The sequence below is a fragment of the Callospermophilus lateralis genome, chromosome 19 (genome assembly GCF_048772815.1).
Source record: "Callospermophilus lateralis isolate mCalLat2 chromosome 19, mCalLat2.hap1, whole genome shotgun sequence".
In the NCBI taxonomy this organism is placed as follows: Eukaryota; Metazoa; Chordata; class Mammalia; order Rodentia; family Sciuridae; genus Callospermophilus; species Callospermophilus lateralis.
The window spans coordinates 32,852,299-32,996,477 of NC_135323.1; the positions used below are offsets into that span (position 1 = coordinate 32,852,299).

Here is a 144,179-nt window from a genome sequence, read left to right on the forward strand (position 1 = left end):
GGCACTGTTTTAGCCACGGTGTCAGGCTGTGCCTTTTTTTTCAACCAGACACCCCCCTTTTTCATTCTGCATTTTCCTCCCAGTCCAGATGCAGCGGGTTCAAATCCCCAGGGTCCACCATTTACAATGTGAGTCATTCCCTGAGCTTGTGTCCTCATCTTTAAAATGGGAACAACACCTACCTTTTTTGGGGTTGTGGAGAGGAAGCACTCACATGTTAACATTATTAACTATGTTAGCTTTAGTTAGAATGTCACTGGAAACAGTTTGAGCAATTCAGTGACCTAATGTTGACACCACCACATGCTATAGTCCCAAGGTCACGTTTTCAGGATTCCTCTCCTGCAGCGCAAAGCCTTTGGTCTGTGTGCTCGAGGGCTCCATTTCTGCTCGATGGCACCCACGCAGTCACCGGCTGCCAGCCTCCTCCTCCTCCCTCGGGCGCGGCGCCCACACGCCGGCGCTCCTCCGGTGCCTGCGGCGGGTGCGCCCAGACTCGCTCCTGGCCCGCCCCCTCTCCTCGCCTGCGGGCCCCGCGTCCACACAGCCTGCTCCGCTCCTGCCGCAGGGTCAGGGGAAGCGGCGGGCGGTCTGCCCCCACGGGTGTAGACCTGGAGCTTGCTAGAGTGGACTCCGGCCGCACCGACCCGCCGCGACCCCGGAAGACAGAGAGCGCGCGACCCTCCGACCCCTAAACCGGCTCCAGGCTGCGCGCAGCAGCCAATAGCGCGCTCCTGGGCCGGTGCGTCATGGCGAGATTGGCCAATGAGTGCGGGCCTGGCCGCCGCTTCCGGCCCGCCCTCTCGTCTGCGGCCTGGGCAGGTCCGACCCGCTAGCCCAGCCGCGGAGCATCCACTGCAACCCTCCCCTGGCCGGGCGCCGGCCCAGGTAAGCGCAGCGGCGCAGGGTCGTGGGCCCTCGAGTCCCGGCCCCTCGGGGAAAGTCGGGCCGGGGTGACCCCGCATCGGCTGCGTTTGCCTGGACCCTTGAAGGGGAGGGAGGGATGTACCTGTGCTCTTTCCTGCACACCTGGAGGGCGCCGCCCTGTCCCGGGCGCGGGGAATTCGGGAATGCCGAGGTGCCAGCCGAGGGGCAGTTTCAGAGGACGCCCCCACTCCGGTCTTTGGACTGGAGTGATTCGAGAAAAAGATCGCTGGAGCCTCGCTGTTTTAGAGAATGGAGCTTCTAGGGGCCTGTCTAACCTTCTCCCTGGGCAGCGGTGGGAGCAAATCTGCTTGTGATGGGATTAACTGGGCAGATGGTCAGGGCCCTGCTTCCCGACATATGCTCCTGGTGGCAGTGCAGGGGACCACCTGTCGTTTAAATGCAGGAAATGGGATGAAAGCCAGTCCGACTCAGGGCACCACCTGCCTGGTGGTGCTGGGTGGACCCTGTTCTTCAGGAACAATGAGAGTTCTGTCGCTTCCTCCCACTTTTTTGGACCCTAATATCACTTTTGAACAGTCTCTGCGCTTGGCAACCAGCAAACTGCATTGGTAGCCCAGTACGCACCAGGTTAGAGTGTCAGTTTAACAGAGAAAAATAAGCAGGAAACTCTTCAGGAAGGCTCCTAAGGCAGCTTCAGAAGAGGTGAATGCATGGCGATCTTTCTTGTTTTGTGTCCCTTCTTCGATCACTTCTACCCCCAATTGCCTTGGGTACTTTTGGGTCTCTGAAGCGACTTGTGTATAAACTGAGACAGAAAAGCAGATGGCTTTGAGGGTGCAGACTGACTGAAGGTCTAGCTCAAATTCATTTTGTAGTTCTTGGTGAGTTGAAGGCTGCTTCTTGGGTAGATATGCACTCCATCACTCCACTTCTACAAAACAAAGATGCCCCAGGATTTCAGAATGGTAACAATGCTCCAAATCCCCTTCAAGGACCCCATGACTCAGGACAGGTTGCCTGGGCATCTCACAGCCAGAAAGTAGCATGTGAGGAGTTGGGGGTGCTAGAAACAATTGACAGAGGCAGAAAGGAGGTGTGGCTGACCAAGGATATTTACCCCATGTCACCTTTAACTGGGTAGTGACTGCTGTCTGGGTCTCCATTTTGAAGGGAGTTTGTAAACACAACCCCCACTCTTTCTTTTATCTGCAGCTAAGTATTCTTCCATTAACTGCCCAGAAGGTTCAATTATGCCTGGAAGGAAATTACTGCTTAGTCATTTATCTAAAGGAAAGTGTATCAAACACAAGTTATAGTCTCTGTTCTTTGAGCTTCACCTGCAGACTCAGTCTGACTTGGCTGGTTGCTTACATGTTGAATTGTGAGCTATCTTTGCAAACAAAATTGTATTAAAATGACACCATAGAAACTGACATTTTTTTTCCATTTCCCTCTTACTATTTTGTTTATTTTTAAAATTTTTTTATTGGCGCATAATAATTGTACACACTGAATCTGACTTTTTTTTTTTGGTACTGGGGATTGAGCTCAGGGGTACTTGACCACTGAACCACATCCCCATCCCTGTTTTGTATTTTATTTAGAGACAGGGTCTCACTGAATTGCTTAGTGCCTTGCAATTACTGAGGCTGGCTTTGAACTCGAGATTCTGCTCTCCTGTGTCAGCTTCCCAAGCCGCTAGATAACAGGCATGTGCTGCACACAGCTGAAACTGACAGTTTTAAAATAAACTTTTTACCAACATTTTATGATGAAGATTTTCAAATATATAGCCAAATTGAAAGAATTAAACAGTGAATGTCCCTATACCCACATCTTATTCATTATACTGTTGACCCTTTACTTGCTCTATTGCATCTCTGCCCACCAATTGTGACCTTACTATTTATTTATTTACGGTACCAGGAATTGAACCCATAGGCGCTTAACCACTGAGCCACATCCCCAGCCCTTTTTATTTTTTATTTTGAGACACTGTCTCACTCAGTTGCTGAGGTTGGCTTTGAACTTGTGATCCTCCTGCCTCAGCCTCCCGAAACACTGGGAATATAGGCAGGAGCCACTGTGCTCAGCTGTGACTTTACTTTTTAAGTACTTTGCTTTCCTGCAGTAGTTCTGTCTAGGTTCTGGGAGTTGGTGGTCTATATTGGAGGTAGGTGGAGGCGTTTATCATTAAACGGTTGAACACCCACCCTCTAGAGTGCTGATAAGAGGAAGAGAAGAGGCCCAAGGCTCAGGCCCACTGGAAAGGAACTTGATTTTTTTTTTTTATTTTTTAAATGAGATGAGAGATAAGTGGCAGTTTGTGGTAGTAAATGCCAAATAATAAAATAATATCAGTAACACTGTTGAGTTCTTGCTGGGCACTGAACGATGTTGATCATCCACGCTGTGCCTGTATTTAATTCTCACAAGGTAAGTAGGTCACTATTCCTTTCTGACTTTTCTGCATTAGCAAATCAAGTTGCAGGCAGGTTAGGTAACTTTTATGGTACTAGAAAGTAATGGAGTGAGGACCCGAATCCTGGCCATCTGGGTCCAGGCAGTTCTGAACACTTTTCTTAGTCATTGTAAAGGTATCAGAGAGAACCTTCCTGCCTGACCAAGGAGGAAGGGTGAGGTGGCCTAGGGCCACCAGGGTCCTGACTCAGGCACCTGGACACCAACACAGTTTTCAGCTGGCTCCAGAGGGCTGGTGTTCTGATTTGTCTGTGTGTCTGGCAGACATTGGCACCCCTGGGCTTGAGGAGGTCGGCAGTTCTGTGGGTCAGCTCTGTCTCCCCAGGCTTGCTTCGCAAGGCTGATCAGTCCCTTTCCTGAGCTCTGCATCTACTTCCTGTCATGGGTGTTTCCAGGAACTTGGCTTCTGTTCTGCCTCCCATTTCCTGTTCCATATCCCCTCCTTGACTTCCTTCTCAGTCCTCACTCTTCTTCATGTTTGTCAGACCCACTGTGTTCCAGAAGAGCCTGTGTTGCCCACGGCAGATGCTCCTGTTTCAGCATGTCCTGTCTCCAGGCATCTCTACAATGGGGGTGCCTCTGGCATGCTGCAGGGGTAGGACAGCAGGGCCCAGCCTTGACCACCTAAATAAACCTGTCTCCTGATAGCTCCAGTTACCAAACCCTGTGGGAGGTAAGCTTGTCTTTGGCTTTTCTCTCTCCTGGCCTGAGGACAGTGTTCCCTGGTTGGATCTGGGAGCCACCCAGTCAGACAGGGCCCTTTGTGGTGACTCCCTACAACCCTCAGGCCTCAGCCCCTCACTGCTGTGTTTGGCTGCACTGCTCTGGCTCTGTGGCCCTGTGATAGGAGGAAGTCTGCTCCTGTCAGAAGCTAGAACTCCAGGAATTACCCCCAGGAGCAGCAGCCAAGGGGTTGGGGGACAGTCAGTGGCAGATCTTGGCCACCCCAAACAGAGCTCTCTGCTTCCTGGCTGTCTTATTCTGTGCTGCTTTCTTCTGCCACACCCTTCCACCATGATTTCTGTCTCACCTGGGGCCCAGAGCTATGGACATGGCCAACTTCTGAGTGGCCATCACTTCTTCTAAGTGGACTGCACTTCTGAAACCATGAGCCAAAACATCTTTCCTCCTTTAAAAAAAAAAAAAGAAAGAGAGGAAAGGGGTGGAGAGTGGCAGAAGAAGAAAGGAAGAAAAGGAGGGTAAGAGAGGACCTTTGGGTCCTAGAGTTCACAGAGTCACCTGGCCCCTACCCATTAGCACTGACCTAAACATTGGCAAGTCCAGGCATGGACATGTTAGCTTTCGATGCCACTAGAAAGTGATGGACCCAGGACCTGAATTCTGGCGGAAGAGTAGGAACATAGTGACCTTCTTACCTTGTGAGAATTCAGTCAGACGATACAGGCACAGGACGGATGATGACGTTGTTGAGGGCCCCGCACAGCTCTGGTTGGGATAGCCAGGCTGTGTGGACGCCCTTCACCAAACCCAGATAGGAGTGTCACAGTGAGAGCAGCTCAGGGGAGGACAGGATTCCACCAAATCTATACACTTCATTTATTCTTTTGAAAGAATATAGTTTCTGAAGAGACTGTAACAGAACTGGAAAGGGACTTGATTTGGGGACGTACGCACATGGATATTACATATTTTTTTTCCTATACTTTTCTGTCTGTTTGAAAAAAAAAAAATCCTCATAATGAAAAGGAAGAAAAGGCAAAGAAAGAAAAAGCCGGTCCACGCTGGAAGCGGGGCTCTGCTTCTGATCTGTGGGGTGAACACCGACTCCTCCCTGCGCCTCATGGAGCCATCTGCGGCACGAGGCCGACTGTTGAGGGCTCCCAGGTCCTGCCTGGGCTGGGGACCAGGACACTGACACTCTCTCTTTTGCCACCGGTTTTCCTCCAGCCGCTGACACCATGCCCACCTCAGTGCTATGGGCGGTGGACCTCTTTGGGAGAGTGTACACTCTGTCCACGGCCGGCCAGTACTGGGAACTGTGCAAGGATGCCCAGCTGGAGTTCAAGCGGGTCAGCGCGGCCACGCAGTGTTGCTGGGGCATTGCCTGCGACAACCAGGTCTACTTGTACATGTGCGCCAACGATGTCCCCATCCGCTGCCGAGAGGAGGCCTATGAGAATCAGGTAGTGGCCCGTGGAGGGCCGTAGCTAAGGTGGTCGGATTCCTGGGTCATCGATTAAAATGAACCAAAGAAGAGACAGAGGCCCCAGCCTCCCCACCAGTCCCCGTATTTGTTTTCCTCATTGTACTTAAAATCCACATATTGGGAGCTGGTGGGGCTGAAGCTCCTGTTGTCTTTGCCAGAACAGACTGGGTCTGCAGGAGGGTGGGCTCTAGCAGTGTTGAGAACCACTGGAGCCGGGCTGGCTCGTGCCTTTTATTTCCTTCCTCTTGGAGTGCTGTGGCTGTGGCTGTGGGTGGGTTCTCTCCAGTGGGGCCATGCTGATGCACTGACTTTTTTTTTTTTTTGGTACCTGGGTTTTAACCCAGGGACATTTTACTACTAAGCTACCTCCCAGCCTTTCTTTGTATTTTATTTAGAGATAGGGTCTCACTGAGTTGCTTAGTGTTTTGTTAAGTTGCCGTGGCTGGCTTTGAACTTGGGATCTTCCTGCCTTGGCCTCCTGAGTTGCTAGGATTACAGGCATGTGCTACCACGCCTGACCCTCATGCACTGACTTTCTTTGGAGGGTACTGGGGATTGAACTCAGGGGCATTTGGCCACTGAGCCATACCCCCAGCCCTGCTTTGTATTTTATTTAGAGACAGGGTCTCACTGAGTTGCTTAGTACCTTGCTGTTGCTAAGACTGGCTTTGAACTCGTGATCCTCCTGTCTCAGCCTCCCCAGCTGCTGGGATGATAGGCATGCGCCACCATGCCCAACTTGACACACTGACTTTTGATAGAGGGGCAGGAGGTCCTTGATTCCCGAGTCCCAGTGCACACCTTTCACTAACCTTCCTTGCCGGAGATAAGGGGGGGGTGCTGGGGAGGGACCTGTTGGACCTAGAGGGGCCCTGCCCACCTGGGTCCCCTCCTGGCAGGCTCCGGCCTAAGGCCATCTCTGTTTCTCTGGCCTCAGCGTTGGAACCCCATGGGTGGCTTCTGCGAGAAGCTCCTGCCAAGTGACCGCTGGCAGTGGAGTGATGTGAGTGGGCTCCAACACCGGCCGCTGGATGGGGTGGCGCTACCCTCGCCACACTGGGAGTGGGAGTCAGACTGGTACGTGGATGAGAATTTTGGAGGGGAACCCACCGAAAAAGGGGTAGGTGAACTCAGTACCCACCGTGGCTGCCCCTGGGGGAAGGATGGTTGGTCCCAGCCTGTCCCCATAGCCCTGCTCTTCCCAGTGGTGTCTGACCCCTGCTTGTGTGGGGTGTCCTGCTTCAGGTTCTGCTCCCTCCTCTCCCTCCCCACCTTCCCTGGCTCTTCAGATTACTTCCCCCCGAGCCTTACAGAGACCCCACCGTGGCATTCCAGGGGTGGACGTATGCCATTGACTTTCCTGCCACCTACACGAGAGACAAGAAGTGGAATTCATGCGTGCGGCGACGGAAGTGGATCCGGTACAGGAGATACAAGTCCCGGGACACCTGGGCCAAGGTCCTCCTGACTGGGCATGGTGTGGGCATGGGTTCTGGGGACAGTGAACCCTGGCAGGAGGGTCAAGGAAGCCTCATCCCCAAACCCCTGCCTGTGCACAAGGGGACACCGTGCCCTCCCTGGGTCCTTCCTTGGAGCTGTTTCCAGTTCCAGAACCTCCTGCACCATATATCCCTTCATCTGGGAGATGGCCACGCAGGGAGCTAAGCCAGGCCACAGCCCAGGAGCTCAGAGCCCCCCCCACCCAGGCCTCCTCTCCCCCACCAGGGGAGGTACCGGAAGCTTCAGTGCTGTTCTCCTAACCCAAAGGAACCTCCAGCTCAGGGACAGAGGCCTGGCCTCAGCGTTCACGGCTGCCAGCCCATCCCGCTGGCCGCTGGGCTGGGAGAAGCCAGGAGAGTAGGGTATCTGGAGGGTTTGCACCTGCAGGGCTGTGTTCTGCCACCAGCCCATTCTAGAGAAGAGTCACACAGTCGGGTCACTGGGAAGCCAGGGCCAAGACCCCGTGGCATATCTGCCTTTCATGGGGGGCAGCAGTGCCATTCAGGGATGGCCTAAGCCTGGTGACAGATAGGGCAGGGAAGAGGGGACCCAGGGCCAGGGGACTGCAGTGCTGTGGCTGCCTCCTTCCTGAAGTCGGGCTGTTGTGGGCCAAGCTGAGAAGGGAAGTCATGTGCTGGGAGTCGGGGACAGGCAGGGGACGGTGCTATGTGGGGCCTGTCCAGGTAGTAACAGCCACTGCTTCTCCTCTTCATTTCAGATCCCCTCAAAGGATGACCCCAAGGAACTCCCTGACCCCTTTAATGACCTCTCTGTTGGGGGGTGGGAAATTAGAGAGGAGCCCGTGGGCCGACTGTCAGTCTGGGCTGTGTCTCTGCAGGGAAAGGTAAGGCCACACCTCTCTGTGTTCTGCATGGGAGGCACCAGGGAGGCCAGCCTGGGGTGTGACAGAGGCTCCCTGAGGTGGAGGAAGGAGGGATGCCCTTGGGACCTCCCACCTCTGTTCCCTGGAGCCGGGGCAGGCCCCCTTCCTGTGCATCCTGTCTGTGGGTCCTTGCGTCTCACTATTCCCAGAAACCTCTGGTCCCCATCCCATGCCTGGCCCTGGCCTGTCCTCTAAGCCCATCTTGGGCTCAGGTGCCAAAAATGTTGTCTCCTTAGGCAGATTCTGGGCCCCTTGCCATCGCCTTTGTGGTGCCTCCCACAGTCACTGGGAGCATCACGCCTGGGTGGGTATGTGGGCAGTTGGGATGGTGGGTAGATGGTAATGTGCAGGCAGATGGATGGTGGGTGGATGAGTGGATGGTAGTTGGACGGATGGATGGTAGATGGGTAGATGAAAGGATTATGGGTGGGTGGACTGGTGGGTGGAGGGGTGGTGGATGAATGGATGGATGAGGAGAAGACATGTAGATGGATGGATCATGGTTAGGTAGGTGGATGGATGGGTAGTTGATCGTTGGACAGATAGGTGGTGGGTGTGTGGGTGGATAGATGTTGGGGACAGATGTTTAGAGAGAGGATCCTTTTCTCAGGGAGTTTGTAAATTAAGTAAAAGAATTAAACTCACCCCAGCAGCAGCAGTATCACAGATGGTCCCTAGCAAAAAGCACCCAACACTTGTCGTTTTCTTTTATCATTTTAGATTATATTTTATGATTGTGCAGTAATTCTTACCACAAATTGACCACAAGTTTCCTGCTGGCTTGGGAACAGTCAAAGCAGAGTATTTTTAGCAGGCTCACCTCTGGGGTCATGTTGGGCCCAAGTTTAGGTTAACCACAGGTGTTTCCTCTGAGCCCCGCTGAATGGTGGTGACGAGAGACCAGGCAGGGTGAAGGAGCAGGGACCCTGCCCACTTGGATGTTAAAGAGGGGGGAGGACAGGAGCCACAGAGCAGTGTTTATGCCTCAGTGGCAGCCACGAGCCAGAATGGCTCCAGGAAGAACTAGGGAGGCAGGTGTACCCTGAAACCACTGGTGGGCTTCCCAGGCCTCTTCCTGTAGGGTCTGTTGAAAGGCAGGGTGGGCAGGGTTGGGGGATTGGGATCCCAGTCTGAACACTGCTCTTGGAAGGAGTCACCAGCCTTCCCTGGACCCAGCAGAGGTGTACAGCTTCCTCCAGATGAAGCGCACCTAACAGTTTGGACGACATGCGGGAGTTGCTCAGTCTTAACTGTTCAGATTAAGGAGCAAAAGAAGTGGGCATTGTAGATTTTGTTTAAACTGAACTGGGGGGTTTTCCTGCTGTCCACTGGGACTCTGGCTTCCCCTAGAGACCAGTGTCCGGGGAGCACATCACCACTAGGGGGCACAGGATACCCAGGCCAGCTGCACGCCTGAGGCTGGATGGTAGGGGGTGCCGGGTAGAGGGTTCTCACAGGCAGATGAACAGAACAGGCCCATCCCCCAGGGCCACTGAAATCCAGGGTTTACAAATTTTTTCACCACTTTGGGGTCATTAACTTCACCAGCAGTGAAGGGTTGGGAGGGAAATATATACCATCAGATATGTGGGCACACGAGAGGTCCCCGTGGGCTACCTGTGTGAGTGTGCTGAGGTGCTGATGCGAGTGCCGTGCTCTGCGCTTCCAGGTGTGGTACCGAGAGGATGTCAGCCACTCCAACCCGGAAGGCTCCTGGTGGTCCTTGGTGGACACCCCTGGGGAGGTGGTCCAGATCAGCTGTGGGCCCCATGACCTCCTGTGGGCCACCCTCTGGGAGGGGCAGGCCCTGGTCCGGGAAGGAATCAACAGGAACAACCCCAAAGGTGGGTAGCTCAGGACTGGCCCTGTGTCCCCAAATGGGAAGTGGGGTGAGGGCGCTTACTCCGCAGCGTTTTGGCTGATGGAAGTGCCTGGGGTTTCTTTTGGGGTTGATAGGAAGTTTCTGGTCCATAGTGGAGCCTCCTGGGTCTGAAAATGGGATCATGCACATCTCCGTGGGCGTCGGCGTGGTCTGGGCTGTCACTAAAGACCGGAAAGTAAGATGGGGAATGCTGCGGGCTGGGGGTGCCATTTCATGTTGAAGGAGAGTTCAAGCCCTTGAGCATAAATCTAGCATCAGCCAAGCACTGTGAACATTTTTGCTGTTGAAACTGACGCATCCTGAAATGTTCCTCCATCTCTCCCCTCGCCCACGGGGGATATTTCGAGGCAGAACAATTACATGTATCACTTCAGGGGCCCAGCATTTCAAATAACCAGAAGCGGATCTGCCAGAGCCCCGTGAGCTCTATCCAGTGCTTTTATTTGTATTTATCAGTGGCAAGCCCAGTAAGGTTAGCCAGTTTCAGATTACTTTCATGATTTCTTTCCAACTACACATCAAGGGGAATCCCCTAGCACCCAGGAGTTTGGTGGCCCTCACATCTGAGTCTGTATCCCCAGGGCCAAGGGCCCCCAATCCTCAGGTTACGCCCAGCCTGAAAAAGTATAGCACTGTTCCCCCAGCATGTCCCAAGCACCCCACTTTCCACAGATCATGACTTCCAAGACCCTCTTACAGCAGCACATTGTCCCCTTTAGAGTAAAAAAAGCAAAAATTTCATTTACATCAGAGTTTGTTCAGTCTTCAGACAAACATTTGATTGCTCATTTTCTTTGGGTCTTTAAGAGACATTTTAGATATTCTAGTGTATTTTTTTTTCTTTTGGCTGCTCTTGCTGTGTTGCCTGGGCTCAAGCTGTCCTCCTACCCTAGCCTCCCTCCCAGGTTGCTGGCACGACAGGTGCATCCTATTGCAGCCAATTCTCCAGAAATTTTTATAAGAGGGGTTTGAGGGTCTTTTCATGTAACCCTTCCCCTCCCCACCTCAGGAATTCTAGAACATGTGAGCGCTACTAGATCAAGATCCAGAGGGTCTGAGACTGATGGGGGCCCATACAGGCCACCATCCATAGTGGGTGAGAACAGCCCTGGGGGACAGCTGGTCCGGGGTAGGGGTTGAGGATGACCACCAGGTGAGCTGTGGGGCCAGGTAGGCCTGGGGGAATTCAGTTCAATTTTGTAGGCATATATATATATTTTAATATTTATTTTTTAGTTTTTGGCAGACACAACATCTTTGTTTGTATGTGGTGCTGAGGATCAAACCCGGGCCGCATGCATGCCAGGCGAGTGTGCTACCGCTTGAGCCACATCCCCAGCCCAATCTATATTTTTTGAGGGAGTACTAGGGATTGAACTCAGGGGCACTCAATCACTGAGCCACATCCCCACTGTTTTGTATTTTATTTAGAGACAGGGTCTCTCTGAGTTGCTTAGTGCCTCGCTGTTGCTGAGGCTGGCTTTGAACTCGCGATCCTCCTGTCTCGGCCTCCTGAGCTGTTGGGATTACAGGCCTGCGCCACCGTGCCTAGCCTCAACTGTGTATATTTTTACAAGTCAACATGAAAAAAGTTAACATTAAAGAGACTATGTTATATAACAGTAAAAAGTAGACCCCAAATAGGGTATTTATTCTAAAAATGAATTTATAAAGAACTAGTTTTCCTAAAAGACTTTTTCCGCATGTTAGGGCAGAGAATAGATGAGAAGCTACAGGACAGGGGAAGCAGAGGTCAGGTAGGATGGTGCCAAGAGCAGGGACTCAGGGCAGGATGGGGGAGGATAGACGTGCATCAGCGTCTCCTTTCTCACTGTGTGCCCTGCTCATTTAGAGCCCTGAGCCAAAGGTCAGATGATTCATTTGTTCTTCCTGAGCCTTAGGAAAAGCCCTCTGCCCATGTCCTCCAGGGAGGCTATTTATTTTGGACTTTTCCAGGTATGGTTCCGAAGGGGTGTCAACTCTCACAATCCCTGTGGCACCAGCTGGATCGAGATGGTTGGCGAGATGGTCATGGTGAACGTGGGGCTCAACGACCAGGTGTGCTCACGGCCCCCAGGTCCCCCCACCCTTCCTGCCCCATATCTCACATCCTTTTCACTTACGGGCTCCTCACGCTTGATGCAGTGAGTCTCAGCCTTGGACGGCCCCGGGGACTGGCTCCCTCAGGGTTCTGGAGTCTCTGCTTGTCCTGGAGTTACTTTCCTAAGGACCCTCAGATCAGTGAGCCTGGATCTGCTGGGGGGGGGTGTGACCCAGAGACTGGAAGGTGTCATTTAAAGATATTTGGGGGATCAGGTGGTTGGACACAAAGCGGGGTTGGAATGGACCTCCAACTTTGACTCTGGACCCTGCTTCTCATGAGTGTTGTCCGTATCATCTGACAGTGTGGCCTCCTTGTTAACAATTAGGTTTGGGTACTTTTTAAGATTCAAAGGGCACAGATCCTTGCTGTGAGGTGATTGCCCCGCCCCCACCCCTAAGAACATGGAAGTTCTCTTGGGGATCAGCTTCCCACCAGAGGCCACACTGAAGATAGTGTCATAGGCGGACCTTGCACCCCCATCACAGCCCCACTGTCTGTGGACCTTGTCACTCAAAGCTCCCAAAGCTCCTGGTCTGCCTAAGGTCAAGGAGCCAGGACTGGGGCCCTGCGTCCCTGAGCTTGCTGCTGAGCTCAGCCCGCCTCACCCCTGCGGGGCTCCTCTTACACACTGGACTTTTGCACACTCCACCCCACCAACCTTCCCATCCCTAACACACATGCACTCTCCCGCTGCACGCCATGGGGAGGCGCAGCTCCTGCCTGCATTTGCAGGTGTGTGCTTCCTGGGCTACCTGTCCTCCCCGCACACCCCCAGTCTACATCAGACTCCTCTGAGCAGCGTCTCTGTTCCAGGTCTGGGGCATCAGCTGTGAGGACCGAGCTGTGTACTTCCGGCAGGGCGTCACCCCCAGTGAGCTCAGTGGGAAGACATGGAAGGCTATTGTTGCCACCCGAGAGTGTGACCGGTCCCACTCTGGCAGCTCGTCAAGCCTCCTCAGGTGACCCAGGGGTGGTAGGGCATAGAAGTCAAACACAGAATGACCACATGACCCAGTTAATTCACTCTTAGTTTTATAGCTAAAAAAAATTGAAAACAAGTGTTCAAGCAAAAGTTTGTACAGGAATGTTTATGGAAGTATTAGTCACAGTGACCAAAAGATGGAACTAGCCCAACAACCAGCAGTGATTGGGCAATGAAAGAAATGGCAATCTGACACATGGCACCACAGGCATGAACGTTGAAAACACGGTCCTCAGTGAAAGAAGCCAGACACGAAAGGCCACACGTTGGTCCCTTGGTTCAATGTATATGAAATGTCCAGAACAGGCAATTCCATAATGATAACACGTTAGCCAGAGGAGTTGTGGGTAGAGGGAGCGGAGGATAGAGTGACTGCCTCGTGGGTACAGAGTGTCCATTTGGGCAATGAGAAAGTTCTGGAACTCAGAAGAAATGAGGTTGTACAACATTGTCAGTGCACTAAGTGCCACTGAATTGAATGCTTTAAAATGGCGTGTTTTACACAGTGAAAAAGATCCTCATCCCAGATCTCCACCTCCAGGCACAGTGAAGTGATTGATCTGGGGGGAGGCCCAGGTGTCTCAGCTCCCTGGGAAGCAGGGATTGTGCAGAGGAAGAGACAGGAGTTCAGGGAGGTTGTGACTCCTGAGGTCACGTAGGTGGTCATGGTGGAATAGCACCCCCCACGATGGAGTAATGATCTCCCCTGCTCTGTCCCCAGTGCTGGCTGCTTCTTTGGTGATGAAGTGAGGGCCAGCAGTGACTCTGCATCCCATGACACTGACGTTTCTGCAGAAGTTGAGAGACGGGACCCCGAGCAGCCTGTCCCTAAGGAGTCTTTGGACGATCCCCAGAACCCCAATGAGAGCTCAGCCTTGGACCCTGGGGCCAGCAGGACTGCAGAGTGTGATGTGGAGAGTGCCTGCCCAGTGGTGGGCAGAGGGGAGCCCACTCAGGCCCCTGGTCCCAGTGGGCGCCCAGCTGAGCTGCCCTGGACTAACATTGACCTGAAGGAGCCCAAGAAGGCTCCCAACCACTCAGCTGCTGGCCTCCCTGAACCCACGGGCCTCGCCTCCCTGGGGCTCTTCACCCTGGGCTTGGAGGAGCCCTATGGGGCGGATGACCACCTGCTATGGGCCTGGGTGTCAGGAGGTGGCTGCGCAGTGGAGGCAGGCTCCGTGCTCAAGTGGTTCACTGTCCAGTCTGGTAAGGGGCCCTGTCGAATCAGTAGGACCTGGTGTCCCAGGAGGTGCACCTGAGGGGAGTGGGCCATGGATGAATCGGGGCTGGAGCAGGCCCATCGTCCTGCCTGAATGCCTAGGGTCTCAGCAGTGGCCATCAGAGATCCACTGGGGAGACCAGGGGAAGGAAGCCAGCAGCCGGGCTTCCCTGCCCTCTCCCAGTCCTCTCCTAATACTGGCTGGGGACAGTAACTTGCTCATGAGAGCAAATGGTGGGAGGAGGGTTCACAGGACACTCTACAGAGACTGGAGCTTTCTAGCAAGAAAGGGCTGATGGGGGGGGTGGGGCGGGGGAGCAATCCTGTCCTCCTGCCTACCTCGCTGTGGGCAGGGTGACACTGTGGCCTCCTGCAGGCCTGTCTCCCTCAGTGCAGACGCTGTCCCTGTCCATCACGCCAGCACAAACCGCCGCCTGGAGGAAGCAGATCTTCCAGCAGCTCACAGAAAGGACCAAGCGGGAGCTGGAGAACTTCCGGCATTACGAGCAGGCCGTGGAGCAGGTGGGCGCCTGGCTGTCCCCAGTGCTGCCTTCTCAGCAGGCTTTTGTTGAGTCTCCCCCCTGATGTGGGGCAGAGGAGCATCAGTGGCTCTGTCCGTGCCATTGCGGACACACAGCCTGGCTTCCAGGCTCCAGGATAGATCAAGGATCAGGAGATGAGTCCTTTATTCACCCGTCCTGAAGGACTTTCCTTGGGGCCTCACTGCCTTCAGGGCACTGTGTGGGTCCTGGGGCCCAGAGATGCAGGACCTCAGGAGGGAGCAGGGGGAGGTGAGAAGCAAATCCTCGCATTCTACCCCAGAACCCCCAGTGCCCGAGGGTCTTGTGTTTTGTTGAAATGAGTCTGGAGAGAGCTGCAGGCATCATACCCTGCTCAATGGGGCCCGCCTGGCATGGCTCACGCGCCCCCGAGGCAGAGCAGCGCCCTGCAAGGCCCAGAGACGGGCTGAGGAGGGAGGAACCTAGCTGCCCGAGACCGGCCAGGGCTCATCTTGTGCAGAAGCTTCCAGTCTGCATTCAAATCTGGGCCTCAGCTCAGGGCAAGCCATGTTTACATCCCAGGTTTGATTCCCTGACACTGGCTCAGATCCTCCCTGAGCCTCAGTTTCCTCATCCAGAACATGGTCTAACAGTGCCCGTCCCACTGGCTATGTGAAAACTAGGGCTCATACAGAGGCAGCTCAGATGGGGTCCAGTGCCTCATCGTGACTTGTCACTGATGGGAAAAGGGCCAGCTGGGAGGGTGGGGCCTGGGAGCATTGGACAGGAGCCCCTCATCACCGGAGCAGAGACTGGGACCCAAGGTAGCTCAGGGGTGCTGGGAGTAGGGGGCCCACACAGGCCAGGGGTCTGCAGGCCTGCCTGTGACGGTGTCCCTACTGTCCTGGATGCCCATGTGACAGTCAGTGTGGGTGAAGACCGGGGCCCTGCAGTGGTGGTGTGACTGGAAGCCCCACAAGTGGGTGGACGTCCGCGTGGCCCTGGAGCAGTTCACGGGGCATGACGGGGCTCGAGACAGCATCCTCTTCATCTACTACGTGGTCCATGAGGAGAAGAAGGTAACGGCAGGGGGCCGGGGCGGCATCATAAAGGGACAGGGTTTCCCAGAGAGCGGGTGCCGGGCAGTCCCCGGTGCTCACTCCAGTCTGGCCAGCTCACAGGGTACTCAGTCTTACTCATGCCAGGGGTAGGCTTGGGTGCCTCTGCATGTACGCGCATGTGCAAGCTCCTAGAGCCACTGCCCTCCCTCCAACAGCCATTTACAGTCAACTAGTTTTTTAACCGAGAAGTGAGGCTAGGGAAGATGAGGTCAGCTGTCCTGACAGCTGGTATGTGCCAGGCAGTCAACACCCAAAAGGATTTCTTTGAAATGTCACTAAGGCCAGGCACAGTGGCCGCTCCTGTAATCCCAGTGGCTCTGGAGGCTGAGGCAGGGAGATCACAAGTTCACGGCTAACCTGGGCAACTTAGTGAGATCCTGTCTCAAAAAAATAAAATAGACTGGAATATAGTTCAGTAGTAGATCAACCCTGGGGTTCATCCCCTGAACTGGGAAAAAAAAAAATGTCACCAAAGCATTTTTTACAAAGTGAAGAAGTTTCAGTACTGGCACCTGCTGGGCCCTGTGGCTGCCATTGAAACCAGCAGGCCCAGGGAAGAGCTCTAGAATGAGGATGGCCCATCCCTGCCCGTGACCACAGTGGAGGTCCCACAGTGGGGGTCCCTTGACCCCAAGGTGACAGCCTTGCCTTGTGCTCCTCTTCCAACAGTACCTTCATGTGTTCCTCAATGAGGTGACAGTGCTGGTCCCAGTGCTCAACGAGGCCAAGCACTCCTTTGCCCTATATACTCCTGAGAGGACACGGCAGAGGTGGCCCGTGCGCCTGGCTGCTGCCACCGAGCAGGACATGAATGACTGGGTGAGTGAGTGGGGGTCCCACGGGCCAGGGGATAAGGGGCAGCCAGCCCTCCGCCTACCCCAGAGTAACTGGCCATATCTCCACAACAGCTCGCCCTGCTCAGCCTGTCCTGCTGTGAGAGCCGGAGGGTCCAAGGCCGCCCGTCCCCACAGGCCATCTGGTCCATTACCTGCAAGGGAGACATTTTTGTGAGTGAGCCCAGCCCAGACCTGGAGGCCCATGAGCACCTGCTGCCTTGTGACCAGATGTGAGTGGACCTGGGGCCTGACCTTGCTCTTCCCCTGAGCACCCAGAACTTGGGGTTCCAGAAGTAGGGGTCAGGAAGACCTGGAGCCCATGCAGGGCCAGTCAGAGCCATGGCTGGTCCCTAGATCCCCACCCTGCCAGGCATTCAAGTATGGGCCCAGCACAGGTCAGTGCCACCCACTAGGCAGTCACAGAATGTCCCAGGGAACATGGAGTGAGGTGACCCGGCCTTAGCTTGCACTCCGCAGGGGCTCCCAGGCCAGAGAAGCCAGACCCACCAGCCAGCGCACAGACCCTGGGTGCTCGGCCACCTCTAGCTCCTGCTGAGCCCCTGCACCCCGGCTGTGGAGGCAAAGGAGGGAGAATAATGGGTGGTCCTGAGGTAGAGCTGGGAGGTTGGGCAGTCAGGTGTGGGGCAGCTGGTGGTGTGCGGGAAGACATGGGGCTTAGTGGCTGGGAGGCCTGGAGCAGGCTCAGGATGGCTCAGGATGGCTCTTTGGGGGCATTTAAAGCCACAAGAGGGAATGAGGTCACTGAGTGCCATGGTGTGAACTGAGCCCTGAGAGGAATCAGTAGGAGACACTTCCTGATCAGGCACTGGGCTCAGTTACTGTGGGTCACAGGGAGCCCAGAAACCCCTGCCATGGATAGGGGGATCCTGTATGCTCACTGAAGCCATGTGTGCCCCACACCCTCTAATGACAGGGACGTGGCCTCAGGCTGCAGGAAGCTGACCCAGCTGCTGGTCTTTCTATTGCCCCTGCAGATGGTTAGGCATTCCTGTCCTCTGCCATGACCTCAAGCCTGGCCACAGCCCCTCCCCATGCCCTAGCCTGCAGGTGGTGTCCACCCTGATCAGTTCAGCCCAAAGGTTGGAGGACAAGCCCCTGCCCAGAGTTCCTCGGCCCTCTTTAGTGTTGGTTAACACAAAAGGGGAGGCCAAGTGCGTTATCAGTTCTGCTGGATGCAGGACTTGGAGATATACCTTGTCCACAAGAGGACAAAAGACAAGGCCCAGGATACGTGGAAGGACAAACTGGACTGAGATGCCTTTTCGGCCCTCCAGGTTCTGGAGGCAGATGGGAGGCCACCTTCGGGTGGTGGAGGCCAACAGCCGCGGCGTGGTGTGGGGCATCGGCTACGACCACACAGCCTGGGTGTACACAGGTGGCTACGGCGGAGGCTGCTTTCAAGGTGAGGCAGCTCGAGCACCCGTGGCTGGCAGGACCAGCTCCCGGGCCCTGCTCCGAGCCTCTCCAGGTGTTCCCTCCTCTAATCCCCTCTGGCTTCCCTGTCGGTGCCAGGGCTGCTGTCCCAGTACTGACACTTGGCTAAGAGCTGGCTGACAGGTGACCTTCACCACTGCCAGCCTCCACAGGATAGTTCAGGCCAAGCCACGAGGCATGAGAGTCAGAAGACCAGACCTCGCCTCCAAGATGCCCTCCAAGAATGAGCAGAGGGACTTGAAGGTTCTAGAGGCAGCTGCCAGGACCTCTAATGTGTTCGGCCCCTCATGTCGCAGGCGAGACCTCAGGGTGCGCCAGGGCAGCTCCAGGACCTAGGCTTCCAGTGGCCCAAACTCTGAGTCCTGGTCAGCCTGTGGAAAGTGGAGGCAGAAGCAAATATGGAAACAGAACATTCCACGCCACAGTCCTCCTCGCCACAGCCCTCGTGCTGTGGACAGAGCGTGAGGTGGGGTGTGGGAGGGGCGTGCTCGGGAGGTTCTTCTCTTTGAGGCTGTGCAACCCCAGAATAATCATGTCCCAGACGAGACACCCAAGCCAGATAGGCCCTGGGGGCTCACTCAGCAGCCTGCTGACCCTCTCAGCTGCCTGGGTCCACCCCCCTCCCCACCTTATCTCTGAGTGCCTCTTAGAGCTTCAGAGGGAAATCCAGGCTTCCAGGCAGGCTGGGGCCTTAGGACCATGGGGCCTCCTCTCTCCCCAGGCCTGGCCAGCAGCACCAGCAACATCTACACACAGTCGGACGTGAAGAGTGTCTACATCTACGAGAACCAGCGCTGGAACCCCGTCACGGGCTACACCAGCAGGTTAGTGGCACCAAGGCACCCTGCCTGGGCCAGGTCCTAGTTCTGACAAAACTGGACAGCCATGTCCAATGTGGCCTCAAGCTGCGTCAGGTCCCCTACATAGAATTAACTGAACGTTACTGCTTGTGGAGGGCACTTCTCTCGGTGTACTGGATATTAAAACTCATTATTGAAGGGTATAACATTGGGCTGGGGTTGTGGCTCAGCGGTAGAGCTCTTGCCTAGCATGTGCGAGGCCCTGGGTTCAATCCTCAGCACCACATAAAAATAAATAAACAAAATAAAGGTATTGTGTCCAACTATAACTAAAAAATAAAATACTCAAAGGATATAACATTAAAAGTTCTCAAAACATATGTATGTATTACATAGCATATACACCTCTCACTGGGCATCCCACCTCCAACACCAAGCAGGTCAAGAGGAGAACACAGCCAAGTCTCACCCTGCCCCCATCATCCCTTGTCCCTCTTTGCCAAACCGCAGATCCTAACTTCTAACAAGATGGTGGTCTTACTTGGGTGTTGGGATAGGTGGAGGTAGTGAGGGAATGTCTCTTCTTTCCAGAATTTGCTCCGTTAGTGGCAACTTTTTTTTTTAGGGGGAGCGGTTACTGGGGATTGAACTCAGGGGCACTCGGCCACTGAACCACATCCCTGGCCCTATTTTGTATTTTATTTAGAGACAGGGTCTCACTGAGTTGCTTAGCACCTCGCTAAGGTTGCCGAGGCTGGCTGTGAACTCGTGATCCTCCTGCCTCGGCCTCCTAAGCCACTTGGATTATAGGCATGTACCACTGTGCCTGGCTTAGCTGCAGTTTTTGATGTTTAAGTGCACATAATCTAGTCAGTCTTTTCCTTTATATTAAGTAGAGTCTTTAAGAAAATCGTGTAGACAAGTCGTATAACCTGAGGTCACAACCGCTCATCTCTGTGGTGGTTGTGTCAAAGCAGCCACAGGCAGCATGTCCCTGGAGGAGCACCAGAATCTCCATCAAACTCACACACAGATGCCGACATTTGAACTGCATGACATTTCCACCTATCACAAAATGTGGTTTTTCTCTTAATCCTTTTCAACCACTTAAAAATGTAAAAATGTAAAAGTCAGCCTCAGCTTGGAGGCAGGTCCAGAGTGGGCAGTGTGCCTGGTTGGACCCAGGGTCCTCATATGTTGACCCCATTCTATAGGCTCTCTTCCTCAGCCTGGGGAGTTGGGTCTGGAACTGTTATATATTCTATAGAGCGTGAGGTCGCATTGGTTTGGTTTGGTTTCCATTTATTCATGTTTGATTTAATAAAGTTTTATTTTCCCAAATGTTCAGTTGCTGTGACATCTTTGAACCTCTTTTTCCCCCTTGCAGTACTAGGGATTGAACCCAGGGCTCTCTACCATGAGCTACAACCCCAGCCCTTTATTCATTTTTATTTTTTATTTTGAGCCGATATCTCACAAAGCTGTCCAGGTTGGACTTGAACTTGCAGTCCTCCTGCCTCAGCCTCCTGGGTGGCTAGATCACAGGTGTGGCCATCATATTCCTCTTTCTCTGAGCTTCTTAGCAGCTGGGACACCTTCACCCTGGTGCTTCTTGTGTGAACCACTTTAGTGAAAGTGCTTTGAAAGCACTCTGTTAGTCCTTTATTGATAAGCTCCGAGAAGGCCACGTTGGCCAGGGAGCCAGGTCTCCAAGACCACAGTGGGGACACATGTAGCTTTTAGCTGGGAAATTCCTCCAAGTTTGTCACACAAGACTAGCTGATTAAATCCGGGTGCGGTAGCACACGCCTGTAATCCCAGTGGTTTAGGAGGCTGAGACAGGAGGATCACGAGTTCAAAGCCAGCCTCAGCAAAAGTGAGATGCTAAGCAACTCAGTGAGACCGTGTTTCTAAATAAAATACAAAATAGGGCTGGGGATGTGGCTCAGTGGTCCAGTGCCCCTGAATTCAATCCTCAGTACTCCCGGCTCCCCTCCAAAAAGACTAGCTGATTCAGCTGATCCCAAATTTTGCCTTTGGACCACTTTTCTTAGATTTCTCTTCCACCCAGCTATTGCATCTCCTGGGACTAATCCTGCATTGACCCAGTTATGGTTCCTCTTGGGAGGTTTTCAGTGTTACTGGGACAGATCCTCTCACTGTCTTCAGTGGTCTTCTGACGATTCTTGAGGCAGTTCTAGATGAACTTGAGAAGTAGCTTGTCCCAGTCCTGGAAAACCCCTGGGAACCTAGAACAGGTGGTCTTGGATCCGAAGATCAGTTTGGGTTCAACAGCTGTCTTACAGTGTAAGTCTCTAAAATGTGAATGGAGGTCACCCTACATTAATCAAGTACTTCTCCTTATTTTCCTTTTTTTCTTGAGATACTAGGAAAAACCTGTGGTCTCGCATATTGCTAGGCAAGTGCTCTGCCACTGAGCTATGCCACTGCCCTATAATTTCTTCTTACTCAGACTTTGGGATATTTTTCTTTTCTTTCTTTTTATTTTCCATTTTTCCAGTACTGGGAATTGAACCCAGGGGTGCTCTACTACTATGCTACACCCCAGTTCTTTTTATTCTTTTATTTTGAGACAGCGGGTCTAAGTTTCCCAGGCTGACCTCAAACTTGATCTTCCTGCCTCAGCCTGCCAAGTATCAGGAATTATGGGTGTGCCACCCGCTCATACAGGTTTTGTGATTTTCTACACAGGGGTCTTGACATCTTTGGTGATAGTATTTCATATTTTTTATGCCATGTTAAATGGCGTGTTCAGACTTTTCTATTTCATGGTTTTTCTTTTCATTTTTCTTTTGGCACCAGAGATTGAACTAGGGCCACTCAACCACTGAGCCCCATCCCCAGCCCTATTTTGTATTTTATTTAGAGACAGGGTCTCACTGAGTTGCTTAGTGCCTCACTTTTGCTGAGGCTGGCTTTGAACTCACGGTCCTCCTGCCTGAGCCTCCGAGCTGCTGGGATGATAGGCCTGAGCCACCTCGCCGGGCTCCAATTTTGTGTTTTTTACCTGGGCTGGAGTGCAATTGGTTTCCTTTCGGGCTTTTTCAAAGTTGGTGAAATAAATATCAAGCAATATGAGGAACAAGCTGCATGGACCCTCCAATCTCACTGACCAAGGACACTAAACACCACATGCATTTTGGTTTTACCTTCTCACCTCCTTGGGTGTGTGTGGGCCTCTGGGAGGAGAGAAAGACGAGTACATGAAGGTGGGCTGCGGGGACAGTCCACCCCAGGTGACCCTGCCCATCTCCCCTCCACTCAGCCCTGGACGCAGGACAACCCATGGCACCTCCTGTGTGTAAATATTTGTGTGTCTCCCTGTTATCCCAGTAAACCAGAGGCAGAGCTTTTCTGAGCACAGGTCTTCCTAGAAACCCACACCCTGTCCCAGGGCCCTCCCAGCCTGCACTTGGCCCTCCGCTGCCCCACCCCCCCAGTCCTTACAAAGAAGGACTGCTCCCTCATCCAGAGAGAGGGCAGACAGGGCCAGGGAGGCTCCAGCCATGGGCTCTGGGCACCGGGGCCTCACAGCTGTGCCTACACCCGGTCCCTGCGCTGCTTGCTACTACTGTAATGCCCTATGGTGGCTGCGTGGCCTGGACAACAGAAATGCATTGTCCTGGGTTCTGGAGGCTGGAGATCAGCGATCAGGATGTCGCAGGGCTGGTTCCTTCTCCGGGCAGCAGGGAAGGGTCTTTCCCCTGCCTCTTCGGCCTCGCAGGCAGCCATCTCCACATCCTCCTCCCTCCCTGTCCACCTGTGTCCACATTCCCCTTGTTATGAAGATGTGAGTCAGATAGGGCCACCCTAGGGACCTCATCTCAGCCAGGTCACATCTGTACTTACTGGGTGTTAGGACTTCCTAGTCCTTTTGGGGGACCCTATTCAGCCCGGAATACCCAGGAGAGAGAGGCAGCTCCCAAACAGCGCTGTGGCCTCGGTGGGTGGCTTGGTTGTTATGGCCAGGGCACCATGGCGATGTGCATTGCCCTGGTTGGTCTCCCCACCTGGGCTGGTTCTGTATTTGCCCCTCATGCCTGGTGAGGGTGCCTGGGGCAGGGATGGGGTGCATGCCTACTTCTGGGATGTGTGGCAGGCTGGGCCTGTTCCCGGCACTCTCTTCACCTCGCACCCCTTGTCCTGCAGGGGTCTGCCCACCGACCGGTATATGTGGAGTGACGCTACGGGGCTACAGGAATGCACCAAGGCTGGCACAAAGCCCCCGTCCCTGCAGTGGACCTGGGTGAGTCCCAGGCTGTCTGAGGAGAGGCGTCTGCCTGCCCTGCCCTGCCCTGCCCTCCCCAAGTTCCTGGCTGGCTACAGATTTGGGGGTCACATTCTCACTGACGTGCCTCCCCAGGTTTCCGACTGGTATGTGGACTTCAGCATTCCGGGAGGCACCGACCAGGAGGGGTGGCAGTACGCCAGTGACTTCCCTGCGTGAGTATTTCTCTCTGCCCTGGGCCACATGGACCAGGTCCCTGAGCATCAGGACCCTGAGCTGTGTGGCCTCTTGTGTCTCGCTTCTGTGCAAGGCTGGCCCTTGCCCCAGCCCTGGTCACCTCAGCTGCTACAGGGCTGGGGCTGGTTGAGAGGAGTAGGCGGGGCCCAGGGGAGCTCCGCCCCACAGCTGGCCCACCTGGCTGCTGAGATTCCTAAACACCTGGCTCCTTCCTGCTGGGTCAGCCAGAAGGTTCTGGAGGACCAGTGGTGGGACCTGCTGGCCTGGGCTGAGGGGCTCCAGGAGGGTGAGGGGCCTTGGGCACCTTAGCAGGGAGTTCTGGGGGACACTGGGCCATTTCCTGAATGCCAGGTGGTAATGGGGCCAGTGCAGGGGATCGTGTCAGGGTGAGGGGCAGCCTCTTCAAGAGCGAGGCAGGCACTACTCTGGGAGGCCAGGTGTGTCCAGGGAGGTGCGGTAGGAGGATGGAGAAGCAGATGGTGAGCCACAAAGTGGGGGCTGCTGGCCACAGTGTTGAGACCCAGGTGGTTTGTACAGACCCTCACGTGGAGTCATGTCCAATCTAAGGAAGACCAAACCAGGAGCCTGAGTCCGGGCCTCGGTGGGTGGCTTCCAAGCAGAACCCAGCTGGGAGGAGGGAGAAGGTCCTGCAACCAGGCCTGGGACTGACCAGAGCCTCAGGCTGAGGGCTCCTCCCTAGAAGGACTCTGATGGGGCCTGTGGGGTGAGGGCCCTTCAGCCTGACCCTCTGGAAGGGCACTGCCCTCCCTGGCTCCAGGAGGCCCCAAGCCCGGGGGGCCCTTGCAGCGAGACACCCCTGACCCTGCTGCTCATCTGATCCTCTGACCTACACCAAGGCTCTGCCCGGCAGCAGTTTGAAAAGAATGTGTGTAGTGTCCTTTTCCAGAACCTTCCATAGGTGTCTTGATTTTTCCTTCCTCTTCTTGCAGCTCGTACCATGGGTACAAAACCATGAAGGATTTTGTCAGGAGAAGGTGCTGGGCCAGGTGAGCTAAGCCAGGGGGCGGGGCCCAGCCTGGCTCCTCCTGGGCTAGAGCTGCTGGCCTCTGATCTCCGTCTCCAGGGAAGAAACGGGAACAGGGAGGGAGGAGAAAACACAAAGTAAATGTCAGCTCAGGAAATGCCCGCAGGCTCCCAGCGCTCTGGTTTCTGAAGAGTTTGTTTTCAAGAACAAATAAGAGAAATGTCACTGGCAGGCCCTGCTTGTGGGCAGGAGAGAGGCCTGGCCAAATTGGGGGCAGAAAGGGGTCCACCACAGGCCCCTCATTCCTGCCCACGCGGGTGCCCTCCAGGGTCCTGGCCCTGCCCTCCCTGAGCCTGGGAATCTTTCCCCTCCTTCCTCAGTGGTGGTCAGTTGTCCATCTTGGCTGTGCTTTCTGGGCCCTCCGGGTGTCTACCTCAGGTGGCTGGGGCAGTGCCAGGCCCTGAGGCTTGCTGTCATGCGGGGCCCCTGAGTTGTGCTCTTTCCCCTGGACAGAAAATGCAAGCTGGTGACCAGTGGGCCTTGGCTGGAAGTGGCTCCCATCGCCCTTGGGGACGTGTCTATCATCCCAGAGAGCCCAGAGGCTGAGGGGCACACGCACAGCATTGCCCTGTGGGCCGTCAGTGACAAGGGGGATGTGCTGTGCCGCCTGGGCGTGTCTGAGCTCAACCCCGCGGTGAGCACCACCTGGCTCCTCCTGGCTGGGCCGCCCCGTCCTCCACGTGCTTCCTAAGATCGGCTCTGGTTCTGGAGTCAGGCTGGCTCAGGGCTCCCCAGGCCTGCCCAGGACGGTCCCTGTGGGTGGAGCCTGTCAATGGGCCCTCTGGGTGGTCGGTGTTGAGGATGAGTTGACGTGAGGAGCTGCCATCTTTCAGGGCCTATGCCAGGGGTCAGGGGGACAGAGCCAGGCCCAGGTGACATGGAAGATGTGTGGCACCTCGTTGAGGTGCAGATGCAATCATTTTCCATGCTTGAGGGATGAGAGGCCAAGTCCAGGGTCCAACAAGAGGCCAAGATCAGACTGTGGTCAGGGCGAGTCAGGCAGAGCCAGTTCAGTCAAAGCTTCCCTGGACACCCTGCGGTCCCCCAGGTTTCCCTCCCCAGGCAGGCTTGGATGTTGGACCTTGCACTGTAGCTGGGCTTGGGGGTACAGGGGCTCCCTGCCTCTGGGAGCTGCTTCAGCTCTCCTCCTCACTGCCCCCAGGGCTCCTCCTGGCTGCACGTTGGCACAGACCAGCCCTTCGCCTCCGTTTCCATTGGGGCCTGCTACCAGGTGTGGGCTGTGGCCAGGGATGGCTCTGCATTCTACAGGGGCTCTGTGTCCCCCTCCCAGCCAGCTGGTGAGTGCCGCCCTCCAGGAGGTCCCCAAGGGCCCAGGCTGGGATGGGGCATCAGAGTAAGGTTCTAGCTCAACTTGATAAGTGCTTAGTGGCACCTCTAGACCAGGCATAGGGGCCAGCTGGGGCCCCACCCACTGTCATAGCTGGTGACGAGGCCACCCCTTTACAGCTATCCCCATGTCCTGAGCCAGGCCTGTCTGACCCTTGCTGGGTGACCCACTGTGACCACTATAGACTGCTCTTTGCTGGCAATTTGGAAAGTGTCCCCTGGGGGAAGCTGGCACAGGGTAGACAGAAGGGTGGCTTGAGGGGCATACAGCTCCTTCCACCGAGTGGGAGAGTTTGAAGGTAGCCACCGTGACCAGCTCTGCTGTGTGCCCGGCTGGGCACCTTCGTGTCTGCCTTGGTAAGGCTGGTCTGTTGGGCCCTCTGTTGAAACCTGCCATACCCCTGGCAAGGCTGGGGTGTGGGGTGGATGGCTGGGGTGTGGGGTGGACGGCAGGGCCTGGGCAGCCTTGCTTGGCCCTCAGCCCCCACTAGGCCTCAGCTGCACATTGTTCAGCTGGGGACTGAGGCTGGCTGCATGTGGACTCTCAGATTTTGTGGGCGGCCCCCTGAGTCAGCTCTCCCATCACAGGTGACTGCTGGTACCACATCCCCCCTCCCCCCAAACAGAGACTATCACAGGTGTCTGTTGGGCAGACGTCTGTATACGCCCTGGATGAAAATGGCAAGTGGTTTCCGTTCTTGCATGCTGGGCCGGGAGGGTGGGGTTCCCCAAGGGAGGGTGGGGTTCCTGAGGGACAGCGGGCAGGCACCGACTCCTTCAGGAGGGGACGGCCTGCCTCTGGGTTTCTTCTTGATGTGACTGGAATTGTCCAGGCTTTTCTGAGCCTTGTTTCCCCTGGGGACGTGGAGCGCCAGGTGTCAGAGCCAAGCAGTTGGCCTGCATGTCAGCATGCCCTTCCCACACTGTGATGACCCTGGGGGTAGGACACTGAGCTGCAGCCCAGGTCTGGGCCAGGACGGAACAGGACAGCCCCGAGGTTCCCAACGGAAGACCTTCATACTGCCATGAGAGATGTCCAGCCTGAGGCCAGCCTTGGTGCTAGTCTCCTCCCCAAGTTAACCAGGGTTGGGTGGTCAGCGACTCCAGATGGCCAAGACCTAATAAAGCAGAAAGCTGGTCATTGCCACTTTCTGTTGAGGCTGGGTGACAGCATGGCAGGGCTAGCACCAGGAGCATCTTCTAGAAGATTCCATTGAGGTCTGTGACGTGGGAGCCTCACAGGAAACACAGGATGGCTTTCGCCATCCCTGACCCCTGGTCACCTTAGGCAGGCCTCTGGCCAGTTCCCTTCATGGTTGCGGGTGAGGAGATGCCAGGAGGAGGCAGAGTGCAGACCTGAGCCCAGGTGCTTCTCCAGATCCGGTTCTCCATTCTGTTTGTTTAGAACTCTCTGCCCTCAGTTTGTACCTCAGTAGGGAGAGGTGACAGCCCCAGCGCCGCCCAGCACAATGGGACGATTATGAAGCCAGGGAACCCGGGTGCGGAAAGGGCAGAGCTGGGCACCGCCCAGGCTCCACCGTGGGTCAGAGAGTGCGGGGTGTGAAGGAGCAGCGGGCGCCTCCTCCCCAGGCTCCCCGACCCGCTGCACCCCAGGAGGGGTCCTGACTTTCTGCTTCTCTCCCCAGGGAACCTGTGGTTCCGCGGAGGGATCACACCCAGCTACCCGCAGGGCTCCAGCTGGGAGCATGTGTCCAACAACGTGCGCAGAGTGTCTGTGGGGCCCCTGGACCAGGTGGGGAAGGGGCTGGAGGGTGCTGGGGTCTCTGGGCTCCCTCCCTGGCCTCCCCAATCCCACCCCAGCTGACCCACTGCAGCTGGGCCGGCTTCACTGGGCCTGTGTTCCAGGTCTGGGTCATCGCCAACAAAGTCCAGGGCAGCCATGGGCTGAGCCGGGGGACGGTGTGTCACCGCACGGGCGTGCAGCCCCGAGAGCCCAAGGGGCAGGGCTGGGACTACGGCATCGGGGTGAGTGTGTGGCCACCCTGCTGTACGCCCTCCTGAGGCGGAGCCATTGAGCTGGCCAGCCCAGCTGGGACCTGACCTAGGGGTGTGGGAAGGCCCTCGGCGGAGCCCCTCGGGGGTCCTGAGGCCTGGCTAATGTGGCTTCTCCTCCCAGGGAGGCTGGGACCACATATCTGTCCGGGCCAATGCCACCAAGGCCATCCGGAGTGTGACCCAGGAGCAGGAGGCCCACGGCCCTGTCTGCTGCTGAGGCTGCCCAGTCACCTGGAGGCTGGGATGGTGACAGGCTTGAGGATCAGGCTTGAGCCCTTCTGGGCTGAAGAGTGCCCGCGAGAAGACATCGTCAGGACGACTCAGGAGGGCACCTGGCGGGTCGTGGCCCCTTCAGAGGCGCAGGCTGAAGTGCGAGGGTGTAAAGCCCACAGGTGTCCCCCGTCTGCCAGGAGAGCTGTGGCGCGGGGAGGGACCCTGGGCCCCCGCCTGTCCCATCTGCTCCTTGCCCTGCGCTGACACCTGCCCAGGCCCTGAGCCTGGAGCTCGGAGCTTGCCAGCAACTCTGGCCCCGGGAGCAGAGCCAGGGAGGAACCCTTCTGAGCCAGGTGCCCCAGATCGCATCTGGGCCCTGCCCTGCCCCAAGAGAAATGGCTGCGGGGCTCTGGACCCCCTGCCACGGGCTGTGGTCATTCCTCAGAGCAGGGTTTAGAAGCAGATCTAGTTTGGAAAGTTAAAACAGAGGTAGCGAGTTGGAGATGAGTGCTCAAGTGGAGGGCCTTCCCCAGGTGAGCTGGGCCTGCTGGGTGCATGGAGATGTGCGGTCACCTCAAGAACCTTCCATGGTGGGGGAGGCTCCTCATATGGAGGATCTGGGATCCTGTTGCAGGGTGGCAAGGTAGAGGGGAGCAGTGTCCTGGGCCCCCAACATTGTGGGAAGCAAGACTGTGCTGTGGGCAGGGTGTGGACAGAATCCCCCCAGCTGTCCTGCCCCCAGGGCAGGGAGAAGGCACCTTCCCCCTGATGTGAGAGTCCTGCTGTGCCGGGCCAGGAGGAAGTGCTTAGCCAGTGGCCCTTGCCCTGGGTAGCCTCCGTGCTGCCGGCTGCCCCTGTGTGCCCCTTAGGCAATGTCTCCAGTCACTTCCTACAGCTGGACACTGTGCGAGGGAGGTGACCAGAGCCATGTCCTGTCCACGCTCCTTCTGAGGAGGCTTGAGTAGCCGGGCTCCTGACTGGCTCCCCATCTGTCTGTGGTCAGGAGGGGTCGGCTCTGCCGTCATCTGTGATTCCAGTTTGCTGTGGAGGGTTTGTCACCAGAAGCTGACCTTAGGCATGGTCTTCTTGGGGTTCCCCTCCCACATGCACTCAAGGACCTAGTGTTCACAGTCTCTGGAGGTGGGACCTGGCGAGCCTGAGTATGGCGCCCAGGGGAACGATGGAGTGGCCCTGGGCTGACCCTCCGCTTGTCTGCATGTTAGGCCTGAGTGGGCATCGTGGTTTGTTCCCCCCAATGTGACCTGTATGTTTCTGCTGTGACTTGCTGTCTGCAGGTGGCTCTCAGCGAGGCACTGGGTGTCACTCTGCCCCCTCTCCAGAGTGACATGGCCTCTTGCTGCTCAGCACCAACAGTTCACCTGCTCAGCATCCCTGTCTTGACCCCTGGGATGCTTTATTCAGTAAACACTCGCACCACTGTCAACGGCATGGGATGTTTTATTAAGACATTTGATTAAGATGCACAGTTGCCCCTGCACTCGTGGGCGGGGCCAGAGCATCGTTCGTCCTGAAATATTTTATTTCCATTTTACGACACAGCATCCATTTTTTTAGTACTTTGAAGGGACCATTAGAAAAAAATAAGAGTAACTTTGGGTCATTTAAGAAGCATTTTTCACCACAATGAGGACGGGGGTGCAGGCCGTTCGTTCCAGTTGAGTTTCCCCAGATGGAAACCGCTCTCAGTTCTGGCGTCTGCACTGCCCTGGTGGGAGGTGACAGGATCTGCCTGGGAGGAGTTGGGGGAGGGTGGGGAGCTGGTGGCCCAGGGGACCTGGGCTCCGATCAGGTGGGTGGCTCCAACCCACTTGTCCGAGGGCTTGAGAAAACAGCCCTGCAGGATGGAAGAGTCCGGCCTGGGCTTAGGGCCCTGGGCCTGGGTGGAGGGGGACCCAGCAGCTGGCCGGCTGGCTGCCAACCTGTTCCCTGACCTCTCCCCAACATCTGGCATCCTGAAGTGGGACTTGGGCCTCTGAAGATCCTTGGTGTGGTCCAGGGGCGTACAGAGCCCCTGCCACGGGTGAAGAAGACCTGGCCAGCTGGCCCAAGTCAGTCTCTGGGAAGAAAGCGCCAGGAGGCTGTTGTCCTGTAAGGCAGTGACCCAGACCCAGTCTCAGGTGGGGGCTCCTGGACAGAGCTGTGCTGACACCGTCCCTCCCCCTGCTTTCATGCTTCGATAGTTAGTGCATCCGGCAGGCACCGGGATGGACGGCACCTGCCCTGACCTGGGCTCTGCTGGAACCGAGCCGCTGGTCTGCAGCCCCGAGTCCCCTCAGCTAGAGGAGGCCTCTACCATCTTGTGAGCTGTTGGGCAGGTCCTCCACAGCAGGGAAGGACTGGGCTCTGTCCCAACCTCAGCTCACATGGGTTGATGCCCTGACCACTGACCTTCCACAGTGAGGGGCAGACAGGAAGACCTGGAGTGTCCACCTAGCCCATGGTGAGGGCCAGCTGGGGTATTAAGGCCAGACCAGGCCTACTGGGACTGGCAGGAGGGACACACAATACCAACAAGTCGAGAGCCACGTCCAGAGGGCCTGACCAGGAGGGTTAGGATTGGGTGGCTAATGCCTATTCCTTGGGGTGCCACATGCTGCCCTTCACATGGCCAGGGCTGACCCCAATTCACTGGTGCCTTCAGCGTCTGGTGCTGTGCCCCTCTAGCTTGGGTAGGAGCAAGGCTGCCTCTTGGGAGTGGACTAGCAAGAGTCCATGGCCCAGTGTGGCCCCCACCCACAGCAGCTCAGGAGGGACCTGGCTCCCAGGGGACTCTGGGTCAGCTCCGGGCAGAGGGCCAAGGAAGGGGAGATGCCAGCAGGAGTTGACAGCAAAGTGGCCGAGTCCGGCAGAGCCAGTGGGGCAGGAACGCCCCAACAGACGGAAGCAGGGCCAGAGGCTACGGGGCTGCCAAGCCACCCAGTCCTTGCCATCAGGGAGCAAGCTGTGGGGGAAGGGATGCTCCTGCCACCCCAGGCTCCTCCTTGCACTAAACCCCAAAGGCCCCAACTCAGAACAGGCCCTGAGAAATCCTCAAGTCCTGTGCCAATTAGATGGTGGCCCCACATCAGTGACAAAGATGAATAGCAAACTGGGGTGGGGACCCACAGGAGGCCCAGGACAAACTCCCCCTGTGCAGGGGCTTGGGGGCTCCTCTCAGGAATACAATCCCCTCTCCAGCCCAGTTCCACTGCCTCCCCAGGAGTCCCCACCCCGAAGAAGAAGGAAGCTCCTCCCCGCCAGCTCCCTTTATCAGAGATCATCTGATTAGGGTGTCCAGAGGCTGAAGAGCCGCCATCTTGGCTCTGCCCTATTCCCTGGGAGGCCTTGGGCCCAGGGCCTCAGGTTACCCTAAATGAGAAGGCTGAGCCCAGGCCCTGTAGCCCTGCGGTTGAGCTCGGAGGCTCCCTTTCCAGCCTTGGCTTCACCAGTAGCAGAGAAACTTGTAAGTAGACATTTTTCTGGAATCTCCCTGTGCCCAGGAGGGAGCGGCCCACTGGTGGAGAGAGTCCATTTGGGAAGGCGAGGGCCTTTCCACACATGCCTAGTCCACTTGGCTCAGAGATAAAATGGAGGACCTGGGATGTGCAGAGATGCTTTGGGCTCATGCTGCCCAGGGTCATGGCCCAGACCAGACCACTTGCTTGTCTCTGGACAACTGGAAGAAACGTCTCCAGGCAGTGGCTGAGCTGAGCATTCAGGGAAGATGGATCTGCTGGGGCCACAACCTCGTGAAGTGTCACCAACTGGTCTGGGGCTTGCAGCACGGAGGACCAGGGCTGGGATGGGCTGGCTGGGCCACCGCTGCCGGCCCACCCCTGGACCTGGCTGTTAGGTGCCCTCCCGGAAGCTGTGGATCTGTGTGGAGTATCGCTGCAGGTGGCCCTGGGGCTGAGCCTCGGTGGCTCCAAGGGTGCCCCCGGCCGATTGCTGCTGTTGCTGCTGGTAATGTTGGTAGAGCTTGGGGCCCTGCGCCGGGCCCTGCCCCTCCAGGCCCTGGAGGCGGCCACTGGACATGGTCAGGATGGTGGTGGTCAGCGACTTGATGTAGTTCTTGGCCAGGGTGAGCGTCTCGATCTTGGAGAGCTTCTTGTCGGCCCGCACGTGCGGGATGACCTCGCGCAGGGCCTGGAAGGCGTTGTTGAGCTTGTGCATGCGCTGCCGCTCCCGCTCGTTGCTCTCCAGCCGCCGCTGGACACTGCTCTCCCGACGGCTGCTGGGACCCTGCCGGCGGCGCCCACCCTCTGCCCGTGCCCCAGCTCCCCGGGGGGTCCTGCTCCGCAGACCCTTGGTCAGCTCCATCCCTGAGCCCGACTGGGGCCTCTCTGCTGTCTGCTCCTCAGGCGTGGCCTCCGTGTCCTGCAGTGATGTCCGGCGCCGGGGTGGCCGATTCTTGGTCTTCATGGCTGCAGACCGGTTGCTGGGATGGAAGGCCCTTGAAACTGAAATCCAGAACACAGGCCATTCTGTGGTCACTCACCATGGCTAGTGGACATTCAGGATGGCCCATACCATCGGTGTCTTTGCCAATGAAATGGTATCAGTAGCCAGTGGCAGCGCAGCAGTTGGTGCAGGTAAGTGACCCTAGGGTCCTTTCCATTCACGTGCTGAGCCCTGAGCTCATCTGGGCCTGGCTGGGGCTGGACCTCAGTGGCCTCAAGTGTTCCTCCCAGCCCTTTGCTGCTGCTGCTGTTCATCTGTCTGATCTTACCCCAAACCCTCAAACCTTCCTGTATCTTATGTCCTTCTTTCTCTGAGGGGGTGGATGGCTCACATTGACCAGTGGACCTTATTCTGGTCCCATGCCCCTCCCTGCCCCTTGAGTGCCCCCTGAGTTTAGGTGACCTTCGGCACTTTGCTTAGACCACCCAGAGATATGTCCCCACCCTGGCTTAGGGTGGCTCCTGCAATGCCTCAAGTTTGCCCCAAGGATAGGCATGCTGCCTTACATGACACTCAGGGACAATATTGGGACCAGAACCACTGTGGACATAAGGCAGCTGTCACAGGTCAGAGGGTGACCATTACTGCCAGGACCCCACAGCAGACCCCAGTCCCACCACGTGGACAGCACCAGCTGCGTGTACAGGAGCCCAGGCTCCCGGTGACCACCACCTACCTGGGTTTTCCCCCTCCGCGGCCACCTGGTCCTGCCTCTGGGTCTCCTCCCCGCAAAGCACCCAGACGCCCCAGCCTCCCGGTTACCTGGGGATCCGCGGCCGCACGCGCCGAGGAGGCTGCCCACGGGGGACAAGGACACGTCGCTTTAGCCGCCCCGGGCGGGGCCGCGGACGCATGTAAATGAACTCGCTGGGCGGGGGCGGGGCGGGGCGGGGCCGTGCGGGGCGCTGGGCACCTGCTGCCGGTGGGCGGCCACGCCCCCATTCCCTGACCGGTGGCCGCGCAGTGGCGACCAGCACCGGGACCTGCTCGCAGCCCGCCCCCGCCTACCCACCGCCCCGTTGTTCCGGATCAGCTGGAGCCCAGGCTGGCGGCCATTCCCCCGGTGGGGAGCCCAAGCCCCTGGGGGCCCGCGGAAGCCCCAGGGCCACAACTTGCCTCCGGGTTAAGGCTCAGAACTCGGAGCCAGTCGAGCAGCCAGTCGCGAGCCAGCCGCCCTAGGATAATGGAGAATCTTATTAATCTTTAGAATTTTGACACAGGGTTCCCCTAAATTGCTGGGGCTGGCCTGGAACTGGCAATCCTCCTGCCGCTAGTAGAGAATCTTTAAAGGACAGCAGCCACAATCCTTGAGCAAGGGCTAGTGTTCCCTGGCTCCCAGGGCACCCCAAGTTTTGCTGTAAACCCTGCATCCCCCAAGAGCTTGGGGATGCCTGGGTTTCCTTTCCCACGCTGCCCCCCAAACGCCCAGGCTTGGGGTGGTGCTCTTGGTAGCTCCTGGTGGCCTGTCCTGGTTGGTGGGAAGGGGCTGGCAATTTCTAGATTTGGGGCAGACAGCTTGTGCTCAAAACCGACTCTGCCACTCATGGGCTGTGTATCACCATCCCTGGTGGCAGCCTGGCCACCTGCTACAAGGGATTAAAAGATGCTAAAAGCAGCACCTTGCTCAGGAGCTGAGAGGCCAAGCCCCAGTCCAGCTAGGACTGTGTGGACCGTCATGGGACTGGCAGCCTCAACTCCACTGGGCCGTGCTGCCATGTCTTGGGCACCTCTGAATGGAGACTCATGTCTGTTTCATCTATACACTAAGGGTCTCACCTGGGACGTGAGGTGACTGGAGTCAGCCCTATGGGCCATAGTTATGGCAGGAGGCTGTCGAATACCTCTTAGCCACTTGCACCTGGGGTAAGGGACCAGAGGGATGCCCCTCTCCATGCAGAAAGGCTGGTTTTGAGTGGAGATGAGCCTTGTGGCTAGGGGCTCTTTAAGGCTGGGCCAAGTGAGGACCTCAAGGACAGACGCTCCAAGGCAGCTCGGCACCAGGACACCCTTCCCCGCCCTATTCTTGCATGATGGAAAAATCACAGAATAAACGAAGCAACAGAGTTTATAAATATATAACTATATTTATTTTGAATATTAAATAGTTTTTAAATTACAAGCAATTTATTGAATCACACTATGCATCAATATACAGTAAAAATCTTACAATTTAAAAATGTACACAATTTAAACTGAAAGTTCATTAACTGTTATATTGCCGTGAACCTCTTCTGACTGTTCAGTACAAAGGCCTGGTAGGTACGATTGCCCCAGGCCTCTATCTGTAGATGAGTCCCATCATCCAGACCCAGCTAAGCCATTCTAGCTGACCTGGATGGGTGTCGATAATGCAATACTGTCAACACATCTTCAAGAACTTATTTATATGCTAGAGAGTTTTCTTTTTTAACAGCCAAGACTGGCGCCAACCGCACTGCTACTTAGAAATATTGTTTCTGAGATTTCTGTCTGAAGTAACTGTATGCCCATTCTTTTTTTAAGGCTACTCCTCATGAGGTCAATGCTCTGAAGCCCCCCATAACTGAAACCCAACATTTGGAGTATGACACTTGCATTGCATCTGAATTTTTAGGTGACTGACTGAGTAGAGAACTCTGCCAGGCCCCTGGGACAGACATGCAAAGATCATTAACTCTACAAATACCCTATGGGAAATATGAGTGAAAGGAAGAGGTTTTTGAAAGGTGTTTTACGGCAGCAAGACATACAAAGATTTTTTTCTTAGATAAAACCATCTCTATAGAAACAGTCAGGCCTGAACATTTAAAAATAGAATAGATGATCTGTTTTTAATTCAGCTTTCTTCTTTCGCCCTTAAGATGAATGGCTTCTGACCCAGACACAGGACCTGAGTCTCAGAAGGATCTGGGAGGACTTTCTCTACAGTTCTTTTTCTGCTTATGACAGGGCTGTTTGATAACACAAATCAGCATCTAGCTAGAAGGGGAATGACAGTTAGATTATTCATATTACATGATTTAAACATACACACTCCACCAAAGTAAGATCGAAATCAAGTCAGACACATCCCGTATGGCTACCCAAAGGAGGCCAGGAAATGCCTCAGGTATTAGAAACCTCCCCACTTGGTCTAGAGAATGCCGATGATTTACTTCATTGCATAACTTTTTAGAACAAGTACCATTCATAAAACCCACTACTGGTAACCAACTTACTAGTTAAAAAATAAAAAGAAACAAAGAAACCCAACAACAACCCCCCAACAACCCTGAATTGAACAACAAAGCGCATGCTTGACACTTCAAAATGGGTTGAAGTTTTAATCTATTGAATTAAATTTCTTTGTATTGCTTGAGATTTCAAAAAATCATGTTGACTCACATGTGTATCAGAAATACAGTCTTCCCTTCCATGCAACACCACAGTAAGATCCAACCCACCCCATTCCCAACTCAAGGTATAAAATGCTTTTGGCAATTAATTATGAGAGTGATACAGACCTAAAATTAAAAAATGTGGGAACTATGTTGTTAAAAAATCTTGACATAGTGAAAAAAAGTACAGCCCTCAAATAGCAGTGAATGTATCCTGGGCTAACTACATAAGAAGGCTATATATTCTATGGATCTCTTGATTTTTTAGTCACTTAAGTCTGAACTCCTTAAGCCTATAATTTGAAAAAACGAACATAATCACATCTCATTTATCTCTCAACCAAGACTGGTAGATAGAGGTTAAAAAAAAAAAAAAAATCAGAAAACTCAGGAAGTTGCCACAGCAAGAAATTCAGTTCTGACATTTTGGCAAAATCACCTTCCAAAGCCCTGCTTCCATGTCCAGACCCAGCGCTCGAACCCGGCCGGAGTGCACTATGGTCAGACCATGGCGGGGGCCGGGGGGGGGGGGGGGGCTCCATTCTGAATTTTCTTGCTTTGGAAAGTTTTATTGCTTAGTAGAAAAAATTTGCAGAGTGAATCAGAATTCATAATAAAGGTCACAATTTACCACCTACATTCACTCCAGCCAAGGTCCACATTTGCATTCTGCACAGGGACTGGAGCCAGCTGACGTCACAACTCCAGCCGCAGTCTAGAGACTCATTCCAGTGTCTTGCTGGAGTCTGGAAATCAGATCAGCACCCGAAAATATTTGGGGCGAAGGACCAGTGTGAGGGGACCCACCCCAGTAGGATCAGTGCTAGCTCAGCACAGCGCGGCTATGCCACACTAGCCACCGGAGACTTCCTGGTGCCAACATAGAGCTCAAGGATGGTAGGATGAGGGCAGCTTCGGGTCAGGGACGCCTGATTCCTGCCAGCCGGTGATAAAGCCGCACTGCAAATGCTCAGTCCCTTTCAAAACAAGAGGAGAACTTGGTGCTTAATGTAGAAGGAAAAGGCTGTGCAGATGAGCCCCTGGGCCATGCAACTTGTGACAGTCACACAGGATAACCCTGAGGGCACATCAGCTGCTGGGCTCTGCCGAGGCCCCCTGTTTTTTTCCTGGCAGCCGCAAGGCACAGTCTATCTCCTGGGTTACAAAGACACCAGCCATGACTTGGGAGTGGCTCTGAGGGGGAAATCAGCTTTGGAGATTTCCTTTTTTTCCAGTGCTAGGAATGGAAGCAGGGTCTCGGGCACGCAAGGCAAGTGCTCTAGCACTGAATTATGCCCTCTCCCTGGAAATTTTTTAAGAGCTTGATTCAACCACACCCGAAGTAGACAGACAAAATTATCCATACCGTGCCCAGCATCCAGAGCCCTCTACTGGGACGCATGGGGATGCCAGTGCCTCGGAGGAGGGACGCGTAGAACCCCTGCAGCCTGGCCCCCCTGGGGGAGGGGAAGGTGGCCACATTCTGCCTGCAACTTGCCTGACCTACTACGGCAGAAACTGGCCTTAGAGAACAGTGACCTGCAGCCAAGTTTCGGGGTGCACCTCCTGTCAATTTTTACCAAAGGGTTGAAAAAGTGGGCGCAGAGTGGGAGCATCCCACAGAGAGGCTGCAAGGCCTTTGAGCTGCTCAGAGAGGCCTCGTGTGCTACAGGGGAAGCAGCTAATAGAGAACAGACAAAATGTGTTCGATTCTATCAACAAAACAGAGCAGTATTTTTGGACTCATCAAAAATATTTCCTATAAGAACATAAAACACTAACATTCAGAATCAATATCATTTATGAAAGAGTACCATATGTACAGTTCCAACAATTCTGAAGACGGCATAACACTCAAAATATTTAAGCTTTACAAGTACCATGCAGAGCAAATAAACTATTTAAAAAAAAAATCAAACTAGTGAATAGCACCAGCTTGACCTGCCGTATTTTCCTTGAATAATTTACCATTCTGTACAATATTGGGACTCTTGGAACACTTATCCACAGTGCAATTACAGAGAGCAATTAGTGATTTCTTTAAGAACAATAAATATGGCTCACTTGTGACCATTCCCCTGGTGCACCCTCCACAGCACCTGTACCCAGACCAGGAGGCACAGGTGTGGACGTGGAAGAGGAGGCAGAAAACAGACACACACCCTGGTGCACATGGTTCCCCCACACATGTGCAGGCAGTGTGCCACCTTGCCAGGATGACCAGCCATGAGCACTTCAAGTGTGAGGGGCCGCTGGTGCGCAGCTGCAGAGGGCCCAGCTGCCCGGTCTGGCGGTGGTCCAGCAATCTTTCACCTTCGGAGTCCCTCTCCCAGGCTCACGGTGGCCAGCGGTGGGCAGGACTGCTTGGCTGACTCGGGGAGCTGCTTGGTAGAGTTGTCTGCAGCAGCTAATCCTTTTCTCCATCTTCACTGCTGCCTATTTGGGAAACAACATGACACGATGGATTTTAAGAACTGTCCCCAAAAGTAACAGTACAGAGCATCTCTGACCAGCCTGGCAGGAAAAGGAACTGCGGCTCATATCTGCTGTCACACCTGCCCGAGCTGCCCTGTGTGTCCTCGGAGCAGCACTTGCCAACTCCACACACACAGCTGCTCGGCTCTCAGGGTGGCTCTGCGTCCACGCTCAGAGCACAGAAGAAACCAGCCCCGACCTGCACGTCTGCCCCTGGAAGACTGCAGGGCACAGGCATTATCTAATCAGCACAAGGGAAACAGTGCAAACACAGATACCAGCTCTTTATGTTTCACAGTTATTATTTGAGCTGTAAACTTCAAATAAAAAAAATGTACCTATTAACATTTATCTTTTAATCTAAGTACAGGGAAAAAGAAGCCAAATGTTCAGATATTGCCCCTTCAAATGTGCCCCTGCCATGAATTCCCACCTGGTTCTCTATCACAGAGACCAAAACTTAATGGCAAAATCAACAACCCCAGGGAAGAGCCAGAGTGCACCAGGCTCAATTTCAAAACCACAGGTCAAGTATTCTCAGCTTGCACTTTCTGAAAGGCTGTATCTGTGGGAAAAACAGGGACCAGCAGCAAAAGGAGAAAAGGGGAAGAAAAGGGGGTGGAGCACTGCCTGGGGAACTCCTCAAGTCCTCCAGGTGGCCTTAGGGTGGTTCCCACCTCTGGCTGGGGTCAGCAGCCCAGCAGCAGCAAGCAGCCATGAGCCTGCAGAGTAACCTGAGGACACTGTTGAGACGGTGGAGTTTTATAAACACAGATGTATTATCTACTCAGCAGACACCAAGAAAACAGACCACCACGACTGGAGTCCAGGGAGCATCCCCAGCGGAGAACCGCCCCACCCCCACCACGGCCCCAGGACACACAGGCTGCCTCTCACCTCCCTGCTCAATGTCCGAGTCCGTGAGGTGCGTGAGAGAGAAGCTGGCGATGTTGGCAGGAGAGATGGAGAACCTGGAACAGGGGGACACGTGTGGCCAGCTCTGCTCTGTGCTCCGGGCCGGTGGCGGGGGAGAGAAGTACTTGGACGTTTGAAGGGAAGGCTTGGAACCAAGGAGGTTGCTTGTCGTCTTGGACATGAAAGGATCGGCAGAGAAGTCATCATCCCATTCAAAGCCTCCACCTGGAAATAAGCCAACCCCAGATTATCACTTTGTGATAAGGACGAGAGGGAGCACTGAAAGGACAGGCTCGCCTGGCACATCCCCAGACACTGCCCAGCTAGCATACGTTGGGGCCGATCCCCCGTGTCTCGAGGCTGGGGAGATCACTTAAAGCAACAAATGACGTTCTGCAAACACACTGGCATTATTTGAAGCTCTATTTTTCTGTTTTTCAAAGTCAGACAGAGAAGCTAAATACCTTCTTCATCCGTGGAGCTTTCAGAATTTATGCACCTGCTCAGGTAGGGGGAGTCAGAAGACGGTGCTGGGCTGTTTGGCCCTGGGCCATGAGCTTCTCCTCCACAGTGTCCCAGCTCTTTGGTTGGGGTCTCCTGAAAAGCCGAAGAGAAATTCCTGTGAGCCCGCCCTCAGGAGCAAGCCCAGCAGCATGGCTGTACCCAGCTGGTGGGAGCATCAGGAGGACTAACTCTGAAGTGTGCATCTTAAAGCAAGGGTGGTTTCGGTCCTGGGTGGGAGGAGACAAACACAACACTGCCCCTCCCTATGAATGCAGCTCTGACACCTGGGCAGGATGTGTGAAGTCGCTCCACAGCCACCGTGAAGTGACACACAGGAAGATGGGGAAGAAACCCAGAATTCAAGTGCCACCAAACCAGCAATGCACTTGCCTTGTTTGCCTCCCCCATCTCCTCACCTGGGCTCAGCTCTGCCCTGCCACACAGTGGGCTTGAGCTTTGAGCTCGAGGAAGGGGGTTTCTGATCCAGACAGAGACTCCGCAGGGAGCTGCAGGGAGCTTGCTTTCTTTTTCCCTGGTTTTCACCCCAGCCCCAGTCAATCCTGGGATGAAAGTGCTATGATTCTGAGGGGAGAGAGGCTTCTTCTGCGTGGACCATCGGCAACCCCCAAAGGGCAAGTGGGTGGGACCCCTGCTGACAGCTTGCTGTCCTCCTGTTCAGCAAGCATGAAGCACAGAGGAGGACCAAATGCGGGAGGCTCTAAGAGTGGACAGCACAGGGCTATCACAGGAGAAGGAACTCAGAAAAGCAACCCTAGAAACTGGGTGAGGAGCTCCCAGGCCTACCCTTGGGCTTACTCTAAATAACCAACAAAGCTCTGAAAACTGAATTATGGGGAAGGCGGAAACCAAGTCCTGGCCTGGCCACGGACAGCATCCACAGGTACAGGTTCAAGCAGCACAGCGAAGCCTTTGAAAGGGGAACTAACACTGAAACCACAACCACAGAAGGCGGCCGGAGCTTGTGGCCTGGTCCCAGCTGGGTGAAAGCCTGCTCAGACAAAAACACCACCGTCTCCCATAGGTTCTAACACAGACCGCACAACAGGTCCTGAGGGATAGAATCCAAAATCACAGCATCCAAAGAACCAGGAAAAACTCAATTCACAAGGGAAATGATAACTGACAGATATGAATGCCAAGAGGACACAGGTGTCAGAATTACCTGAAAAAGACTTCAAAGTGCTGAAGCTTGGGGTGTAACTCAGTGGTAGAGAATGTGGGAGGCCCTAGGTTAGATCCTCAGCACCACAAAATATAAAAATAATAAAAGGGAGGGCAAATACTTTAATGAATGGGAATACAGAAAGTTTTAGCAAAAGAATAGATAATAATAATAAAATGAAAATATGAGAGTAGAGAGTTGCAAATGGAATTTAAAAACTCACTGGATGACAGTGAAAGAAACAGTAAACTTGAAGACAGAGCAACAGATATAATCTAATCCAACCAAAAGCAAAGGGTGGGGGGACCTGGAAACAAAAGCAGAGGACGATACTAAAGCCTAACACTGGGGTCCCAGGAGGAGAGGAGAGGAGACAAGAGTGTGGTACAGAAAAAGTACCGAAGGGATTGGGCGTAGTGACCACACCTGCAATCCCAGCAACTAGGGAGGCTGGGGCAGCAGAACAGCAAGCTCAAGGCCAGCTTGGGCAATGTGGCCAGACCCTTTGTCAAAGTAAGAAATAAAAAGGACTGGTGGTATAGCTCAGTGACAGAGTGTCCCTGGGCTCAATCCCCAGTACTGGGAGAAAAAGAAGTACTGGAAGGATAATGGCTGAAGACGTTTAAAATTTGGTGAAAGACATAAAACTACAGATTCAAGAAGCTAAGCAAACCTGAAATGGGATAAGCACAAAGAAATCCATGCCAGAGGCATCACAAACTGCTGAAAGCTAAAGACAAAATATCCTGAAAGCAGCCAGAGAGAAAAGGCACATTATTTAGAGGGGGGCAATGCAAACGTCTCATGAGCAATTAGGAAGGCCAGAGGAAGTGATGCTTTCGTGTGTGTGTGTGTGGGGGGGGGTTGCCTAGAACATGCTAGGCAAACATTCTACATTGAGCTACATCCCAGCTGGAAGTGATAAAATTTTTTTCCAAATAATTTTATTTTATTTATTTTTATGTGGTGCCGAGGATCAAACCCAGTGCCTCACATGTGATAGGCAAGTGCTCTACCTCTGAGCTCTGAGCTACAATTCCAGCCTGATAAATTTTTTTGCATGTGGAAAGAAAAGAAGTGTCAACATGGAACTCTATATTCAGAGAAAATATCCTTCGCACCTGAGTGGTAGAAGGAAGGTGGTGGGGAGGGAGAGAGAAGCAAAGAGAGAAAAGGCAAACACACTTCTCCAATTGGAAGGGAAATGACATTAAATGGAAACCCAGAACCATCAGTAATGAATAAAAAACAACAGAAGTAGTAACTATCTGGGTAAATATACAACTATTTGTCTCCTCCAGAATTTTCTGAATATGTCTGATGATTAACAGTAAAACACAGGACACTCTGGGATGGGGTGTCAATGATGTGTATGTGGTGGGGCGCTGGGCAGTAGCTAGAGTCTAGCATTCCACGAGGAAGTGGTGAAACGCTGGTCTCAGCAGACTGAAAAGGTAAGTATGTACACTGGAACCCTCCAGCCACCAAATTACCAAACACACACAGTAAAAGACACAATAAATAAAAATTAATATTAACCATGTTCTATTACTAAAAGAGGAAAGAGAAACAATCAGAAGAACAGAACAAAATGGGGCACCTAAATACAAGCTTATTAATAATTTTATTAAGCTCGATGTGGTGGCTCATACCTGTAATCCCAGGGCTCAGGAGGCTGAGACAGGAAGATCACAAGTTTGAGACCAATCTCAGCAACTTAGCAAGGCCCTCTGCAGCTTAGTGATACCAGTGCAACTGGTACCAAAAAAACAAAAAACAAAACAAAACAAAAACCCCTAAATTAAATACACCACTGAAAACAGATTTTCAAAATAGGTTTTATTTTCTTTTGTGGTACTGGGGATTGGACCTAGGAGTGCTCTGCCACTGATCTATATTCCCAGACCCTTCCGTTCCACCTCTGCCTTTTTTGACAGGGCTTTGCTAAGTTGCCCTGGCCGGCCTTGAACTTGGGATCCTCCTGCCTCAGCCTTAAGTTGCTGGGATGACAGGCGTGTGCCACTACACCCAGACAAAACACGTTCTAAAAATAAGCCCCTGGCCCCACCTTTCCCACAGGGATGGAAGGAGTGAAGGTTGATCAATGGCACTGAGAGAAGAGTAAGAAGTCCTGGTATGCCATCCTACAGCAGGGTGACCACAGATGATGAAAATGTACCATATATTTCTTAAAGCTACAAAAAAAGATTTTAATGATTTTGCCATAAAGAAATGATAAACATTTGAGGAGGCAGTTATGTTTACCTTGGTTTAAACATTACACAGTATGTACATGTACTGAAACATCACATGTCACCCCCAAAATACGTACAATTGTTTTTATGTTTATCTGTACGAAAGACAGATTTTTGAAATAGGTTTTATTTTTTAAAACCTATTTTAAACCAGTTAAAAAAATTATCAAGAATCAATAAATAGGATGGATTCAAACTAAAGAGCTTCTTCTCAGCAAAGGAAACACTCACTGAGGTGAAGAGAGCCTACAGTAATGGAGCAAATTTTTAGCACATGCACATCAGAGAAAGCACTAATCTCCAAGATATATAAAGAACTCAAAAAACTTAATACCAAAAAAACCCAAACAACCCAATCAATTAATGGGCTAAGGAACTGAATAGACACTTCTCAGAATAAGATATACATTCAATCAACAAGTATATGAAAAAATGTTCAACATCTCTAGTAATTAGAGAAATGCAAATGAAAACTACTCTAAGATTTCATCTCACCCCAGTCAGAATGGCAACTATCAAGAATACAAGCAATACTAAGTGTTGGAGAGGATGTGGGGAAAAAGGCACACTCATATATTGTTGGTGGGACTGCATATTGGTGCAACCACCTTGGAAAGCAGTATGGGGATTCCTCTAGAAAACTTGGAATGGAACCACCATTTGACCCAGCTATCCCACTCCTCAGTAGATACCCAAAGGACTTAAAATCAGCCAGTTCAATGTTTATAGCAGCTGAATTCACAATAGCTAAACTGTGGAACCAACCTAGATACCCAAAAACAGATGAATGGATAAAGAAACTGTGGTATATATATACACAACTGTGGTATACACAGCATTAAAAGAGAATAAAATTATGGCATTTAAAGGTAAATGGATGGAGCTGGAGAATATTATGCTAAATGAAGTAAGCCAATCCCAAAAAACTAAAGGATGAGTATTTCCTGATTAGTGGATGCTGATCTATGATTGGGGGGTGGGGCATGGGAAGAATGGAGGAACTCTGGATTGGGCAAAGGGGAGGATGGGGAAGGGTTATGGGCATAGAAAAGATGGTGGAATGAGATGGACATTATAACCCTAGGTACATGTATGATTGTGTTTCTACACCATATACAACCAAGAGAATTGAAATGTTACACTCCATTTGTATATGAATAATTGCAATGCATTCTCCTGTCACGTAAAACTAAGTAGAACAAATAAAAATAATAATAATAATAAAAAAATTAAAAAGTAACCAATTATATACTATCTATATGAAATTCATAACAAATGTAATGTTGCAGGTAGATTAAAAGCATACGGAAGAAAAAGATACACCAAACAATAATCAAAAGAAAGTTAGAGCCAGGTGTAGTGGTGCATGCCTGTAATCCCAGAGGCTTGAGAGGCTGAGACAGGAGGATCGCAAGTTCAGAGCCAGCCTCAACAAAAGCAAGGCACTTAGCAACTCAGTGAGACCCTGTCTCTAAATAAAATACAAAACAGGGCTGGGGATGTGGCTCAGTGGCCTAGTGCCCCTGAGTTCAGTCCCCAATACCTTGCCCCCCCCCCCACAAATAAAGAACAGCTATATGAATATTAGAAAAAGGACCAGGGATACAGCCCAGGGGAAAGCACTTGGCTAGTATGTGCAAGGCCCTGGGTTCAATCTCCAGCACTGCAAAAAAGAAAAGGAGGAGGAATAAAGGACTTTGGTTAAGTATTAAAAGGGCAGTGGATGAAGAAGATGCGATCACCCTGTATGTACACGAACCATTTGGAGGTGGCTCGGGTAGAGGGCCTGCCTAACAGACATGATGTGTAACACACTCAGTGACACTGACATCAGTGAAGAGAAATGCAGAAACCCACGATACAGCTGCAGCTTCCACAGCTACAGTTACTCTGAAGAGTAACAATTTAGACAGAAAAATCAGCAACTGAACAAGACTATCCACAAACTAAACCTGACGTTTACAGAACAGCAGTCCACCACAGAAGAGAACACACCCATTCAGAGGAACACAGAACATTGACCCAGGCAGGCCACAGCCCGGCCCTAAAACAGACCCTAATAGGCGTAAAAGAATGGAAACTACACAGCATGCTCCTGACCATCATGGAACTGAACTGGAAGCCAGCAACTCAGAGGTACAAGAAAATCTGTAACCCTTGGAAATTAAACAATATTATAATAATCCATGAATCAAAGAGTAAGTCTTAAGGGAAAACCAGAAAATCATTTGAGCTGAATGAAAATGAAAATAACATTCTGACAACAGTGGGATGTAGCTAAGGTGGTACACAGAGGGAAATTACAGCATTAAATACTAATACTGGAAAAGGAGAGAGGTCTCAAACCCCAAGCTTTTACCTTAAGAAACTCAGGGAGAAAAAAGCAAAATAAATTCAAAATAAGGAGAAAGGAAATAATAAAGATAATAAAGATAAGAAGAAAAACAACAAAGAAAAAAAACCCCCACAAAATCCAAAAGCAATTCTTTGGGAAGATCAACACTTCTACATGATCTCTTCCAGAAGCCACAGGAGTATGAAGAAACACTTGCCAACACATTCTCTGAGGCCAGCATCGCCCTGACACCAATACTAAGATAGTGGCAAAACCCACAAAAACCCAAACCAAGTAACCAAAAAAACCCGGGTGGGCCCAAGAATGCTGCGATTCTGTCTTGTGTTCATTCCTCTCCTTTCTGTTCTTGGAGAAGGGCACCTTCTTCTCCCAGGCTGGCTGACAGGGTTCTCCAGGTGGAGGTGGTGGGGAGCAGCAGGGAAGGAGCAGACCTCAGAGCTCAGGCTGAGCCCAGGAAGTCACTCTTCTTTCCTTCAATCTCTACCTCCTGCGGTGCAGAGGCGCATTTGAAATGGTGTTGTATTCAAATGGGGTGGGGGTGCCATGATTTTTGAGAAAGCCCTTAGAAACAAAGGAATCATAGAGCACAGAGCAACCGAAAGGAAGACTCCATAGCTGGCTGAGACTGCAGGTGCTTCATAGAGGCCATGCTGCCAAGGGCTCTGCTCCAAGAACTAAGCAAAAAGGAGCCAGCACCATGAAGGAAGCCAAGGTCTCCACACCTTCTGGAAAGTGATGGGGCCTATTCCCACAGCCGGGCTTCGGTTATAATCCAGCTGACTCCAGAAGCAAATTCAAAAACAACACTTCAGTTATAAGCTGTTCCACTTTTCAAGGAGCCTGTCTGTGCTCGTCGCATACTAAGCCTCCTGCTCCACACTGGGCAAAGAGCATGCGGCCAGGGGATGGGGCAGAAGGGCCAGCACGTCACACTCCCAGACACACTGCAGGGGCTGCTGCTGGTGAGCTGTCTCCAGAGCTGTGTGCCAGCAACTGTTCCAGGCCTGCACCCAAGTGCTGGGTGTTATTGCCAATTGTCAGATTCTAAAAATTAGTCTGTAAAGGGTAACTGATTTCAGTAGGACCTGTGAGGAGATGCAGGAAGAGCATCTAAGTCTACTTCTCTTAATTTAATTCAAATTCCCTGGGCAAACTACATCTCTGACTATTCTTGGAACTGGAACCCCAAATTACTTGGGGTAATCGCAATCTGTTACCACGAAACAGTAATTATAAAAGAGATCACAGTCCACACTCAACTTTGTAACATGTTTTGGAATTCTCTAATATAGATACAGGCATTTAAAATAATTTAGAGGTGGGGCTGGGATTGTGGCTCAGTGATGGGGTGCTCGTCTAGCACGTGCCAGGCCCACATAAAAATAAATAAACAAAATTGAGGTACTGTGTCCAACTACTTCTAAAAAGTAAACATTTAAAAAAAATGTAGAGGTAACAGATACCTGGTCAAACAGGTAGACTGTGACATCATCAAAAAACGTCACTGCCTTCTTTTCCTTCTTCCAGTCATCAGGCAGCTGATCAATGGCCACAGATGCTGACGGTTTCAACAAACTCCGCAAGTGCCTGCTGTCCTCGTCGTTGCTGAGGATCACAGGCACAGGGTGCTCAATGTCGTCTTCCGACTCGGAGCTGAGGCTGTGCAGGTTGAAGGCCCTCAGGTCCTCATCCGAGTCGTCACTGTTTTCGTCCTCCTCATCGGCATCCATCCCATCCTCGGAGAGGTCGAGCATCCCAGACACAGCAAGTTTGCCCAGGTATTTCCCTTCAATATCTGGCTCTTTCAACTTGGGGCCCTCAGAGTGGCTGGATAAGGACTTATCCACCGAAGAATTTGCATATGCCAGAAGTTCATTGGTGTTGGTTCCCGTGGAGGTGATGGTGCAGGGGCGATCTTCTTGCATCTCGAAGTCGTCACTGCTAAGTTCTGAATTCAATAAACTCAAGGGGCTCCTGGCCTCTTCTTCCACAGGGTATGCCTGTCTGGAAATCTCAGCCTGCACCGACTCCAATATTTCTTGTACTTCCAGGTGACTGGAATTCTGCGTATCCGATGAACAACTTTGATGTGGTTGGCTCTTTTGGGTTTCCGGGCAGCTATCTTTGGCACCAGGGCTTTGCTCTGGGGTGACTGGCTCAGGCAGGGACTGGCCCTCTGCTAATGCCAAGGCTGAAGTGGAGGTTCCTGGGATCTCTTCGGACTTTTTATCTGGCTCCGAGTCATTATCTGAGAAGTATGCAGAGTCTCGATATGAACTCTGGGAGACAGGTGCAAAAGTCTGTGAGCTGCCTTCTGCCCCTCGGTGGCCATCACCTGCATCTGAGATGACGATGACCGGGTTGGGAGGCAGACTGCTATGACTATCATCACCCACTGCAGCTGAGTCTGAGTCTGAGGTGCCCTCAGGGGCAGGGTGCAGAGTCCACTCAGGGGACTCCAGGTTCTCTGTTTCATAGCCACTATCTGCTGGCTTGTCAGGGGGCAGGAGTTTCTGAGGGGTGTGGGAGTCTAAAGATTCCAATAACGCTTCATGGACATCCACTGAATCCAGGGAGTCTGGGGTCTCCACTGACTGTTCTGAGGTCGGGTTGGGTGTTGACAAACTATCGTCTAAGAGGCTATCTTGGCTGGTGGAGTCTGATGAAAGGGCAGACACCAAGCCTGTATCTTTTGTGGCATCTTTATAACTGAGCTGGTTTAAAGTCTCTACAGTTTCCAAGTTTTTCTCCAGTAAACTGCCTCCATGACAGTCTTCTGAAAGCAGTTTATTTTGTAAGTTTTGTCTCAATTCTGGAAGATTGTTCCCAGTACTCCCCTGACTAGCAAGAACATTATCTATAAGAATGGAGTCCCCTTTGGTTAATCTGAAGACCTCCTGGCTTGGGTGCATTGAGTCCTGGGGCCCACTGTCCACACCACAGGTTCTGGTGTTGGTGGAGGGAATCTCAACCTCGACAGGTGTAGAGTCTGGATTCAGATCCTGGCAGAGATGGTCCTCAGGGGTGCTGACATCCAAACCTGTAGGCTTGGTCCCTTCCTGCTTCAGAAGTGAACCTGGGGGGGCATCAGGAAGTGCTTCTTCTGCTGTGAGGGAGGTAGGAGGTACCTGCGCTTCTGGGGAAGACTGCAATGAGGTGCTCAAAGTGTCACCCTTGAGCGTGACTCCTGCATCTGTGCCCTTTGTGTCCAGATTGTCCTGGGACAGAGGGAAGCCCGGTGTCTTTTCAGTAAGCTTAAGCTCAGTAGCTATAGAGTTTCTAGGAGACATTTCTGAAATAGTGTCAGTAAAACTGGCATTCTTGAGTTCTGTTTGAAGATCACTTATAAGTTCCTTGCTAGACAATGAGTCTTTTAGTAAGTTTTTCTCTTGAAGAAATAAAAAGTTTTCTGTCAATTCTTGAACATTCAATGGATCAAAGTGATCTTGGTGCAAAAGATTTTCTGATAAACAAAGAGGCTCATGGTCAAAAAGCTTATGAGGCTTTTCTTTGTCAGAGTGGCAAGCTATTCCTGACTTGCTGGGGTCATCCAAACTTGAACCTAAAGTGGTTGGCTTAAAGTCAGTTTGAACTCCATTTAGTTCCATTAAGTCGAATATTTTTTGGTGACTGGGCAAATCTTCCGCTTTGTCAATATCATTAAAAATATTATTGAAAGGGCTCTCAGGGCCACTGTTAACATGTAAATCCTCAACTAAGCCAGGATCTTTTGGGTCTGTACTGCTCTGGAAGAAATCTTCATCTGTACTGGATTCCTCAAATTCCGGGTTCCTGAGGGCGGGAAACTGGGATGCCTCTGCTCCAACCCTTTCTGGATTATCCATTTCGGTTGTAAGCAGTGCAGGAGGGTAATCAAGTTCCAAGTTTCTACCGCTTTTCTCTTCTAACTGGATATAATAGTCGCTTCCTACGGAAAGGTTATGAGCATCAAAGACAGGAACCACTCCAGGGGCCCTGAGGGGGACCTCCTGGCCACTGTCATCCTGTTTTCCAGGCCCAGGTTCTGAAAGGGAACTCTCAAACACCTCAACTGGAAAGAAGATGCTTGAGTAGGATAAGGCCTCGTCTGGGTGGCCCCGGCCGCGCTCATCGAAATGATCATGCTTGGCGGCCTCCCAGACATACTCGAAGCTCAGCCCCTGGCTCGTTTCGGTCACTGTGAGAACCTCCTCCATTTCACGACCAAGCCGATCTCTGGTAAAATGGTCGAGGATTGGAAAGGCAGCATTGCTTGACGTGTCTCTGCTGCTGGTGTTTGGTTTGAGAGCATTCCACTGCTGTTCAAAGTCCACTTCCGCATCCCGCTGGCTCTGCATGCGCAGGTAAGTCAGCAGTCTGTGGACATCTTCAGCTGCTGGTCTCTTGTCTGGTGACAGCCAGCAGAACTGTAAGACTTCATACCTAAACAGAGTGGCAGAGGACATTAACAGAATGATGATAAACTGTCTTAAGAATAGACTTTATAAGAACCCTGATACGACTTAACACCCCCGCATATTTCCACTCTCTAAATCACTGCCACACATATTAAGGAGTTTAGTTCATGGTGAGATCAAGATTCAAGAAGAAATGAAAAAAATATAACATCTGGGGCTGGGGTTGTGGCTCAGTGGTAGAGTGCTCGCCTAGCATGCATGAGGCACTGGGTTCGATCCTCAGCACCACATAAAAGCAAAATAATGTGTCCACCTAAAAACTAAAGATAAATAAATAAATGTTCAAAAAAAAAAAAAGAAAGAAAAAATATAACATCTGACTCATTTTTTGGTTTTGGGACACTCCATGGTATCCAACTATAGTTCATTTGCTAGTCATTTGTTCTTCTAATGGTTTTGCAATGACTCAGCCACTGAATTTAGAAACTGTTCTTCTATGTTTTCCTTTTTTTTTTTTTTTTAAGTACTGGGGATTGAACCCAAAGGTGCTTTACCACTGAGCTACATCCCTAGTCGTCTTTTTTTTTTTAAATTTTGAGATGGGGATCCAGTGAAGTTGTCCAGTCTGGCTTCAAACTTGCAATTCTCCTGCCCCAGCCTCCCATGTTGCTGGGATTACAGGTGTACACCAACAGGCCTGGCCCATGTTAAGAGGGGAATGTATTTATCTTATACTTTTACTCATTTTATTCTGTGAGAATTCACAGACAAATGCTGTTGTAACTAACGTGTATTTCCTGGATAACAACAGTTTCTGGCCGGTGGCTTTCTGTGATCATGAAAAGAGCGGAAGATAGATAAAGCAACCAGGGGCTAGGTCTTCAAAGGGGGTTGGCTAAGTATGGCTGACATCTTAACCTGCAGTCATAATCAGCGGGGAGACAGACCACCTCACAGGATTGGGTTTACAGAGTATACGTCAGAGTGTTCTGGATGAAACAGCTCTAGAAATTGGGGAGCTGATCAGTGCCCCAACACAGGGAAGCCCAGCTTTCGAGGCATCACCAGGTGGGCAGACTGCGGTGTAGACTGGTTTGAAGGAAGGCGAACCTGGTCCTAATTGGAAATGGAGCAGAACAGATCCAAAGTCTCTCACAGAAAGTAAATTTGTAGGACTGGGGATGTAGCTTAGCGACAGGTGGTTGCCTAGCAAGTATGACTCTATGGGTTCCATCCCCAGAACCACACACCCACAAAAGAGATAAAAAGTAAAAGTAATTTATATTGAAAATGTCAATATACATTATATGAATCAGTCTCCACTGCCAATATGAACACTGTACTTTCATGCGATCCATGTTTTCTCCTGTCAATCATCACATATAAACAGTTTCACTTTTTCTTTTATTTATTTATTTATTTATTTATTTATTTATTTTTAGCAGTACTAGGGATGGGACATGGAACCCAGGGCCTTGTGCTTGTTAGGGAAGCACTCCTCCACCAAGCTACATGCCTGGCCCTTTTTATTTATAACACAGGATCTGGCTGAGTTTCCTGAGATTACAGGCAGGTGCTACTATGCCCTAAACAGCATTTTAAACATTTTAAAACAATTCCAATGGAAAGCTCCCATACTACTGGTTTCTTTAATTAGTTCAGGCAGTTTTTTTTTTTAAATTGTATGTAAAACTTAAGTTCCTGCTTGTTGTAAACATTTTTTGAATGTTTTTAAGAAAGAGCTGGATGGGGTGTTTTAAGCCTGTAATCCCAGCAGCTGGGGAGGCTGAAGCAGGAGAGTGCAAAGCTGGCCTCAGCAACTTAGTGAGTCCCTGAGCAACTCAGCAAGACCCTGTCTCTAAATAAAATATTAAAAAGAGCTGGAGATGTGGCACAATAGTTAAGTACCCTGGGTTCAATACATGGTACCACAAAAATTTAAGAAAGACATGTTAACTGAAAACTTAGTCATGGATAATGTACAAATGAGTGCTTTTCTTAACACCTACTGTTTGAAAATAGGAAATATGAACTAGCACCTGTGGAAGCACATTTCCTTGTCTTTCAAAGATAACAAAGAACGCGAAGTTACCAACCATCTATCAGAATAAGGCTGCTCCAGCTGGGGCTTCGGGAGTTTCGTCTCTCTCTCTCTAATGACTTGATTGAGAACGTCCAGGTTGGAAAGGTTTGCATATGGCTGGGCAGCATTATCAAAAAGCTCCCAAAGGGTCACACCCAGTGACCTGCGGGAAGAAGAACATGGCTTTCTCCCTTTAGATGTCAAAATTTTAACACCCACATTTTTATTTGAATAGACAGCAGTTTTTAAGGACAAGGTATATACTTAAGAGGTTAATAATAATAAGATAATTAACATGATAAACTCTCAAAACAATAATCCACATCCACAAGTAATAGCAAAAAGAGAGGCATTTCCATTAAAACGAGGAGGACAAGACTGTCTTCTCACATTTTAGTCATTTCTACTCTAGAAGTTTTAGCCAATGCCAAAAAAATATGAAGAAGATAACAGAGATAGGGATGAGGTAATATGAGTGTCAACTTTAAAAACCCAAGAAATTAGTTGAAAGACCATTAGGATGTTTTAAGAGTGGGCTGGAGTTGTGGCTCAGTGGTAGAGCACTTGCCTTGTAAGTGTGAGGCACTGGGTTTGATCCTAGCACCACATAAAAACAAATAAAGGCTTTAAGTCCATAAACAACTAAAAAAAAAAAAAAAGAAAGAATGTTTAAGAGATCTACAAAATGGTTGTAGACTAAATAAATAACTAAATTCTGGGGCAGGAAAAAAATTCCATATTCACGACAGCTGTGAACACCAGAAAATATCATCCCCTACACCCAGTACAAAAAAATATATACATTTTAGTTGTAGTTGGACACAATACCTTTATTTTATTTATTTATTTTTATGTGGTGCTGAGGATCAAACCCAGCACCTTGCAAGTGCTAGGCGAGTGCTCTAGCCCAGCCTCAGACAGTTTGACTAACAAACTGTATTGAGTAAATAGATTATTTAATGTGTGCAATAAACTTTAAATTTAAATCAGCATACTGAGTATCTTAGTTGAGAGACCATTTCTATCAATGGAAACAAAATGATCTGAACCTCCTGATACAACCCAGAAGGCAAGAAGTACTTTCTCTTCTTTGGCACATATGTTAGGGGTAGATGACCATTCTTTTTGTACAAAAGAATTTTAGGACACTGTTAGTGACTAATTTAGAGAGTTTACAATTTAATTGAAGAAAATAAGAATTCAGGGCTGGGGATGTGGCTCAAGCGGTAGCGCGCTCGCCTAGCATGTGTGCGGCCCGGGTTCGATCCTCAGCACCACATACAAGATGTTGTGTCCGCCGAAAACTAAAAATAAATATTAAAAAAAAAAAAAAAAAAAAGAAAATAAGAATTCAGCTGGGTGTGGTGGCACACCTCTGTAATCCCAACAGCTCAAAAGGCTGAGGCAGGAGGATCGTTGAGTTCAAAGCCAGCCTTGGCAAAAGTGAGGTGCCAAGCAACTCAGTGAGACCCTTTCTCTAAATAAAATACAAAATGCAGTGTGTGTGTGTGTGTGTGTGTGTGTGTGTGTGTTTTGTAAGCTCAGCTGGTAGTGTGTTTGCCTAGCATGTGTGAGGCACTGAGTTCGCTCCTCAGCACCACATGAAAATAAATAAAATAAAGGTATGGTGTCCATCTACAACTAAAACAAATGTTTTTTAAAAAAATAATAAAATAGGGCTGGGGATGTGGCTCAGTGGTTGAATGTCATTGAGTTCAATCCCCGGGACCCCCTGGCACCAAAAAAGAAAATAAGAATTCACATGAAATACTAAAACCAAACAGGCTTTGTATGATTAATGAAAAAATGAGTTTATTACCACCAAGCCTGGTTTGACTTTGGCCAAATCTGTCTACCTGTCTCAATTTCCCCAGATTCCTAACTTACCTCCCTTCCCTCTCCTAAAAAGGCCCATTCTAAACCAAATCCCTTTCAGGCCACAACCACCCCCCATTTGTCAGCAGCCATGACGCACAGTTTCCCAGCTTCTTAGTAGGAGCAACTTGCATTTTTCTAAGAAGAAAGAAGTCCTGTAGCTCCCTCCCCCAACCCCCTCCCCTCCCGCCACCCGCCCCTATCTCTGCATGAAGTCTTTCCTGGTCATCCTGGCATGAACTAGGGCCAGGTCTGTCTTAGGAAATGTTGGCTATGTTTTCAGGTAAATCATCCTGCTAAGGGCAGTAAAAATCTGGATGAAGCATAAAAAGCATCTTTTTAAAGGCACAGGTGCATAAGAATGTAGAAATTACCAGGACAAAATGTAGAACTTAAAGAACTAAGTAGAACAGAAGATCACCTTTGCCTTGGGGCATCTATTGAAGCTCTAGGTTTCTGTTTGTAGTTCCTGAGATTTGATGGAGTGACAGTGGTAAACAGGTCAAAGCCCTGAGCCTGCCCAATGTATAGGGTCTTAAAGAGTGACTTCCTCATGGCAGAAATAACCCTGTCTCTACAAGGCAAGCTCCCAAGGCAATGAGGGAGGGAGAGGAAGAGAATAAATGTGTGTGTGTAAGGGGTGGGAGCTAAGAGTAACCACAGAGCTCACCTTTATCTAGATGTGCAGCCTAAATTCACATCATCTGAGTGATCTAAAAACCCTCAAGCTATATATGGAAAGCCCTGGCTGGCAGCACCCTGTACATGGCAGAACACCCAGGTGCCCAGCAGAAGCAAACACAGGTCCTCTCTAGAGGAATATGCCTCATTCTAGATTTCGAAGGATCATCCCCATAAAAAAGCCCCAGAGGAAACAAGGTATCACCAAGAACCAGTAGGACCAGCTGGGTATGGTGGTGTACTCCTGTAATCCCAGCAACTTGGGAGGCTGAGCCAGGAGGATCTCCAAGTCAAAACCAGCTTCAGCAACTTAGTAAGGCCCTTAGTAAGACCCTGTCTCAAAAAATATAGGGCTTGCAGTGTAGCTCAGTGGTAGAATACCCCTAGATGCAATCCCTGGTACTGCAAAAGTAAATTAAAATCACATATTACATGATAGTCCAATGCCTTTGGGTTTTTACAACAAATATTCATTCAACATTTACTATATACCAGGCCCTGTGGTAGGGCACAGAATATAAAACAGACTTGGCTCCTGCTTTCATGGAGGAAAATGGGTAAGAGAGGCAGTACTGGAAAAGCGAATTATATTGTCACAATTGTGATAATTGCCTTTTCTACACCATCAGGTACTCTTTGTTTTCTCCATTTGAAACAAATACTGTCACACTTAAAGAGGAGGAAATGGGTCCTTGTTTAAAAAAGCCTAAGAAGTGGTAAAACAGATACATACCAGATATTACTGTACTTAGTCTGCTCTGCAGTTAGCAGTCTGTCTTGAAAGCTGGTTACTAATTCTGGAGCAGTCCATCGCAGAGGGAAAACTTTTTTATCATCTGTCTCAATATAATCCTCCTGTGTTGTTAGAAAGCATACAGAATTTTCAAAAGAATTATACCTGTTCATGAGCTCAATGATTTAATTCCAGGACATTCTCAGAAAACTAATACCCAGCTCAAAACATTATCAGAATAAAAGTGGGCAAGAAGAAAGACATTGGGAGTGGAGGGAAGGGAGAGGAGTTTCTCTGAAACCTCCCGGGCTTCCTGAGCTGGTTTCTGAGTTATGAATGCTCGCCTCATCTCCCTTCCTAGAAAAGGAAGGTACGTCGTGTCTGCTGCAGCAACTCGGACCCTGAACAGAGCTCCTTTCCCCATAGGCTGGGCTTCCACACTCAGTGGAATGTGCCATTACTGAGCAAGAGCTCGGGCCTCAAAGCCCGACAAATGGTTGCGTGTCCTCATTCCGCCAGTTACCGTGATGTGGTTCTCAGAAAGTAGCAATGTGAGAAGGCTTTCTCCTTATCTTTAAAATGGGGATCACACAAACCTACCTACCGAACCTTTGTGACTAAATGGCAATGCTCAAAACTTCTTCACAGTGCATGGTATACAGCAAGTACTCGAGACACCACAGTCACTACGAAAATTGTGACAAATAACCAACTTATATTTGCATAACTCATTCTGCAAACATTACTGCTCCATTCCACACATAAACCCCGTAAGACTGAATAGGTATTATCCTCATGTTGCTGCTTGGAAAGTAAAGGTCAAGTGGCACAGGCGGGGTCTCCTGACAGCATGGAGCTGGGACAACCTCAATCGGCTGGGCTACACACACACACATTAAATGAAACTCTCAGTTACCTATTTGCTATTTTCTTCATGGATATGTTTATGGTAGTGTATAAAAATCCAAACCCAAGGTTGCTGAATTTGAGCCAAAATTTTACTGATTTGTGTAATGGAGAAGTATCTATTTGACATGTGCATTCTGTTATGTAAGTCATAACTGTTGCTTACATGTTCATTTTACAATTTGTTTCATATCATCAGACTATATATAAATTATGAGGAGCACAACTCTTTTTAAACAAAGTATTTGGAAAGTTGTCACAGAACCTTGGGCACAGACAGTGCTGTAGACAAATCACACACTGGCAGCAATACTCCCATTATGATGAGCAGAACACACCCCACTCCAGAGACGCACCACAACTAAGACTCTCACCCACTCTTCCAAGAGCTGAGAGCAAGGAGGCAAGATTTAACACAGGGCTTACCTTGTATCTGCTGAATCCTATTCCATAATCTCCCACTTTCACGTTTAAGTCCGAGGTTAGGAAGCAATTCCGCAGGGCTAAGTCACTGCAAACAGAAAGTGCAGTGGACACAAAAAAAAGAAGAATCAAAAACCAGGATAATGATACTCAAAATCACCAATGGACAAAGGTTTTCTTTAGAAATCAGAGTAGGACTACATACCATATTTCTACTCACTTAGTGAAGAGGTCACATATGTGGCCAGTAACTATGACTGGTAAGACTAACTTCCTAATCACCTCTGTACCATGTTCTGCACTGAAACCACATTTACGGCTTATTCCCTAGTGTTTTAAATGAGACCAAAAGAGAATTCTAAAATAGCTGAATTCCCTGAAGAAAATTTTTTATACCTGTATTGAATCTAGTAAGTCTGCTCATTATAAAGATTAATAAAGTTACCACTTTAAGCACCCAGAAATAATCTACATTATTAAAAATATTTCATTCCCCCCCCCATCGTTATGCAAACGTTTCGTATGAGGCCCTTTCCAAATCACTCTCTCATCTATTCTGAACTCTACCTCTCTACACGGGAATAAAGAACATACTTTCAAGACCTATTTAAAATAATACACTTGGGGCTGGGGTGGTGGCTCGGCGGTAGCCTGCTCGCCTAGCATGCGTGAGGCACTGGGTTCTCAGCACCACATACAAATAAATAAAAATAAAAGTCCATCAACAATTAAAAACTGTTAAAAAATTAAAATATTACACTTATATAATTTATTTTTAGAATAAGCTAATTTTCAAAAACATATACTTTGACAAGTAAAAATTACTTTTTCTAAAGGAACTTCCCTCACAGACATCAGGCTAAATTTTCTGGATTTTTGGCTTTAGACCTTAGAAAATATCTATGCACACTCATACATGTATGACTGTATCTACAGATATATGTATATATACAGACATAGACATACATATGTATGGGCAGGGAGGGAGGGAAGAAGGAGTAGCATGCCATCTGAAGGCAGAAAACTGAAAATGCAGAAGTTAAGCTTTATCTGTGGGACCACAATGGCAATGGGACAGCACTGTGGGCTGTGACAACAGAATGGAAGGCTAGTTGCCCAGCACCACTAACCAACACCTTTAAGGGTCCCTCTAACCTGATCCCACTAAACCTTCCCCACATCTCCAAGACAAGGAGTAAAATCTGGACACCCGCACCCCAACAGAAGTGTGTGGGTGTCCCCTACAGATGGGGTCACTTCATAGCTCAGGGTTATTCAGACACCTCCAGGGCCACAGGATGACTGTGCCCCTCACCCCATTCTCCTGTCTCTCCTGTCAGATGTTCAGTGTAGGTCTCAGGTAATAGCAAGCATGAAGATCAGACAAGATGACCAATCAATCACACAGGCAGCGGCCTCTGGCTCTTACTCTAAAAGACACTATAAGATTTGAATGCAGCCCAGCTGACATTCCCAGGGCAGAGAGGAATGCTTTCCTTTACCTGAAACCCAGAGGCAAGGGGAAGAAACAGGCCTGCTGCTCCCCACCTCCACCCTGTAGCTTGCCACAGCAGGAAGAGTCCCTCACTGCTGCCGCACTCTTCCAGAACCATGTGATGCTGTGTAGCAGACCTGGTTTTCTCACAGGACAACTGGGGTGCTGGAAATGGCTAACTCACAAGGTTGTTAAGGGGCAAAATAAAAATGAACATGGCTGTCTTGAAAATGCTTATAACTTGGTTCAAAACTGGTAACAATAAATACTACCTAAAGTTCAGTAATGTGCAAAGCTACAGAACAGAAAAACAGCAGGTGCCACAGCAGGGGGACCCTGACATCAATGGCTACTCCTGTCAGGAAATTCAAACACACAGCCAGTATATTCTCCCTCAAGTTGAAAAACAGGTCTAGTGACGAGGGACTACTGGAGTCCCAGCCCTGAATGGCTCTCAGAAGGCTCTGACTGGTAACTCCATTTGGCAGCACTTGCACTGGCTCAGCTGACAATGACCACATAGGACTTAAGGCCCTATAAAGGGAACAGGAAAGTCTTGAGCAGGAGGCAGGAAGCTTCAGGACACAAGGTTTCCAGTCCTATCATGTGAAGTATGCCACTGGTTTTTAACTCCTGCAACTACAGACCTGCCCTGGGTCTGCAGACCCATTTTGGGAGACAGTCTCCAATGCAAAAGGTAGCAGGAGCTGTTTCCAAAACAACATGCGTCACCTGTGCATACGTGACTCAGGGTAACTGGAATTCTTCATAAAGGGAGTAACAATAGGAAACCTAATGCTTACTGAATATTCTTCTAGAACCTTAACATACATTACCTTATTTAATCTTAACAGCACTTTCAGGTAAATAGGATAATAAATAAATAAATATGTAGGAAAAAATAATCTCATGAGGATTAAGCAAGAAGGCTTATGCTAGTGAGGCTGAAGAGAGGTGCATCTCAGCATAAATAAATAAATAAAATAAAAATTTTGTCTCCATCTACAACTAAAAAAAAATTTTTAAACAAAATATAAAAAAATAGCCAGACCAGAGGTAGAGCTCCCTGATTGGTGACAAGGTAAGCATTACCAATATGGATACACAGGGTACAATCTATTAAAATAAACAAACGAACAACAACCAAAAAAACACAAAAAAAGACACTTAACTAAGGGTCTTTTTTCTCCAGTACTAGGGACTGAACCCAGGGTGCTCTACCACTAAGCTACATTCCCAGCCCTTTTATTTTGAGATAGAGTCTTGCCAAATTGCTGAGGCTGGACTCAAACTTGGGATCCTCCTGCCTCAGCCTCCTGAGTCACTGGGATTACTGTGTATGCCAACTCATTGGGCTACCAAGGGCTTATTTATTGTACCCCTATAATGCTTGATTACCTTACACTCTGGTGGATGGAAAACTTAGTGACCTCAGTGTTCTTAGCAAAAAGTACCTTGAACTTTAGAACAAGACATACTCTAAAGAAGCTCTTCAGTGCACTGACATCACCCAGGACCTACCTCCTCAAGGCCTCCGGCTACCAGAGCCAGCACAAGGGCAATGTCCCCTAATGGAGACTTCCCACTAAGCCCACTGCAGTGACCTGATGGCATCTTACTGCTCAGGAAGAGGACACAAGCAGAAGACGGTAGTCTTGGGTTCTAGGCTACCATTGGGGTGGGCCACTCAGAAACACAGGCTGCCTGGAACCCAGTCATAAGGCTCTTCTCAAACATTACAGAAAAACAAAACTTAACCAGGGCGATCGACCCAATCAGTTCCCAGTGAGTGACAACCCTGGATTGGACAGGTGGGCTGCTCTACTTCAACCCAATCAACACAGCAACTCAACCAATAAATATTCTAAATCCCAACTTTAAATACGCCATACAATAGGCTACTCACACAAAAAAAGAACTTAAAACATAAAATCCTGACCCACACAAACTTTTACATAAAATAAGGGCTACTTTTAAAACATCTGTCAATGATGTTTGAAAAATCTGTCAATGCTTTCAAGGATTTTCTTTTTTCTTTACCTTGAGCTTGTTTGTATTTGAATAAAGCCCAAATCATGTGATTTAATTTATCATCTTTGTTTTTAAAGTCCACAAATTCTAAATTAGGTAAAACTTTAACTCAAGGATACTCACAAGAAAATATGATTTACACTGACACCTTGGCTAATTTTTAAAATATACTAGTAAAAGGTACTTGGGCTTTATAAACACAATTTCTAGCTGTCTTTGGTAACTTTAAGCTGCTGATTCTGATTTTTTAAAAAAATATTTATTTTTTAGTTTTAGGTGTACACACTACCTTTATTTTTTTACTTTTATGTGGTGTTGAGGATTGAACCCAGTGCCCTGCATATGCCAGGTGAGTGTGCTACCACTTGAGCCACATCCCCAGCCCTGATTCTGATTTTTAAATGTTATCTTCTCCAAAATTTAAAAAATCCCTAAGGCAAGTGTTAGGCAATAATCATCTGTATTTGACAAAAGATTAACAATAAAAATCATGCTAGATATTAACATGTTATAAAAGATTCAAAGACTAAATATAGGATTTCTCCATTATCACATGAACAGGTATTTACATTTTAAGTTCTATGTAAGGAATTCTACCTTAGGCCTGAAGAAACCCATAACCTTTTAGGTCTTTTAAGAACACTTTATCAGAACGACTTGTTCATTACTGCAAGTCAAATAACATGTAGATGTGTAAGAAAAAGATTAGCTTCCGTTTTTTTCCCCACTATGAAGCGGGGAACTTTTCTAAGCCTGTCCATACACTCCTAACAAATGCAACCAGGTCTTACTTTAAAAAATTATAGTCATACTATGAATGTATTAATCTGTAATCTTTTTTTTTTTTTTTTTTAATACAATACTTCACAGACACCTCCCTCAAGTCAAGACAAAGGTATTCCCTTTCAGGTCTTTGGGTTATTAAGAGTTACATGATTTAGTCAGCCAACTAATGAGATCATCCTGGTTTCCCCAGATATCTAAGAAATTAAATTGTCTTTTAAACATAAATCTGAGGTCAAAAGCCTGGAAGATAAGAAGTAGAAATCTCTTTTGGGGTTCACCGAACAGAGTTCATGTGATATAGAACTCAAAACCCTTGGCTGTTTTCATTATGAAAACCACCAACAATGACCTGAACAAAATACAAAGTGCAGAGGTTATTTCATGCAGTCCTTGAAAGATTTCATCAGAAATACTACTTGGATCATTGCACTGCCCAAACCGCTTGTGACCACCTCTACCCTGGACACGAGGACAGGCCCCCAGATCCAAGCCCTTGACACACTTGCTTCTGAGCTGGCACCTGTAAGCCAACCGTTTAGCTGGCCAGAAGCCAATGCTGTGACCTTCTATAAAAAGATGCTGCTGGCCTTGCGCTGGGGTGTGAACCAGGACACAGTGTCTAGTAGTACAATCAGATGCCTAGAGGTGACATGAAAAAGACATAGCAAGCAGGATGTCACCAGGGAGACTGGGCCTGTTTACTCCCTACTCTGCGGCATGTACGCTTTTTAAACTCTTTGAAATTCTGGAAATAATTTCTAGATCTTAAGCTGTATTAAGACGTTTTATTCACTAGTATTGGTTTAAATGAAACCCAACTCAACCTTTACCTGGACACTGGGAAGAACTACTTCTACTTGTTTAAGCCAATGATTCACTCCACAACCTGTGCTCCTAAAGGTTCCTTAGTGCCTTTTCACAAACTGCACAGCCTCTATGGACACAACACTAGTGATGCATGAGGCACCTGTGCCCAGCCACACCCACCTGTGTAGGAAATGCAGCTTGTGCATGGCCGCCAGCCCCGCAGCGATCTCGCAGGCCATCCTCTGTAGCAGCATGGTCTGTGAGTCCCCCCGCACGTGCTCTTGCTCATTGCGCAGGTATGCTTTTAGATCGCCCTGCAAAAAACCAGTGCATGTAAGTGTCAAAGTGGATCATCAAACAAACTAGCCTCCGGACATATGCCTTAGCGGCCACTCATTATCAAGGTCACTTACCAAGAGCTACTTTGGTTTGCACTTAATAAAGAATCTGGAACCAAAGAAATTTTGAATTAAAAAAGTACTTATATTCCAGCATTTCTAAAAGTATAGAACATTGTTATGCTCTTAAGGCCAGTCTAAGATTTTTTTATATAAAACAAAACAGTATATAAAATATAAATTTGTAATTATGCAAAATGTAAACTAAGTGCAGTGCAGAAGTCTAGAAATTTTCAGAGAACCAAGAGGTGATGTGGAGGATAAAAGAAAGGGCATCATTTGAACTGCCTGACTAGGAAACAGGTGGTCAGTGAGCCTTTCATTATGAAGGCTCTGTGGCCACCTCCAAAGCACCAGTGAGCAATAGAGGAGAGAAGGAGATGAAAATGGGGAGAGATGGGGAAGCCTGCTCAGCACAGGAGACACTATGCAGGTCTCCCCCAGCTTCCTTCCCTAGGGCCCTGTGCTGCCCAGAGAACACTGTGAGGAAGGGCATTCCAGTCACTCCTAATACTCACCAAGCTAATAAGCCTATTCAGAGGACAGCAGCCTGGGCAGGAAAAGGAACAAACCCAGTCAGACATCTGACACACATGAGATACTGGAGTTTCTGGCTATTCTGTGTGACTGCCCAAGGTCACCCATCTTTTTTTTTTTTTTTAATATTTATTTATTTATCGTTAGTTTTAGGTGGATACATTAGTTTGTTTTTTTATGTGGCACCGAGGATTGAACCCAGTGTCTCATGCATGCTAGGCGAGCACTCTACCACTGAGCCACCACCCCAGCCCCAAAGGTCCCCCATCTTTACTTCACAACTGCATGTTGGGGGATGCGTAAATCTATCTTTTTGGGGAGCACACTTTTTTGGGAATACTGCTCCCCCAAAAGATAGATAGGATTTTTTTTTTTTTTTTAGAGAGAGAGTGAGAGAGGGAGAGAGGGAGAGAGGGGGAGAGAGAGAGAGAGAGAGAGAGGTTTAATATTTATTTTTTAGTTATTGGCGGACATAACATCTTTGTTTATATGGGGTGCTGAGGATCGAACCCGGGCCGCACGCATGCCAGGCGAGCGTGCTACCGCTTGAGCCACATCCCCAGCCCAGATAGATAGGATTTAAAAAAAAAAAATTGGGTAGTTCTAGATGGACAGAGTTCCTTTATTTTATTTGTTTATTTTTTTATGTGGTGCTGAGGATTGAACCCAGTGCCTCACACATGCTAGGCAAGCACTCCGCCACTGAGCTACAGCCCCAGCCCAGCCCATTGAGATAGGATCTTGCTAAGTTTCCAAGGCTGGCCTTGAACTCACAGTCCTCTTGCCTTAGCCTCCTGAGTAGCTGGAATTACAGGTGTGTGCCACCATGCTGGCTTGGGAAGTATATAATATAATTAAATACTTATTGATGAGATTTAATTCCAAATTCCAAATTAAAACTTTTTATGATTAGTTAGTAAAATCTGGAAAGCAAGCCAGTAGCTTGCTTTGGTTTTTTTTTTTTTTTTTTAAATTGGAATCAAGAAAAGATTCCTGAGGATGGATGTTTTCCTTGACCAATTAAAGGGTACATTTCTTACAACTTATAAACTCCTCCCAGGGTAAAACTTAAAAACACAATATTCCTTTATCAACATTTGTCCATATTTAATACTAAATACATTCTAATGTAACTTTTTGGTTCATGCCAAGACTCTGCCTTTGTTTCCACTCTTAGTTTCAGTGATATTTGCACAAATGATAATATTGATATTGACATTCACTACCACTTGGGCCTTTAAGCACTGTGCCAAGCACCCGGTAGGGTTTTTGCGCTGGTTACCCGTGACACACTCTCCTTACAACTGCACACATTTTCCAGTATGGAACTGAGGCTTAAGAAATTTGCTCAAGGCTGCAGTGCTAATAAATGGCTAGACTGTGCTTCTACTTTTCCGTTTACCAACTAGTCAAGAGAATTCTACATAGCAAAGTGAATTAAATTAGTATGCAGATTAAATCAATTTGTTTTACAGAAATGAACATGAAATAAGTTAAAGTCCCACATATCCATTTGTGGGCTCAGGGCACCCTCCACCAGCACTACCTGCACAGCAGCCAGCAGCGCTCTCCCCCTCAGATTTCTCTCCAAACAAGTCATTTTCTCCTTTTGTTCCCAACTGCACTACTCCAGAGAAGAAACAGACATTCTTTTATTTTTCCTTTAAAAAAATCTATGTCCAGGCTCTGTTCAGCAGTGGGAGGCAAGGGGATAGTGGAAGATCCAGATAACAAATTAACTCAGAAAAATTCCAGCAAACAACTCCAGACCTGCAGTGTAATGGGATTCTTCTTTTTTTTTTTTCTTTTTTTTTCCTGGTACCAGGTATGGAACCCAGGTTGCTCAACAACTGAGCCACATCCCCAGCCCTTTTTATTTTATATTTTGAGAAAGAGTCTCATTAAGTTGCTTAGGGCCTTGCCAAGTTGCTGAGACTGGCTTTGAACTTTAGATCCTTCTGCCTCAGCCTCCCAAGCAGCTGGGATTACAGGTGTGCATCATTGTGCCTGGCTGTAATGGGATTCTTATAAGGTAGCCCATCTAGAAAGTAAACATGAAACACATCATGAGTCTACCAATATTACCAACAAGAAATGGCAACTTAAATTCTTTTGCCCATCCCCTTTGAGGCAGCAACAGCCATTAAAGGAAAAAACAACTCTCACATGAAAGTATGATTATGCTGTGCTATGTCTGGCCAATTCCCAAAACAAAGAGTAGCTGCTGGCAAATAGTGTCACAAGTCCCTCTGGCTATGAAGCTACTTTTCAAGGTTATCTAAAGTAGATTCATTGCCACTCACTGTTCTTTAACTGTCTTCTCTCCAAATATCATATCCTACTTTCCAAATTAGATGACTGAACATGATAAAAAGATTTTACTTAAAAATAGAGAAGGTCACCACAGTCTAAGCCAAAATATCTTTGACCAGGGAATAAGGAATTAACATCAAAGATCAGGGGCTCCTCAACCCAGCCAGATTACTGCTCCTCATGGGTGAGACTTACGATGGATTATATGGGATCAGGGTTTGTTTCATGTTCTAGAGGGGTCGCCTCAGAGCTCTCCTGGCACCATAGTTTAAAAGAAAAAAAAAAAAAAAACAGCATAAAAGTTTTAATCATTATATAGATTTTATATTAATCCACTCTATCAGAACCAGACATCTATATATTTAGGTATCTGGTTTGTTTTATCTATATTGTAATGGTACTTGATAAGAAGACATGGATTATTACTTTTGTCTATTATTTATTTATCTATTATTTTAGTTGCTGATAGAACTCTATTTTTGTTTATTTTTATGTGGTGCTGAGAACCGAAACCAGTGCCTCACCCGTGCTAGGCAAGCACTCTACCACTGAACCACTACCCCAGCCCCCTTGTCTATTATTATTGTTATTATTATTTTAATATTTATTTTTTAGTTGTAGTTGGACAAAATACCTTTATTTTATTCATTTATATGTGGTGCAGAGGATCGAACCCAGGGCCTCATATATGCTAGGCGAGCACTCTACCTCTGAGCCACAACCCCAGCCCTTGTCTATTATTTAAAGAAAAAAAAAAGTCACCAAGAACCAATGTATTTGGAATTAAATTGAATTTCCTTTATTCAGGTTTTAATTAAAAAAGCTCCTTCCTCACCACCCCTGCAAAAAAACTCCAAAAGAAAACTCTGACACTAGGTGGCAGCAAAGGGCTACATTAAGAACTGATAGAGCAAGCAACTGGAAGGGCTTCTAGGGATGAGCTCCTCCTAAATTCTAACACAAAAGACCAGCAGGGTTTGGTTTATCTCATCCATCCATCTATCTATCTATTTATCCATTTATCCATCCATCCATCCATCCATCCATCCATCCTGTAGGACAATGAGAGCAATGAACTGATTTTAATACAATATAAAAACTCAACAAGTCTTTATAAATGAGAAATTATCATCATAAGTTTAAAATGATTTTTAGGGAGAACTTATGACATTTCAATACAAATTTAATGAAAAGAAGAAAGAGGGCTGGGGCTGTGGCTCAGTGGTAGAGCGCTCACCTAGCATGTGTGAGGCACTGGGTTTGATCCTTAGCACCACATATTGATAAATAAATAAAGGTACTGTGTCCATCTACAACTAAAAAAATACTTAAAAACAAAAAAGACATGAGGTCAAGGACTGAGATTTAATAAAGTTACTAATTAAAAGAAGAAGAAGAAGAAGAAGAAAGAATAACAGAGTCATGCCTAATATCCTGTCAAAGAAATGAAACCTCACTGAGCCCCGCTGGTCTCCATGCAGAGGCCACACCTCTCATACATCTCCCACAGCTGCAACCCTAACCCATCACTTCCTTGGTCACCAAGGATTATTATCCTTGTGCCTTCTTAACTGAGTGTCCTCCTAAACCCATCATGTCTCAGCTCTATTGCTCAACACCTCTCAGGCAAACCAACAGAAGAACCAACTTGTCTTCCTCTTGCCCCCTCCCACTCCACTCTTCCTGACAGACTTCTCACAGGCCTGGGCTGCTCTGGCTTCATCTCCCGGCCGCTCCCATCTCCCGAGTGCCCCAAACACACGTTCAACCACTGCAACCCTCTGCCCCCAAATGATGCCACCTCCAAACACCAGCATAACAAAGCAGGGGCCCCTTCCTTCCATCTCCAAATGTCACCTGCTTTGGGACAACCTTTCCTGAGTTTCTCCCATGTCAAAGCCCTTCCTTTCCAGTGCCTTTTACTTCCTCCTCTCAGGCACTTGGAAGTACCACATGCCCTGGGGCCCAGCTTGCAGTCCTCAGGGCCATGGACATTTCTGTGTGATTTTATCCACCCGTGGCATCAGAGGCCATACATCTCTGGCCCAGCTCCTCATCTCCAGGCTTGTGTGTTCCCTCCCTGTGCGGCTGAGAGGCATCTCAAGCTGGACACCTGCATCACAAAACTGCCAATCTGCTGAACTCTTTTCCAGCAGATCACAAGTAAGTAAAAGATGTCATTTGTGAGTCCTCTTTGCCATGAGACCCCCACCTTCAACCCACCATTATTAGGTCCTGCACCTATTTTCAAAGTAAACTCAGAACCAGACTACTTCACAAGGCCACACTGTCATGCTGACCTAAAGCATACCCCACGTGAAGGCATTCCCATGACAGCCAGAGAGGACCCTGCTCCCACTTGGGCAGCCCAAAGGTACCCTGGTTATTCCCTGATATTCTGTTTATTTGCCTATCCCTCTCACTAGAAATAAGGTGGACACAGCTGGGTTCTGGCCAGTTTCCTACTGTGTTCTGAAACTAAAGAACAGCATCATTACCTTAGGTACACATATGACTGTATATATGGTGTATACATTGTGTATAACCAGAGAAATGAAAAACTGTGCTCCATTTGCGTATAATGAATTTAAATGCATTCTGCTGTCATGAACAACTAAATAGAACAGCAGCAACAAAAAGAAACAGGCACACAGTACCTTCAAGAATATCTGCTTATTAAGTGGGAAGAAGGAGGAAGGCCTCGGAGAAGTTCAAATGACAATCCCCAGAGTAAGAGGTGACAACCATTTCCTCAAAGCAGTTCCATCCCAGCATTTTAATTGAAGTCTCACAATGATAAATTTAGAAATAAATCTAATTTCAAACTTTTATTGAGCTTTTTTTTTTATTACTTCATTACTCTGTGTATTAAACTTTACAAGACAACTAAGTTGGGAAAATACTATTTTATTCTTTAAGCAAATACAATCTGATTATGTTTAAAGTTATGTCTTCATATGACAATACAATATATTTTACATCAAGAACAGGGGGTCTGAGCTGGGCACAGTGGTGCACACCTGTAATCCTAATAGCTCAGGAGGCTGAGGCAGGAGGACTGAGTTCAAAGTCAGCCTCAGTGACTTAGTGAGGTCCTAAACAGCTCAGCAGGAGAGCACTTGCCTAGCATGTGTGAGGCACTGGGTTTAAAAAAAGGTGGTGGTGGTGGGTGTGGCTCAGTGGTTTAATGCCCCTGTATCCAATTCCTAGCACCCCCCCCCCCAAAAAAAGAAATGGAGGTCTAAGGTATTCTGTGTGTGTGTGTGTGTGTGTGTGTGTGTGTGTGTGTGTGTTGCTGGGGACTGAACCCAAGGCCTTGTACATGCGAGGCAAGCACTCTACCAACTGAGCTATACCCCCAGCCCGGAGTTCTAAATTATTCTAAAACTCAAAAGTTGTCACCTGCATCTCAGAGGGTGTTTTTCCAGAGATCCTTCACATTATTAGTGCCATTCCACAGAAACACAATGCAAGCAGATATACAATTTTAAATTATAGTGGCAATACCAAGTCATAAGGAAATAAAAAGCAGATAAATGTAACTTTACTATACTGTACTTGACCCAATAAATCCAATATAATATTTTTACATGTAATCAACATTTTAAAATTACTGAAGTTGGGCCAGGCATGATGGCACATGCCTATAATTTCAGCGACTTGGAGACTGAAGCAGAAGGATCTCAAGTTTAAGGCAAGCCTGGGAAGCTCAGTGGCAGAGCTCCTCTGGGTTCTATCGCCAGTACCAGGAAAGAAAGGGAAAGAAGAGAAAAGAAAAGGGCTGGGGACCTAGCTGGGTGGCAGAGCACTTGCCAGCACATGTGAGGCCCTGTATTCAATCCCAAGTCCAAAAACAAAACAAAACGAACAACAACAAAAAAGAACAATGAAATTTTAACTTTCTCTTTTGTACTAAACCTTCAAAACCTGATAAGCATTTTGCAGGCCACAGCACACCATCCAGCCAAGCCGTGTCCAAGTCTCACAGGGCTGGCTGCTGGACTGTAGAGTGCAGCCACAGATCCTGACAAGGGTCGTGGCCAGCCCAGCCACAGTGCTCAGGAGCACAAGGGAAGCCACATGCCAAGACAACCACTTCCATGGCGCCTCCACCCTGTGCTCCTGCTCTGGGCTGCAAAAAGGTGCTGTGAGCAGTGACAAGCTGTCACGGCAATGACAGGAGGGAGCAGGGTGGCCACAGGAAGCTGATGGAGGAAGAACCAGGGAGCAAATGCAGGGTTGGCATGAGGCAAGTAGAAGGGTAGATAGGAAAGGCCTGGCCACAACAGTCAGGGCTGCCAATCACAGAGGGCCAGGACATGCTGCCCAAGTAACAGCCAGGCATCGGAGGGAAAAGGCCCCTGAGAGGCACCAGGATTGGGCCAGGCCAGGGACTAGGAATATGCCCTCTCCAGCTGGTCACCCCACGCCCCCACTCCCAAGCTTGATAGGGCCGCCAGCAGTCAACACAAACATCCATTTGCTGGCTAGAAGTTGGACTCTGATCACCTGCTCCTCTGACATCCTTATATCTGTTTCACTGTGACTCCACGTCCCTGCTTTTCTAACTGAGCTCCACGGGGTTAGGGACATGTAGTTCCTCTGTATGCTCGCATCTGGAAGAGTCCCTGGTGCATGGGCTTCATGACCACAATTATAAATAAGAGACATCCACTAATGAGGCATTTTCTGTATAAAAGGGCACAGGACAGAACCAGCCACCAGTTAAAAGCCCCACCTTAGCACTAGTAATACGTGCCCTTGTGCAAGTCAAGTGCATAAAGGATGATCAGAAAGCAGGACCTGAGGACACACAGACCTGGACAGGATTCTTCAACAAGTCCTTTCATCTGACTCAGCCTCCTACCTCACCCAGCTGTCAGAAGACGCCTGAAATGAGTGACGAAGGCCCAACACACTACGTGAGGCTGGCACAGCAGCGTCACCCAAGGCAGACCTTTTCTCCCTACACCCTGTGAAAGCAGCAACCCAGATTCCTTTCAGGTCTGAAAGTCTTGAGCCTTAGCTCCCCTTGGTTCTGCCCAGCCAGTTACCTGGTCTTCACAAGCCCAAAGAAAGCAAATTCCAGAGGAATGTGGGACACATCAAACACCAAGTGGACGTCTCTCCCACTCTCATCTGGTCATTGCTAACTGCTTTCAGTTAACTGAAACTGCTTTCAGAAATTCCCTCACTGCATTAGTGTCCGAACATAGTGAAGGAAGCAGAATACCATATTCAGGAAGAAATCCTTGCAATTATCAGCCCTGGTCTGGAGTCCCGTGATGGAGCTGACTAGAAACAAAGCTCATCCTCTGCTCTTCTGACCTCCTCAGCATGCAGCTGGTCTCCAGTGGCCATCTCCCTGCCTCCCACCCAATCCTTCCCAGCAGGCCCAACCTGCCTCACCCACCATGGCACCACGCCCCTGTCCCAAGACTCCACCATGCCCCTGCCCCAAGTCTCCACGCTTCAACGGCCAGGTCATCTACTGTTTCCACACTTCCAAACCTGGCTCCTGCAGTTGCTGCCTAAAGAGACTTCACCCACTCGACCTCCAACCCTCAGAGCAAATGCCAATTCCTGTGCAAAGCCTCCCAACTGCACCAGTCAGGATTTCTATCTTTTGTGCATTCTAAGCAAATGTTTGTTTTAAAGGCTGGGGTCTGGCTCAGTGATAGGGCACTGCATGCCACGTGTGAGGCTCTGAGTTCAATCCTCGGCACCTCGAAAAAACCCAAAAAACAGAACAAAACCAAAACCCCTCACTTTTAGTGTACTCTTTCTCACAGCACTTCAGCGTGCTTACTCTGAGACTGGGTGGAATCTTAGTAGCAGTGTTGTCATTAGCTGTTCAAACCTTTATTTTATTTATTAAGTAATTATTGTCCATTAAGCAAATGAAAATAACTAGCACTTATGGAATACTTTCTGTGCTCAATCATTTATTCATCATGTTATTTCATGGGTGAAAGTTCCCAGGTATCTGCTCGGAGGCTTAAATAAGCACCCCTGGAGGCAGCCAGGGCTGGGACCAGGCTCCTGACCTCGGTATTCCCTCAGGACGGAGCACAGCTCTTCCTGCTCCACATATGTTCAGTATGTTTTGGTCAATGAGTGATCCTTAACCAAAACAGCCTCATCACCTTGATATCACTGTGAGGCACTGTGTCCCTGTCATGCCTACAGGGTACAGACAACAGCTGTCATCATCGCCACCTCATTTCATAACACGCCCCAGCCACACTACACCCTGGGTGCTGCAGACCAGCTACAAACGCACTTAGCCGAATTTTTATCACTTTCTAAAGTCAGGATAATGGTTCTGTTTTATACAGAATTACAAGTGTACAAACAGCCTCTCCTTTCTACTTGAGAGCAGCTGCACTGTGATAACAGAAGGGGCCATTATACTTCAGTTTCTTCTGGCCTAAAGAACTGAAGATTGCTGATCCTTCCACTGTGGCTTATGACCAGACCTGAGACCACTGCCCTCTCCATCCCTTAGACCATGGCCAGAGGGCAGTTCCTATCTTGGACGAAGTTACTCTGTTTGGGCTGGCCCTGGTGCGTCCGGGGGACATCCCTGTACTCTGTTCAAGAGGATGCCTTCTTTGGCTCACCGGGCAATGCCACCTAACTGCCTCAGTAGTCTCTCCACAAGCTGATTCCAGAGTAGCTGGACTTCAGGGCCAGTGATCTGGTCAGTGACCCATCCTTGCTGCCGAAGAACCTGTTGCTCTTGAGGTTTTCCAGGGAAGAGGTGAGAACATGAAGCTGGCCCATAGACAGAAAAGTGACTTCTCACTACTAGGCAAGCTGGAGGGATCTGAGGTTAACAGCTTTTACCCTGGTATGGGACTGCCATGCCAAGCAATGATCAGAGATTCCCAAGGGCATACAAGCCTCCTCACAGTACCGATAACACCTGATAGCACCTTAATTGGTAGGCTTTCTTAAAATATGTGATAATAAATGCTTAACATAAAAATCTACCAACTTAGCCATTTCTAAGTGTATGTTCTGTAATGTTAGGTACGTTCACACTCTCGTGTGATATCGCCACTGTCCATCTACAGTACTTTTTAATCTTGCAACTCTGAAACTCTGCATCCATTAAACAACTGTTCTCCTCCTTTCCCCCAGCCCTTGACAACCACCTTCTACCTTATGTCTCTATGAATTTGACTGTTCTTGGTCCTTCCTGTAAGAGGAATCACATAGAACTTGTCTTCTGCATCTAGCTTATTTCACTTAGCATCCATGCTGTAGCATGTATCAGAATTTCCTTCCTTTTTAAGGCTAAATAATACTCCACTGTCTGTGTATACCCACTCCTCCATGAATGGACACCTGGGTTGCTTCCATCTCCAGCCACTATGAATAATCCTGCCATAAACATAAGTGTGCAAGTATCCATTCCATTTTCACTTCTTTGGGACTAACCCCAAAAGTGGAAATGCTGGATCGTATAGAAATTCTGCTTTTAGAGGAACAATGACTGTTTTTAAAATTTTAATGTTGGTCAGCCTTCAGGAGTGAACAGTCTCCTATGTGACTTAGATGAGTCATGTAAAATAAGTTTTCAGAAATTTCACCTGTTATTCTATAGGGTTGTATATATAAACTTCACCCCAAAGTATGTAAGTTGAATAATTCTAAGCTAGTTAATATGTATTGAACACTTAGTTACAAGTACCTGGATAATATGTACATATTTAAATCTGAGATCTTTTTAAGTACTGGGGGAATTTTACAAGATTGTTAACGAAGAAAATATATAATTTATTATGTTTTCCTAAAAACAATGTCTACACAGTGACAAAGATACAAACAACGTTCTAGAATTTGGTCAGTAGTGGATCATTTATGGTAATAGTAAAGGAGGTGTGTATTTGGCTATGTTTTAAGTGTTTCGTTTCTTTGTGTTTTTTTTTTAGTCGTAGTTGGATATGGTACATTTATTTATTTATTTTTATGTGGTACTGAGGATTGAACCCAGTGCCTTGCACGTGCCAGGCCAGGGCTCTACTGCTGAGCTACAACCCTAGCCCTTAAGTATTTCTTTATAAAGCAAGTTAAATTACTACTTCCCAAAATAAGAAGCAGCTTCAATAAAAACTAAATTAAAATGGCACTAAAATGAAATCCAACTCCTGAACTCCTTCAGGGGAAAACATTAAGCTGTGTTTTATCATTCTAGGAAAAAACTCAATCATATTGTCTACAAAAACTTTCAGGAAGGGACCAGGCACAGTGGTGCAGGCCTGTAATCTCAGGAGACTGAGAAGATTGAGGCAGGAGTTCAAAACCAGCTTTAGCAATTTAGCAAGATCCTATCTCAAAGTAAAAAAAAAAAAAAAAAAAAAAAGGTCAGGCATGGTAGCATATGCCTATAATCCCAGTGATTTGGGAGGCTGAGGCAGGAGGATCTCAAATTCAAAGCCAGCTTTAGTAATTTAGCCACACCCTAGGGAACTCAATGAGACCCACTCTCAAAACAACAACAACAAAACTAGGATGTGTTGCTCAGGGTTAAGCACCTCTGGGTTCAATCCCCTGTACCAAAAATATCAAAAACTAAAATAAAATAAATAAAAAATAAAAAGGGCTGGGGATGTAGCTCAGATGTAGAGTGCTTCTGGGTTCAATACTCAGTGCCAAAATAAAATATCTGAGTTTTATAAACCCTCATTTAGTCTAGACAAAGGTGATACTTCAAAAAGGTGCTGATCCCTACATATTTCTGTTATGTTCAGTCACAAACAGTGTTTCAACTGTCACTTATAATCAACATTAGGAGCTTAAGGACTGAAGGTGGCATGTTCAACAGAAATGTGGACTTCTGACAAGCAGACCTCTCCTTCACACACTGGTGTGCCTTGGTGGTGTATCTTTTTACTCAGTGCTGTGTCGCACCAGGATTGTCTATATGTTGGTCACCCAGAGCTAAATGAAAAAGAAGCTGTTTTCATACCACAATAACCTAGGAACACAAATATCACAGCTCTGATCACACTGAGTCAATTAACACAGAACACCACTTATAGCTCCTTCCTCTTCGTCTTTACTTACCATTTAATACCATACAATGTCTGTCCCATCTACATGAGACATAGAAGACAATGCGTTTTGCCTCCGCATCTTGGAGACGTCTGTCTGGTACTACCCCACTATTAAGTATTTAGTATCTAAACACCTTCCACCATGGGATGACCCAAAGAAGTAGGTTTGGTTTTTTGTTTGTTTTTTAGAGAGAGAGAGAGAGAGAGAGAGAGAGAGAGAAATTTTTAGTATTTATTTTTTAGTTTTCGGTGGACACAACATCTTTATTTTTATGTGGTGCTGATGATCGAACCCAGCGCCCCGCGCATGCCAGGCAAGTGCACTACTGCTTAAACTACATTCCCCAGCCCCTAAAGAAGTAGGTTTAATTCCAGTTTTCCTCACAGGGAGGAAACCTCTACGAGGTTCTGGTTTCTTTGGGGCAGAGTTAAAATATTGATTAATTCTAGACTTTGCAAAGTTCAGTATTCATGTTACAAGTTCTAGTGTAGCCACACATAAAATCAAGAAAATTTCTAAAATTCAAACTGGTAGATGGGGAAAACTGAAACAAGAAAAATCAAGCATCCAAAAGAAGGCAAAAAAAGAAAACTCGGTAGAGGAAGGAAAAATAATAGAAATAGGTAGAGAGTTTTCCAAATATCTCATTAACTATAATAAATGTAAACAGACTACATGTTCCATTTTAAGTGACCAAGATTGCCAGATTAATAAAAATTTTAACAATTAGTAAACTAGCCCCTTCCCCCAAAAAAGATTAATAAAGAACCTAACCAAACAGGTCAACTCTGCCCATCAGAATGTTGGCATAACTAGATTAACAACAGGCTGTGTTGGAAAATGGACGAGGCCTGGAACAGAGTGCAGCTGACCCAGAGCCAACTCAGAAGCTGAGCGAAAGCTACTTTACTGCTGTGAGCGCAGGTGTGGGGACTCAGGGTCACAGGCAGAATCCAAAAAAAAGCTCATACATCAAGCTTACTAATTGATTTTCCTTTGGAATTAACCATCTTTGCCAATGAGAGAGATATTCAAATTGCATGCAGGAATTAAAGAAAAAATTTACCATGTTTATTGCACTCTTTCTACTGTAACTGCTGGAAATGCTATCTGAATTAATTGGAGATTTATTTTGGGGACTCCCAAGTTTCTGAGCACAGGCAAGAAGCTTAAATGTTCTGAAAACTGAGATGATACAAAAAAAATCAATTAAAACCTAGAAAATTCAATTAACATCTTCCACTGTTTTTGGAAAATAACAATTATGTGTTAAAAATAGGTTTGAGAGAAGATGAAATATCCTGCACAAGGGAAGAGCTGTAGAAATTGCTATTAAAATTATTCACAAAATGTACATGTAGAAACATTTCATGTAGAAATTGCTATTAAAATTATTCACAAAATGTACAAAACACCAATCAGTCCCCATGAGTAATACTATGCTAAAAGATAAAAAAATATATTTATGTAATTTTTTTTTTTGTACTGGGGAGTGAATCCAGGGGCTCTCAACCACTGAACCACATCCTCAGCCCTATTTTTGTTTTTTATTTAGAGACAGGGTCTCATTGAGTTGCTTAGCACCTCACTGTTGCTGAGGCTGCCTCTGAACTCTCAATCCTCCTGTCTCAGCCTCCTGAGCCGCTGCGATTACAAGTGTGGGCCACCGCACCTAGCTTTATCTAAATTTGTAAAACTGCTAATGTTATATACCTTCACTATTCTCAACAACTGACACAGATCATAGGTGTTTTATTGGTAAGGAATATTCTTGGGTTTCCTATGTAGAAAATTCAAATTTTACAAATGTCTCGTTGAAGTGAAGATCTCAAGCTCTGACTCAGCCAAATACTTGTTACACAACATTTTTCTTAAACTCCTTGAGCTTTATTTTAAACATAAGTAAAGATTGGACAAATATTCATATCTAACTCAAGGGTCTTTACTGAATATGATACTATAAGTAAATAGCACAGTGCTTGGAGTACAATGAAACACTCACCTAGGTGTAAGTTAATATCAAAGGTAATGAGTCCACATAACAAAGTTCTTCAAATTTAGAATAGACATGAAAGCAGCCCCAAACCCCCCATTTTATATCTGTCAAAAACACCTGACTGCCAGGTATGGTGGTACATACCTATAATCACAGGGACTCGGGAGACTAGGTAGGAGGATGGTAAGTTCAAGGCCAGCCTCAGCAACTTGGCAAGATCCTGACTCAAAACCAAATGGGCTGGGGATAGAGTTCAGTAGAAAAGCACCCCTGGTTCCATCCCCAGAACCACAAAAGAAAGAAAAGGAAGGAGGGAAGGAGGGAAGGAAGGAAACAAACCCATGTGGATATAACCATTCAAACCTTCAACTGGAATCTCTACTAAAAACTTACCAAGTCGCAGAATTCAAACACCAGAAGATAGGGAATGGCTTCTACACATTGTCCAACACACTGAAGAATATTTGGATGTTGAAGAATACTAGTAAAAATAAAAGTTATGGTATTGTTCATCAGGAAGTATGCTTCAAAAACTAATAAATAGTACTAGTAATTCAAGTTTTGACATTTATGATGATTTAAATACAGCATGACAAAGTAAAAAGATCTCTTATATGTAACAGATGCAGATTATTATCTAATGATTAAATAATCCAAACCCAATCAAGTATTTTCTCAAATTAAAAAAGAACTCCTAACATACATTTTTCTTCAGTAATTTAAGTTCAGAGACAATATTCTGAGGCAGCATTTAAAAAAAGGCAGACAAACACACAAATTCAAAAAGCATTTCTATCTGAATATTAAATAACTCAAGTCTCTCCTTTGGCCATCTAGTTTATACACCATTTCTATAATTTTCACAGTATATGCAAACTCTTTTGGGGAAATAATTTTTCCAAAAGAAAAATAAAGTTAAATAAATGACAGGTCAAAATAATTTTTTAAAAATACTCATTCTGAAATGATTATGAGTTTATAGGAAACTGCAAAGTCAGTATAAGAGGTCTGGTACCCCTCACCCAGTCTCTTGCACTGGGACATCTGACACAATACCTACAGCACAACAGCAAAACCAGGAAACTGCCTTGTGATGAAGCATCATGTGCACATAGCTCCACACCAGGTCACATGTGCACATTCTTGTGACCACCACCTCAAAAGAGATGCAGAACTAGTCCATCGGCACAAAGATCTGCCCTACACATTCATTTTGTCCCCTAGCAACCATTTATCTGTCTTCTATTTCTATAATGATCTCATTATAGAAATATAGGTCGAGCCTCCTTTATCCAAAATAACTGGGACCGGAGATGTTTCAAATTTCTTTGAAGTTTGGAATATCTGCATATACACAGTGAGACTTAAGTTTCAACAAAGCTTCATTTACGGTTTCACACTCACCACACACACCCTGCCACTGTCATATGGTTAGGTGTGGAATTTTCCATCGGCAGCATCATACTTGGTTGGCACTCTGCAAGTTTCAGATTTTGGAACATTTTGGATTTCTGATTAGGGATGTTCAGCCTGTATCATGTAAATGGAATCATACAGTATGTGGCCTTTTGAGACTGATTTTCTCACTCAACATAATCCCCTTGGGATCATCCAAGCTGCAGCACACATCAGCAGTTCATTCTTTTCAATGGTTGAGCATTATTACACGGTATGGATGTATCACCGTTTGTTTACCCATTCATCTACTGAAGGATACTGTCAATTTTCCAATTTTTTGCTAATACAAATAAAGGTGCTTTGAATCTCACAGAAGGGTTGTTGGGCAGACATTAAGTTTTCATTTCTCCGGAATAAATGCCCATGTGTATAACTTCTGGGTTATACGAGGTGATCGTTAATTTTATGTATCAGTTTGGCCGGGCCATAGTGCCTAGATAATTTGGTCAAACATTATTCAGGACAGTTTCTGAGAAGGTGTTTTTGAATGCGATTATCATTTAAATCAGAGGACTCTCAGTAAAGCAGGTCCCTCCCTAATGTGAGTGGGCCTCAGCCATTTAGCTAAAACCCTTGTAGAAAAAAGAATACCCTCTCCCATGGAAGAAGGAATTCTGCCAGCACACAGCTTTGAGACTTGAACCCTAATATCAGCTCTTCCTGGGTCTCCAATCTGCTGGCCACACTGCAGATTCACAAATGCATGAATCAATTCCTAAAAATCAACCTCTCCATGTATATACCATTCCCCCATATCCACAGGCTATGCATTCACACACACAGCCAAGGGTTAAATTATCTGGAGGAAAAAACTGCATCTGTACTGAAGATTACAGTCTTTTTTTTAATTGCCATTAATACTAAACAAGACAGTACCACAATTGTAAACAGCATTGGATATTATGTCATCTACAGATGATTCAAAATATACAAGAGGATATGCATACAGTATATTCAAATACTCTTCATTTTAGGTAAAGGACATGAGCATCCTCAGAATTTGGTACCCATGGGGGTGGGGGCACTAGAATTGATCTCCTCAGATGCTGAGGACAACTGTATACACACCCCAGCAATGTATGAAGTCTAGTGTCCCCACATCTTCCCAGCATTTGGTATTGTCACTACATTTTCACTTCAGCTTTTCTAAAGTGATATCTCATTGTGATATTAATTACTTTAGTAGCCAGTGATGCTGAATGTCTTCATGTGGTAACTTGCTATCCACATTACCTCTTTGGTAAAATGTCTCTCAGAGTCTTTTGATATTATTCTAATTGGATTGTTATTACTTTTTTTTTCCTATTGAATTTTATTTTATTTATTTATTTTTTGGTACCCGGGATTGAACTCAGGAGCACTCGACCACTGAGCCACATCACACCCCCAGCACTATTTTGTATTTATTTAGAGACAGGGTCTCACTGAGTTGCTTAGTGCCTCGCTTTTGCTGAGGCTGGCTTTGAACTCGAGATCCTCCTGTCTCAGCCTCCGGAGCCACTGGGATTACAAGCGTGCACAACTGCGCCCCGCTCCTGTCATCCTTGTACCTGGGGCCATGCTACTCTTTTCTGAATCATTTCAATTTTTAGTATATATGCTGCTGAAATGAGGATATAATAACCTTATATTTAACCTTATAATAAACATGTGTTTTAAAAATCTTACTGGGATTTTGATAGGAAATGCAATAACTTATATATCAGTTTGTGAAGAACTTCACTACATTGAGTCTTCCAATCCATTAACGTGGTCTGTTTCTCCTTTTATTTAGATCTTTGAATTCTTTCATCAGCTGTTTGTAGTTTTCAATACAGAAGTCCTACACATGTACCCAGGCATTTATTTTTGTGCAAGTGTGAATGTTATTTTGATATTATTATTGTTATTGGTAATAGGGATTGAACACAGGGGCACTTTACCAATGAGCTACATCCCCAACCCTTTTTTTTATTTTCATTTTAAGTCAGGGTCTTGCTAAATTGTTGAAGCTGGCCCACAACTTGGGATCCTCCCAAGTTGCTGGGATTACAAGCGTGTACCACCACACCCGATTTTGGTTTTCCCATGTTCATTGCTAATTTATAAAAACAAAATTGACTTTCAAAGCTGTTTTAACAGTGCATAGGATTAAACTCAGAGCCTGAAGCATGCTAGACAAGAACTCTCTCACTGACCTACATCCGAGTCCCCAAATGATTTTTTAATGTTGATCTTATATCCCCCAACTTAGTTCTGGGAGACCTTTGTTGTGCAGATTTCTTGGGATTTTCTACTTAACTCATGTCATCTACAAATAATGACAGTTTTGTTTTTCCTTTCTGATCCATATGCCTTTATTTCCTTTTCGAGCTCTCCTGAGTTAGTTACAGTTTCTGGTACTATGATGAATAACAGCAGTAAGAGCAAATACCCACATGTTGTCCTGAACAAGGGAGTAAAAAGCATTCAGTCTTTCACCATTAATCATGATGCCAGATGTAGCAATTTTTATAGGACTCTATCAAGTTGAGGAAGTTCGGCTATAATTTTATTCATTCTGTTGTTCCTTCTTCCTTGTGTTTTGAGAGTTCTTTAATTATTTCTTTTCTGTTGAGAAAAATTTCTTTTGCTTTCTTTTAGGGTAAGTTTGTTGCTAATAATCTCTTTTAGCTTTCCTTTGTTTGACAATGGGCTGATATTCTCTTCATTCCTAACACATATTTTCTCTGGACATATAATTTCACAGTTCTTTCTTTCAGTACTTGAAAAATGCCACCCTGTTTCCTTCTGCCCTCCAAGATTTCCAAGGAGGTCCATGTCATTCAAACTGCTTTTCCTCTCTCAGTAAAGTGCAACTTCTCTCTCCTACTTTCAAGAGCTTCTGTCTTTAGTTTTTAAAAAGTTTGTGTTTATCCTGTTTGGGACTTGCTCTTGAATCTATAGATTTTGTCTTTTCCAAATCTAGGGAATTTTGAGCTATTATTTCTTTGAATACCTTTTCAGCCCCATCTCTTTTCATTCTGGGACATCTATGACATGAATGTTAATTTTTTGTTGTTGTTGTTGTTATAGTTCTCCATGTCCCTGAGGCTTGATTTTTTTTAAAGTCTATTTTCTTTCTGTTGTCCAAATTGGGCAACGCTTATTATCTTCAACTTCACTGATTCTTTCCTATGTCCTCCCTATTCTGCTGCTGAGATCATTCACTGAGTTTTAAATTTCAGCTATATTTTTCAGTTCCATAATTTCCACTGAGGTCTCCTTTATGTCTTCATTTCTTTGCTGAGACTCTGACTTTTTTGTTCCCTGAAGTGTTTCTATAATGATTGTAATGATTGCTTTAAAGTCCTTGCCAGATAATTCTTGCCCCTCTATCACCTCAGTGTTGGTGTCTCTGCCTTCTCTTATTCAAGTTGAGTTTCCTTGGTTCTTAGAATGAATAAATGATTTTCAATTGAAATGTACACAACTGAGGTTTTGTGAGACTCTGATTTCTTAGAGTCTTATTTAAACAGGCATGCATGCAGAAACCTCAAAGCAGTTTTAAACACTTGATTTTGTGTGGGTTGGGGTAGAGCGAGGGGGGTACTGGGGATTGAACCCAGGGCACACTACCACTGGGCTACACCCCCAGCCCTTTTTATTATGTTTTGAGACATCGTCTCACTAAGTTGCTGAGGCTGGTCTTCAACTCGTGATGCTCCTGCCCAAGCCCCCTGAGTATCTGGGATTACAGGAGTGTGCCACTGTGCCTGGCTACACACTTGATTTCCAAAAGACCACAGACTGTTTACAGAACAAATGTTAAGCCTTACTTACTAGTAAGGTTCTCCATTTTTCAAAAAAACATCTTGTTCCTTTGGGCTTGCACTTGCTTTTAATTCCTTCACTATTACTCTTGCCACACTGGTACCTGTGTAAATCTCTCCAAGAAGAACCTAAAACCAAAGAACAATTTTTTTTTTTTTTTTGTTATTTTCATCAAAATGGTAAGAAAGAATACCTCATTTACCATGAAATGGAAAACGAGAAAATAAATTAAGCAACGACTAGATGGCCTTCTACTACTTTACATACCATCTCACAAAAGCTTAGAAAACTCAAAGAATTTTTCTTCAATAAAAGGGCCAATTTAGGGGCAGGGGTCGTAGCTCAGTTAGTAGTGTGTTTGCCTTGCACGTGTAAGGCCCTGGGTTCGATCCTCAGCACCACATAAAAACAAATAAATAAAATAAAGGTATTGTGTAAAAAAAAGGGGGGGGGGCAATTTCAACTATTCATTAGAAATTTACAACATTCACATATTTTACACATATTTCTTTTCTGTATATTTAAAAATTCGTTTGTATTTTTATGACATTTTATGACAAATTCGTTTGTATTTTATGACATTTTATGACAAACCATGACATTACAAAAGAGCAATTTATAAGTTCAAATCAAACATAACTCAAATGTTTCTCAAAACACTTTCAACTAGATTGTTATTTAGCCTGCTGCAAACATGAGGAAGTTAACTGACAGCCAGCCAACGTATAATCACTGCACTGAAACTTAAAAAATCCATGGTATTCTAATAATACCAGGCCCTTCTCTTGTACCAAAGCTTCAATCGAAACACACATAAAAAACACTCCACTGAAATTATTAGAATACAAGGTAAGAATGAGCTACTTCATATAAGAACTAGCTATAAGAGAAATATTAAATATAACACAAGTCAGTGCAGAGGCATTAAAAAAATCCATATTTTGCCATTTTAAACTGAAGGAGTAAAGGTTTTTATTATTTCTAAAAAATGACCAAAACTAAATGACTTCCTTTAAAAGAGTTTTTAATCTTTATAAAATATATTAATTTTAATGTCCTGGAAACAGTAATATCTTGAACAGAGCTCAATGTGTTTATCAGGAATATAAGGGCAGAAAAGTGATGAGAACAGGAAATTCTGATAATCAAATAAGTCATATTCTTTGTTTTAAATAGTTAATGTGGGGATGGGGTTGTGGCTCAATGGAGGCACAACCTTGCACGTGTGAGGCACTGGGTTCGATCCTCAGCAGCACATAAAAATAAATAAAGGTATTGTGTCCATCTACATCTAAAAAAATATTTTAAAAAATAGTTAATGAATGTATAAGCAGCATATCATACAATATCAATTTCAATTACTCCATTCAAAATAGCCTCAAAAAATATAAAATACTTGGGAATCAATCTAACAAAAGAGGTGAAAGACGTCTACAATGAAAACTACAGAACACTAAAGAAGGAAATTGAAGAACTTAGATAATGGAACATCTCCCTGCTCTTGGATAGGCAGAGTTAATATTGTCAAAATGGCCATACTACCAAAACTGTTGAACAGATTTAATGCAATTCCCATTAAAACCCCAAAGACATTCTTCATATAACTAGAAAAAGCAATTTTTGAAATTTGAAAAAATAAGAGACCAAGAACAGCCAAAGCAATCCTTAGCCAAAAAAAAAAAAAAAAAAAAAAGAAAGAAAGAAAGAAAGAAAAGAAATGAAATGAAGCAGGAAACATCATAATACCAGACCTTAAACTACACTATAGAGCAATAGTAATAAAGACAGCATAGTATTGGCACCAAAATAGACATGTAGACCAATGGTACAGAAGACACAGACTGACCCACATGAATATAGGTACCTCATACTAGAAAAAGGTTACAAAAACATATAGTGGAGATATATAAAAGACAGCCTCTTCAACAAATGGTGCAGGGAAAACTGGAAATCCTTATGTGGCAAAATGAAATTAAACCTTTATCTCTCACCATGCACAAAACTCAACTCAAAGTGGATCAAGGACCTAGGAATTCGACCAGATGCCCTGCACCTAATAGAAGAAAAAGTAGGCCCAAATCTTCATCATATTGGATTAGGCTCCAACTTCCTTAATAAGACTCTTAAAGCACAAGAAATGAAATCAAGAATCAATAAATGGGAGAGATTTAAACTAAAGAGCTTCTTCTCAGCAAAGGAAACAATCATTGAGGTGAAGAGAGAGCCTACAGTATGGGAGCAAATTTTTAGCACATGCACATCAGAGAGAACACTAATCTCCAGGATATATAAAGAACTCAAAAGACTTAATACCAAAAAACCCCAAACAACCCAATCAATAAATGGGCTAAGGAACTGAACAGATACTTCTCAGAATAAATAAACTGATCAACAAATATATGAAAAAGTGTTCAACATCTTTAGTAATTAGAGAAATACAAATGAAAACAGATACTCTAAGATTTCATCTCACCCCAGTCAGAATGGCAGCTACCAAGAGAGCACTCTCTTGTTTTTAAGTTTCCCAGTTTATGGAATTTTTATAGCAGCCTGAATGTTGGACAATCTTCTTGAAAGAGTTACATACCCAGGAATGCGGCAGGTTGCGTTCCTATGCAATTTCACTAAGCAACCTCTATTCACACTACAGTGTCTATGGAAAATGTGGAATGTCACATGATATAATTCATAATTAACTTTAAATTCTAAACTGTATAATCAGGAGGGGGAAAAAAAATCAAAGTGAAAAAACACTGTACCTTTCCAAACCAGCCATTTCCAATTTCCTGTATGTAGTTTAGGCTATGGCGGGCAACTTGAGACTTCAAACCTTCTGTAGAGAAAAGAACATTCAAAATATGAATATCTAACTAAAAATAAGTATTAAATACATAACCTATAAAGTACAAATTTTAACACAGATTTAATGCTTGTGCTACTGAGGATAGGAAGGATAGTAGAATGAAACAGATATTATTACCTTATATACATATATGACCGCATGACCAATGTGATTCTACAACATGTACAATCAGAAAAAATGAGAAATTATACCTCATTTATCAAAGAGCATAAGTGCATTTACTATCATGTATAATTAATTAAAACAAATTAAAAAATTATTTTAAAAGATAGAAATAAATATATAAAACACCTCTTTAAAACTAATAAAGCTGGGCACAGTGGCACATGCCTGTAATCCCAGTGACTTGGGAGGCTGAGGCAGGAGGATCGTAGGTTCAAAGCCAGTCTCAGCAATTTAACAAGTCCCTAATCAATTTAGCAAGACCCTGTCTCAAAATAAAAATATAAAAAAGGGCTGAGGATGAGGCTCAGTGATCAAGCATCCCTAAGTTCAATCCCTGGTACCAAAAATAAATAAATAAGTAAAAACAAACTAATAAAACCAAAACAGTTTTAAGTCTTAACATGGACACTATTTTTGAATTAGTATTGTGTCTAAAATCCCTAGTTCTGTTTTATGACCCAATAACTCTAGTGTGCAAACACTGTCAAAAGAACCAATTATAGACTTAATGAAAGTCCAGAAGAATGAGAAAAGGAGAAAAAATAATTGAAGACAATGGTAGAAAATGCCCCAAATCTACTAAAGGATATGAATATACATATCCAAGAAGCTCTATCAACTCTAAGTAACATTAAACTCAAAGAAATCCACACCAAGACATATTAAATCAAACTCTACCCAGAGATGGAGAACTCTGTAAGTGGCAAGAGAGAAACCACTTACCATGAGCACAGAATCTTCAATGAGATGAACAGTTACTCAGTGGCAGTGGCTCACAGATAAAGAGCTGAAAGAAAAGATCTGCAAACCAAGAATTGCATGTTTGGCAAAACTATCTTTCAAAAATGAAGAAGAGGGCTGGGTTTGTGGCTCAGCGGTAGAGCGCTCACCTAGCACGTGAGAGACCCTGGGTTCAATCCTCAGCACTACATAAAAACAAAGGTATTGTGCCCAACAACAACTAAAAATAAATAAATATTAAAAAAAAAAAAAGAGGAGGAGGAGCCAGTAGCAGTGGCACGTGCCTGTAATACATGTCTTATGAGGCCGAGACAGGAGGATCACAAGTGTAAGGCCAGCCTCAGCAACTTAGAAAGATCTTGTCTCCAAAAAAAGGTCATGGGCTGGGTCTGGGAATGGAGCTCTGAGGTAGAGTGATCCTGCGTTCAATCCCCAGTTCAGAAAGAAAAAGAAAGATATTCTCAGATAAATGTTTAGGAGTTTGCTGCCCATATACCTGACCTAGAACAAATGTTTAAAAGGCTCCTTTAAAAAGAAATAAAGATCTTCAGTAAACCTAAGTAGGTAAATACACAAGCTAATGTTATCGTACTATTGATATACTGTTGTTCTTTTTATTTCCTACATGATTTAAAATACAAATGCTTTAAAAAATAGAAGTAGGCACAAAATGTATAACACTATAATTTGTGACAATGTAAAGGGAAGGAAAGAAAGTGCTGTACGAAAACAGGGGTTCTGTATGCTATTGAAGCTGATTATCAATTTACACTCCATTGTTACAAATTTAGAATGTAAACCATAATCTTAATCACATTCACTAAGAAAATGTCTAAAAAATATAGTCAAAAGGGAATGAGAAAGGAATCAATGTGGTATACCAAAATAATAATTCCTATTAAATTTCAATGGCCTATTCTGTAGAAATGGAAAAGATAATTCTAAAATTCATATGGAATCCAAAATAACAGAAAAAATCTTGAAAGAGGAAAACAAAACTGGAGGACTCAAACTTCTCCATTTCAAAACTTACTACAAAATAGAAGCTACAGGAATCAAAGTCATGTTATAATGGCATAAGGGCAGGCATATCAATTAATGGAATATAATTAAGAGCCTAGAATAAATCCAAACAAATAAGATAAATTGATTTTCCAAAAGTGTGCCAAGAAAATTCAATGGAGAAAGGACAGTGTCTTCAAACACTGTTATTGGGACAACTGGATATTCACGTATACAAGAATTAAGCTAGACCCTTACCCTATACCATATATAAAAATTAAATCAAAATGGATTAAAGATTTAGGAGCTAAAACTATTGAAGATAAAGAGGATTTGACAATGATTTCTTAAATATGACACCAAAAGCACAGCATCAAAAGAAAAAAAAAGTGGATAATTTGTATTTCATCAAAATTAAAAACTTTTATTCATGAAAGGACATTACCTAGAGAGAGAGAAAAGAAAACCTAGAGGCATTGAGAAAATATGTGCAGATTGTATGTTATTATGAAGCTATCATAGTTAAGACACTGGTATTGAGACAAAGGAACAGACTGATTAAGTAAAAAGAGAGCAGAAGGCCTAAAATAGAGCCACACATGTAAGCAGAGAGGAAAGTCAGGACCAGCAAGTGAATGAAGTTGGGAGGAAAAAAAAAAACAGTAATCCACAAGGAAAACTTGCTTCCCCATACTCAAAAATCAACTCAAGACAGGTTATAGGCTTAATGTCAAACTAAAACTTAAAACATTATCTCTTCTTTAAGACACTGAGTCCAAGACTATTAAATTTTGGCTTCTAAAAAAGATTGTTAAGTCAACTTAATATCAGTTCATCAATATATAATTTTTTTGTGTATGTATGTGATTGATTTTTCTTTTTTAGAGTAACCTTTTGGTTTCCTTTCCTATGAACTTTTTTGTGGTTACCATGGGGATTACAGTTATCCTAAATTCATGACAATCTAGTTTGAAGGGATACCAACATAGCTTCAAAAGCTATAGCATAAACCACTGACACCCAGCTGGCAGGAACAGAAACTGGTACAACTCCTGTGGAGGGTAAGTTGGCAAGAGCCATCAAAACGGAGTGCATACATTATTTGACCCAGTTCTAAAAACGTATTCTACAAATGCACCAGCACAACAACCTAGGTACCAGCTTTGTTTTTAATAGGAAAAGATTAGAAACAATCCAAATATCAATAGGAGACTGTGCTAAGATTATATAATTCAAATAGTATAATATATAGGCAAGAATAAATATGTTATCTTTATTGATACAGAAGTATCTTTAAGAACAACTGGTAAATGGAAAAAAGCACAATACCAAGCAATATATCTACCATGGCAACTTAGGGAACTTCCTACACATGTAAGGGATAGAGAGTGTATGGAAATCTCTGGGCCGCCTTCTCCATTTTGCTATGACCCTAAAACTGCTGTACAAAAATAAAATCTTCTAAAAAATTAAAACAAATTTTAAAATGGAGGGGAGGGGTTTTCATCTGGAAACCCTAGAAAGATACCTAAGAAACCAAGAGGAGCAGTTGTTACCTGGGGAAGTCAGGGGTGGGAAGTGAGGTTTCACTGAAATATGAGAGGGTGACTTTTCATCACCCTCTCATCAATGCTTTGATTTGATTTTTGAATTGTGAACATATTATCTGTTCAAAACACACATTTTAAAAAGAAAAAAAGGAAACAATGGATAGAACTTGCTTGTGAATATGTGGCACAGCTTTTTTTTTTTTTTACATATAATCATAAATATCTTTCATAGTTAAATACAGCTTATCTTCAGCCTTTTACAGGGATATGAAATACTTCACTATTTGCCTATACTGTAATTTAGCAAGTTACAGATTGCTATTTAAACATTTTCCATTTTGTATTGCCAAACAATGCTGCAATAAATCCCTTTGCACACCTTTGTATACTTAATTCGTTCCTAAAGACTAATCATTAAAAGTTAAAGTGCTGGATCAAGAGCAAACACATTTTACATCTGTGTGTGTAGTGCTAGGGATTGATGCCAACTGCCAGATGCCCCTCTGGGGGGGATTTCTCCCCACTTTACAGCTCCACTAACAGCAAGTGAAAGAGACTCCGTTTACACACACACACACACACTCCCAATCGTGACTTATTGCCACTTCTTTTCCTCATCTTACTTGAAGTTTGCATTTCTTCAATTACTAGTAAAGCTCTTTTGTCTTTTGGCCATTTGAATTTCATCCCTTGAGTTTCTTCTTTCATGTCCTTATCTTAATTTTTTCACATTACTCTTTTTCTTATACTCGTGAGAACTTTTTTTTTTTTGCTTTTTTTTGTAATACTGATGATTGAACCCAGGGGCGCTCTTCCACTGAGCAACATTACCCATCTTATTTTACTTTTATTTTGAGACAGAGCCTTGCTGTGTTGCTGAGGCTGGCCTTGAACTTTTGATCTTCCTGCCTCAGCCTCCTGAGTCACTGGGGTTACAGGCCTGTGCCACCACACACGGCCTCTGAACTATTAATATGTTACAATTTTTCATCCTTTTTGTAGTTTACTAATATTTTTGCTACTATGTTAAATAGGTTACACTCTTTTTTTCCATACAGAATATTTAATTTTATGAATCAGATCTGGCTATTTTTTTTTTTTTTTTTGGCTTCCAGATTTACTGCTATACTTGGAAAGCCTCTTATATCCCAAAATGATAAAAATACTCTGAAAGTATTCTAAATAGAGAAACTTACAATGATTTCTTCCTATTAAGGGGGATTTTAGAGTGGAGGAATTCAGCAGAACAGAAAGGGGCATATATATCTGACAGGAGGACGGTGGCCCAGCTCACGCCTCATCAGTCTGTGGTGTGGTGAAGGTAAACCAAAGCCAGAACGCCTCTGGGAGGTTTTTCTTTCTGGTCCAAGGAGAGAGAAGGTCCTTTCCTCCCTCTCTGCAAAACTACAAAGATATGAACACGAAGCGGCCAGCAGTCATGCTCCCTACTGAAGAGAGATGCCATCTGAGAGATTGAACTGACATATAAGAAAATGAGAAAGGGAAGAGAAAATGAGCAGTTGACTGTAAAATGCCCATGGAGCTCAAGGTCCTGGTTCCAGCTATCTTCAAGATCGGCTTCACCCCTACGCCTTCTACGGTCTGGGTCTCTTTTCCACTGATGCTGATCTGAGTTAGGATTGAACTAACTGAAATTAATTGAGGGTTAAATTATAGTCCTATAAAAGCCCCAGTCTCTCAGGGCTTTCTTTACACATGAAGAAAAGAAAATTATCAAATAAACTACAATAAAGCATTCCAGTTTAAAAATGAGTATACTTAAGTTATCAAGAATATGTTGGACTCCTTTCAAACTAAACTATTTTTTGTTGTGGTAAGAGTATTATTTACAGAAGTTAAAGCTAAGTACTATGCGTCATTTTTTAATATTGCAACACACACAAACGTTAAATATACCTTACTTTACAAATACCTTATATGAACTATACTGGTATATTATATTTTAACCTTACTTTTTCTTTGAGTCATGCATGCTGATGAAGTATAATCAACTTGGGTTTGTACTGCCCTAAAACACAACCTACAGTGCATGTGGTACCACAAACGGCAAGTTTGGCACCTATAAAACCTTAAACAGCCTTCTTTTAGCAGTCTTGGAAAACCTGACTTCTTAAACCCTCTACCTGCTATACAAATAGCAATAGTGTCCTTTAATGCATCCAAGAGATCAACTAACATCTAATCAAACTCTATCTTAAGAAGTGAATAAAAAGCCCATCTGATTAACAGAACTGTATATGCTCCCCTCCCTAGAGCAGAATGTTCTAGTAGAAGACAGGAATGTCCAGAGTCTGTAGAGAAACCAGCCTACTGAAAGACAGCTGAGGAGCTCAACCCCAGTATGTAATTTCAGTGCATCTGGGAGACAAGTTTTATTCTTTTATCAGACCCAGGGTCCATAAAGGAAACAAGTTTTGTGTGTGTGTGGTTTTTTTTTTTTTGTGTGTGTGTGTGGGGGGGGGTGCTACAGATTGAACCCAGGGGTGCTTAACCATTAAGACACATCCCCAGCCCCCCTAGCCCATATATATTTTATTTAGAGATAGGGTCTCACTGGGTTGCTTAGGGCCTTGCTAAGCTACTGAGGCTGGCTTTGAACTTACAATCTTCTTGCCTCAGCCTGAAAGCAACAGCTTTTGCTGGAATGAAATAAGCCCGAGCACTGGAACAGTGGGGAGCAGAAGGAAGAGAAACACACAGGCAGAGGAGGAGGTGGGCTGCCCAATATTGCATGATAGTAGCAAGGCTCCTATTGTCACTGCTCAGAAACAATGCGTGGAAATCTAACATTAGGTAAGGTCTTACCCACAGAAGGCTGGAACTGTGATGGAGCTGGAAGTGAAATATTTGGTACTGAAAGTGTGAAGACCTCTGCTGGGGACTGGACAGAAGGGGTGTCTTCTGCTGGTGGTGTGAAATCTATCTCATCATCAAAATTATCTTCAAATTCCTAAAATCAGAAGGAACCAGTATTAAAAACCATTGGCTAACATTTAAGATATGACTCTTGCTTCAATTTACTTGTAATATGCTGTCAAAATTCCCCCAGTGGTTACTTACCTCAAGTGAAAAGCATATGCAATTATGCTCTCCAACTCCAAAAAGCAAAATAAATAAAATATGAAAATAAATCACACATATTTTATGTAACTTTTAAAATTGATAGTTTGAAGTTAAATGCAAAATTTTCTAAAATGGCCATGGAACTTAACATGGAAATACTCTCCCAAGAGCAAAAGTTTGCTTATAAATTATTAGCGTTTAGACAATTCTTCTAAAGTTATCATTCACTTTCACAAATATATTTGCACACTGAATCAAAACAAATTAATTTTATTTTTAATATTGTATGCATTTTTAATTACACTGTGATCTCTATTAAAATAAAGACAGTTAAACAACCAGAAAAGATATTTTTAAGTAAGTCCTATTTCTCCGAGAAAGTAATGATGGAAAAAACTGCTACACTGGGCAGAAAAACCAGAACACACGAATCACAAAGACCAGTATGACACTGTGTGGCACCTAAGTGTGCCTAGCTTACAAGAGAACCCAGTACTCCAAAGACAATGACTTGAAAATTGAGGAGGTCCCAATCAGGCTGTGGGAACCTTTTAAATGGCTCTATAGGGCAGAAATTCTCCCCATCCTCCTATCCTCATTCCTGTGAACTGAGCACACCTTGGGATCCAGGTTAATTTAACACAGACAGAGAAGACTGTCAAGTGGTTCACTGATTCAGATAATTACAAAGTACCCCCTTCCTCAGGCACCACACCGAAGTTGAGAAGAGATCAGTGGACAAGACCCCTTTTCATTTTTCTGCCAACATCCTTTTCTTCTTCTACCACCTTCCTTTAGCCCCCGTTCAATACAAGGAAGAAACAAAAAATTATAATGTTAGATTTCCCAGGCATTTATGTTTTCACATACATGTAAGAAGACTTTATACTCATATATGTCATCTATGTGCTTGAATGCATTAAAGGACATTATGGTTATTTATATGGGAGGAGGGAGCAGGAAAAATGTGATACTCAAAAGTTCAATACGTGAGGACATATCTGAATAAAGAGATTGTTCAGTTTTTCTTTTGGACATTCCTAAAGGGTTTTTCATTAAAAGGACTTTGTCCATCACGCTTTATCTTAAAAATAACGCCACCCAAAATGTGGCAGCAACATGACATAACCAGTAAATATACCAGTAGATGATTCTAAAAATTCAGAGAGGTGATACAGTATAATAGTAATTGAAAAAAATGACATAAGCCTGGGTAATGGGTATCTCTTACAGTTATGCCAGTGGCTGTCTGGATGAACTTAGGCAAATCACTTTTCCAGACTGTAGCTTCCTGGTGTGTAAAGGGACTTCTCTGGGACCATTCAGTTCTAAAATTGCAGAGCCCTATATCCAAAGGAAACAGATGACAATATTCTTTTTTTTGGACAGCATGCCTTTATTTTATTTGTTTACTTTTGTATTTGGTGCTAAGGATCAAACCCGGTGCCTAATGCATGCTAGGCAAGCGCTCCGCTGCTGAGCCCCAGCCCCAGCCCAGCAATATTCTTATTTAGTCACACAGGCCCCAGAGCACTGTGGCCCCTGCATCAGAAATCACCCCAGCTTGCTGGATAGCAATAAAGAATAACCCACTTGAATCTAATGTATGAAATATGTCAAGAGCTTTGTAATGTTTTGAACAACCAATAAAAAAATTTAAAAAAAAAAGAATCCCAGCCTTGAGGAAGCATCACAATAAACTCCTTCATTCAATACTGGCATTCAAAACAGGCAAGAATTGCTGAGGCAAGAATGAGATATCATGAAATGTGAGACCTGACTTCACTATCAGCAACATTGATCAGACTTTATCTTTGTCCCGAAATGGCCAGGTTTCTGTGCAAAGTCCCTCAGCAAAATTGACCATGAGGGGACACAGATTCTCTATCCACAAATGTGCCCCCTACTGGGATGTCATTAAGTCCCCACAGAAATGTCGACAGTGATGTGATAGCCCAGAGGCTGGTGCTGTGAATAAAGCCGCACAGGCCCAGGCAGGCCAACTTTTCCACAGACAGTGGCCCATGCTGGGTGAGTCTCCTGCAGCCTTCCCTTGCTCTTGGCCTTCTGTGCGTAATGCAGTGTTGGGTACAGAGACAACGCACCTTCCTAAGTCTTTAGAGCTGCCGGCAGACTCCAGAATAGAGACCACACAATAAAACAATTAGGAAGCTATAGAAATCAGGTCCCATGCCCATTGAAAAGGTTTGGGTGAGAAGAAAACTTTTGTTTTCCAATATGTGGCCTTCAGGACAGTGCAGTCAGAGGGCAACACATTGAGGTGCGTTTTCTCTGGGTGCATGCACTCCCTATTTACTTTCCCCATATACTCCTTCTTAACTAATATTTTTGGAACACTAATACAAGCTAGCAGGCATGCAGCAAGCTATAAAGCAGGAGTTCCCAGATTGTTTTCTGGTAGATCCCATCCATCTGCTGCTATATCAGCCCCTCTCTGTCATTCCTCTCTGGGCCAGGGTTTTATAGTGAGCAGCATTCTCCCCCTCTTTGGGGAACTCAAGGTTTCAAGGCAAACCTGAGGCTTCAATACTCTTCCTCATACACAAAACACTGGGGGGAACCCTTTGTGATCTAATGACCACAAATTCACCAGCCTACAAAAGTTTAGGAAAAACCCAAACCAGTCTGTTCTTACACATAAACTTTATAGCAAGTAAGTTCAATCCCGATGCTTTATTCCCACCTAGCAAAAACTTAAACTCACCACACCCTGTGCTTATTATCAAAGATGCTCCAAGGCAGGGTTGCCAAACTAAGGCCAAGGGCCATAACCAAACTGCCAGTTTTTGTAAATCTAGTTTTACTGGCACAAAGCCAAGACCATTTGTTAACACAGTTCTTTGGTTAATGTAGCACTACGACTGCAGGGCTGAGGTTTAGGGTGCTGTTAACAGAGACTTTATGGCCCACAAGATTTAATACCTGGCCCTTACAAAAAAAGTCTGCTGAGCCCTGCTCCCAGAACACTGGTGCATAGCCACTCTACGGTAAACATATCCGAAGATGACTATAGGTTTCTGCATCTGTGCTCACCTTAAAGTCTATTTCTGGGTCCTTACAGCAGGAAACACAGTTTGCAATTAACACTATTAATATCATTAAGCTGCACACAGACAGGATTACAAACGATACAGGAACTTCTGTAGTAGGTGCCTCCCCTAGAGAGAGAGAGAGAGAAAAAAATAACATTAAAAACATATACATTCCAAAATCAATCTTAACTACTGATACTTTCTTCTAGATATAAAAGGGACCAAGGGTTAATAAGATATATAATAATTGCTTATGATAAAGCTGATGGTCAATCCAGAATAGAAAATTTTTTTCTTAAACTTTAATTTACAATAATCTTAGATTTAGCGAAGAGTTGTAGAGAGAATTCAGAGTTCCCACATACCCTTTGCCCAGTTTCCATTAATGCTCAAATCTTATATTTCTGTGGTATATTCATCAAAACTAGGGAAAAAACACTGGCATAACACTATTAATGGAGCTTCAAACTTTATTTGGATTTTACAATTTTCTCCACTAAAGTCTTTTTTTTAATTCCAGGTTAAATGCAGTGTTAGTATTCTTGCCCCCTAGTCTCCTCCTATCTCTGATTTTCTCAGTCTTTCCATGTGTCCCATAACTTTGATACTTCTGAACAGCACTGGTCAGTTATTCTGCAGAATATTCCTCAACTTGGGTGGTCTGATGTTTTCCCAGGATTAGAGAAAGTTTACAGTATTTGGGAAAAACCTAGAACACCACAGGGGTGAGATGACTTTGTTCTTGCATCACATCAGGGGCACATAACTTGTTCCTAGTGTGCTGAAATTTGACCATGTGGCCAGGTAGTCTCTCCAACATACAGTCTTCTCTTGGCAGACTCTCTGCCTTACAAGCAGGTCCCAAAGTCAAGTGCATACCCACAGAGAAGGAAAGTAAGCTAGACTTTGTGGAGGGAGGACTCCTGAAGAATTTGCAGACATGTCAAAAAAAACCTCAGCAGGGCTGGGATTATAGCTCAGTGGTAGAGCGCTCACCTAGCACATATGAGGCACTGGGTTGGATCCTCAGCACCATACAAAAATAAATCAATAAAATAAAGGTTTTGTGTCCATCTACAACAACAACAACAAAAAAATACTACAGCTACTAATAAATAGGTACTTGAGGGGAGATACTTTGTTATGTAAATACTCTGCTTCTCCTTAAGGTTTTGCATACCCACTTTCTCATTCACCTGCACATCTTGCCTGCAGTGATTGATACCAAGATGTTTTAATGCAGTTTTCTAGGTCCTTCATTCCTTCTACATTTGTTATTTAAAACCCTTCTGTAAGGAATACTTATACTTTCTCCTCCATGTATTTATTTTATCCCATCACTTACTTATACAGCTATTTACTGTATAAATGGATGTTTGTCCTTGGGGTTACAATCCAATATTACCATTATTTATTTTGTGGCTCAAGCTGCTCCAGCATTGGCCACTGGAGGTTCTTTCCAGTTGACTGCTGGCTCCTTAGGTAGTGCCCCATCCAGTTCTTTTGAATCCAACACCACTTCACTTTCTGGCACTTTCTGGCACTACAGCAAGGTTCCTCTTGTATTTTCCTACACTGGCCCTAGAATCAGCCACGTTTTTAAGGAGCCCTGGCCATGATAAGAGCTTCTAACAGAGGGGTGTCTGCCACACTACAATCTGTGTGCAGTTGCTACATGGGGGGACCTCTAGCTAAGTTAAGAGTTTTACATCTCTAAGGGTCTGCTTTAAAAACAAACAAGCAAAAAGAATATGTAATGGATACTGAACCACAAAGCCTAAAATATTTTACTATCTGGCCCATCCCAACTTAGAGCATAAAGATTTTTACATCTTATTTTTAGAAAGAACTTAGTTCTCCTGGAAAACATTCAACTAGGATAATTCTGAACCTTTTTTGAGCAAACTGTTCACTCAGCTGCTGGTGTTTTACCAAGAAATAAACTTTTCCTTGAAATTATCATCTATGGCTACTGCACCAAACAGAAGGCAGAGGCAGGTTAACGATGTCACCATTTTTTAGGTGAAACTATGGAAATGAACCCAAATTCCTAAGTGAGCAAAACATATTCTTGAGTATAAAATAACCTTTGTATCAGAGAAGTCTAAAATGAACTGTAAACAGGACTAGTTCTTTTTCAATATCCAAAGGTTCACTTGTAAAAGCAATACTGAAACTTCAAGGTCACTGGTGGGCTCAGCCCTGTTGAAGTCTATGTTCAGGAGCAACACAGTTGGCCACGGGTACTGAGAGCCTGCAGCTGTAAGTCAACAAAGTCCACAGAGAGGAGAGACACATGGCTCCTTTCAAAGCCAATCTGGAGGCAAATCAACTGTGACTGAGAATAAGGATCTCCTAGTCAGGCACCTTGTGAATGACTCGAGGAGCCTGAGACCCTGGAAACCAACTTCCAATGAGTAAAGAGCAAGAGGGCCCTTTCTCTACCTTCGCAGCTTTCTCCTCACCTAATGTGGCTGGTGCTTCCCCACTGGCATTCAACCTTTTTTTAGTTATATCTGGACCTTAATTTTACGTATTTGTATGTGGTGCTGAGAACTGAACCCAGGCCTCACACATGCTAGGCAAGCGCGCTGCCACTTAGTCACAACCCCAGCCCTGGTATTTAATCTTGACAACTCCACTTCCCTCTCCTGAGTGAATATGACTACTGAGGGTTATGTAGCAGAGTGCTTTCACATGCAGTATGGCATATTTTATTGATTTTTAAATATAGTTTGTCCACCTCATTTTAACAAGCCTGAATTTCAGGTGCATCACACTTGAAACTACACTGGTTTAACTGGCAGCATTTCTTTTTTTTACAGATTAAAGAAGGGTGTGACTTAATCATCTGAGATTTGATAAAATATAGTATTATTTCATAATAATACAACAAGGCCTCTGAAGCAACTGGATAGCTCCCCTTCACAGATAAGGAAAGGGATATGCCCCAAGCACAAGGGGATACAGGCCCCAAGGGCAGATGTTCAGAACAGGTCCCTATCCCTTCCTGGACACCGCAGTTCTGCCTTCACATGATTACCTTTTAACATTTGAAACAGCCTGGTGTGCTCTGAACCTAAGTCTATTACTGTTCATGGAGGCGGTTCATACTCCAGGGCCTCCTCCAAACTCCACAAACCTACCTTTTCCTCTCTTTTCACCCACAGGATTTTTTTTTTTTTTTTTAAACTCTTATACACTGTACATTTATTGTAAAACTGGATCAGGCCTGCAGGAAGGGCAGTCCAGCTATCTGATTCATGAAGTGGTCTTCCATGAGTCATCGGGCAGGCACGAAGGCACACCCACATCAGGAACAACGAGCTGGGCCAGATTTTGCCTGACCTTTCCCCCATGCCTGTTCCTCTAGGAGCTGTCGGTGGGTGGCTGCCCTCCCTTCCTCAGATTTCCTCAATGTGAACGCCACACTCAATCTCAGGGCCTAACGGTCTCATTAAAAGGACTCTAGAGATTTCTGTTTGAGAAACAATTTGGCCTCAAGCAGACATTTTTAAGTTACCACTTTCAAAAACTATCTATTTATTGATGTTTTTCTTTGAAAAGTCCAAAGCTCTGTGCTTTAAATAAACTCTGTATACCAATGGGAGAAAAACTCTCATAAAATGAGGAAATCAAATCACAGGTGGGAAGGTGAGATGGGTTTGCACAAACCACAGAGAGGAAGTAAGTCCTAGACGTGGGCAACCACAACTGAAACCCCCAGGTCCCAATGGCCAAACCAAAAACCCAAACTGAAAAGGCTTCTGGTTGCAACTGTCAGAAAACTATGAGGAAGGGTGCTTCCCCTCTACACTGCCAGCTTACGACATCCAGAGACGCATAAGTCAATCAATCATCTCCAAAAAACATCAACAGTGACAGGAGTGTCACCATACATTTAGACAGCTTTCCTGAGTATACACCAAGGAGGAGGATAATTAGAGGTTTGGGGTACTTGGTGCATTTGGCATCTCCATAGCACATCCCATGAGTTTTCATTTTACGGTTTCCAAAGCATTCTAATAGCTATCTAGCACTCGACTTAATGAGTAGAAAACTGGAGGAACTCTTAAGAGGCAGGTAGGTACCTATTATCTGCTTTAGAGACAGGTAATTTGGAGAGGTGGTTTCTCAGCACTGACTCAAGGCATGGCAGGAGCACTACACAACAATTAATTTACCATCACAAATTCAGCCCAATTATCTGATGCCTAGAACCTCATGGAACTTGAACACACATGTAATTAACTAAAGACTTGCCCATGAGTTCACTTCTGGATTAAAAAAAAAAAAAAAACCATTCAAGGTCCACAGGTAAAAAGAAATGATGACCAATGTCCAGCTCAATCGGGGATTACAGCATACTGGCATCTCATTTTGTCACTCCTCCTCCAGTGTCTCCCTCATGTGCTTTTATACACAAGTTTCCTCATATTTGTTTGGTTACCCAGAGGTTCAAGTCAAGGGGAAAGAAAGGCTAGACACTAAAATCTTCCTCTCTCTTTACCAATTGTTTTAAAATATGAGTTGGTTCACTAGCATTCTGTGGCAGTTACCAGTTAGAAATGTTACTGATATTGTTTCAGGAAATCATTATAAGCTGATGGATTTAAACTACCTGATGGGCTTCAATCCTCTTGTTATTCTTACTGATGCTCATGCTAGTCCATCTTTGGCCAGCAAGACCTCTGCAAAGTTCTGCTCCCAAGCCCTCTGCCAAGATCCCAGGAGACTTGGGCTGCATTGTTTCCTGATATGTTCCAGGCTCCCCTTTTATATTTTCTGCTACAGACAGAAAATCATTGTCAATCATTGTCAATCACTGGGGGGGGTGTGTGTTGGTTTCTTTGAGAATGATTTGCTTATTTAAGACCCCAGCCTTGGGCAACAAAAGATGCTTATTCACTGCTGGCATCACCAAGAATTGTAGAAAACAATTCAACATTGTTTTGTAACACTGACTGTTGGTATCAGTGTGGTTTAAGAAGTTTCCCTCTTATAGTGTATGAGTCTGTCTTCCATTGCTATAACAAAATATCTGAGGCTGGATAATGTATAAAGAAAATGGGGTTAACTGAGCTGAGTTTTGGAGACTGAGAGTTCAAAATCAGATGGCCTCTGGTGAAGGCCTCATGTCAGATGGCATGATGGTGGGAGCACATATGGGAGACATCATGGTGAGATAGAAATCAGATTCAGGGATCTGGCTCTTGTAAGCACTCTTAAGAGAGCAACGAACTCACTCTACAATCCCAGCATCAATCCCTTCTGAGGGTAGTGTACCCAATGACCTAATGACGTCCCACCAGACCCCACCTCTTTTTTGAGGGGGGGGGGTACCAAGAATTGAACTCAGTGATACTCAATCACTGAGCCGCATCCCCAACCCTATTTTGTATTTTATAGAGAGACAGGGTCTCACTGAGTTGCCTAGCGCCTCACTTTTGCTGAGGCTGGCTTTAAACTCATGATCCTCTTGCCTCAGCCTCCCAAGCTGCTGGGATTACAGGCAAGTGCCACTGCACCCAGTCAGACCCCACCTCTTGAAGGTCCATCACCTCACACCACCACACTGCAGACCAAGCCTTCAACACAAGAACTGCTGGAGGACAAACTACGTCCAATCACAGCAGAGAGATACCTTAGATGGATTGGGAGACCATGGCCTATGAATTAAACCATGTCCATGGTTTGTTTTCTAAAGGCCTACAAGCTAAGAGTAGCTAATAATTTACATTTTTGAATAGCTGTTTAAGAAAACACCAGAAGTATAATATTTCATGACCTGTGAAATTCATATCAATAGCTGGTCGCATGCACACAAAGACAAGACATCACTTGTTTCCTGATGGGAAAACACATATCACCTTGGAAACAGTAAACCCCAAACAAACAACAACAGAGGATCAAACCTGAACTGATTCAAACACTGATGTAGGTGGCAGAAATAGAACAGCATGCTTTAAAAACTACCAATGGATATGGAGATTCCTCAGAAAACTTGGAATGGAATCACCATTTGACCCAGCTATCCCACTCCTCAGTCTATACCCAAAGAACTTAAAATCAACATACTATAGTGATGTGGCCACATCAATGTTTACAGCAGCTCAATTCACAACAGCTAGGCTATGGAACAAACCCACATGCCCTTCATCAGATAAATGGATAAAGAAAATGTGATTTATGTGTGTGTGTGTGTGTGTGTGTGTTTGTGTGCGCGCGCATAATGGAATGTTACTCAGCCATAAAGAAGAATGAAATATGGCATTTGCTGGTAAATGGATACAACTGGAGATTATCATGCTAAGTGAAATAATACAATCCCAAAAAACCAAAGGCAGAATGTTCTCTCTGACATGCAGATCTAATGCACAGTAAGGCAGGCAGGGAGGGAGAGAGAAGAACAGAAGTTCTTTGGATTAGACAAGGGGAATGAAGGGAAGGTGGGGGATGGGAATAGGAAAGACAGGAGAATGAACTGGATATAACTTTTCTATGTTCATATATGAACACACCACCAATGTAAGTTCACATCAAATACAAGAACGGGAAGTTATACTCCATGTATGTATAATGTTAAAATACACTCTACAATTATGTATAATTAAAAAGAACAAATAAAAAATTTTAAAAAATGAAAAAGTTAAAAAAAAAAAAAAAAAAACTCACCTACCACTGCAATACAATTGGCAAAACACAGCCTTCACTGAAAGACGATGAACTGTGAAGAAAGGGGAGTGTCAGACACTGAGACCAAAAAGACACTCCAACTAAGTGCACTGTATAGATGTTACCTCAATCACAACTCAAAAACTATTAAAAATCATGACATTTGAGATGTTGGAAAGCCAAACACTGAATAATTGACCATGTTCAGGATGTAAGAATCATTTCTCCTAAGAATGTTAATGGTAACATGCTGACTTTAAAAACATAATCCTTATCTTTTAGAGATAGAGACCCATGTAGCAATGTCGGAAATTTGTGTCAGAATAGCACAAGAGGCACAGGGAGTGGATGGAGTTCGGGCTGGATGAAAAGTATGAGGGACTTCACCATGTTCTCTATTTAGTCTTGTAAATGCCTCAAGTTTTCCTTTTATTACATAAACATTTTTTCCATGCATTAAATAAAGTTTAAATAGAAAAAGGTAGATATAACAATTTGCAATCTATATTCTTGCCTGCTCTTAATAAAGTGTCTTAGCTAGCCAGGAATGCCACAAAAGTAATACAAAGGGGGTGGCTTAAACAAAACAAATTTATTACCTCACATTTTTGGAGGCTACAAGTCCAGAATCAGGTATTAGCAGGACTGGTTCCTTCAGAGGGCGATTTGTCCTGTGTCCCCAGGCTACCTTTTACCTCTGCAACCTGGACTCCAGCTCTCAAGTAAGGGCTATGGTGACCTCTCTCATCCTCCCAGACCCATCTTCTGTCACTTTAGTCTTACATCCCTCCCCTGCCAGGAAAACTCTGCCACTGATCCCTCTTCCTCTTGCCCATTGTGGAAATCATCCCTAAAGTCTTTTAAAAACAGAGTTCCTGCCTTTGGACCCTCAATTACTGCATTTCCCCATCAAAGAACTGACCACTAGCTTAAATGTGTCTTCCCCTCTTGGGGTCAGGGACCAGGCCTCTGTGATCCACCACTGTGAGCCCAGGCCAGGACAAAAGAGGGAGAAAGACAGCAACCAAGGGGAACCACCAAGGGAGGGAGATGAGCAAGAAGGCCAGAGACCAACCCATAAGTAACCCACCAGTTAACAAATAAACAGGCTTTCAGGGTCAAACAAGATAGATTATTTTGGGCTGGGGATGTGGCTCAAGCAGTAGCGCACTCGCCCGGCATGCGTGAGGCCTGGGTTCGATCCTCAGCACCACATACAAACAAAGATGTTGCGTCCGCCGAAAAACTAGAATAAATAAATAAATATTAAAAAATTCTCTCTCTCTAAAAAAAAAAAAAAAAAAAAAAAAGACTATTAGATTCTGTTTAAAAAAAAAAAAGATAGATTATTTTAGTAGCACTCCTTCAGTAATTTTATGCCCTTACTTGGCAAGGATTTTCCACCAACATACACTATATTGCGGTAATATCAGTTATTCCCCAGGTTTCCAGAAACTCCCACAACATTATTTACCCAATTTGCAATTTCTTTTTAGCAACTGTTTTCTTTAAAAAATAAGTTTTTTTTTTAAAAGTAGATTTCCCCAACCTGTGTTCTCCAGTGATGACAGGTATTCATCCACAAGCCCCAACTTCTCCACCCTCACTTCACAGAAGCTATCAGAGTAGTTATAGTCTGGGCAAGTGAAGCAAGAATCCAAAGGCACCCACTTCTCCACGGAGCCCCAGGGAGTGATGAGCTTAGAGAGCCCAGTGCAAGAGCAGGGCTCCTCTCCTGGTGAGCCATGACCTGTGGCCTCCACTCCAACGTTTATTTTTTAAAAAGGAACCTAAATTGATGCTTCTAAAACTTAACTATAACTTTGTCTGAACATTATGCGTTTGAGTTTACTAGTGCTGCTGAAACAAAACACCACAGATAAGGGCCTTCAACAGAAAATAAATGTCCCATAGTTTTGGAGGCTTGAAGGTGCCAGCTGGCCTGATTTCCCCTGAGGCTTCACTCCTTGCCTTGCAGATGGCTACCTTATTGTATCCCCACATGGGATTTTCTTGTGCACATACCTGCTATCTCTTTGTCCAAATTTCTTCTCTTTCACTATTATTACTTTGCAGCACTTGTGATAGAACCTAGCACCTTGCACATGTTAGGCAAGGACTCTCTCTCTGAGCTACATCCCCAGTCCTTTATATTTTATTTTTGGAGACAGAGTCTCACCAAGTTGCCCAGGTTGACCTCAAACTTGTAATCCTCCTGCATCTGCATCCAAGTAGCTGGGATTGCAGGTGTATGCCACAAAGTCCCACTCACATTTCCTCTTTTCTTATGGACCCTACTGAGACTGGATTACAGCAGCCCACCCTTATAACCTCATTTTAGCTTATTCACCTCTTCAAAGGGCCCTACCTCCAAAAACCAGTCGTGGTTTGAGTTATGGGGGAGGAGGACAACAGGGTTCAGTCTGTAATACTGAACGCCATCCCAGCCGGGTGTGATGGCACACCTGTAATCCCAGCAGCTCAGGAGGCTGAGGCAGGAGGACTGGGAATTCAAACCCAGCCTCAGCAACTTAGTGAGGCCCTAAGCAATTCAACAAGACCCTATCTCTTAAAAAAAAAAAAAAAAAAAAAAGAGGGGCTGGGGTAGTGGTTCTGTGGTAGAGTGCTTGCCTCAAATGTGTGAGGCACTGGGTTGATTCTCAGCACTGCCAATAAATAAATAAACAAAAATAAATAAATAAAGGTCTGTCAATACCTAATAAAATATTAAAAAAAAGAAAGAAAGAAAGAAAGAAAGAACACCATCCCACTGGATGGGAATCCCTTCCTGATAACACCAGGAATAAGCAGACATTGCCTTCCTTCCTGTCTTCCCAGGACATGTGGGTGTGGGGATGACCGTGAGGCCGTGTATAAAGTGCAGGTAATGGGAATGTGAAGCTTCTATTAGGTACTTTAACATTCAGCTTTTTCATCTTGGGCAGTGCTAGGTACTGTCCCCTAGGCCCTGAGAATGCTAGGCAAGTCCTCACGCCAGGTACTTTACACAACTCGTCTGTTTTTTGTTTCCCTAGACCCTCTCACCTCAGGAAATTTATACAATAGAACCTTGTGCCTTCAGTGAAGAACTGGGGGTTTAGTTCAGTGGTAGAGGGCTTGCGTAGCATGCACAAGGACCTGGGTTCAATTCCCTGCATTGCAAAACCAAATAAATAAATAAATAAATAAATAAAACTGATGCTACCAGACTTTAAAAAAAAAAAAAAAAGGGAAACTCAGTAAACTAAGAGAAGCTAAGGTCCTGACATAAAATCTGCCTCTAAAATACAGTTTGGGCCTTTAAAAGAGAAAAGGTTAAGACCAAGAAAACCATTCTTCTACCGGCTTAAACAAGTAGTTTTGCATCCCAGAGACTTAGTTCACCATGGACAATCATCACAGAACACACATTTTTATTTATTTAATACCTCAAAATTATAAACCATCTATCATAAAGGTGCACTGACTCTTAAGTTACTGAATATCTTCCTTGCTCTTAAGGTAACAATATATCTATTTATGATAAGATCAAATAATCTAAAAGCTCCCTAATGTATTCTAATATTAGAAAGGGAAGGGGAAATGAACATAGCACTAAATATACTCAAGCATGCACAATGGCAAACAACACACTGATGATCTGGTCGATGAATCAGAGACTCTACAAAGACCCTCAGCAGAAGTCCATCGGCCTAAGAGAACAACTTCACTATGCGCTAGCTAGTTCAGAAGTGATTTCCAAGGTCAACCAGTCTAATTGTTCTCTCACACTCACAAAAAGGTTACATAATTCAACTGCTGATGAGTACCTGTGAATGAGATCATTTTATATGAAACTGGTTTCTCTTGGCCTAGTCCATTAAAATCTGTTATCAAAGGGTCAGTTCCCTTGCACTTTAAGAACACTAATTGGGATGGGAACTACTGCAGAAGACCTAAGATAGCACAATTTGGCCAAGAGAATGTCAGACCTGGATGACTTCTATTAGTCCAGTTTGCCCCATACCTCAATGTACTGACGGGACTGACGGTCTGTAACCTAGAATCTTAACTCAGCTGATGGCACCAGCTGAGATGCAAAGTGACCCACAGCACTTATATGTCTGTAACAGCCTCCAAGCAGGATCTTTCTCTAAAGCCAGTTTGGGAACGGGAAGCTTCTAATCCCAGAAGCAGAAACTCAGAGCCACTTTCCCAGGACTTCTTCCTCCACAACTGGTCACCTGGAGTACCCCTAATGTCTGGGGGAAGGATACTCCCTTTCATGCAACTGTGGGTGACACGACGGTCGCACCAGATCCTCCACACTGAGCCAATCCCAGGTCTACACTGTATAGCCAAGAACAGGGTAGAGGACTAAACATGTGCGTTCATTTCCAGGCAGGGAGTCCTAAGGATTCCAGGAAAACATGTTTGCCTTTCTCAATAAATTTCCTACAACACCTTGCCAGGGCCTGTGTCCTTAGAACCCTTCCAGATTCCTAAAATCTAACATAAATTCTTGCTAATCTAATATGATTAGGTAATGTGTCCTTAGTTTTCTCTTTAACAAGGAAGTAGTTGTGATGCTGATGCAGCAAAAGGTGGTGTGGCCATCAGGGATGGGAGGCCTGGAGAAGGACAGGGGTAGAATTCATTGTACTCCTCTGTCCACTTGTGTATGTGCAAGTCTCCATAATAAAGTTTTATGTATTATGTTCACAACTAAAGCCAGATACTGATCCTGATGAGGTTCCAGAGCACTTAAAGGAAAGATCACCTAAGGCTTCCTATTTGATAATGCTTCTACTGCTCTGTCTTTATATCATAGAGAAAGACAAGCCCAAAGACAATGTAACCTAATATAACTGTTTCTAGATACTCAGGACCAGTCATGATAAAAGCCTATAGACAGTTAGGATGGTAAGGGGAGAGGCATGTCTCCTACTGCTATGGTTGCTCAGTCTGCCTTCTATGGAACCTATCAGTCCACAAGTCCCACCCTTCATCCATTCTTCCAACAAACCTCTACTAAGAGTCTTTTAAGACAGGCACTGCTATTGGTTCTGAGAATACAGAAGTGAAAAAACAGTCCCTGCACTCAGTTTACATTTTCATGCAGAAGACAGATAACAAGATTATATATATATGTGTATATATATATACACACACACACACACACACACACACACACATACATATATATGTGTGTACATGTATATAGTATCTCAGGTGGCAAGAAGCACTATGGAAAAATGAGGAAAAGCAGAGATTACAATTTTACAGGAATGAACAGGAAACATGTTTTGATATTTTAATAATTCACACAAGCAATGATGGTGATTTGGTCCAGGGGGTTATGAAATACTAATACTTAAATGGTGATTACCATGTGCCAGGCAGTATTCTAAACTCAGGCAATTCTACAATAACCTTTGAAGTAGGTAATCATTTTAAAATGAAGAAACCAGGCAATGGAGAGGCCAAGTAACTTGTCCAAGGTCATAACACTACCTGCTGATGCTCAGAGGGCACACTCTTCTACTCCATGAAGGGCACAGGGCGGGAGGAGGAAGCTGGCAGCGCCAGGACTTGCCAGCAGATGTGAGGTGGAGAATGAGGGAAAAGGGCCAAGGAGGAAACCTCCAATCAGTTCTTTAATCCTGTGCTCTGAGAAGAGTGGACTTTCAAAAAAAAATCACCCAACACTTGAGAAAACCTCTTAGGTAAAGGACAGAAATCAACATAAACAGACATGAAGGGGTAGGACAAGAAAAAAACTAAAACAAAATAACTATGATATTTTCAGAATTAAGAGGAGATACTACATGCATGACAAGAGAGACACCATTTAAAAAGTAGGGGAGCCGGGTACAGTGGCATGCACCTGTTGGTACAGCTTGGGAGGCTGAGGTGGAGGATCACCTGAACCCAGGAGTGAGTCCAGCCTGGGCAAACAGTGTGACCCATCTCTAAATGAATGAATAAGTGAATGGAGGAAGCTCCTGGCAATTAAACATAATAGAAAAATACACACAGTGGTACAGAGAGACAAAAAGATCAACAGAAGTAAAGCAGAGTCTCATTCTAAAAAATCCAACTGATAAGTTTTAGAAGAAAAGAATGAAGAAAAGGAAGAGGAGACAATTCTCCCTAAAGGGGTATGTGTATGTAAACATAAATAAGAATTTTCCAGGGCTCTCAAGGTGCAAAGGGCCTTCTGAGTGTCTATGTTAACGAATGTGATAAATGGAAAGAGACACCTACCAAGGCACAGTTTGACAACTTTTCAGAATCTAGAGAAAAGTCTAAATGCTCCCAAGGAGAGGGTAAGAAGATGACATAGGAAAGGAATAGGTCAAATGGCCTCTTATCTCTCAAAAGAACATAAAAGTCAACGAGAGCACACCATTCCAAGCCCAGAACAGGGTCCAGAGGTTCCAGGACAGACCAGTCAAACACACCAGAACTTAGATCCCTGCCCAACACTATGGGATACATTAATGATGTGCACACAAAAATTAAAAAATGGCAACAAAGGGCAAATCCAATGAAAACAAAAGATGTCAAAGAAACTTAAATCATCAGAAACACCATAGGGTCAACTGGGAATAGTATCTGTAGTCATAAAAATAAATAATAAACCTTAAATGATGAGAAGAAAGTTAATCAAAAACTCTGAAACTATTGAGCCAGGTCTGGTGGCACACACCTGTAATACTAGCAACTCTGAAGGCTGAAGTGGGAGGATTGCAAGGTTGAGGCAACTTAGCGAGACCCTGTCTCAAAAAAAATTTTTTAAAGGGCTGGAACATAGCTCAGTGGTAGAGTTCAATCCCCCACAAAACCTCAACAGAAAAGGGGAAGTACATATCCATGGGTGAATGTATAAACCATCTTCTTCCACAGAAGAAATTTAGTATTTAATTAAACCAGTGGTGCAAACATGTAATTTAGCAATATGGCTAAAACAGCTGCAGGACACTGTGGCTGGGGATCAGGCAGAATCTTAATAGCCAGGACAGGGAGGGACAATATGGGGAAAGGGGCTCACTCTTTTCATTATAAGCCCTGGAAAAGTATTTAACTTTTAAAACCATTTAATGCATTATTTGACAAATATTATAACTTTCAAAAGAGATAAGAGGATGGGAAGAAGGGAAAAGAAAAGAAATCCAAGGAGACAAAAAATATTTAAGGGATGTGACAAAGAAACAGCCGAACAAGAACAAAGATGGAGGGTGCTGCAGAGGCGACAGGAGCGCACTGCCCTGGAAGACAGAGGACGGCTGGCTTGCTTATTTATTTATTTATTGGTAGCAGGGATTGAATTCAGGTGCACTTAACCCCAGCTGTTTTTATTTACCTATTTATGTTTAAGTTTTGAGACAGGGTCTCTAGAAGTTACTTAGAGCCTTACTAAGTTGCCAAGGCTGGTTTTGAACTTGAGAGGATGACCTTTTTAAAAGGGTCATGGAAAGAAATATGGTGATCAGTAGTAAAAGAAACATAAAATTATTCTATTAAAAAGTTATCCTTGATAACTAGGATAAGGTCATGTAGAAAACAGAGATTCAGTGAATTGTCATCTACTTACTACACATGTGAGAGGAAGGGATGAGAGCCAGGGCAGCTGCTGCTGACCAAGCTCCAGAATGTTGCTAGAGCTTAGGAAAGAAGGGACAAAGCACCCAGATCAAGAAGCTGGTGTTAAGAAGCTGAGAAAGAAAAGGAAAATGGCATTTGCCTACTACTGCACATGCCTAATTCCTACCTGCCTGTAGACCCAGAAAAAACACACAAAATACCTGCAGATGAGCACTGTTCCTGCGGATCACAGTAGTTAGCAGAATCTTAAAAAAGGGCCTAGCCGCCCCACCTTCTGCTCCAAAACACAGATAAATTGATGGTGTCTAAAAGATTTTTCATGTTTACAAAAGAATGTTTACATGTTTATGACTATATTTCTTAAAAATCAGGAAAAATTCTTACCACTTTTAATTAAATGCTGTAATTTCATTTCATTGGTGGAAACTAAAGAGTTGTACATATGTAACAGCCAGGCATGGTAGCACACGCCTGTAATCCCAGTGACTCAGGAGGCTGAGGCAGGAGGATCACAAGTTCCAGACCAGCCTCAGCAAATTAGTAAGGCCCTACGCAATTTAGCAAGACCCTGTCTCAAAATAAAAAATAAAATGGGCTGGGGATGTGGCTCAGTGGTTAAGCAACCTTGGGCTAAATTCCCAGTACCAAAAAATAAGATAAATAAATAAATAATAATATATAATAATAATTGTAAATATATACAAATGTGGTTTTTTAAACTTAATTATGGAGGTTAGCATTTTAGTTTTCAATTTTCAAAATGGACTCTTTTTTAATTCTTCAAGAATCAATTTATGACAGTTTAAAATTTCACCTCTATACTTTCAGACAATAACTAGAAAAATACATATCTAAAAGAGACTAATTGGAGTTAGGCTACATATATCACACTAAGAAGAGTGTCTTTAAAGTATGAGGTGGTTCCCCTGGATGACTGTTTGCTAGGGTTCCATGCCAGAATTACCTGACTCTACCTGCCATATAGGATTGTACTGTTAACTTCTCTGGTCTCCATTCCTCTACCTGTAAACTGGTATTTCAGCGTTAATGTTCTATGGACAAGGATTTACAATGCCAAAATTTTCTAAACCTACCAAGTGTCTTTTGGGCTAACACTGGATCTTTTATCAAAGTTAATTTTATTTTCCTTAAAGAAAACGAAGTTAAATTACAGATTTCTGGATTGCACTGCTACAGCAGCCCTCTGTAGAGTTCCCAGGGACTATTTTGGTAAGTTTGTTATTTCTCAGTGCTTTACTAGCAATCAGCACATGGGTGTTGCATTTTAATAACAGTCTGAAGTAAAAGTCAAGTGAGGCTCTGCTCAGTAACTGACAGGCTGTAACCTTGAGAAAGAACAGTTGCTGCCTACAGAGACCAGCAGGGCAGATAGGAAGAGAAATCTCCTTTTCAAAGGAGCACAGGTATAATTTATTGAGAGTTCTAAGGAAGAATCTGTAGTGAAACACTTAAAACTTAAATTTAGCAGCTAATCTCTTTTTTTTCTTTTCTTTTTTTTTTTTTTTTTTTTTTTTGAGATGGGGGTCCTGACAATGTTGCCCAAGTTGTCTTAAACTCCTGGGCTCAAGCAATCCTCCTGCCTCAGCCTCCCAAGGAGCTAGGACCTCAGGCACTCACCACTTCCCCCAGTTTTAGGAGCTAATTTGAAAAATGCCCAAGAGATGACAATACATAAGTTTTGCAATAAAAAGCTGAAACTACAAAATTTTACAATTACTAGTTGGTTAAAATAGATAGTTTAAACATGCAAACGAACTGCAAACTCATCCTCCTTTCTTAAGAGATATACTTCACATAAATAAAGATTGTAGCCCAGCGTGGTGGTGCATGCCTGTAATCCCAGTGACTCAGGAGGCGAGGCAGGAGGATTGCAAGTTCAAGGCCAGCCTCAGCAATTTAGCAAGAGCCTGTCTCAAAATAAAAAAGGAAAAAGGGCTGGAGATATAGTTCAATGGTACAGTGTCCCTGGGTTCAACCTCTACTACTGAAAACAATAACAACAAAAAAGTTGCAATTTCAGTGTATCAAACTCAAGTCTCTTCTTCAACATGGCAAAAAATAGTCCATATTAAGGGAATAAACTTTGAACATGAATTTGAAAAGGGGAAAGGACATAGTCCTTTAAAATTAAACTGTAGTTGTTTAACTTAAATAAGGACAACTTCTCTCTCAAGGAAATACCATCAGAGTGGACTGGGGCTGTGGCTCCGTGGTAGAGCGCTTGCCTAACATGTGTGAGGCACTGGGTTCGAGTCTCAGCACCACATATAAATAAATAAATGAAATAAAATATATTAAAAAAAAAGAGAAAACACTAGCAGAGCTGCTTATAACTAAATTCTCCCACTCAAGGTATACATGTTGCTAAGAGTGTACTAGTGCATGAGCCTATGATGTTCTCAAACTCAACTGATTATATACTCATTACAATGTAGCAATTTCTGAGATAAATGGTTCACTTTTTTTTAGCTCATCATCAGAATATTTTACACATCAAAACATTCACAGCAAATACATCAAAATATAACTAGCTTTTTAAAAAGCACCTATTGAAAAACATGAAATAGGCTACAAATTCTAGTCTATATCAAAATAAATTAGCTTTGAAAAATAAACAATTTAAAGCAAAATGTTAACAACTGAGGGATGGGGGGCCTTGACAGTTACCACGCACATGAACAGTCAGCGGGGAGTTAAGGATGTTGCTGTGTTACACCTGCTCTAACTGAACTTCCTGCATAGTACAAGGCCTCCTAACTCAAGCTGCAGTGGACTGATGCCTGGCACATCTACGCCAGGAGATCCTCAGTCCATAGTGTCATCATCTACTGTCAAGCTCCCAGCTTCCAGTTTTTGGTATTTATACAGGATAGTTATAAAATGTACAGAGACTATTATTCATATCAACTTCTTGAGGTCAAGCTGAAGTCAAAAAAAGACAAAAGTTACTTAGAGGTTACAGCACCTCTGCTTTTCACAGAGGACTCTTCAGAGCAATGTCCAGGCATGATGATCAGCACAACCTAGCATTAATTTTAAATTTTAATTGTTTTTTTTTTCTTTGAACATCCTTAGTTACACAAGTCGCAGGTTTCTATTAAATAAATGATATGACTTTATATCTAGAAAATACAGTATTTGTGTTGCAGAGGGCAAAGGGTGGGAGCAGAATAACAGAACAGAACTCTGATTCAAGTGGTTAGTCAGAATCCCAAGTCTATACTTTTGCAAATACCTACACAGTAGATGCTGATCCTGATACAAGCAATCCTGTTTTATAAAACATTCTTCCTCCTGAAGCAGTTACAACTGAAGCAACCCGGGGCTGGGTTTTACATTAAAACAAAAGGGTGCTTGCTGGCAGTGGTAAGGGTACAGGTGAAACAAGACTGACTGTAAATTTAAAACTGCTGATGCTGGGCAAAGGGGAAGTGAAGATTCACCATTTATTTTATTAATATATGTTTGACATTTTCCGTGATAAAAATGAAATGAAAAGCTCTGGAAACAGATGGAAACACGTCCACAGCCCCTTGGGAACTTCCAGAGCCTTGCCTTCGGACATATTTTATTGAACTTTGACCAATTAAAGGAGTTGCCTACAATCCCTTTAAAGTATTCCAATGTTGAAAGACTTCCTAAAATAATCCTCTCTTGCTAAAGGTTTAGGCCAAAGAAGTTCCCCTTGCACTCTGAGAAATCTGGCTGTTTGTGGAGAGGGTAAATCAAATCTACTTTTCATACATCTGCTGCTTTAAAAAGAAAAATAATATCCTACCAATATCATCATAATGCAATTAATACCACAAATGTGGTATTCAAAATATATGTGATGGTATTTAAACGAATGCCAGGGAGAGAACATCAACAGATTTCTTGCAACTTGCCTGTCTCTAAGTGGTCCTTTGTCCCTACAAAATTGTTCCTCCCTCAGTACTAAAGAGTAGACAAAGGAAGCAGAAGATTAAAACTCATTATTTAAGTGTCCCAGGAGCATCGAGCAAACCCAGCACCCAGATCTTGGTTTACAATATCCTTCTCCAAACAAATGAAACAGGGCTCCCTGGAGAAAAGGCTGATTCTAGGACTGGGGCAGGGAATATACAAGATGAGCCTGTTACTCCTTGTAATGCCAGAAAGTAAGGAAGTACTATCGTAAAAAGAGAAAAGAAAACAGGAGCCAAATGAAAGCACTCCCAAGGGCCAAGGCTACTACAATTTGAGCAACAAAGTAAACACCACAGCACTGGATTACAAAGCCAATAAATATCCATGTGTCCAAATTGATATAAACAGAAGCTTGCATAAAGAAATAAATGGGGGAGAATAGTCAAATCTCCCATACAGAAGAATTCCAAATCATATCTGTAGTTACTTCCCCCTTGGAATGGAACATTAACTCACATTGTGCAGTGTGCAAATGACAGTTTGGAGAGGGAGGAAAGCTGTCAAACTCCCCCTCAGCCAGGTGACCAGTGTCAGGTCATGCAGAAAGCATTTAGCACCCTTAACATTACATGATGAGAAAAGCATTTTATCTTTGTGATCTTCCTCTCAAAACCCATAATCCCCATCTAATCATGAAAAACCATCAAAGAAGCTCAGTGGTGGGACAGTGCAAAACACCTGACCAACACACCTCAAAACTGTCAAGGTCATCAAAAGCAAGGAACAACTGGAGGAGCCCAAGGAGACAGGACTACTAAACATAATGAGGTATCCTGGAGGAGAAAAAGGACATGAGAAAGATACTCAAGTGGGGACTTCAGTTAATAATAATAATTAATATTGTTTCCTTAGTTACGACAAATGTACTACATTTAACGTAAGATGTTAACAATAGGGGAAACTGGGTAAGAGAAATACAGGAACACTCTGTGCTGTCTCTGCAATTTTTCTATCTAAAAGTTTTCTCAAAGTTTATTGTATTTTTTAAAGACTACCAAAAATTTTATCAAAACAAAAACACAATAAATGGCCTCATTCCAAATGAAGGCTTTTGACTGGTTGAAAAGTCACGTCTGCAGGAGAATGAGATGCTAACTTTCACCAACTCCTTCCAACACACTGCACACTGCAGAACTCTTTTCTCCAGTACCATCTTCATCATCCTCACTTCTAAGTTCCAATTGGGCATCTATCACTAGTAACACACCATGCAAACACATTAGAAATACCAATGATATGAGACACTGTCCTTGCAATCCAGATAAAGAGATTTAAACAAAGACAGAAACAGTGGTTCATGCCGGTAATCCCAGTTACATGGGAGGTCATAGCAGAAGAATCAGAAGTTCCAGGCCAGCCTGGGCACTTAGCAAGACTCTCTATCTCAGAACACAAAATAAAAAGGACTGGGAAATATAGCTCAGTGGTAAAGCACCCATGGATTTAATCCCCAATAATGAAAAAAAGAAACAATGATAATAGGTAGTGTTTTATTAAGCACAAGTGGTAAACTGGTACAATGACTCCAAACCCATCTGATCACACAGTCTAACAGTAAATTTTCCCTACTTCCATTCCATGTAAATTATCTACAAACCACTAAAACATGTTAGTGTACCAATGTATGTATTCTATACCTTAAAGAGTCACATAAGTCAAAATTTTAAAAGGATGAACTGAAGATAAATCAAAATCTAAACTGCACTATGTTCACCCAGCACCCATGAAATATCTTGTCCCACAGGTACAGACCCTAGAGTTCACCAGGGTAGCATTCTCTAAGGACTGTTCCAGGACACAGAGCTCAGTAGGAAGCTGAGTCTATGAAGAAGTTAAAAAAAAATCTGAACCTGGAAAAGAAAGAGAAGAGACAGGCATTCACAAATAGGGAGAATACATACAGAGATGGAGGATGGGAATTTGCACAGAATATTCTGCAAACTGTAAGCAGATCAATTTTGCTCTTAAGAAAAGTCATACAAGGTGGAGAATGGAAGCAGGAATGAGACACACTACTGCAGATTTGTAGATGCTATGATCTTCCCTGATCAAACTGGGGTTAGATACAGGGAGCCAGGGGCTACTGTGGCCATGACACATGGTCCACACATCTATTTGACCTGATGGTAACTGAAGTCTTTAAAAATACTAAAACAAACACATACTATATGGTAAAATAAAAATTGCCAAAAATGTCAAGTTTCAGGTTACCACCACCACCATCACCTCCAGTCCCAGGAAGTCAAGGGAACACAAGTCACTCTTGGTAGCTTTGGCAGACAGAAGGCCAGCCCTAGAAGGGGCAAGTAGAATAAGAGGCACTCGCCTGTCAGGCTTCAGGCACCTGAGACATTTGGCATCAACAGTTCTCACTTTTCCCACTTGAATCACAATAAAATCAAATGAGCTTTGGGATTGCTGCACTGTGCTAACCTTTGCCAAGAAAACATTTTAAAAATACTCAGGTTATTTTTCTGATATGACTGTTTTCTGTGGCAAATAACTGTAATGCCAAGGCATGGTTCCAAGTTAGTCACTTACCATAATTTTAAAATACCTTACTTCAATATTTTTACTCCACAGACACAATGATTTTACCATATTTCCCCAGCCTTCTTTTAAAATGGTATCTTCATATGAGGACTCAAAAAAAAAAAAAAAAAAAAAAGAAAATGGAAAAAAAAAAAGAAAGTCAGTTGAGTCTTCATATGGAATCATAGCAACCCTAAATGCGGCAGTCTGTTTCAGACCAGAGAGATCAGTCAAGCTTCTCCTCTCTACAATAATCCTTCCCTCACATCTTAGTAGCACATAAAAATTATGAAGAATAAAGCACAGTCAGTAGACTGCAAAAGCACACAATTTTAAGGAGAGAAAAAGAAAAAAACCCTAATCTTCCCAAAGGACATTTTCTCAGGGGAAAACATCAGCCTTAGGCAAGTTCTTCCTCAGTCTCACTGCCTTTGGGGATGCTTAATGCAAATATGCAACTGTGTCTGGGATCAAGGAAACTTAGATGGCTCTTGTACTTCTAAGTAAATTAAAACCAGAGACTGTTCACTCGCAAGAGCTTTAGTCATGCAGAGGCCTAAAAACAGGTTTATTATGAAAAAAAGCAGACTGATCTAGGTCATCCTAAAAATTTATAGCATAGTTTCTCAACTTTATATATTTCAAGAAGTAACAATATCAGCTTATACATCACATATAAATCAACCAGATTTATTTATTTCTATTGGTCTCCATTCATCATATATCAACTTATTCTGAGAAACAAAGATTTCAAATCCAGTAAATTCTAGGCATTCCTGTGAAATAGCTTAATCTCTGAAGTTATACCACCTGCCATTAGTCAATCCTATAACCCACCAAATTTACAAAAAAAAAAAAAAAAAAAAAAAAAATTGAAGTGTTTAAAAAATCTACATTACCAAGTACATAATGCTAACAGATATGGTGTCTCACTGCAAGACTATCCCACCCTCCCAACAACCCTTTATACAGTAAACATTCTTTTTAATAGATGAGTGCTAAGGAGTCAGAAAAGCCCAGGAAACTGGCCCACAATCTTAAAGCTACTGAAGCAGAAAAGGAAGACCTCACACCTAAGTCTAACTCCAAAGCCTAAGTTCTTTCTAGGACATCATGTTCCACCTAGGATTGGTTCACAGATTTACTCTCAACTGCACTGAAAAGTTATATTCTTTTTCTACATCCAGTTACAAGGACTTTTTTGAGGACTCATTTGTTTAACTGTTTCAGAACCCTGGACATCCCCTGTTTACATGACAATGTCTTTTTTATTATATGTACAGTTGTTATCTAAGTGACAAGGCCCAGAGGGGACAGAGAAGGCCCAAGGACTCTCCAAATTTCAAAATATTGCATGAACAATCAGCACATTGATATCAGCAAAACAGTAGGAATTTGGTAACTTCAATGCTGATCAGCTACGAAACTGGACAGACTTCCTTTTACGGTGCAGATGGGCATATTTACTAACACAAAAAATATCATCAAGTAAAAGCAATTATAGCATCTCAACCTAAATCCTATTTCAAACCTTATAGCCATAAATCCTGAAAGAATTTGCCTGTTGAAAATTTTTATTTCTCAAAAATTATTAAAATAATCACAAAAACTCTTACTTTAGAAAGAAATTCCTTTACTTATATAGAAATCTTTTTCAAGATAAAAGTCTGTTTAAAATGAAAACCAGGGTTTCACAAACTGTGTTTGTGGCTGAGTCCCACCGGCTTCACAGGCTTCCGTGAGGGCCTTTATCTGGAACTGCTAAAAGCTTCCTCTGTACTCTGTGACCTAATATGCCACAGAACAATAGAAGTGGGCTTCCCTGTCTAAGCACTATCCTAATATTAATAAGAAAGTGGAGCTCAGAGGAATGCTTTCACATATACATGATCTTTCTTTATTTTGAATCCCAATTTATGATGTGAATCCCGGGAATCTTACAAAAGGCACCATCATGTTTTCCAGAGAAGAATTATGCCATAACCATGATCTGCAGGAAAAGACTGAACTATAATCTCAGTATAGTTATTTAACAGTGTGTGAAAACAGTAGACTTTCTCCCTTTATGCAAGCTTCCTAGTGGGACCAGCAAGGTCTCAATCTACATAACAATAAGGGCCTTGCAGCAGAAATATTGGATTCTCAGGAAAAGAGGCTCCCAGACAGGGACACAAGGGCATTCCATAGCCATGAGGAGGCCCAAAATAAAGTTCAACCAAGAAATGCCTTCTGATCTGAGGGTCAAGGGCAATCCACATATTTACACAGTTTTATTAAGATTCAATGAGTAAATACCTTTTCGACTTTCAAACCCAGAAACAACTCTGGATGTCAAAGACACTTTGGAAAAATGAACTTCAATTTAAAAGCTGAATTTTAGTTAACTGCCTCATTTGTTCCCCATACAAATAGGCTGACAAAGGATAAAACTCAAATATTTTTTACAACCTATTTGTGATAAGCATACTTTTAACACTGCACCATTAAACTCTGCACTTTAGAAAGAATATGACCAAGGAAGCAAAAGACCCTATGCAATGGGTCTGTGCTTAATTGAGAAAAGTTAGCCCTATTTTGGTTTGGCGAACAGGCCCCTAGATCATCAGAAGCTTGAGAGTTTCATTTTCAATGTTTAAGTGCTCTTTCACCTCCCATCTATGTTCAAGAGTTCTTCCAGAACGGGGTTGTGGCTCGGCGGTAGAGCACTTGCCTCTACCCAGTGTGAGGCACTGGGTTTGATCTTCAGCACCACATAAAAATAAACAAACGGGCTGGGGTTATGGCTCAGCGGTAGAGCACTTGACTCACACGTGCAAGGCCCTGGGTTCGATCCTCAGCACCACATATAAATAAATAAAATAAAGTTATAAAAAAAAGGCTAACATGTACACTTTATAAAAAAAATAAAACAAACAAACAGGGGCTGGGGTTGGGGGTCAGCAGTAGCGCATTTGCCTGGCATGTGTGAGGCACTGGGTTTGATTCTCAGCACCATGTATAAATAAATAAAGGTCTTTCAACAACTAAAAAAAAAAATTTAAACAAATACATAAACAAACAAACAGAATAAAGGTATTGTGTCCATCTAAAACTAAAAATGTTAAAAAAAAAAAAAAAAAAAAAAGTTGTTCTTTTCTTAACCACAGCTCACTAATCGGGATTAGCTCAAAGGTTTCTTTATTCTTCTTGGTCTTAAACATCATGACCAAGAATCCATCCCAGTTCAGAATTAATAATCTCTTTTGGATGGAAAGACAAATGTCTGTGCATCTTTCCCACTGAATTTAACTCTAGGTACCTATTTTTCACATACCATACACCTTAACCACTTAACTCTAGGTACCTGTTTTTCATATACCATACACCTTAACCATATACCTTCTGGTCCAAGAACCAGAAAGAACAATCTGCGAAAGTTGCTATAAATTATCAAGTCCTTCCCTGTGCTTTATTTATGTCAAGATATGATATTTCTACTTACAGGTTCATTTTCCTGATTACTTTGTTTACAGTAACCCAACAAAACTCAGCTTTTATAATTTATGCCTGCATAAAATGGTAAAAGAATGGAATAAAAGACATGGGAAGAGGTGTAGCGTCAGACGTATTTTTATAGGTTCCTATAAAGAACTTGTTTGTCAAAATGTACAAATATTCAACTAAGTGCAAAGTCTTCTGGAAGCTTCTTGAATTCCCTTGACAATTGGTATCCACCATCCTACTTCAGTGCTAATTGTGAATTTCAATAGCAATATCCTTAAATATCAACATCACTATCTTTCCACATAATCTTTTATAACTTCCCAGGTACTTTCTGAGACTTGTGCCTGGGCTGCCTATACACTTTGGACAACACTCTTATGTACCAGAACACAAAATTCATCTTACAAAGATTTGCTCTAAGGTAATAGCAAAAATTTGGTGCTACTTTATACTGTACAATGAACACTAACATTCAAAGGCACTCCTGGTGTAGCTCTGGAAGCAATTACATATAGTTTTCACTGTAGATTTATCTAACAAAGGTGTCTTTACTGAAGGCAGAACTTCCACATTCGGCAGCCAATTAACATTATTCTAAAATAACTCCTGACTCAGGAGTAATATTCCATTAACCACTACAAGACTTGAGGAAAACTGGAAAAAAAAAAAAAAAATCACACAAGCGGAGAAATCTAAGATCTGGGTTTGCAGCTCCAACTACAATATAGCTGTGTCACCTTGAGTAGGTCATTTGACCACCATTCTTCAACTGTAAGATGAAGAAATGGGACTCAATTTTATTTAAGGTTTCTTCCAACACTATTTTTTTAATCTATCAAATTTCAATTGCTCCTCATTGCAACAATAATCAGTAGACAAGCAAGGCAAGTTTGCCTAGATATTTTTCCTCCTTAAAAAAAAAAAAAAAAAAAAAAAGTCCAACTTGAAATGCTTTCTTGGGTTGAAGCTTTTTTTAGGGTAATAAATCTCCAAAATGCAAACAAATGAAGAAAATGTGGAGGGGGGCGGAGAAAAAGGAAAATCACAGGCTGTTAACGCTAAAATAGAAACTTCAATTACCCTTAGGCCAGTTTGTCAATAGTTATTCAAAATCTGCTACTCTAATCACTGGCTTCCTAAAATAGAAATATTATCGTGGTTTCCTTCTCATCCCCTGAGATTCATTCCAAATAAAAAGCACAGCGTCTAAAATCAATTTACAACTTCAGAACAAGTTGCAGGGAGGGAAGGAAACTAGGCACAGTTCGACAAGGCATTTGCATTTAAGTATGATGAGAGCTAAGAAATGGTTCTTACAATAAGATGTGAGAAATGCACAAGAGGCAGGTGACATCTGGAAAAGGAACAGAACTGTCGTGAAGGGAATAAGCTGGGGACCTTTAGGCAACAGGTCCAGAGGCGGTACCACAGCCAAGTGGAGAGGGGTCGCTGGCTGCCACCTCTCCCGCCGCTCTCCCCAGCCCCCACGGCACCGCCTCGCCCCCGCCCCCATCCCACGCCCCTGCGGCAGAAATCTCCCTCTTCATTAGCGTCCCCGGGCCTCCTGCCCTCCGCACGCCCTCTGGTCCCTCCGCGCCGAGGCCAGACCCCGCCGACCCGGGGCCCCAGCCGCGCCGCAGCGGCCCCGAAGCCCCGCGCCCGCCGCGGCCCGCTCACCTGCACCTGTTTGCGGAAGTGGCGCGGCCCCGGCACTGCCGGCGGCCAAGAGCAGCAGCAGCAGCAGCTGTAAAGCCGGCGGCCCCGGCATCTCGCCCACGGCACAGGCCCCCGGGGCCAGTTCTCCGGTCGCCTTCCGTGGGTCGGTCCGTCCGCCAGTCAGTCGGTCCAGCCTCCCTCCGCTGCCTCAGAGACACCCGCGCCGGCTGCTCCTGGGCACACGTTGCTTCGGCCAAACCTCAGCCCGGCTCCTAGTCCGCACCCGCCGCTCCGGCCGCAGAAACACCATCCTGCCCGCCAGTCTGCGCCGCCGCCGCCGCCGCCGCCGCCGCCGCCTCTCAACAGCAGCAACGGCAGCAACCCTGCGGAGCCGCGGGCCCGGGCAGCCGCGCTCCTGCCGCCATGATGGGCTGCGTCATGTGACGTAGCGCGGAGGCGGGACGTCGTGACAGACAGCCCGACCAGCCATTCGTCAGTACATATCGGCCCTAGAGACCCCGCCCCTCACCCTGGAGGAGGTGGCGAGGTGGCCGCCGGTGCGCCCCCTGCAGACCGAGAAGTGCGTGGGCAGCAGGTAATACCGACAATTATTTTAAATTTAAAAATACAGGAAAATATAAAGAAGACGATAAAAATCCACGCAAAATTCATCCTGATTTTCCTCGGTATTTTGTGACACCAAAAAATAGGCCTGTTTTGTTTTCTGCCTTTTTTATTTGTCAAAGCCGTCTTAGGCTTTTCTCCTTAGGTTGACCTACACATCCTATCAGCCTTCTGAGTGCTTTGGGCTTTTTATTTCAATTCAACGAGAATTCATCACCCACTGACTCTGCTCCTGAGCTCAAGCTGTTCCTTCTGGCAGGAGAGCCCTTCCTGTCCCCTCTTGTCCACCTGGCATCTGTCAAGACACACCTGAAGTATGACTTCATGGAGGAAGGTTCCTTGCCAATTCCTGGGATGAATGACTGGCATCTCCTAGAACCGTGAACCTGATGTCATCCTATCCCCACTGCCATGTTTTATTGTTCCTGTGACTGAAAGTTCCTTGAGGACAGGAACTGTGTCTGATTCAGCTGGGAATTCCCCAGAGCAGGCACACAGGACTTGGCTCTTTAAAGAAATGGTGCCAGGTCCTGGTCCTGGGTGCCAGGGAGAAGCATTCCCAGGTGAGGCCAGAGCCATAGTCTTGCAAAGAAAATAAAGAAAGTACTTTCTAGGTTATCTGTAACAGAGAAAAGTGCTGGGGAAGCACATGTGGTCCAATGTGCACATGAAAGAAACTGATTTGATTGTATCAGGTAAGACTTTACCAACTGGAAAGGGAGCCTCCCCAATAGAAACATCCGAAATGCTAGTTGTCCTTTGTGCTAATCCAGAGCAGGACACAGACAATGCCAGGGGAACATTTGTTGTATGATTGAGGAAAGTCAGTAAACATATAAGGAAACCAATATCTGGCATGTGGGACAGTAAATAAAAGATCCATGACTTTCTGTTGATCTCTCTGGGAGAAAAAGAAGGAAAGCAAAGGTCTAGAAAAGAGACACAGTAACCCTCTTGTGCTTCTACTTTTATCCGGAAGCTCCATGTTTTGCATTTAAGGAAGCTGGGGAATGCTCACTCACAGGTGGGAAGAGACTGACTGCTTACAGCATTGTTGGCTGGATAAAGGCCCTGCCTCCTAATCCTGTGGTAGTTAATTAAAGTACACCCCAACAACACATCATTCTACAATCACAAAGCACGTTTTGTTATTATTTGAGCAAGTCCAAAAGTTAAAAAACAAACAAACAACAACAACAACAAAAAAAACCAACAACATTTTTTTCCCCTTTGCACAGAGCAGGGGTTAAGGTACACATTCTTCAGAGGGTGTCTAATGGAAACTACTCCACCACTCATCTCATCATTTATACCTTTGCCCTGTACTTCCCTTGAAGACTTCCAGTTGTAGATTTTATAAAACAAAGTCCTGTTGTCCTGTTGGCTTTGGTAAGTTTCACCCAGGAGTCAGAAAACTGAACCTTTGGCACAATTTGGGATTAGATCCCTAAGATAAGAAGTGATACCTTTCGGCATTTCTATAGCTGTTCTCACACGTGTGAAGCCTTTTCCAAATTTTCCTCCATGCCAAGTCATCACTTGGAAGACCCTCTGGCAGTGTGTGTCCTGCCAGGAAGCTCTGGCAGTGTGTGTCCTACAGACACCTAAGATCCATATACTGAAGAATATGGAGTCAGTTTAGTACTGGGTGAGCTGTACTCCTGGAATACTTTTAAATACCCTGCACCCAGCAAATACTCTAAAGGTTTACAGAGCATAACTGGATCAAATGGGGGCATCTGGGAGGGTCCAGTCTGTGGGGCACCAGAGGAGGCTGGTTCCAGCCAGTGAAAGCCAATTATTAAATCTTCAGAAGTTTTGCATGCCAGTTGTCAAACACAGCCATCGTTAAAAATTAAATTATATATGGGGCTGGGATTGTGGCTCAGCAGTAGAGTGCTTGCCTCACATGTGTGAGTCACTGGGTTCCATCCTCAGCACCACATAAAAATAAATAAACAAAATAAAGGTATTATGTCCATCTACAACTAAAACAAATCAATTAAAAATTTTTTAAAAATAAAATTATATAGCCAGACACAGCAACTTGGAAGACTGAGGCAGGAGAATGACACATTTGAGGCCAGCCTTGATAACTTGGTGAGACCCTAACTGAAAAAAATTAAAAAGTGCTAGGGATGTAGTTCAGTGGGTTCAATTCATGGGTTCAATGCCTGGGTTCAATTCTTAGTATGACAGGAAAACATAAATTATATAAATTTGCAATTAAATAAATTATATTAAAACAAAGGTAATGAAAAGAAGTGCTTCCAGAATAGAAAGCTGGCAGATATTGTCAAAATCAACTTTTCAGAACTCTAGAAATATGCCAAAGGTTTGCAACAACCCAAGTCAATTTATTAAAGAAAATGGCTGGGTTTTGGTAACAGCAATGAGTTTCACAGCATTTTTCACTTGCCCAATCCCATTTTTCTCTCCTCATCTCTATGATAGCCCTGGAAATGAGCAGCGTCACCACAGTGATAACCGTGAAAACAAGCAAGTTACTGGTCCTGGAATGGGAAGCATAGGTTTGGAATGCCTGCAAAAGCCTTATACCCAGAGAATTGTGACTGTTCCAGAGCACCCTAGAGGGGCACGGTTTTCCAGGCTTCTCCTTATTTGATAAGACTCAGAAATTCCTATCCCCAGTTTGTTGAAAATAATCAGCAGCCGTCATCTAACATGGCAGCTGCCTGAGCCAGTAACACCGGTTGGCTGGTCAAAAAACTTTAAAAAAATGATTGATATGTTAATACGAGCCTTGAAAAGCTCCACCAAATTGCTGGAAATCTAGAAAGCCATGCACCTGTTCAGGACTGTGAATACACCCAGGAAAGATATGAGAAGGCCTTCATTTCTCATTCTGGCTGATCTTGCAACTATATAAGCAGAAAAAATTAAGACGGGGCCAACTTTTAGACTGCAAGAGCATTCCCTAACCCCTATACCACATGCCACACATACCACACCAGGGACACGTATTGGTTCAAAGTATTTAAAGAAATCTCTGTATAATCATTGCCACCTGTACCTCAGGTAAAGCATTAATCTCCAGGATATGTAGAGAACTCAAAAAACTTGGCCCAAAAATACCCAAATAACCCAATAAATAAATGGGCAAAGGAACTGAATAGACACTTCACAAAAGAAGAAATACAAAAAATCAGTCAATAAATATTTGAAAAAAATATTTAATATCCTAGCAGGTAGAGAAATGCAAATTAAAACTACACTAAGATTCTATCTAACTCCAGTCAGGATGGCAATTATCAAGAATACAAGTAACGATAAATGTTGGAAAGAATGTGGGAAAAAGTACACTCATACATTGCTGGTGAGACTGCAAATTTATGCAATTACTCTGGAAAGCAGTATGGAGATTCCTCAGAAAACTTGGAATGGAACCACTATTTGACCCAGCTATCCCACTCCTTGGCTTATACCCAAAGGACTTAAAATCAGCCTACTACAATGATGTGGCCATATCAAGATTTATAGCAGCTCCATTAATAGTAGCTAAGCTAGGGAACCAAACTAGATGCCTTCAACAGATGAATGGGTAAAGAAAATGTGCTACTTTTACACAATGAACTAATTCAGCCATAAAGAAATGAACTTATGGCATTTGTGGGTAAATGGATGGAACTGGAAACTATCATGCTAAGTGAAATAAGCCAATCCCAAAAAACCAAAAGCCAAATGTTCTCTCTGATGCGCGGATGCTTACTCACAATAGACTGGGGGGAGCAAAAGGGAGGTTCACCAGATTGAGCACAGGGGAGTTGGAGGTGGGAATAGGAAAGACAGTAGAATGAATTGGACATAACTTTTCTATGTGCATATATGAATACATGACTAGTGAAGCTCCACATCATGTACAACCATAAAAATGGAAAGTTTTATTCCATGTATGTATGTCAAAATACTTTCTACTATCATGTATAACTAAAAAGAACAAATAAAATCAATCAATTGCCAGTTTTCAAAGAGTTAAAGACATGCAAAGGAAATGGTAAAATATGATCTATACACAGGATGGATTCCAATAAAATTGAGGAGCATGGTGGCACACCTGTAGTTAAAACTGCTTGGGAATCTGAGATGGGAGGATTTCTTGAGTTCAGCAGTTCAAGACCAGTCTGGCCAACATAAATCCTGCTTAAAAAGGCAGAGTGCGGTACACTTGTAATCCCTTCTGCTTAGGAGGCTAAAGCAGAAGGATCACAAGTTCAAGGCCAACTTAGCGGGACCCTGCCTCTAAATAAAATTAAAAAGGGCTTGGGATGTAGCTCAGTGGTAGAACAACTGCATAGCACATTCGAGGCTCCGAGTTCAATCCCCCATGCTGCAAAGACAAAAACAAAACAAAATGTTCCTTGAGGAAGCTGAGAAGTTGCACTTAATAGACAAAGGCTTTAAATCATTTTCATAAATGTCTAAATAATGAAATGTCTGTCAAAAGATAATAAAGAAGACTTCAAGAAGTAGCAAGAGACTTCATGTTTGTGGCTCAGAAGACTTAATATTGTTAAGGCAATACTTTCCAAATGATCTGCTGATCTAATGTGATCCCCACCAAAATTCCATAATTATTTTTATAAGTTGAGACTCTAGTCCTAACAGTTACATGGAAATTTGGGGGTCCCAGAATAGTCAAAACAAACTTGGGGAGCGGGGAATAAAGAAAAAATGTTGAAGGAATCACACTTTGTGATTTTAAAATGTGGTATGAAGAATAGAAGTCCAGTGGATTAGACAAAGGAGAATAAAGGGTAGAATGAATCTGACATTACTTTCCTATGTACACATATGAATACACCATGGTGAATCTCAACACTGTGTATTTCCACAAGACTGGGATCCCAATTAGAATAAGATATACTCCATGTTTGTATAAATATGTCAAAATAGACTATACTATGTATAATTAAAAATAACAAATAAAAATTAAAATGTACTACAAAACTATGATAATCCAAACAGTATGACACTAGCATATGTAGTTCAAACAATATAATTGGGGATCTAGAAATAAACCTCAACGTTTACAGTCAATTGATTTTCAATAAGAATGCCAAAACAATTCAATGGGAAAGAATAGTTTTTCAACAAATTCTATGGGGAAGTGGATATCCACAGGTAAAAGGATTGTGGACCCATGCAAAAATTAACTCAAGATGGATCAAGAACCAAGCACTAAAATTATGAAACTCTTAGAAAAAAAATATAGGCAAAATCTTCATGACCTTGGATTAGGTGATGTTTTCAGTGAAGGACATAAGTGCAAGTAAACAGAGAAAAGTTGACAGATTTGATTTCATCAAGATTAAAAATATCTGTGCTTGTTATTCACCACCAAAAGTAAAAAGACAACCCACAAAATGGGGCAAAATATTTGAAAATCATGTATCTGATATTTGCATCTAGAATCTATTAAAAAAAAACTCTAACAACTCAATAACAAGAAGGCAAAGAACTCAATTAACTACTGGGCAAAAGATATGAATACACATTTCTTCAAAGAATACACACAAAATAACAAGAAAAAATAAAACAACGTTCAATCCTCAGGCACCAGGGAAATGCAAATTAAAGCCACTTCAAAACCACTAGGATGAGTTTTTAACGCCCCCCCCATAAAAAATGGCAAGATATGAGTGTCAACTACATCAATGGCCCAGATGCTCTGGAAGACTGGCAGTTGCTTAAAAGTTAAACAGAGCGTTCCCATCTTACCCAACAGTTCCACTTCCACATATATTTTTCATAGTATTGAATACATATGTGCATATGAAATCTTGCCCACAAATGTTCAAAGCAGAATTATTCATAACAACCAAGAAGTGGAAGAAACCCAAATGTCCATCAACTGAGGGATGGATTAGCAAAACATGGTATATCCTTATAATGGAATATTACTCAGCAGTAAAGGAATGAAATATAAATACTATTCACTTAGTACTGCTCTTTCAGACCACGAGTAAGATGACAACCCACAAAATAGGGGAAAATCTCTCCAAATCACATATCTAATAAAGAACCTGTGTTCAGATATATGAACAGCTCTTTTAATTCATAAAAATATAAATAACTTATTTTTTCAATGGATCAAGATCTAAATGGGCAGTTCTCCAAAGAAGATATTCAGCTGGGCATGGTGGTGCCTGCTTCTCACCCCATTGACTCAGGAGGAGCACAAATTTGAGGCTAGTCTAGGAAACTTAGGAACACCCTGTCTCAACATAAAAAATAAAAAGGGCTAGGAACATACTCAGCAGTAGAGGGCCCTAGGTTCCAATCCCCACAAAAATGAAAAATACCATAAAAATGACCACAATAATTAAATAAAATAAAATGGGCTGAGGATGTAACTCAGTGGTAGAGCAGCCTTGGGTTCAAACCCCAGTACCCACCCCCACAAACACCAAAAAAAAAAAAAAAAAAAAAAGCTCAAGCGGTTCCTGAAAATGTTATCCATATCCTTATAATCCAGCAAGTCCATTTCTAGGTTTATACTACAAAAGAGGAATGAAAACAGACATCAAACACTTGTACCTGAATATTCATGGAAGCATTAGTCACAATAGCCAAAAGTCTCTCCGCTGCCCATCAACTGGTGACTAGATTAACAAATACGATATAACCACATTAATGGAATCTTACTTGGCAATAAAAAAGAATGAAAACATTGTGCTAAGTGAAAAAAGCCACTAGTATTCATTTTTATGAATTGCCCAGACGAGGCGAATCCAGAGACAAAGTAGATTGGTTATGCCAGAGAATAAGTGGGGCAAGGAACGGGAAGTGACTGCTAATAGGTGTAGGATTTTTTTTTTTTTATGAAGTGACAAAAATATCGTAAAATTAAATAATGGTGATGGTTGTACAACTCCATAACTGTACTAAAGGCCACTTTTAAGGGGAGGGGTGTTTTACAGTCTGTGAATTATATTTCAATAAAATTGTTATTTAAAAAGAAAAATAATTGATTCCTAATTATTTTTACTACATTTTACTGTTAGCTGTGCTCTTGAGATTATTTGCACCTGTTGTTTCTGTACAATGGAAATTATAATACTGTGCCTTTTCCCAATTCCAAGTTCAGTGACGTGTGTAGCTTGGAATAAGCCCTGGTGTGACTGTTTAAACCAAAGAAATTGCCAAACACACTACTAACCAAGGCGCTTTCCTCCCAGAGAGCCATTTGTATTTATTTTTCTCCCTGTTTACTATTTACCAGCAGCACACTGGTGGTCTTGCCATGAATACCCTCCACAAAGTCTTTATGATCACTCTTGCTTGATTTGAATCTGTGCTACGGTTGTATTGCTTTAACCCAGCCTTTGGTAAATAGGGAGACCAAGGAGGGTCAGAGTCATCTGGCTCTCCCTAGTTCTCCGCCAATCAAAGGCCACTTACTGCTTCCTGGATGGCAGCTGACATTATCCTCAGGATGGGTTGGCTGTCTGTCATGTGCCTTTGTGTGACATCCCCACATACTCTTGCCTCCTAAAGCCTCTGCCTAAAGCTCTCTGACTCAGGGACAGCTCATCAGCATCTGTCAGAGCCCTGAGCCACCTCCCATTGTAGGAGGCGGGGAGACCCAGTCTTGGTAAAGTTAATGTCTAATAGAATAAGACTTTTAACATATGTAGTTTGTACTGCAATATAATGATGCTATCCATAAGATAATGACAGGACTTATAAAATAAGTACACAGACAATAGGACTCAGGAATGGAATACCACTTTTTTAATGTATATTTTTATTAGTTGTTGATGGACCTTTATTTTATTTTCTTATTTATATACAGTGCTGAGAATTGTACCCAGTGCCTCATGTATGCTAGGCAAGCGCTCTACCACTGAGCCACCATCCCAGTGGTGGAATACCACTTTGAAATTGCATCTTCATCAGATTTTTTTTTCAGGCTCATTAGCATGTGTGCCTTTATTTGGAGGTAAGTTCTATTTAACAATGACGTACAGATCACTTTTGATGTGTCAGACACTGCTCTAAGCATTTTATAAGTAATAATGCTTTAATCTTTATCTAATTTTAGAGTATTTTCATCACTCACAAAAGAAACTCTGTACCTGTTAACAGACATTCCTTATTCTCCCAACCCCTGGCAACCCTGAATTACTTCCTGCTTCTATCCAGAATTTATATAATTATTTAAGTTTATTATATAATTATATAATATACCATATATAATACATACATAATATATATGATATATCATATATATAATATATAATATACCATATTTAAGTATATGTTAATTATATAATATACCATATTTGAGTATATTATATAATCATATAATAAACTTAATTAAATCAATTATAGATAATTTACATAAGTGAAATCGTACAGTATGTGGCATTTATTTTATTTTTAATTTTTTTTTTTTTTTTTTTGCAAATGGCTTAGTCTATTGTCATTTCTGTGTTGTAGATGAGAATACAGAAACAGAGAAGTTAAATCACCTTGGTCAATGCCACCCAGCAGTAGTAGAATCCAAACTCAAGCAGCCTGACGCCAGAGTTCTTGCTAAGTCTCAGAATCAAAATTGAATAATTTCAAAGGTAGACACTGAAGGTCTTTTGTGAATATGAGGTGTGGACCAAATTGTTCCATGTGCGCCTCTCCGATGAGAGATTAACAGTTTGCCTTCTCCTGGGGCCAGAGGTGGGGAAGGCAAGAATGGCAGAGAGGGAACAAGTTTTCCCCTGAAGGAGTAGTTGCTCAATCAACCTTTGTCTCTTGACAGAGATAGAATCTCTCCTGGGATAAGCACCTGCATTTTAAATTCCTGTGGCCTGCCCAGCAGCTGAATCCCTTACCACATGAAGAAAGCCCCATGATACAGTCTTGGTGCACTGCAGAAACTGAGGGCCAAACGTGCCCTCTGGTCCCTAATCCAAACACAGGCACCCTCCCCCCGCCCCCCATAGCAGGACCTGGTGACCATCCTCCTGCTCAGCCTCCTTGGGTACTGCACGCATTCTGAGCCCAAGGTCCCCAGCTCCACCGTGCCTGTTCTCTGCTCTCCAGGTAGTTATCGACCTTCTCCAACCACTTCCCCACCTTGCTCAGGCTCTTGAAGGACCAGAAGCCACTCATAACCAACTCTCAGCTGCTTTGAGCTTCTGCAGAGACCCTTGGTCACTGCTTCTTCCCATGGGTAAGCCAGTGTCTCAGGGCTGCCCCTGGACCAGGCCCCTGGAGGAACCCTGTCCCATGTCATCCTCATTGAGATATTCATGAAGCATTGATTACCTGTCCATCACTGTGCTGGGCACTGGTGAAACCACTGTGGACAAGATAGCCTCAGTCCTTGTCCTCCTGGTGCTAGTGCTCTGGCTGGGGACCAAAATCAGACAGCTGATTATACAAGGCACCATGAATGCACTATTGTGATCTGCTAGGAGGCAAAGAATAGGTATGCAGGGCACCTGACCTGGCCTCGGTGATCAGGGAGGGCTTCTCTGAGGAGGTGATGTTTGATCTGCACTCCTGTGGATGAATAGGTGGTAAGTAAATAAAGGAAGGAGGGAGGGAGAGTTTCCAATAGAGGAAAGAGAGTAGGTCTGAGCATGTTGTCTGTGGTGCGTTAAAGTGGAGGCTGTCAGCGTTTGGTGGAAGGACCCAGGAAAGAAAGGAAGAGTTGTGTAGGTGACAGAGCTTGAGGCATGAACAGGGAGCTGGATGGCAGAGTCAGGCCAGAAGCGTGGTGTAGAGACCAGGCTTGGGGTGATGTGGGGTGATGTGAGGTCAGGCTCTGACTCCTCCCACTTCCTTCCCAGGACACAAGGTGGTGGCGCTTCCCTGGAGTCAGGTGGGAAGGGAACATCTTCCTGGGGCCCTCTAGTCTGTGGTCTGTGGCCCTTGGGGTCGGGGGGAGGCTTTAGCAGGTCAGGTCCATGTGGCAGCCGGGAGCTGGGGGAGGTCCCTGCTCTGCTTGTCATTGCTGGTCCTGTGGACCTGGGACTTTTATTACACAGGGCTCGGGTTCTCTGCACATCTGCCCTTTCCCAATCCTTCTGTCACTGGAGAAAAGATGTTGCTGGAAGAGGGTTCTCATTGGGGGAGGGAATTCAACTTAGGAAATCGGGGTCCTTGGCATACGTGATGGAGAAGAATTTCAGCACCCATCAGTGGAGATTTACTTAGAAAAGCAAAGAATCCACATTCAAGGGAGACCGTAGGCCAGCTGGAGGGTGAGGGGTGCATTTTGGGGGTTCCCAACTCCACTTTTAAAGGACACTTGGTGAGGGGTGGGCAGTGGAAGGTCTGTGAGGATGACATGGGTCTGGTGATCACAAGACAGTTTATGGTGGTTCTCAGGATTCTTAACCTGCTGTGGTTTTCATTATCTGGTCAGTAGATAACACTACAAAGTCCCCTAATTACAGGTTTCTTAAAATGTTGCATCTCCGTTTGCCTAATTTATTTATTGCATAGGCTTATTAACAGTGCACAAGGTCATTATCATAACAGTAACTTTAAGATTTATAGATTTCCCAGAAACTTGGGAGTGACAGGCCTGGGAAGATACGTGGGAGCTCAGGTTAAAATTGTATTTCCTTGTCCTGCCTGTTTGTCTTCTTTCTACCTATTTTTTGTTTCTTCCATCCTACCTCAATTCAACAATCATTTCCATAAGCAAACCTGCTGCCTGTGAAGAGCCTGTCCCAGGCCAGGGTGAACAAGAGGCGGTCCCTACCCTCAGGGAGGTTACTCCAGCCAGGGAGAGCCAGGACCACAGTGGAAAACCCTGCCTGCCTCAGCCTCCCTGCCAGGCAGGGATCCTTGCCCCAAGCCCATGAAACTGAGGTTGGCATACAGAGTCACCTGCTGGGTGGGTTCCCGCCAGGCCAGCTGGGCAGGGCGGGGCAGGTGCAGGCTGGCAAGTGGGCAAGGTAGGGCAGGGCCCATCAGCTCAATTGACCAGCCAGTCCCTGCAATGTCAGCCGTGGGCTCTTCCCTGGCTCTGGGCCCAGAGGGCACTTCAGGAAGCCGGACATATGAGCAAAGCAGGTCCTGGGGAGGCTCCTCAGGCAAGGCCCCCCTGGCCTCTCCTGCCTCTCCTGGCCTCTCCTGGTCTCTCCACCTCTCCAGATTCCCTAGGGAGGTCTCAGGAAAGTGTGGGGAGGGTTCTGTCTTCTCCAAACTTCTGGGTGACTCTCTAAGAGAGGAAGCGAGAAAGTGACCCTCCTGTCACCCACAAAATCTGGGGTCAGAGGTCACCCAAATAAACGATGAGGCGCTGTTTGCAGTGGTTATCTGAGCCTGCCTGTGGCTCCTTTCTTTTCAGGCTCAGAGTCCAGCAGCACCCCCTACCCCTGCTGCTGGGGCCCAAATCAGGGAGACCGCAGGTGACTTCCTGCATGTCTAGTTGTTCCACCTGTTTGTGTTCAAAGGTATTTATTAGGGCCAACAGACTCAGTCAGGTGGATTGTGTGGCTCCTTCTGTAATTCTCAGTGGATTTATTATTTCATAGCAGAGGGAGGTGTAGTTTTTTGTTGTTGTTGGGTTTTTTTTGTTGGTTTTTTGGGGTGTTGCTGGGGATTGAAACAAGGGAGCGTCCTGCACGCTGGACAAGCATTTTTCCCCTGTGCAATGCCTCCTGGCCCCAAATCGAGCCTTTGCCCTGCTCCCTGTACAGCCAGGTTGTAACTCTTCCGCTCTCCTCTGGGATTCCCCAGGAGTAAACCACACACGATTCGGATTCTGCTCAGGGTGCTCTGCTGAAGCCCCTGTGTCCCAAGGGACATCAGGCATCTCCTAGATGTTATGCCATCACTCCCCAGAAGAAATCCTCCAAGGCTGGAGCGGTGGCCATTTTCCAGATGCAAGGACTGAGCCTCATCCCAGAGGATGACACTGCATAGGCTGGTGTCCAATCAGCAGCAGGGCCCCTGCGGAAGCTGATCTGCCAGCGACCTCACTTGGGCCTAGAGGCCATTAGGCTGCCTCCCCTGAGCCTGTTTCCTCTTGGGGAAAAATGGGCCCTGCTCCACCTGGTGAAAGGCCGGGACTTAGCTAGCCAGGCAGCCCATTGGAGACTCAAGGAAGGACAGGGCAGAGGAGGCCTGGACACCAGGGACCAACATGAGAGGACAAACTCAGCTAGTTTCTCAGCTGAAGAACAGGGACTTTCTCTACCTGGGAGGTGTCAGGTGATGAAGGGTGTGTGTGACATCTCTGGGCATCTGGCAGACTGCAGGCACTGACCTGGGTCTCGCTCCAGCACTCCCAGTGTCCTTTGAGAACTACGATTCATGACTTTCCTCTCAACGAGATGGCTCAGAAATAGAAAACCTGTAAGCTGATGGCTCACATGGGAAAAACAGATTGCCAACCCCTTTACACCATAAAAAAAGTATTCTAAAGAGAAGACACTATAATCCTTTTAAAAATATTACTTTTACTCTTTATTGCATATATTTAAGGTGAAATGCTTACAGTTGTCAAGCAAATTGACATATCTATCATCTCACATAGTTACTCTCTGTGTGTGTGTTGTGTGTGTGTGTGTGTGTGTGTGTGTCACAAGCACCAACATCATTCCAGGCATGGTAATCCCAGCAACTCAGGAGACTTGAGACAGGAGGATTGCAAGTTTGAGGTCAGCCTCAGCAACTTAGCAAGACCCTGTCTCAAAATTAAAAAGAATTGGGGATGTAGCTCAATGGTAAAATGTCCCTGAGTTCAACCTCTCATACCAAAACCCAAAACCAAAACCAAAAAAAAAAAAAAAAAAAAAAGCACCAACATTTAGTCTTTCACTAAAAAATCCCAAATATAATTAAAAAAAATTATTTATTTATATTAGGTCGATACAATATCTTTATTTTATTTTTACGTGGTGCTGAGAATCAAACCCAGTGCCTCACACGTGCTAGGCGAGCATGCTACCACTTGAGCCACATCCCAGCCCCCCAAATATAATTTTTTTAAACAATATTTTTTAGTTGTAGATGGACACAATATCTTTATTTATTTTATCTTTATTTTTTTTTAATGTGGTGCTGAGGATAGAACCCAGTGCCTCACACGTGCAAAGCAAGCGCTCTACCACTGAGCCCCAGCCCCAGCCCTCCAATATAATTTTATAACTATAGTCCTCATATTTTACATTAGATCTCTAACTTATTCATCTGGCATATCTGCCAATTTATATCCTTGATACATGTCCCCATTTCCTACTGCCCTCCCCCATAAAGCTGGCGGTGACCAGTGACTGATAAATCATCTACAGAGGCTAGTCAGGTGGGACAGAGGTCTAGCTAGGGAGCTGGGGTCTGGCACAGCTAGCCAGGTCCCCGTAAACACCTGAGTGCCCTGTACAGGCCCTGAGCACAGGTTCCTGCACACACACACACACACACACACACACACGCACACACACACACACGGGAGGTCAGGAAGATGTAAAATGGGAGGTATGAGTAGCAGAGAATCACATCCTGGTAGGAAAGCATGTGGCAAGACAGAATATTCCAGACAGGACGGGGCCAAAGTTCTCAAAACACAGGAAAGGAGGATCCCACAAATATGACCAGATAGGGAATGATCACATCAACAGGCGAAAATCCTCACTTTGCCATGTTAAGTAAAAGGCTGCGTGAGCCCCTGCACATATGCATATTAATGCTCACGTCATACATATTCATAAGGACTGGAAGGAAATCATCACAACAAGAGAACACTAGCAGCGGTTGTCTCTGAATGGTAGAACTAAGGATGTTTCTTTTTCTTCTTAAAAATTTCTTCATTCTTCTATTATGATCCTGAAATATTTTATAGGCAAATGGGAGAATTTTTTGTTTGTTTTTAAGCTGGGAGGTTTTACAGATGAGATTTTTGACTTCTAGCAATATCATGTCAAGGACAGAGACTTTGTTACCGGCATAGCCTCACAATCAGAAAATCATTAAGGATTTTTTAAAAGTATGCTTTATAATATGGAAACGATAATGTTCATCTCTGAGCGTTGATATTCCTGGCCGAGGCAGGCCACCTTTATTTCACACCTCGGGCTCCGGGTGCCTGATTATTCACTGTCATCCTCACCAACTCACTTGCTAGATCTGCTGCCTGCTGGGAGGTGTTAAAAAAAAAAGCCCTTTTTTTAGCGAGATAATTGAATCGGCTGAGGGAAGTGGAGTGTTTTATTTTTGGTGGGAATGGCTGGCTCATTCCACCGAGTCTTTTTAAATTTTACTTGAAGGATTGTTACCGTCTGGCAATGGCTTATAGCTTTTTTTTTTTTTTTTTTCTGTCCATTTTGCATTGTTTCTGAGCAAGGTATAGATGCCCCTGAGAAGAAATTCTACCTTGTGGCATCTTTATTCAAATCTGGGTGTGTGAGTGTGTCTGTGTTCAGAAGGAAGCTGGAATCGTTAGACAGCTGGCTTGTTTGGAGACAAGAAATCCATGTGATTTTGGAATGTCTCGGTGGAATCTCACTTTCCACAAGTCTGGGCTGGTGGCTCAGGGGGTCCAGGGCTCCAGGCCCATCAGTCAGCTCAGGCTCGTTAGTGGATCTGTCTTTCCTCATAGAAGAACAGAGTTGGAGGGTTGGCTGGTTATTTTGCTCCGTATCGATTACAATTGTCAATGAATTGACTCAACTGATGGGATATTTTAGCAATATGTTACTTGGCTTTAATCCTGCTACTAATATCCAATAGAGAGAATCTTTGAAGATGCTGATCTCTGAGCAGACAGACTTTTTTTTAATCATTATGGTAAAACACATAAAATTTACCATTTTAACCACTTTTGAATATACAGTCCAGTGGCATTAAGCACATTTACATAGTCAAGGCACCATTACTACCATCCACCCTTTCTGTCTTCCCCATTAAGTCCATTAAGTCCCCCTTCCCCTCCCCCAGCCCCTGGCAAGCCACCATTCTACTTCCTGTCACGGTGACTGTGACTTCTCTAGGGACCTCATGTCAGTGGAATATTCATATACCTTTTGTGTGTGACTTATTTCATTAGCACAATGTCTTCCAGGGTCATCCATGATGTAGCACACATCAAGGCTTCATTCCTTTCTGAGGCTGGATCATCTTCCACGGGCTACAACTGCCAGATTTTGTTTATCCATTTATCATCACTGGGATTTCTACCATTTGGCCTTGGTGAATGATGCAGGTCTGAACACGGGTGGGCGAACATCTGATCCCGTCCCTGTTTTCTATTCCTTTGGGTCTTTGTATCCCCAGAAGTTGAATTGCTGAACAAGCAGACATTTTAATAGAAATAGAAACTAGGCCGTTTGGAAAATCCTTGGGCTCCCGTGTCTTGCTGTCAATACCAGCCTCCAGGGGAACCCCTAAGACATTTAGAAAATATACATCAGTCTGAGCTGGGAGGGTCATCAGAAGTCATGGAGTTCAAAACCCTCCCTTGATGGATGAAGAATTTGCTTTGAATCCAAGTCATGCTACAAGCCAGTTCTTTTCTCCTGACCATGAAGGCTAGGCCCAGGGCACACCTGCCTAACTTCTCCTCCTGGAGGATAAAGGAAAACAAAATGGCAAACCCAGAGGAGGAATTGGAGGGAAATCTTCTGCTGGGTCAGACACTGCTTGCTCTCTGGGACCGGCTTGCTGCATCTATATGCCTCTTGGGAATGGCACAGGGAATTCCAAGAGGCACCAGACGGACTCACTAAATCCAAACTGACAAGCAATCTAGAGCATTAAAAGGTGTAGCTGATAGAGTCATGGATTGAAGCCACAGTCCATCAGGGATTTCCCCCATGCAGACAGACAGAAGAGGCTCTGTCCAGCACACAGCCAACTGAGATTCTGGTTTAGCAACAGCTGTGGGGAAGGCTAAAGGTGGATGTCGAAGCCATTTATATTCTTTCTGGCAGCTCAGCACCAGTCACAGAAGCCTGCTGATCATTTTCTCTGCCTTCTTTGAAGCTAGGTCCTGCCCGAGCTGTGTCATGTGCCTCGAGACTTGTTTCTGATTCCGTAGACTCTACACCGGATTCTCCAGGCTTCTTGGAGATTCTGAGTTACCCAGTACTGTTTAATGCATTCCATTTCTGCTCAAGTCAGTTAAAATTAGTCTCTGTGGTTACAACTAAAGAATCTAGACTGATTCAACAGACTACTTGTTATAGGTTAGCATTAAGTTTGGCTGTGAAGAGCGGTCACACCTCCCACCCCCATCCCTGCCAAATAAGAGTGCTTTAAACAAGAGATTTATCTCTCTCCCACGTAAAAGTCGGGATGAGCTGTCTTGGCTGGTCTGGCAACACAAAGACCTCTGGTATCCTCCATCCTTCCAACTGCTCATTCTGCCATCCCTTGCATGTAGCCCGCATCCTCATGGTCCAAGATGATGGCTGGATCACATTCACATTTCAGTTTTTTGGGTTTTTCTTTTTTGTAACAGAAGAAGGGACAAAGAATTTGTAACAGCCATTGCGTAAGGTTTTTATTTACTTTTTTTAATTTTGGTACCAGGGATTGAAACCAGGGGCACTCAGCCACTGAGTCACATCCCCAGCTCCATTTTATACTTTATTTAGAGACAATTGCTTAGTTGCTTAGCGCCTCGCCATTGTTGAGGCTGGCTTTGAACTTGCGATCCTCCTGTCTCAGCCTCCTGAGCTGCTGGGATTACAGGCGTGTGCCCCACCGTGCCTGGCACTTAAGGTTCTTGAATGTTTAAAACTTATTGGCCCTTCCGAAATTAATGGCAATGGTAGCCTGACTTTCTGAGTCATACTGAAAACTCTCAGATTGCACACTCTAAAAGGATGCATTTTGGGGTATGTGAATTGTTTCTCCCTTTAAACTAACTGGACCGTACTTAGGCACATGGCCACGCGGAGCTGCAAGGAAGCCTGGGAAATGTAGGCTCTCCTAGGTGGTTGCCATGCCCGCTAAAAAGGAGGACTTTCATTCACTGGAGAAGAAAGAGCTGAAATGGGGACAGTTAGCAGCCTGCCCCAGCGAGGGAGCAAGGAGGGTGCTTGGACATTTGCAGGTTAAGGTCCTTATCCCTCAGCTGTCCACAAACCAGTCAAAGTCCTGGAAGTGGTGCCTTCATTTTCGTAGGGGAATGTCCTTTTAGTTTCTAACAACCATGGCTCAGTTAACTAAGGGCAGAGAAATTTAGCGTCCTTAGCCCTAACTGGAGTACACAGTGCTGGGTAGCCTGCAAGGGTCAAGGTGAAGATGTCTGGTGGAGGACTTGGTGTTCATGCCCGGCCCCCAAGGCCACCTCGGGATCTGAGCATCAGAGGTCAGAGTGTCCACTCACCTGCAGCGAAGCGTCGGCATCACCTGAGGGCCTTCTTAGAAATGCACCTTTTTAGGCCCCAGCTCAGGGCTCCCGAATCAGAAACTGGGGCAGGAGCACTCACCCTGTGGGGATTCTGAAGTTGAGTTTTGAGAACCACTGCTCAAAAAACCCTAGGAAGCAGGGGCCAGTGGCACATGATTGTAATTCCAGCTGCTCAGGAGGCTGAGGCAGGAGGATCAAGAGTTCAAAGCCAGCCTCAGCAAAAGCAAGGCACTAAGCAACTCAGTGAGACCCTGTCTCTAAATAAAATACTAAATAGGGCTGGGGATGGGGCTCAGTGGTCAAGTGCCCCTGAGTTCAATCCCCCATAAAACCTCCTCCCACCTCCCCAACCCGGATGTCAAAAAAACAGTCCAGGCAAGTTCTGCCTCTCCCAGAGCTGTGTACATTGGGTTTTGCACTTACTACTACGGTTCCCAGTACCAGGCACATATAGGTACTCAGTATGTATTTGTCAAATGAATGAGTGAGTGAGTGAGTGAATGAGTGAGTGAATGAATGAATGAATGAATGAATTGGTGAGTGAGTGAATGAATGGGTGAGTGAGATATTCTTGACTCTCACTGAAGGAAACTGTTGAAATTCAGGGCTTTTTTGGGCTGGGGATGTGGCTCAAGTGGTAGCGCGCTCGCCTGGCATGCGTGCGGCCCGGGTTCAATCCTCAGCACCACATACAAAGATGTTGTGTCTGCCGAAAACTAAAAAATAAATATCAAAAAATTCTCTCTCTCTCTCTCTCTCTCTCTCTCTCTCTTAAAAAAAAAAAAAGAAATTCAGGGCTTTGCCTTTGCTGTGGTACATTGTTCGTCGTTCCTCTGTCACCCCCCATTTCCTATGCCCTATGTCAATCTCCACATTAGAAATTTGTTTTAAAACCTAGAGCTAGGAGGAACTTGCCTGCCTCCCCTGAGGAATGGTGTTGTATCCGTTGGGGTCCCACCAGGGTCCAGATGGCAGACTTAGGAGGGGTTATTTACAATGGCACTGTTGACAAAGGTGTGGATAACCAAAGACAGGTTGTTATCAGCCTTGGCTGGAAGGAGTGGGGAAGGAGGGGTTGCCAGACACTGGTGACAAGAGAGCTAGGAATGGAGGGGCGGGGGATGACCTTCAGTTGAGGGGACTAGCCAGCCCCAGACAGCTTGACCTTGAAGGGATGAGCAGCTGGGGTAGGGAGCAGATTCACCGCCAAGCCCCGCCCCCCAATCTCATATTAGTGCTCAACCCAGCCAGAAGTGGATGGTACAGAAACCTGTTGAAATGGTCTGTACAGCTCAGGTTTCTACATCTAAGAATGACCTAGAGAAAACTTGAAAGGAGACCTTAAGTGACAAAGGGGAGACATAGATGTGCTTAAGTGACATAGATGTGCTTCTTTCCAGGACAATAAGAAGGGCAGGATTGATGCATCCTGTCTCCCTTTTCACTTTGCCTGTTAGGAAGCTCTGGGCCAAATTAGAGGCTTGCCCAGAGCAACTGTATCAGCCTTTGACTTACCTTTTGGCTTCTTTTGTCCCTTGTGGTCACTTCTTTTTCATTCACTTGGCTCTGATTCCTTCTTGCTATCTAAGTTATGATTATTTTATTGCATGCTTTTTTTTTTGTATGCCATCTCTACCTTTGTGGTTGGACTCTTGGCACATATACAAGGCTTTAAAATTAAAAATAAGAACCAGAGAGAGGATTTCAAAGACTCCCAGGACAAATCAATGATAAATGTTTAAGGAGATGGAAATGCTAACTACCCTGATTGGATCATCACACATTATCTCCATGCATCAAATTATCACAAGGTAACCCATAAATATGCAGAGTTATTATATGTCAATTAAAAATGTAAAAAAGAAGTTAGATTTAAAAATTATAAAATAGCAGGCCTGAAGGTATTATTTAGTGGTAAAGCACTTGCCTAGCATGTGTGAGACCCTGGGTTTGAATCCCAACCCCGTCAAAAAATAAAAACAATAATCAAGTTTAAAATTAAATGCATCAAATGACTACTCCGTGCCAAACACCATCATAGGTGCTACACGACGTAGGAAAACCCAGTGAGACGTAATCTCAAGGTGACCCCAGAGTCCACAATGGGGCGTAGTTCAAGGATGTGTGGTCACCGTGAGGAGGGAGGAGGAGGCTGAAGCCAAGCCATGGGGGAAGATGAACTTGCACCAGCCTCTCTAGGGGTGGGTGAGGACACACAGCTCTGCTGGAGGTGGTAAGACCACTTTGCTTCTGTGGCCAAGTCCAGGTCATGTTCAATCCGCCCAGGAGGAGAATGGGCAACTCAAACGAGCACCTCAGCGTGAGTCTTTGCAAAAGTCTGCAACTTCCTGCTTTGTGTCCCAGTCTTCTCCACAGTGATGAGATCCAGGAGAACCACAGCCAGGGGCCAGGACGTCCCCCTCCTCCTCAACTACACCCCAGCCACAGGGGTGGCCGGCAGAACGTTCTGAGATGATGGAAATGTCCCGCGGGGCATGGGAAGAATGGAGAAAGGGCTCGGGTTGTAGCTCAGTGGTAGAGCGCTCTCTTAGCATGTGCGAGGCTCTGGGTTCGATCCTCAACACCACATAAAAACAAATAAATAAATAGATAAAATAAAGGTATTTTGCCCAACTACAACTGGACAAAATTAAAAAAAGAAAAGAACGGAGGAACTTTGGATTGGGCAAAGTGTGGGGAGGAGTTATGAGGATAAGAAAGATGGTGGAATGAGACAGAAATCATTACCCTAGGTACTTGTATGATTGCACAAATGGTGCAACTTTACACCGTGTACAATCAAAAAATTGAAATGTTGCACTCCATTTGTGTACTGTGAATTGAAATGCATTCTCCTGTCAAGTACAATTAAGTAGAACAAATTTTAAAAATCTACCATTTTCACCTTTTTTTTTTTTTTTTTTTGGTGGTGGTGGTGCTGGGGATTAAATCCAGGGCCTTGTGCAAGCACTCTGCCAACTGAGCTATATCCCCTGTCCCTCATTTTGACCATTTTTAAGCGTGCCATTCAGTGGCATTAAGCACATGCACATTATTATGCAACCATCACCATCATCCGTCTCCAGAAATGTCTTCCCAGACTGGAACTCTGTCCACACTAACTCACCATTCCCCCCTACCCCTACCCCTATCCCTGGCAATCATCAATCCACTTTCTGTCTCTATGAATTTGAGCACTCTAGGGACCTCATACAAATGCACCCATACAATATGTGACCCTTTGTGACTGCCTTACTTTACTTAGCACACTGTCCTCAAGATTCATCTACAATGTCAGAATTCCTTTCCTTTTTAAGACTGAATAATATTCCATTTTATGCATAGACCACATTTTGTGTATCCATTCATCCATGTGGCCTCAGCACACTGCTGTACCCTCCCCTTGCTTAGATTGCTTCTACCTTTGGATATTATAAATAATGCTGTTATAAACACAAGTGTGCAAAAATCTGTCCAAGACCCTGCTTTTACTTTTTTGGGGTATATCCCTGGAAACAGAGTAGCTGTAGCATATGGTAATTCCGTGTTTACTTTTTTGATGAATTGTCATACCAAGTGTATTCGTCAACTTTCCATTACTGTAACCAAATACTTGAGATAATCAACTTAAAAAGAAGAAAAGTTTATTTAGATTTATAGTTTGGGAGGCTTCCATCCATGGTGGGTTGGCACCATTGTTTGGGGGGCCTCTGGTGAGGCAGCTCATCACGGTGGAAGCACATGGAAGAGAAAGCTGCTCACCTCAGGGTGACTGAGAAAAAGAGAGACAGGAAGGGGTTGGACTCTCAGGATCCCCACCAGGGCCTGCCCCTGATGACCAAGTTTCACCCACTAGGCTCCACCTTCTAACAGTTCCGCCACCTCTCAAAAGCACCACAGGCTGGCAACCAAGCCCTCTGCACACAGGCCTCTGGGGGACACTTACCCAAACCACAGCACCGAGGAACTGAATCTTGCACTTAAACAGTCACAGGGTTACCTACGGAACAACGCAAATACAGAACATTCCCAGCACTTGGCCACGCTCCTTGGTGGCCCCTCTCCATCTTTCTCTCCCCCAGGTAATCCCCGATCCTGATTGCTGTCACAAGAGGCGAGTTGTCTCTTCTGGAACCTCAGATGAATGAAAACATACGCACAAAACCGTAAGCAGCTTCTTTCACGCAACTCCCCACCCCACCTGTGCTGCACAACAGAAAATAAAGAGGCCTGATTCGCAGTGGTGGCTGATGTTCACCTGTGACGTCAGCTGGGCCGGATGAGCGGGCCCCAGCTCACTGCTGCACCCTCCCGTTGCCGTGTGTTCTAAATACTGGGGTGAGTTTCGCTCCATTTCCCACACCCCGCATGCTAGGGGCAGCCCCCCGCCTCCTCCCACATGAGCAGGGCCCTCAGCTCTCCGCCGACCCCTTCAGGGACGTGGACCCGGAGAAGCCAGGTCCCAGGGAATCATCACCTGCTCCCTCCTGCCCATCACCCCCACGCCCAGGAAGGGGTACTTCCTCCCCTGTATGAATACTGATAGAAACTAGAGGAAATGAGAAAACCCCCTTCCTCTGGGACAAAGCTTAGGTTGACCTGTTGTTTGGGGACCATGAATTCCTCGTTTTCCTTCTGTCCTGTCCTTCCCCAGGGCAATCAAACTTGATGGATTAGCCTAGGACAGGGATCAGCAAACTACCGCCATGGGCCAAATCTGGTGCCTGGTCCATCTTTGGTGTGGTCCACGAGTAAGAATGGTTGTTACATTTTTTTTTTTTTTTAATCACTGAAAAAGATTAAAAGAAGAATACTAGTTCATGACACACAAAAAGTATATAAAATTCAAATTTCACAATCCCCACATAAAGCCGAGTCGGAACCCAGCCTGATGCGTTGGCTGATGTGTCCTCAGTGGCTACTTTCCTGCGACAGTGGCAGTGTTGAGTAGTCTCAAGAGTGTGATCTTCAAAGACTAAACATGCATACTAACTGACCCTAAATGAAAGAGTTTGCTGACCCCTCCCCCCAACCCAGGAGATGGAAGACTGAAAATGGAGTAGCTGAAGGGAGAAGTGAAAATTTATCCCATAAACATCTCGATGGAACAACAGACCCTCCTGTTTGTAAGTGCTTATGTGAAATGCTTAAAGCACAGCTTCCAGGGGATGGAACAGTGTGGTCGCACCACAGCTTGAATGTTAAATGTTCCCCAAAGACCCAGGTGTTAAAGGCATGGTCCTCATGGTCCTCATGGCAGTATTGGGAGGTAATGGACCTTTAAGAGGTGTGGCCTAGTGAGAGGTCTTTCGGTCATTGGGAGGTTCACCCTTGGAGGGGATATTGGGACTCCAGCCCCCTTCTCACTCTTTTGCTTCTTCATAAGGAGGTGAATAGTTTTGTCCCATGGTGATGTACTGCCTCAGGACCAAAACAACATGGCCAATCAATCATGGACTGAAATCCTCAAACTGTGAGCAAACATGAACCTTTTTTTCTTTGTCAATTGATTGTCTCAGGCATTTGTGATAGTAATGGAAAACTGACTAACACAGATGGTCAACTGATGGTTGTTTTGTATTCAACACCTTCTCTTCCATACTGACAAACTGACCTGTTAAGGACAAGTGACCTGTTAAGGACAAGTGTTCTCACCCTCCTTGCTTCCTTTCTGATTTTATTCTTCATTTTCTCAACCTCGGAGTGGGTGGGTGGGGAGCCCTGTAGAAGACTGGGTGAACACAAGAGCCACACAGGAAAGGCCTTATGGAGAGCAAGGGTGAGCCTCACAATTCCATTCTTTCTAAGCACCTGCATCTATCTATCCAGCCACACATCCCTCTGAAGGGTAGCCAGTTTTTCCACCCCACCACACACATTTTTTACTGGTGGATTATAATTGCATATAATGGTGGGATTTGTTGTTAGGCAATATGACAATATAATTTGGCCACTATTAGTCCCCAGTATTTCCCCTTTCCCTCCTCCTCTCCCTCCCTCTGGTCCCTTTCCTGTGACAGTGGCAGTGTTGCTGATCTATTCTGCTGATCTCCCTTCAATTTTCGTGAGATCCCCTGCACCCCCTCTCCAGGGAGCAAGGTTTTGACTCCTTCCCCTGTACCTGAATTCTCATTTGCATGCTTTTAAAAAATGTTTTGAGTTTCAGGGATGTACCCATTCCATGTAAACGATTCCTTTATAAACAGCACCCAAAACATGCTTCACTGAGAATTGTGTGCATTCTATGAAATGCTGGGTACTGAAAACAAATCGGAGAGAACAGGGGGAAAATAACAACAGAACAAAATAAGGAATCAGAAAAGCAGAACCCAATCGGCCTCTCTGAGAAGAGGTCCATCTCGGGTGGGAGGCTGAGTAGCTCAACCTGCCAGGGCCGGACCCTAAATGACAGCAGAACTCTGACCCATACCTCAGCAACCTGCCAGGAAGCCAGAGCGGAGGCTTCGCAGCCCTCAGCCCCAAACCCAAGGACTGGTTCAATGACAGCCAGCCTCCCTGATTGTTGTCCCCATGTCCAACCTCAGACCAGCCAGACGTGGCCAGATGTGCTCCCCAAAACTATTGCACACGACGCCTGGCCTCTTGTTAGCCACCCGCAGCCTGCCCAGGCCGGCAGCCTCCAATGGGGACAC

General features: G+C 45.2%; 3 protein-coding genes across 6 annotated transcripts; 1 reads left to right on the plus strand and 2 right to left on the minus strand.

The window, feature by feature from the left end:
- The first annotated feature begins 384 nt into the window (after nucleotides 1-384).
- Nucleotides 385-29,369, plus strand: Tecpr1 (tectonin beta-propeller repeat containing 1). Of its 2 annotated transcripts, XM_076840477.1 has the most exons (25): nucleotides 797-888; nucleotides 5,278-5,513; nucleotides 6,474-6,656; nucleotides 6,872-6,994; nucleotides 7,755-7,880; nucleotides 9,589-9,763; nucleotides 9,876-9,976; nucleotides 11,758-11,859; nucleotides 12,719-12,864; nucleotides 13,609-14,093; nucleotides 14,483-14,628; nucleotides 15,530-15,685; nucleotides 16,397-16,546; nucleotides 16,636-16,793; nucleotides 17,859-17,986; nucleotides 18,740-18,842; nucleotides 22,989-23,085; nucleotides 23,203-23,282; nucleotides 24,255-24,311; nucleotides 24,803-24,983; nucleotides 25,512-25,647; nucleotides 26,285-26,377; nucleotides 27,343-27,449; nucleotides 27,563-27,682; nucleotides 27,834-29,369. In XM_076840477.1, exons 2-25 carry the CDS (start codon nucleotides 5,289-5,291, stop codon nucleotides 27,927-27,929), a joined length of 3,474 nt encoding a protein of 1,157 aa, XP_076696592.1. In that variant the 5' UTR covers nucleotides 797-888; nucleotides 5,278-5,288; the 3' UTR covers nucleotides 27,930-29,369. The 2 variants fall into 2 exon arrangements, with proteins under 2 accessions (XP_076696593.1, XP_076696592.1); XM_076840478.1 differs by lacking the exon at nucleotides 5,278-5,513 and having other exon boundaries at nucleotides 385-888.
- A 2,192-nt stretch (nucleotides 29,370-31,561) lies between these two features.
- Nucleotides 31,562-32,347, minus strand: Bhlha15 (basic helix-loop-helix family member a15). Its single transcript, XM_076840673.1, has one exon. The coding sequence runs from the start codon at nucleotides 32,345-32,347 to the stop codon at nucleotides 31,775-31,777; it is 573 nt and encodes a 190-aa protein (XP_076696788.1). The 3' UTR covers nucleotides 31,562-31,774.
- A 2,164-nt stretch (nucleotides 32,348-34,511) lies between these two features.
- Nucleotides 34,512-119,984, minus strand: Lmtk2 (lemur tyrosine kinase 2). 3 transcript variants are annotated; one of them, XM_076840015.1, is made up of 14 exons: nucleotides 119,595-119,984; nucleotides 93,667-93,791; nucleotides 90,355-90,499; nucleotides 83,967-84,040; nucleotides 81,217-81,335; nucleotides 76,351-76,438; nucleotides 61,828-61,961; nucleotides 56,532-56,616; nucleotides 55,200-55,321; nucleotides 51,924-52,073; nucleotides 46,894-49,852; nucleotides 39,597-39,729; nucleotides 39,115-39,357; nucleotides 34,512-38,178 (listed from the first exon to the last, which is right to left on the minus strand). In XM_076840015.1, the coding sequence occupies exons 1-14, from the start codon at nucleotides 119,677-119,679 to the stop codon at nucleotides 38,150-38,152; spliced, it is 4,491 nt and encodes a 1,496-aa protein (XP_076696130.1). In that variant the 5' UTR covers nucleotides 119,680-119,984; the 3' UTR covers nucleotides 34,512-38,149. The 3 variants fall into 3 exon arrangements, with proteins under 3 accessions (XP_076696130.1, XP_076696129.1, XP_076696131.1); XM_076840014.1 differs by having other exon boundaries at nucleotides 119,589-119,984; XM_076840016.1 differs by lacking the exon at nucleotides 51,924-52,073 and having other exon boundaries at nucleotides 119,589-119,984.
- Between the last annotated feature and the right edge of the window lie 24,195 nt (nucleotides 119,985-144,179).

Excerpts from the sequence above, each read along its gene's own strand:
- Tecpr1 (XM_076840477.1), top strand. The coding sequence starts at position 5,289 with ATGCCCACCTCAGTGCTATGGGCGGTGGACCTCTTTGGGAGAGTGTAC. Across the intron at positions 9,977-11,757 it reads CTGTCACTAAAGACCGGAAA|GTATGGTTCCGAAGGGGTGT; the intron begins GTAAGATGGGGA and ends GGACTTTTCCAG. Across the intron at positions 27,450-27,562 it reads CTGTGGGGCCCCTGGACCAG|GTCTGGGTCATCGCCAACAA; the intron begins GTGGGGAAGGGG and ends CCTGTGTTCCAG.
- Bhlha15 (XM_076840673.1), bottom strand. The coding sequence starts at position 32,347 with ATGAAGACCAAGAATCGGCCACCCCGGCGCCGGACATCACTGCAGGAC.
- Lmtk2 (XM_076840014.1), bottom strand. The coding sequence starts at position 119,679 with ATGCCGGGGCCGCCGGCTTTACAGCTGCTGCTGCTGCTGCTCTTGGCC. Across the intron at positions 90,500-93,666 it reads ACCCAGAAATAGACTTTAAG|GAATTTGAAGATAATTTTGA; the intron begins GTGAGCACAGAT and ends TTCTGATTTTAG. Across the intron at positions 38,179-39,114 it reads CTCGGACATTGAGCAGGGAG|GCAGCAGTGAAGATGGAGAA; the intron begins GTGAGAGGCAGC and ends TTTCCCAAATAG.